The sequence below is a fragment of the Patella vulgata genome, chromosome 1, assembly GCF_932274485.2.
Source record: "Patella vulgata chromosome 1, xgPatVulg1.2, whole genome shotgun sequence".
NCBI lineage: Eukaryota > Metazoa > Mollusca > Gastropoda > Patellidae > Patella > Patella vulgata.
The window spans coordinates 61,625,884-61,770,062 of record NC_065879.2 but is presented as its reverse complement, the minus strand read 5'-3'; the positions used below and the strand labels follow the sequence as shown (position 1 = coordinate 61,770,062).

General features: G+C 35.7%; 6 protein-coding genes across 8 annotated transcripts; 3 read left to right on the top strand and 3 right to left on the bottom strand.

Moving 5' to 3' along the window:
* Positions 1 to 13,443: 13,443 nt before the first annotated feature.
* On the bottom strand, positions 13,444 to 20,041 carry LOC126831537 (uncharacterized). 2 transcript variants are annotated; one of them, XM_050562089.1, is made up of 3 exons: positions 19,972 to 20,041; positions 13,857 to 14,845; positions 13,444 to 13,509 (listed from the first exon to the last, which is right to left on the bottom strand). In XM_050562089.1, exon 2 carries the CDS (start codon positions 14,828 to 14,830, stop codon positions 13,862 to 13,864), a length of 969 nt encoding a protein of 322 aa, XP_050418046.1. In that variant the 5' UTR covers positions 14,831 to 14,845; positions 19,972 to 20,041; the 3' UTR covers positions 13,444 to 13,509; positions 13,857 to 13,861. The 2 variants fall into 2 exon arrangements, with proteins under 2 accessions (XP_050418046.1, XP_050418038.1); XM_050562081.1 differs by lacking the exon at positions 19,972 to 20,041 and having other exon boundaries at positions 13,857 to 14,991.
* A 4,275-nt stretch (positions 20,042 to 24,316) lies between these two features.
* Positions 24,317 to 50,862, bottom strand: LOC126831683 (ras-related C3 botulinum toxin substrate 2). The gene is made up of 7 exons (XM_050562322.1): positions 50,727 to 50,862; positions 45,776 to 45,910; positions 44,288 to 44,411; positions 42,932 to 43,046; positions 42,322 to 42,439; positions 37,853 to 38,013; positions 24,317 to 31,272 (listed from the first exon to the last, which is right to left on the bottom strand). The coding sequence occupies exons 3-7, from the start codon at positions 44,401 to 44,403 to the stop codon at positions 31,195 to 31,197; spliced, it is 588 nt and encodes a 195-aa protein (XP_050418279.1). The 5' UTR covers positions 44,404 to 44,411; positions 45,776 to 45,910; positions 50,727 to 50,862; the 3' UTR covers positions 24,317 to 31,194.
* A 6,353-nt stretch (positions 50,863 to 57,215) lies between these two features.
* On the top strand, positions 57,216 to 61,306 carry LOC130013196 (peptidyl-prolyl cis-trans isomerase NIMA-interacting 4-like). Its single transcript, XM_056101926.1, has 3 exons — positions 57,216 to 57,317; positions 59,016 to 59,135; positions 61,016 to 61,306. The coding sequence occupies exons 1-3, from the start codon at positions 57,225 to 57,227 to the stop codon at positions 61,172 to 61,174; spliced, it is 372 nt and encodes a 123-aa protein (XP_055957901.1). The 5' UTR covers positions 57,216 to 57,224; the 3' UTR covers positions 61,175 to 61,306.
* A 9,298-nt stretch (positions 61,307 to 70,604) lies between these two features.
* On the top strand, positions 70,605 to 98,970 carry LOC126831164 (elongation factor G, mitochondrial). Its single transcript, XM_050561858.2, has 18 exons — positions 70,605 to 70,779; positions 73,529 to 73,585; positions 75,304 to 75,426; positions 76,912 to 77,044; positions 79,092 to 79,296; positions 81,791 to 81,907; positions 83,691 to 83,764; positions 85,494 to 85,570; positions 87,007 to 87,164; positions 89,865 to 89,946; positions 90,991 to 91,230; positions 91,928 to 92,122; positions 92,832 to 92,914; positions 94,034 to 94,103; positions 94,558 to 94,650; positions 95,785 to 95,929; positions 96,362 to 96,522; positions 98,294 to 98,970. Exons 1-18 carry the CDS (start codon positions 70,723 to 70,725, stop codon positions 98,474 to 98,476), a joined length of 2,253 nt encoding a protein of 750 aa, XP_050417815.1. The 5' UTR covers positions 70,605 to 70,722; the 3' UTR covers positions 98,477 to 98,970.
* Positions 98,971 to 100,575: 1,605 nt separating this feature from the next.
* LOC126831272 (UV radiation resistance-associated protein) lies at positions 100,576 to 128,481 on the bottom strand. Of its 2 annotated transcripts, XM_050561917.2 has the most exons (15): positions 128,186 to 128,466; positions 122,957 to 123,077; positions 122,646 to 122,680; positions 119,341 to 119,404; positions 118,140 to 118,237; positions 117,110 to 117,211; positions 115,348 to 115,445; positions 112,761 to 112,866; positions 112,148 to 112,274; positions 107,446 to 107,621; positions 106,978 to 107,038; positions 106,418 to 106,583; positions 105,078 to 105,156; positions 104,488 to 104,579; positions 100,576 to 102,656 (listed from the first exon to the last, which is right to left on the bottom strand). In XM_050561917.2, exons 1-15 carry the CDS (start codon positions 128,243 to 128,245, stop codon positions 102,128 to 102,130), a joined length of 1,914 nt encoding a protein of 637 aa, XP_050417874.1. In that variant the 5' UTR covers positions 128,246 to 128,466; the 3' UTR covers positions 100,576 to 102,127. The 2 variants fall into 2 exon arrangements, with proteins under 2 accessions (XP_050417874.1, XP_050417875.1); XM_050561918.2 differs by lacking the exons at positions 100,576 to 102,656; positions 104,488 to 104,579; positions 105,078 to 105,156 and adding an exon at positions 106,063 to 106,148 and having other exon boundaries at positions 128,186 to 128,481.
* Positions 128,482 to 128,517: 36 nt separating this feature from the next.
* LOC126831698 (ragulator complex protein LAMTOR4) lies at positions 128,518 to 134,798 on the top strand. The gene is made up of 4 exons (XM_050562361.2): positions 128,518 to 128,636; positions 131,710 to 131,820; positions 133,382 to 133,499; positions 134,356 to 134,798. Exons 2-4 carry the CDS (start codon positions 131,734 to 131,736, stop codon positions 134,451 to 134,453), a joined length of 303 nt encoding a protein of 100 aa, XP_050418318.1. The 5' UTR covers positions 128,518 to 128,636; positions 131,710 to 131,733; the 3' UTR covers positions 134,454 to 134,798.
* The last annotated feature ends 9,381 nt before the right edge of the window (positions 134,799 to 144,179 follow it).

Below are 144,179 nucleotides of genomic sequence, written 5' to 3'. Positions count from 1 at the left end.
TTAATAAGACATTAATTAACTTGCCAAGGTCGTAATCAACCATCGATGCCATCGGATACTCTCGATTTTCAACAGATTTAAATACGATTTGCAGTTAATGATTTAATTTAAAAATAAATGAATAATCGAGAGTTTGTTTATTATCGTAATAACGGTAGCAATGACAATGGAGGCTAGACTGTTCTTGTAAAGTCGATAACTGAGACCAGAGTGAAGTAATTTTACTGAAATTTTCAAAATCTTCCATTTTCATTATCTATTTTTTTAACTATTATTTTGAAACTGTCATCTTTTTATCTAATCATAAATAATGCCCTTTAACAATGAAGGAAGTGTTATTCCATCTCGGCGTCTATTAAGCGGTATCAAACGGTCAATAATTCGCTTGCGCATAGTTACTTTAGTAACGGATTCTTATCGGCCATGGCCTCAATCCGTTACTGGCTGATCCTATACACAACTAATATGAAAATAAGGCTTTTCCCGCCATTTAGGTTCTAAGGCTATTTGGGAATCCTTGTGTGCATTTTTTTTAGAGGTGCGCTGGTGGAGGGGATTCCTTACTGGAACGAAATGAAATTATTCTGGTTTTTTGTACAATCAGGGGGCATAAACTTTGGGATATAAACCTATATTTCATGTTTCGTCAAAATCGGATAAAAATTGTGACCTGTAGAGTGTCCACAAACAAAGTGTGAAAGGACGAACGGTCAGGGGGGACCGCAATATACATCAACGTGAAAATGTGCGCTTACAAAACCATGCCACTCATGACACTCGTTTAAAAATGTTGTCTAATTGAGATTTATTGTAATTTTATATTCTTGAGGAACGTTGCTGCTAAATATGTACTCTCTTGCAATAAATATGCTGATGAAAAAATCCTGTTTTATATATTGTAGTAGAGTGAATTACGGCCCAATAGTAAATGTTTAATACGTCGTGCTAATCCGCACAATATTAATTAATTCAGTAAACTATATTTTAATGGATCTTAATCCCCCTAAATTACCCCCCATTTGTATCTACTTCTTATTGTCTTATATATTTCATTAATCGCCTGTCTTCAGTTTTCTTTGTTTTACACTTTAAATTGAGCTTATAAATTATAATTAATGTCTATAGCGTTTTAGTTACCAGGGTATATTGTTTGTATAGACGATAGGATTAGTACCCTAGGTAATGCAGGGGGATATATAGACTCAAATGAGTCGGTTAAGAAAACGATACTACAAACCTGCGAGGAGATCAACTTCAGATCACATCCCTAAGGACAGACTTGATTTACCTTAATTTGGATATTTGGAGACACAAGTTTATGTCAATTCCCCTATCCACATTGGAGCTTATTTACCATTAAGCATTGAACCAATAATTGTTACATTAATTGTCTGCTGTAAGTTATGTTGATTATTGTTAACCAAAGAATAGAGAGATATTAACAACCAACAAAGGTGTTGTCTTCATCGATTCAACAACGAAGATCTAAGAAATACACAAGGATTGCACTTGTACAATATGTTTTCGATTAGCAATAGTATATCTGGGCTTGTTAAGACAAACTTTATTTTAGCAGTTTACTGTTTTAGGTCTATTACTAATTAGTATTATCTCAAGTAAATAAACAGAATAAATTCTATTTCGTTCCAGTAAATTAGGAAGTACATTTCAATCTCGATCAAAATGACGCCCCATTTTTGGTAATTCGCCGTTTTGGCGATTTCGCAAAGCGAACCATAGGCTTAAGCTTCCCTTTATTTCTGTTACAAAACTGGAATTTTGTTATCTGAAATCTAATATTGAATTGATTTTAAAAATTTAGAATGGATGCAAGGAAAATATATCATTCCATCAATATGAGCTCATTAATGTTTGAACTGCATTGTCATGATTTGTTGTTTTGAAAAGAAGTATTGTTATTTGTTCCATCCAGTTTCAGCAAATAAATATTTTATAAGATTGGAAAATGGGTTGATTATCTCTGGAAAAAAAACACAAGCTTATAACCGAAAACAAAATGTTATTTCGCAGTAACTCACTAGGGATATAAATGTTTTAAGGAACACTATACTATAGACGGTTGACAAACTATGCATGACATTGCCATGGTAGCCAATACACAATTACCCTAAATATTGATCTATATATACATACACACATAAACGTCAACATCGCTTAAAGGATAAGTCAGGCTTAACGAAAAATAATAAAAAAATCTTTATTTTCTATTTCCCTTTTTTTCTATTTACCATTTGTCAGTAAAATTAAAGGACCATACACAGAATAAAAGGGAAGAAATGTCGGTTAAAGCGGTGAGCCCAACACTGCTTTGCTGTTCGCAGGGTTAACCTCCGCGTCCAAGAGGATGATATCCCAGACAAGTGGTCTTATTTTAGTATTCAGCGCGGGCGTAAGGGTCTTTCCTGCAATGAGGAAATCGGAGTAAACCCACGAGACGGCGCAACTATCTCTAAGACTAAGCCACATACGCTCAAGCCAAAGGTGACTTTAGACCATTTGTAGTGTACCCCACGCAGTCAAAATTTGCTGAATTAAAAGCGAATGTTTACGCTTAAATGACAAAGTTAAGTTAAGGTCCGATATGCGCGAATATCGACAGGAACCGATTGATAGAGAACAAGCTAAAAAAAATAACGCGATTTTTCGTACAATCAGGGGCCATAATTCACGAAGTTATAGCTGAAATGCTCGAATAACGAAGTGGACTGAGATATTTGGGATATAAATAGTGACTTCTAGAGAGTCCACAAACTTGGTATTGCATACTTTTATACTATTTGCGTACAAGGAGTGGCCATTTTGTCAAGCAGTTTCGCTCCGATTTTCGAACTCAACCGTCGTTAGGGTGTAACGTTGATACATTTAAACGCTTTTTAATATTGTGATCTCTAGAGGGTCCACAAGCTAAAAACGTCATTTTTCATCAGGGACCATGATCCACGAAGTTACGGTCCGATACATGCCAATATCGAAAGGAACCGGGATCTTTGGTAGATAGACCTATATTTCAAGTTTCATCAAAATCGGATAAAATTTATGACTTCTAGAGTGTCCACAACCCTGGTATTACATACTTTTACACTATTTGCGTACAAGGGGCAGCCATTTTATCCGGCAGTTTGGGTCAGATTTTTACGAAATTTGATCTCAACCTTCATTGATATGTAACGATGATATATTTAACCATTTTTTAAAATTGAATACAAATTGTTACTTATAGCGGGTCCACGAGCTAAAAATGCGATTTTTCAAACAATCTGGGGCCATAATCCAGGAAGTTATTTCGGATATACACGATTATCGAAAGAAGCCAAGATTGCATCAAATCGGATCAAAATTGTGGCCTCTAGAGAGCCCACAACCGTGATATACCATATGTTTACACTATTTGCATACGAGAGGCAGCATTTTGTCCGGCATTTTTGGTCCGATTAATTCGACCTCAACCGTCATTAGGGCGTAACACTGATATATGTAAACGCTTTTTTTTAATTTGACTGTATTATAACGAAGGGAGAAGATTGCCCGCCCTCTATTCTCACGACAGCGAATTTGAACTATTTTTACAGCATTAACTTTCTTATAAATGCATTTACCCTTTTTATTACTCATTCATACGTAAATAATCTAAATTAAATCAACCTGTCCATTATTATCGTGTATGGTGTATTGGGCATTAAATTTGTAATTAACAACAAACAGCAACCCAACAAACAATCAATAGTCCCCGGTAGGGTTTAAACAAGCCGTTATGGAGATGTCGTCAGATTCAAATCATATCATTCATTTTAGAAAAATAAAAGGGATCTCCCATTAAGCTAAACAGGTTATTAGAATGGCGAGATTTGAATTACTAAGTGCATTAAATTTCAATAACAATAACGTAAAGTAAAAAAAATCATCAAATAGCATAAAAAGAGATGATTGAAATCGTTTAACATCATATAGATTATTAATCTTAAAGACTATTATCAAATATGAATTACTAATTATTACTTGTGGTAGAATATATTATGCCTAACCTAGTCGTAAATATGTAAGATTATTGGTTTGTAGGGAAGGGAGGTTTCATTTGGGCTATCAGTACGCTTGCGTCGAGTCCCTACCCTAGGTATATTAGTCAATAAATCTACAACATTATGTGAGATCATCTTCACGGGTTTTGAATATTCTGCAGTTTCTCACAGAATTCACCCGAATCTTTAAGGAATGACGATGACGTTGTGCCAAGTGGGGAAATTAGGCTCGATAGACAGTGGGTGGTGTTGTAGAAAACCGAATCTCGAGAACACACTAACAGGTGGGCTTTCGTGTTTTTTTGCTATTACAACTAGACGCGGTGGCATAATGACTTGCTCTACAGATTTATCTACTTCAAGATGTAGTTTTGGATCAAACTTTCCAAGACCATTGAAGACATCTTTAAATTCAGTAGGTATGTCGTCAGTAGCTAAGTGATTAAAATACCTTGACGTTTGAATGTTGTTGTGTTGAACTCTGATGAGATCCATACCTTGAGCTGCTTTCGCCCCAGGTAGGGATACCTTGGTTCCATCAACTACCATAAACTTTACTTTATACTTTTGATCCGTATTTGGATTGATGAGCCTCAGTGGTGCTTTACCAAGCACTGGAATTGACTGCTGACTGTAGATGACAAGTTTCTGCAAATATACTGTATTTGTCTTTAGATTTTCTAACAGCATTACTATCGCAAGCCATAAATAATAAATGGAGGTAAGCGCTCTGCCAAGGTACGATGTGATCGTTCGCAAGCACCCAAGCAATGATGCACGAAACTTGGCGTAAATTCTTGTTGAATATCTATCAGATAACACACTTCTTTGGTACATCGCGATATAAACCCACTGCCATTATCACTAATGAAAGTTTTACAAACGCCATATGTTGTGAAAAGATCAAAGATAGCTGGCTTGGGGGTAAAGGGCCATACAGATGTATTTGCCATACTTCAAATGGTGATCCAGGTGTATGATAAACTGTAATACCTGATTTGGTGTGGGACTGTGTTAACTTGCGACGTTGACATGTCACTTGACTTGACATAATCAGAGACAACAGTACTCAAATTACTGAAATAGTAGGTATCTTTAAGTCGTTCGATAGTATCTTGAATTCCACCATGCCCTGCTAATGGAGTATCATTGTATAAATATAATAAATTCTTAACCAAAACCGCGGGAATAACCAATCGGTAGCAGTCTAGTGTCTTTGATCGTTTTGATTTAACAACCCTTGCACGAAATAGCATCTTATCTACAACCAAATATTCATTAATATCCAGCAGTATCTTTGCTAATTTTATTATGTAGATAATAATTTAATATGGGCTTTAAAGTAGGATCTTCGTACTGAAGCTTAGAAAACCCCTCAAAACTATAGTTAAAATGTTTAATGAAATCAATATTTTTCGCATCGCAGACAAACCGATCTGTTTCAACAATAACAGAGTCAGTAACATCAGACACTGTGGATAATTCATAGACATGTTCATGTGAAGGGTTTAAAGGTGCACTATAGTGGTACAGTTATCAGATCTAAACACAGCGCAAATGTCATTAACGTTTGTCTCAGACTCCGTAACCGTAACTGAATTGTGTTTATCTGGCTTGTTTATTGGTTTTAACATTCAACAGCTTACGTTTATGCGTTTGTGCATTTAAGCTTAGCAGCACAAAGTTCCACCTATGTATCACCATCCTATGCAATATCATCATTTAGAATGAAACTAACAGCACAATTATTGACACAATGTTCATCAGTACTATTGAGAAGATCATTAAATGTTAAAGTTACAATTTCATATTTTTATGTTATATTTTTAAAATGTATTAAAATAAAGCCCTAAAATAGATGGTATCTATAAACAGTCCCATCTTGTTAAAGAATAATCCTATTAATCCTATAATTCACTATTGCCAGTTGAGAAAGTGGCAAAAATATCATTTTCAACTTCAAATTCAAACGTTTGAAGATAGCTATTCCATGGTGGGGGAATAGGAAAACAAGGGAGGTAATTGGAAGGTAATTGTGTTATTATTTCCGGTGTGAAGATTTTTAAGTGTGAGAAAGATAACCTATGATCGTATAATAGTGAGTTGACAACCTATTGTGCAAAAGACATAGAAATAATTATGTTTTGACTTTCTTAGAAAATATGATGTAATTGTGACTTTAAGCCATCTGGCAATGTTATACGGTTTTCCTTATCGAAAACATAAGGAAAATAGAGATCCTCTTCAGCTGGACTGTCGACATAAGAATTAGACTTTGTGTTCCAAATACGACTAAGAGCATCAGGTACACACATTTCTGTTGCTGGCACATACACAGCTTCGAAATCAAACTGTTGTAAGAGAGCAATCCAACGCTCGTATATGGCCCAGCGTAATTTATTCTGGAAAATGGGTTGAAGCGCTTGATGGTCGCATTCTACGACAAAATGTCGGCCTCGAAGCTATGGTGCACAGTCCAGAATTGCAATCGTCATTCCCAGTAGTTCTAATTTGGTGGGGCTGTAAGACCTCTGCCATCTAGAAAGACTCTTTGATCCAAATTTAACGATGTGTGTTCTCTATTTTTCATGTATCCGACGCCTAAACTGGAAGAATCAAAACTGAGACCAAAAGGTATATTGTAACGAGGAAATGCAAGTGCTTGGGAGTTCAATAATAACGATATCAGACGGAAAAACGCGTCTTGATGCTCGGATTGCCTTTTTCAAGAAGGTTGGCAAAGGATGGATGAGTCACAACACTAAAATTAGGTATAAACTTCCGGAACCAATTAGTTAACCCAAGAAAACATGTAAGTTCTTTCACAGATGAAGGCTTAGGATAGTCCATAATAACATTGGCATGGCGACTAGGTTGGGCGATTCCTTTACTTGATATTTTATGATCTAAATAAACACATTTACTTTGTGCAAACCCACATTTCTTGGGATTAAGCTTGAGTCCACCTGATTTTAAAACAGTTAAGTCAGACAAATGTATGCCAATATCGAAAGGAGTCGAGATCTTTGGAACCTGTAGAGTGTCCACAAACAAATTGTGGACGGACGGACGGACGGACAGGGACGACAGCATAATACGTCCACATGAAAATGTGGGCGTATAAAAAGCATCATCAAAAGTAGTTTTTACTGATACAGCACCTTCAACTCCGAAGTCTGGCATGTGTTGACAAATCAATAGTAGCTCTACAGACTGACCTTGAACAACAATTTTAACAAAGATAAGTTCTTTTTCGGCACCGATTTTCCTAGCCTTAGAGCTGTCCATCAGACCTAAGAAAAACTTTGAGATTCCCAACATTTTCGCAGTGTCATTTCTGACAGTCAGGGCTAAATATTTAACAATTTCCCTGCAAGACTTTTCATTATCTTTCCCACTTTACACCATTTTTTTTGTTGCAGTTGTATAAAGTCATTAAAACTAGTAAATGACATTTCTTTCACGACAGCAGTCAGGTATGTCATAAATAAATGTCTGTAATGCATAAACACTTTAACAGTATGTTTACAGGGGAAATAAAAAAACCAAACCGATTGATGTTGTGGAGGTGGATGTTGAAGGTACAGGGGATTATTATGGGTTACCATAAAATGTTCTCTTTGTCCAATCCTGCTTTAATATGTCGTAACATATTTCCTTTATGAACGTTGTTGGGTCATTCCATGGCAAGTGGGTCAATTTTCAGAAATTTGGGAAATCGACCCCCTCGAAAAAATCTGGAAACAAATATGTTATTGTACATGCAAAAACTAGAAACTGCAAAATTTATGGTCTGTAGCTTTAGAATTGACTGAGATACGGGCATTTGAGTTTCATGAGTTACCGAGTTTCACATATCTTGTTTTTACCTTTCCAGAACTTTGTGTGTAGAATACGAATCTGCAATCAGATGACAGGTGAGTGGTATGGTTTGCATGCTACTTGGCCATGAAAACCGAAAACAATTTGGTGTAATTGTAATATATTTTTTGATTTTGTAGTGCTCCAGGAGCTACAAGGAAATAGATATAGACCAATATTTTGGCTTATCCAGAGATTGCCGGTTGTACTGCATAGGAAACATATGAGAACGCATCAGTATTCACTAGATTCCCAGGAAATTGGCCTCGAATATGGTTTTAGACACACATTTTCGGTACGATAAAAAAAACCCCACTGTCTTAAGCATTGAGCAGCAGATCGGATTCAAATCCAGTGAAAATCCGACAAATAAGATGGCATAGAAAGTTAATTAAACATACATTATGCAAGAGCTAAATCTACCAATTGCGGGTCTTTCTTTAGTCCTAAAATGTTATCTAAATTATTAATTAGACATTAATTAACCTATCCAGACCGTAATTAACTCTCGATGTCCTCACTAGCTTGCGATATTTACTGGATTGTAATCCGATCTGCTGCTCAACGCTCATTCATGATTAAATCAAAAAAAGGATAACCGAGACTATGTTTTTTATCGTACCGACTTTAGTAATGATGATCGAGGCTTGGCCCATAATTCAATAGCTAAATTCTCGGTGCAAATCCCCTTTACATTATCTATTTTTGAACTATTATACTGAGAACTGCCAGTTATTTATCTAATCTCCCATAATGTATCTTTAAGGCCTTTTCATGTTAATAAATGTCTAATTAATAGTTTATATAACATTTCAGGCCTAAAGAAAGACCTGCATTAGGCAGATTTAGCTCTTGCATAATGTATGTTTAAATAAAGTGTAGTGAGCAAACAGGAGATATAATTATTATATTAATGATTATTTTAATCCAGATCCGACCAACATAGATATTACATACTGTAGAGTAAGATGGTCTGACACCACTGCTACAAACGAACCAGTTATAATGGTGTTCCTTTCTTGGATATACATCACGTGCTTGTCAAAATTAACCTACCCCCACCGGGGTGTAGGCGATCATAGAATACACCTTAAGTATGCCCTGTGTGTTGTAAGCAACTTGTTTGCCGTGCGTTGCGAATCCTGGTAATTGAGTGCTGTATGAAACATTTTACCATGCTTCAGAAGCCACACCAATTGATACTGGGTGATAAATTTCTCTAAGCTGAAATCGATCCAATTACCAGAAATTGGTAATTCTCAATTCATAGATTGGGTCGGCATGATGAAAAAAATCCAGAATGCACTCGATTAGGAATACGTCAAACGAGTACGAACAGCTTGCACAGAATCGAGTAATGAAATCAGGCGAATAATTGAATATCAAACATAGGTTTTCGTTCTAAGTTCGAATATCGTAGATCTCTCATCAAGAGATTGTGCCTCATCTGAATTAGCTCAAAATCAGATCTGGTGGTATGTTCCTACCTTTTTGTCTGTAAGTAGACTGGATCAATCAATCAGTCAAATCAAAACAATCAACGCAGAAATAGAATGCAGTCATACTAGTGTTGGGAGTGGCATCTTATATATTGCATTTGTTGTGGATTAAAGAAATTTAAAGATACATTATGGGAGATAAGATAAAGAGATGGCAGTTCTCGCTACAATAGTTAAAAACTAGATAGTGTAAAGGTAATTTGCTGAAAATTTCAGTCAAATTGATCCACTATGAGCCGAGAAAGAAACCGGTGAAATTTTTGCATAGTCTCGGTTATCATTACTAAAATCATTAATATAAACAGCATAGTCTCGATTTAATTATCATTGGCCGTTAGCGGCATATAGGAATCTAATCCAGCCTACATCAAAGGCTAGCCTTGACACCGAGAGTTTATTATGGTCTGGATAAGTTAATTAATGTCTAATTGATAATTTAGATAACATTTCAGGCCTAAAGAATGACTTGTAATAAGCAGATTTTGCTCTTGCATAATGCATGTTTAATGCTGAAGAACTGAGTAAAAACGATCTGAAATCACCCGAAATCATTTGGATTAGAGAACTTCAAGGAACTATCCCTAAATAGTCACCACCATTAACAAAATTCCGCGTCGCAGACGATTTTGCATTCAGTCATATCGGAGATTACTAAGCTGGCCCTTTGTATTTAAAGGACATCTATTTGAAATCAAATGACATGTATGAGTCTTATATTGCACCGTATACTTGTGCGAGTTGTCGAGCTATTCAACTCGATCTTGTTTCTAATTCAAGTACGCCATTTTTCATTCGTAGTTTCAACTGATCTTTTGGACGTCGTGGAGTTCCGCGTTTGTGACAATGGAAAAACATATAGTGGAGGAATAACGTCGAGCGATCACACTGGTGGGGTGGATTCTTCGAGCGGATAGATTCCCCAGTAAACAGATGTCTTAGAAATAAAATGAAATAAAATGGGGTTTAACGTCCTACTGTTTTGCTCCTAAACTGGGCTAATGCAGACGGGCATACGCCATACAGTGTGCTATGAGGGAAATTTTGCCCGGGCAGCGGCGCTACGGCCTACTCTTATATCGAATTCCAACTGCCAAGGGATCTTTTACATGCACGTCAATGTGTACACGGGACTTCAGTTTTCCGTCCCATCCGAACGACTAGACAGCTGTCCTTGTCAGGCCCTCAGATGTCTTAGATAATCACGTTTAACTTACGGGGAACTTTTAACTTTAATCAATCAAATCGAACGAGTTTTGAACTCCAGACCTTTAACCTATGTGTTGATGGAGGTGATACGTTGATGCTATCCGACTTGGTCATTGGAAGAAGATTATTGTCAGAACTGAAAACTGTTTCGATTATGGTATGGAACATAAACTATAAACTTGATCCTTTAATACGACGGATGTGCCTCACAAAACTTCTTCATCATATAGATTACGCGAGCACGACCAATCTTGTGAGAAGAAAGGTCAGTCTGTTGAAGTTAGAGATGTTGTGATTATACATGACACTTTTTGCGACAAAATTGTAATACGAAGCGTGTGGAGAAAATGTTTATCGGTCGTGATGGGAACATTCGACAATCCATAATACGAACTCTGAATCAATCTGGTAGACCTGTTCAGATGTTATACCCTATTGAATTAAAAAACATACTATCACTCGACATGTATTTAGACTACATAAACTAGTATTTGATATTGACTTGCATTAATGGTTGTGGGGGGGGGGGGGGTAAACATTGTAGGGCTAATGATATTCATTCTCAGTTAAAGGGAGATAACTGTGTTTTTTTAAAAATGGACCAGTAATTATTGTAGTGCGAGTTATAAATAGACAATTTTTCCCTTAATTATTTTCTCCCCTCTTCCTGCATTTTTGGAAAGACCTTTTGGTCTAGAATTGGAGAAAGGGGGTCAAATTTGCAATTTCATAGCAGTTTGGGGTAATACTGATGATATTACAGCGGAGGGATAGGGGGTGTAAAGTGTCTTTCTGCAGAGCAATCATTGTGTCGGAAGTGAGATTTTCACCCCAGTCAACTTTAAATCCCCGTAGCAAAAAATCTAAACGGTCAACCCCCTACAAATTTATGATGAGAATATTGCCAAATGTGGTCCCCATTGCGCCTATAAAGATTGGAACCAACGGAATGTTGAGCAAAAAGCTACAACCTGTGATGTTACAGCCATTTAACATTGAAGTCAATGGGCAAATAATTGCTAGTCTGAGTCCAAATACGTTTAGTTGACTCCTTCGTAGAAAGCTATATTCCGCTATTTGCTTGTTACCCGTATGTAAATGTTTGCCGTATAGTTTTTAATTTAACCCGAAACAAAACAACCTACACAAAACAACTTTTTATTCCACGTACATTGCCTGATCGACCTTGTCAGAGAATAGCTTCAGATCTTTGTTCATTTAAGAATAAACGATATTTGATAATAACTGACTATTTTTCGCGATACCTCGAGACCATCTACATGCCGACAACTACTTGTCGTTGCGTCACTGGAGACAACTAGTTGTCGGCAACTGACAGCCATTGGAAGTATCTGGGAGGATACGATCAGTTGCCTGTTTTGCCCATGTACGCGCACTTGGGACAGGAACACCACCAGTTGCCAGTATAGTTGCTCGTGTTCTACTTTTCAGACAACTAGTTGTACTCAGTTTCTCTCAAATTGCAAATTGGAACTGATCGTATCCAGTTTGTACGACCAAGAAATTATGATACAAAGAAAGAAAAACTGTTTTCTTAAAGAGGCCACATTATTATATAGGCCTACCAATATGTTTGCAAAATTTCAGCTTAATTCTTCTAGAGCTAAAACGGCAAGAAACTGTCATATAAAAACAGCCTAAAGCGCATTAGCTGAAAGACCAACTATGAAAATTTGTTATTATGAGACTTTCTATTTTGAGATATTTCTGTATGAGATAATTAAAGCAAGGTTCGCAATAAAAATACTATACAGCTTAACACATGAACAAAATTGATATTTTCTAAAAGCTGATAACTTTGGCAGCCATTTTGAACAAATCGCTTGACCTGCTGAAATACCTGTTTTTGTGTTTCACTGATCTCGGTGTACGCACGACGAACTGAGCAACCACCAGTTTCCACCAGTTACTTCCCGTCGCCGTGTCGATGTACGTACGCCGTGATTAAAGTCCCGGCCTGGATTTAAAATAGACCTACCGTTAAATTTTCGTGAACAACAAAATGGCGGTGTGCTTATTGCATGCATTACATAGATTGATGAAATTTAAATTTCCCAAACCTCTGTAAATACTGAACGTAATTGGACCATTTTTGGACCGGTATTCCTATTACAGAGTCATCTTTCACAATATTGTAGAATTTAACTCGGGACAACCGTCCATAATGTGTCGCATGGGGGAAGTCCACTCGACACAAACTAAGTCATTTCGGGACCAACACATGGTTCAATTCTATTTCAATAATACGCTTGAGCGTAGGGGTCTTTAGCAGTGGGAGGAAACCCACGAGGTTGGACAGAGGACCATACTCCTTGTCACGTACAACCGGGAAATCGAAACCGGGTCAGTTGACTCAATGACAGACCTTATGATACAGCGAGCACGTGCTAACCATTTGGCCATCCAACCCCCCAGAGAGAGAGAGAGAGAGAGAGAGAGAGTAGATCATTTCGGTTTAATTTGATTTCAATAATTCGCTTGCGCGTAGGGGTTATTAACAGTGGGAGGAAATCGAAGGACCCGGAGAAAACCAACGAGGTTGGACAGGCGACCCTAGTCGAAACCACGCAACTTGACTCAACGTCAAATGACCACCAATAGACCCCCCTTCCCCAATTATGTACAACGTTATCTTCTTTAGGACCAAATGTCGCTGCTTCGTTGACGCAAGGGAAAGAAGGAGCGAGAAGCTACTTATCGGCTTTCATGCTCATGGGCCTATTTTTCTTCATCAGGCATTCAATGTTATAAAGTTAGGACCCCACCCGTCCACACCGCGCCCCTTTAAAGAAAGTAACTCATCATTATATTGATTTTATATTGATTGTTAATGCATTTTGTGAAGAATGATCTACACCAGTGGCTGTATATAGTCTGCTTTAAATCTGAAAAAATAAAAAATTGTAGTTTAACAGTATATTATGTTCAAAATAAGCCCATGATCAATAAATTTGAGTGGAATTTGGAATTCAGAAGTTAAAACGATATTTTTAAACATAGCTATTTGTTAACTATGTAGCATAATAGCCATACAATTGCGCAAAATGACCTAAGAACTTTGTCGACTAGACTTTAAACCTCATATCAATTCATTCCCTTTTCATATAAATAAATATACCCGAGTAAAACTGTTTGACAGACTAGTTAATGTTTATCGTCTGCTTCTATTGTAGGTACATCAGTCATATTGCAGATATGTGTAAAACAGATAGCAAACAAAATTTATACATACACTGTCTAACCAGTGAAGGTTGTGCCATCTGGGGAGCTTCCGGTGAAGGTAGCTGGACAATAATTAACGTTACTAGTAGTGGTTAGGGTTGTTGCTCCTGTACCACTAACACTGTATGAACAACCATTAGCAGTAGTGATATAACTCAAACCACTCGGTGTAGTACCATAGATATTGCCAAAAGCATCTTTAATGTAAACGTCACCATTTGTTGGATTCTTATAATATGTGACGCCATTACTTCCTGTGTAGTACACAGTTCCATCTAAATCTTTATAATATGTCGTCCCACTTGTAGGATCAGTATAGTACTGAACTCCACTTGGCAGGACGTATATTCTGGTTCCTGAAGAATCGATGAAGAATTTGTTACCGCTAGCATCGGTGTAGTACCGATTTCCGTCAGCAGCTGGGGAGTCTACTCGATATCTGATACCATTAAGGGTGGTGTAGGTTGAACCGTCCGGTGTTACGGTATAACTTCCTCCAGTTCCGCTTGTATTTGGGATAGTTCTTTCGCCGTTAGGTCCAGGAGGGTATGTACGTAATGTAACAGGGTCGTAAAGACTTCCGTTGGATAGAACGTTGTAAAGTTTACCCTGGGGATCCTTGTAATATTTTGGGGGATTATAGGGGTTAATAGCTGTCGACGTGTAGGCTCCTGTTCCTGCTGTGTTGAAAGGGTTGTAGGTCCCCGTTCCGGTTCCTGCTGCGTTGTAAGGGTTGTAAGCGTACGGATTAGGGTAGGCATTAGAGTATGGGTTGTGTAAGTAGGGGTTTGAATTGTAAGGGTAAGATGGGTTGAAATGTCGGGCTTCATTTTTAGGAGTGGCGGCCAAATTGGAAACTGTGTCAGTGTTTCGCGCAAAGTTGATTTTTGTCAAGAAACTGGTTAAAGCCGTTGATTGTTTGGTTGGCGGTAGAGCATAGAGCACATGTGCACAGGTTACTGCTATTATCAATAAGGTCTTCATCTTTGACAAAGCCACCTGTTTAAAGTTAAAATATAACAATAATATTAAAAGTACAATTTGTCTATACGTACAGTCCATTTAAAATGGAATAGTGGTAATCACCGTCTTCCATTTAACTCACGGTAACCAATACAAGATCGTGTTCTCTTCCAGCTAATCTAAAGCTATAGTGGCCGTTTAGTTTTAGAAAATAAAATCACCTGACAGACATATTTTGATTTGATTGGTTATAATTTGTTGCGGTCAGACGCGACCACTTATTGTTTGGTTGTTAATAGGGTAATAATCTAGTCTATTTAAAGTAGCTAAGTCTCTAACTCAATATCATTCAAAGTCTTACACGTTGAAAATACGAATTATTTGTCAATTCAAATCAACATTGATGTTGTGATCTTACCAGAAAAAGGCAGGCCTCTAATATCCAATATTTAAGACAAAAAATAAACATTTTACCATTGGTACATAATGTAAAGGCAATTTGCTGAAAATTTTATTCAAATTGATCCACAATGAACCGAGAACTAAGCGATTGAAATTTACGCCTACGCCTAGCCACGATCGTCATTACTAAAGTCAGTACGATAAACAGCATAGACTCGATTATCCATTTAATCGTTAAATCGTGAAGGAAAGTTATGTAGTAAATCGACTCATAATCCACTAAAAATCACAGGCTAGCGATGCCATCTAGAGTTGAGTATGATCTGGATATGTTAATTAATGTCTAATAAATAAATTAATAATTTAGATAACATTTCAGGCCTAAAGAAAGACCTGCAATAGACAGATTTAGCTCTTGCATAATGTATGTTTAACAAAGTGCTTTGACAACCTTATTCCTTAGTTTTCTGATTGAAAACCTCGCCATCAGCCAGTGTTTTATGTCTCGGAAGAAACCAACAGAAGAGACATACAATTTGTGCGACAACCATGTGCGGTCAACTTAATTGTTTGGATTTTCCTTTCTATAAACTCTTTCTTTCTATTATGTGTGATTTTTCTGCTTGACCATAACCCTGTCTTTGATTTAATAGTGACACCTAGTGACATACTTGATAATGGGGCATATGGTTAACTCACTAACAACACATTAAAACGGAAAAGACAAATTGTTCTCAAAATTTTGACAGAAACAATATTTTACCACCTAACGGAATGGACATTTTGACCACATAATTTGATATGCTGATTTTATTTTCAATAATAACCATGACAAAATATTTTCCCAAAGAAGGGACTTCCATGCTGATGTACAATCTATATGTTTTTCTGACGGTTGAGAAAATTTTATATCATATATTGGGTAAACCGGTTTTTTTCCCCGTTATTTGTACGTTTTTATGAAAATAGCCCATCTGAGGCATTACACTACCCACTGAGTGGTGTATACCCCCCTGCACTTACCACTTTACAGCAAAAGACATGGTATGTTTTAAGTTGGTTTTGCAACCGTTGGATAAAAGACAGTCAATACAGAGATGTTCATGTTTTATCTTTTATTGCTCCATTTACAGAAGTGTTACAAACCTATTTCTTGACCTGACCTAAAATAGAAAATAGAAAATAAATAGAAAATAAAATAGAAATAGAAAATAAAATAGAAAATAAATCCAACTGTCCCAAAACTGGAAGAAAAAAATGGTGGATAGATTCTATAATAGCTCCTAAATACCGAAACATGTCACTATTTCAGTCAGTTTTTTAAAGAATCTAAATGTTTAAACTAGTTTCACTACAATGTACTAATTTGATGTATTCTCTTTGGCAGAAATTAGATCTTGGGCGGTTCAGAACCTTGAACATTCTGGTTGCCTGTCCAGCATTCTAACAACAAAACCAGTCGAAACTACGACGCGTGAATCGGTGACACCTAGAATTCCGTCCGTGTTTCTTTTTTTTTTCTTGACTTGACTTGTGGTCTAGCCTCGTTCTTCGGGTCATTGGTTACAAATGGCGCTGAAACGCATTATGGTACACGATTTATGTACCAATGGTAAAAGTTAAAACTTCTTACTTACATGTGGTAAATTGGCTATACCCATGTAATAATGCTAATTTGCATGACTCAATAATATTTCTCAAGTATTGCAGTTAAAATTTGTATTTTGTTCTATTTAATAGCCAGGTCGGTACAGAAAAGGAAGACGCTAAACCCCATTTCATTTCCATTATTACTTTTGATTTATGTCATAATTTTGATTTTAAAGCAGATCGTAATCAGTTCAATTTCGTAAACAGTTTGACATTTCACAAATATTACGCCGCATTATTAAAAATTATATGGTGGCTGATAGATACATGGGCAGAAATCCATGTAAACATTTCACACTTTCTGTAAATGCATTATTAGCATTACTACCTACTTTTTTATACGTTGTTGTTGTTATTATTGCTGTAAACATATCTGGTTCCATCTGGATCACTTCCAGTAAATCCTACAGGACACATGACATCATTCGTTGATCTTCTTGTAGACCTATCACCATTGACTTCATAATTACAGTTATTGACGCTGGAGATATATTTAGATCCGTCCGCCCGGGTGATATATCGGTTACCATATCTATCCATAGTATATTATGTGCTATTGTCGTTGGTATTTCTGTAATGTCGGATACCATTTTCGTCTCTCCAATACACGCTACCCTCTTGGTTCCTGTAAACAATTCGATCACCTTCTCGGTAATGTGTTTCACCGTAAGTATCTCTATAATACCGCCTACTTCAGCGATATCTATCCTGTGCATTCGCCCATCGATTTACGTGTATGTTGAACCGTCTGGGTAAACATGGTAGTTGCGTCCGTGTCCATTGCTGTTGAGGAGGATTCGGGCGCCCCTGCGACCGGCTGGGTATCTTCGGCCTGAAATTGTGTTAACCAAGGTACCGTCTCGCATTTCAGCATATAACCCACCATCGGGGTCGACGAGTATCGAACCCGTCGGAAGTGATTTTCGTGGTTTCTGGGTGGAGCAACCCCGTCTGCTGAGTACCCTGTTCCATGGTGACCAAACCTGCTTGGACCGTATTGAGGTCTGGTATATCCACCAACATCATTATTGCTATTTCCATCGTATGTTTGAGCTGTAGCTATGGCTATACAAATCGCGGTCAAAATCAACAGGTTCGTCATCTTGATTTCTAAAATTTAAGATTACAAAAACAAACATGATGAATATCTGAACTTGATATGTATTATACAGACGTCCACAAGAATATGTGCCAAGAGCAAAATGTTTGATATTAATTTATATTTAATTTTTATGGAAAGTGCTTATAGCTTTTATAAATTTCAGATCTGGCGTTGTACCAAATATATTTAGGGGAGTAAGTCTACTTAATGGAGTGGCGTTGTTTTGGTGTGTGTGTGTGCGTGGGGGGGGGGGGGGTTGTACATAGTTAGGGACTGTCGCCAAATTTCAACACTTGTGTCCAATCGAATATGGAATGTCAGCCAAAGTAATCTTTGCATACTCTGTTCAGTAGAAGGATGTTTTGCCTATTATTTTATAATATTAATATTTAAAACTATTCTAGGGTAAGTTATGTTATTTACTACACGTATCAAAGTTACACATTAATATTCTAATAATATTCAAAAGATCTTGTGTTAGGTTACTAATACAAGTTATTATGAACTAAATCATTTTCTAACTATCGTTTCATTTACAAAATTCATCACATATCACATATCTAATCAAAAAACTAAAAACATTGATGTCTTAAAAATCCTTACCGAAGATTTAAAATACAGGATGATTTTAAAAAACAAAGAAAATAGATTTATTAAACATGCATTATGCAAGAGCTAAATCTGCCTATTGCAGGTCTGTCTTTAGACCTGAAATGGTATATAAACTATTATTAACTATTATTAGACATTATTAACATGACAAGACCATAATCAACTATCGATGCAATCTGATGTCTCCGATTTTCATCAGATTTGAATACGATCTACCGTTCAACAGCCATTGATCATTAAACTCAAAAATGGATAATCGAGACTTTTTTTTATTTGACAATCCAGGCTACAGGTTTTTTTTTTTAAAAAATGGCTATTTCTCGTTTCGTTTTTTATAGTTCAAAATTTCGTTTTATTTGTCTGTACTACACTAGGATCTGGAAGAGTTGTTATAACCTGCGTTCTGGATAGCGTGGGGGGTTAGGCAATGAAACCATCTGTTACGGCGACTTCTTGGCGTGCAATACACGAACTGTGGGTAAACCAATAGAAACGTCAACGCTAATTGATTAATCAATTTCTGACGTCATATGGTCAAAAGCCGCTCGTACGACCCCTGACGCGACCTCCCAATACAACTGGTCAGATCTTCGTGTAATGTAGGCCACCGAAGGTATAAAAAAACGAAACGAAATATAAATCTATATTTTAATCAGATTGGGCTTAGGGTGAAGTAATTTGACTGAAAATTTCAGAATATTCCCGTTACATTATCCATTATTTAATTATTATAGTGAGAACTGTCAGTTCTTTATCTAATCTCCCATAATGTATCTGTAATACCTTGGTTCAGAGAAAAGCAATTTGGCTGAAATTCTTAGCTTTTTCTGTTTTCATTATCAATTTTGTAACTTTTATAGCGAAATCTGTCAGCTCTTTATCTAATCTTACCTAATGCCTCTTTAATAGAATATTACAATTTTTATAATATTATTTTCGAACTAAGCTTCGGTTATCATTTTTTTTTAAATAAAAAGTTCTATATAAAGCAATTAAACAGAAATAAGGTACAATACAATCATTGCATTTAAGATGTCAATATACAAAAGCCTAAAGGAAAATGCTCAAAAATTAGATTATAAGTAGAACTAGCAAATAAAAGATGAAAAAAAATATTTACGTACTTGGCTAAAATCCAAACAACTTCTGATACCAATGTCTGAGTCGGTTCCATTTTTAACCCGTAAAAAATAATTATTAATCATTCGCGACCTTGACCGATCGCGTCACCGATACGTCATCCGTAAAGCTGTTGTCAGTGCACAGAGTAAAAATACAGTGTTGATTTAAATTCAACTAAAACCCTCGTTATATATATATTTTTTCATACATCTTCTCGATATCAAAAAATGGTGAAAATCAGTTGTATTATTATTTAAGAAAATCACCGCCTTACCTTTCCTTACGACAAAATTTGAAGTTCTTAACGATTCATTTATCAACCAGCATCTATTTTTATAAAGGAATTGGAAATAGGGAGTGTTTTTATTATTAAGGAGTGCTAATGAACTGGCCATTGACGTAAATATTAGAACAAGGATAATGGTATTAATAATTATGGCTTTCTCACGTATAAATACTGATCATTAAAATTATCCCTCCCCTTAAAAGAAGTAAAAGCGAATTAAGTATACAGATTTTGTATATATTGTCATCACCATTAAGAACCATCTGTTGAATAGATTCCCCTCATTAAGATTCCTTGGCACGGTTTATCACCAACAAAAACGTGACTTCAACAATTGCTTTTTTTATGTAACTTTTGTTTAAATTATGTGGCTATTTGTTTAAATCGAAAGTAGAACATTCGTAGACAGCCTACATACAGATCAGGACTAACACGAAAATTGTTACCAGGTCAACGTCCACTTGTGTGCCTATGTGTTGTTCTAAGAGCCCTTGACAGAACTGGATAAAGAGTCGAACGATATGCAACAGTCCGTACAAAAATTCTCCCCACTGGCATGGACAAGGTTAACCGTATGTTTTTCCAAAATGACAGACATAGTGACACATTAACTTCCTTATATAACGTCAAAAAAGAATTTCAAAAGGGCATTATCTCTTTCACCAAGAAAACATATGGATTTGAATGCCATTTATGACCGATGGTATATTTTATATTATTCAAATCGACAAATTCTAGTTATGGCCACCTTTTTTAGTTTCCTTTCCCCCAAAGTCCAATAAATGACATTTCAGAGACCAAGTAAGCGCCCCCGTGAGACAAAGTCCCCCCAGGTCCAGTCCCCAAAAATTAAATACGATCTATACAAAACAGCATAAAAAACGTCAGTACGATTTCAAAATCAGAGAGGCACTTTAATCAAATCATTCTAGAAAACGACTTACTAAATGGATCAAAGCAATTTTTTGTGAACAGTATGTTGACACATTAGTGATTAATTCATCGCGTACAATTCCAAGACATTACGAGAAGGTTTAAAGTCTGTATACAGTCTATATATCAGTATCTGGTGTGTCCACCGCGAGTGTCAATAACAGCAGCGCGGCGTCTGTACAATGTACATGGAGTGGACCAGACGATTAATGAACGCCATTTGCACCTGGAACCACACTCCCAGAAAAGCCTGGCGCAATCCATCGGCTGTGTTTGGCCTCGGTACGACCTTATTAAGTCTCCTCTGAATTTCATCCCAAAGACGTTCAACCGGGTTTAAGTCCGGACCAAGGGCTGGTCAGTGCATAACGTTGACACCGTTCATAGAAAGTCCCGGGTAACTCTGGTGGTGTGGGCACGGGCGTTGTCATGCTAGAAAACGTTGTTTCGATGACATGCGAAATGTGGTATGACGTGGGGTCTGGGCGCTTGATCGATGTAGCGCATTGCTGTGATGCCGTCTCCTCTCCCTGGGCCAAGATTTTGGAACACCACAAGACCCATTCTCTGGCTCAGGCCGATTCCACCCCAAACCATTCTGCTTGGACCTCCCCATGAGTCTCGTTCCATGGCCAGAATAACGCTGGCCACGTCGACGCCATATTCTGGTCCTGCCATCTGCAGTTGATACGCAATACCGACTCTCATCTGTGAACAGAACAGTTCTCCATTGCCTGTGTCGCCAGTTCTGGTGTTGTTGGGTAAACTGTAGACGTTCACGTCGAGGGCGAGGGGTGAGGATCGGTCCACGGTAAGGTCTACGGCGATTTATTTTCTCTGGTGAGACGTTGGCGCACTGTATCGGTACTGGTGGGTCTTCCGTGTGTTCCCACTGTCTGACGTGCTGTCTCACATGCCTTTGTGAAGGGATTCTGCACGTGCTCTCGCAGAACATGGCGGTCTTGTCGCCTTGTGGTTACCCTTGGTCTACCAGTTCGGGGGCGATCATCCGTGGTGTTGGTGGCCCAAAAGCGTTGCTGAAGCCTGTAGATGGTCCGAACATTGACCTGGAAGTGATTGGCAACGGCTTGGCCCAGCGTCGAGACTTCCAAGCGAATGGTTCCTCTGAGCTGTCGTGAGTCGTGGCATGCTGCTGACGTTGTGGTGTGAATGATTCAACCAGGTATGGGGGTGCATTTTATTGGGCTGGTCCCGGTGAACAGCAAGTGCAGCATGAGTTACATAAAAATTATGGAGAACACATTACCATCTCAGAAGTCAGGTTGCGTTTTTGAGAACCGCCCCACCCATCCCTTTTCCCAGCTTCTTGATCCGCTACTGGCCCCTAGAAAACTCGCACCTGGGGCGCTTGGCTCCTGACTACGTCACTCGTATTAGGGGCATGTGCATCAGTCGGTCGCATTTTGCTGCCCGCCCCGACCCCCCTAAAAAAAAACCCAACCCAACAAAACTTTTATGTACGCCCCTGGACGGGAAGGGCGGGGCGGGGGCATGCGTGCGATTAAGATAAGGTCTGTCATTGAGTCAAGTGTGTTAGTCCCATATTTAAGTTAGTCTCGAACCTAGGCTATTTGGTGGAGTATTCGTAGCCTACGGTTTACTGCGGTGTAGCCACATTAGCTGCCGGTACTACTACGGTTGTTACCACGGTAAATCTCGGTATCACTGCGGTATCACCAGTGGGATACATAAGTGCAGATTGCCAATGACACCACTAGTGACCGAGTCGCCTTACAGGCTCCCCAACGAAAAGACTGGAAACCTCAACAAAACAACAACTAGAAACATGACTTCAAAAAAGCGTGCAGCCTATGGGAAGACTGGTCCCAAGAAAAGCGAGCCAGTCCTTTACCGAGTTACCGCAGCTCCCATGCACGAATGACACTTGCATGGAAAGCAGGAATATAGCTGTATATGTACATTACACCCACCACCCCCAATTATAATGCATGGCGTATGCTCATCTTCATTATTTATACGGGTTGGTGCTGAACAGTAAGGCATTAAACGCTATTTGATTTCTTTTCTCTTCATTAAAACTGTCACTCCCATTACAGTATTATTTAGTTTGGGCCATATATCTATTTTAGTGAAAATACTAAATATTTATAAAATATTTATAGATGCTTTGTTTCAGTTTAAATATTTCTTAGAACTTAAACCTCAAATCCTATCTGAAATAAAGGTTTACAGATATTCTGGTAGAACTATTTTTTGTGGAGAACTTATATTGGCCCTCGTCGTGAAATCTTGTTCAGTTTATCGAATAAATTGTTTAAACTAAATACTGTTATCAATAATTTTTGATATTTGCTATAAAGGGAAAAAACTCCTTGTACCGTTATTGGCGGCAGACCACCATTAATTTCCCCATTGACTTTAATGTTAATTCTGGCCTCTTTGCCCATCTCGAACTTTTCCCCAAATTTTCGTTGGGCTGAATGCTTTTCACTAGAGGCAGAGGAACAAATGGTCATGTCTTTGCAGTAAAATTTGTATGAGGTTGACCACCAAAATTTTGAGATACACACACTTGAAGAAGCATACTAAAAACAAGTAACTAATTACCATACATATCACCGTAACTAACCTGATAACCCTCAAAATCATGATTATTTACCAAAACCTGGCAGAAAATGTTAATTCAAACCCTCCTCGTCCATTCTAGACCAAAAGATCAACAAAAATGGGCATGCAAAAGGGGAGAAAAGATACAGAGAATTGCTATACAATTTGTGGGTACCGAGATGGTGAAGTTTAATGGTGGTCTGCCTCCTAATGGATTTCCCAAATTCTGCTGTTCCCTTAAAATGCTAAATCGCTATTCTTTGGCACCTAGAAATTTATTTTTATGCCAACTTCAGAATTCTTAGTATAAATATTTTGCAAGAGATTGATAGAGAACTGGGAAAATCAAAAGAGCTGATCTTCTTATCTTCATGTTCCAATGCTTCACATTGAATTTGAAAAACAAAATTAGTTAAAAACTGATTCAAGATTTATTGTTATAACTTGCTGAGGATGGCTCGGTGATTATGGTGTAACGGTGATATATTTCAATGATTGTGTATTTTTTTTTTAAATAAAAATTTGCAACCTCTACAAGGTCCACATGCTAAAAACATGATTTTTCGTACAAACGGGCACTAATCCATGAAGTTACAGTCCAATACGTAATATCAAAACCAGAGAGAAATTGTGACCTGTAGAGTGTACACAAACACAGACACGGACAGACAGGGGCGAAGACATAATACGCCCACATGAAAAAGTGGGCGAATAACAAGGGTATGTGTAATACTCTGCCTTACGCGACCACCACAATCATTTAGCACATTTAATTGCCGAGGGCAATAAATAAATAGTTTCAACCAATGTGTGGTTGTAAAACCAACTTTATTTAAAAATATCTCGGTTCATTAACATAGTTTATAAAACCACACAGAAATAATTATAGTAGTCATAGCAAGATTATTCCCCAGGTAACATATAAATAATTTTAGTAGTAATAGCAACATTACTCCCTGTTAATACATAGAAATAATCATAGTACTTATACTATTTCCTAGTAACATAAAATAATCATAGTTGTCATAGCAACATTATAATACATATAACAGTTATATTAGCCATAGCAACATTATTCCCTATTGACACGTAAAAATAATTGTAGTAATAATAGCAACATTATTCTCCGGCTCCAGAAACAGGAATCACAAAAATATTCATCAGAAACTTCAACAATTTTCCAACAAAAATAGTGCCAATAGATACCAAGGACTAAAGCCCAAACCCCAACACAAGTGTCTCTCCCTAGATGAAGACATTAGACATGGACATTGTTGTGAATAAAAGTATTTCTAATAGGTGTATACCTAATCAGTATGGTGCTTTGAGCAGGTTTGTTTGGTCTAAGAGGAGGCTAAAAGACAGTTTCTAAAAAAACAAACCCTATTTAACAATACCATGTAATTTAATGGGGGGGTTTTCTAGAAAATATAAATGAGTAGATTACAAATACTACATTAAAATTAGAAAGTCATGGCAAATTTTTTTTTATCAAAAAAATAAAGATAGCCATGCAAAGCACGGATATACACCAACACATCAGCTATGTCTGGGAAAATCGAAAGCCATAAACAGACGTTTATCCAAAAGAAAAACTTGGATGTTGACCAAATTTGATTGCCTTCAAGATATCTGATCTTTATTGCGTTCACAGGGTTTTTAGAAAAATGGGTTAACTGATTATTGATAGGTTTCATCCTCTCATGACCCCAATGATTCACACCAGATTTGAAGCAAATTCATTAAAAACTATTATGTTCGCAAGGTTTTTGGAAATGAGGGCACAGCTCTGGAATTGAACATCACAGAATGCTGAGTATCAATAGGGTTCATTGTCTCATGAACCCAATCATTCACACAAAATTTGAAACGTGCATTTTCGTAAGAAGGCAATGCTTCATACTAAATCTGAAAAAAATCCATTACAAACTGTGGTAGGTGTATCGAGTTCACAAGGTTTTCGGCAATAGGATGGTAGTCTGAAAGGTGATTACGGACAAATCATTTACGAAAATATATTCTTTCATAAAATTTTGATCACAATTGTGACTACGGACAAAAGCGACAACAAGAGTAGCAATCAATGAACTAATTATCAAAAATAATTTAATTGGTGTCTAGTTCTTCTAAGTGCTAAACATGTAGCAGTAATAAAATGATAACCATTCGGGTTGTAGGAAATCATTGAAAATCAATGCTTCTTCATCGCATGAACTTAAACAGTGCGTAATTCAAATCAATTGGCTACCGTTGTGTATAAATTCTGAATCGATGGGATAACAATATCCACTGCTAGATTTTTTTAACGTGATCAAGGGCAATAATTCCAAAAATAATTATCAGCTTCTTCACCTTGCGCGTACAATTAGCTTCCACAAGAATTTTCAAATTGTTCAAGGGTGATTACTCTGATGTTAATTATCAGAAATCAATAGACTTCTTTGCTATAAATTTCAAGGACCATAACTCTTGGCAGTAATTAGTAAAACATTTTGAAAATTAATAGACTTCTTCGTCTCATGAACTTTGAATTTATACACGGTGTTTAAGTGCTACTTATTTGAAAATTAATAGGCTTCTTCGTCTCATGAACTTAAACACTGCATTCAAGTGAATCGGATGACAATTTTAGTCTTTGGACCGTCCACAAGATTTAAAAAAGTGATCAAGGGCCATAACTCTGTCAGTAATAATCAGAAATCGTTAAAATTCATATATATATACAGTGTTTCTGGTCATGAGACAAAGAAGTCCTATTGAGTTATCACATGATAACAAGATTTTTTAAAACAGATATAGGGGGAAATCAGTGAAAGTCATTACACTCCTTTGTCTCATGACTAAAACTGTGTATAAAGTGAATAATAACTTTAGCTTCGAGCGTCAACAGGCAATTGTGGATCGACGGACGGATGGGGGTGATGACAATATATGTGTACGACCAGATTTCAATATGGGTGTATAATAAAGAAATAAAAATATTAAAAATTACCTAAAATGTAACTAACACATGCTCTTATCATAATACTGTTCATTCTTATAATGGGTATTTTAGGGAGCAACAATGCCTCTGTGAGTAATTAACAAGGGGCTGGCTCATTAACCAGGACATAAATAGACCAGGAGCCCAGGGGGTCAACCTAGCTGAAAAGTGTACCAATTTTCTCCTATATGGTATCAATGTATGTATATCTGGTATCATCAGAATGTAAGTCTGTCGAGTTTCTGGTGGTGGGTGTGGTATTCCACGCCCTAAATGCCATGACCCCCAACTAGACTAGATTAGCTCAAAAGTGTACCAAATGAAAATCGGACAGCAGTGTACCGTACATCTTCAGGTATTACAAAAACACTCTGACAGACATGTCTAGTGGTGGTGTATCCCCGGCAGACTTACATTCTGATGATACCAGATATACATACATTGATACCATATAGGAGAAAATTGGTACACTTTTCAGCTAGGTTAACCCCCTTTGTCTCTTTTAGAATCTGTCAACAACACCGGTCTACATTTCTTGTAGTTGAACCTTCTGCTATATTGCAATCTATGGTAATTGCCAGTAGTTACAAGTCGTTTTATTGTCGGATGACGTCATGTGATATATACAACACGCCCAGAGCCATCTTTATGTTTTGTGAAATCAAATGGGTGTTTCTGTTTTTAATCTGACTGAATCCAGCATTGATATTTTGATTACTTTTTTTCTCATTTATTATTTTAAATGTTAACGAATCAGTACATATTAGGTTGGATTAAGCCATAGGAAATTCGATAGCAAAGGGAGGAGAATTTTGACCAGCACAGCAGTGTTTTTGCTTACTCTTCATCAGATTCCAACTTTCAGGGGTTCTTTTGAATTTAAGTACACTCAAATGTGTACACGTTGGACCTCGGTTTTTTGGGTTCCATTCGATTGACTAGAAATTCCCAAGGTACCTCTCGGCACATGTAGTAATAAACAGTAACTGTATTCCATAGAATTATATCTATTGTCTCCTAATTATAGGTTTACATGATGTTGTGTCAAATGGTTGCCAGGTCCTATGATATTCTGAGTGTTAGTTGCCAAAAAAACAGGTCCTGATTTGAGATCTGATTTTCATAACTTTGATAGGATTAATTCCTGTATTCAACGGCTGACAGTTTACACTGTATCATTTAATTTTGTGTATCTAGCCCTAAATTCTTTCAAATTCATTTAATATCATATCTTTGTTTAAAAATCACCCAAATACTTCTAATTTGTACTTGTGTCCAGTTTAAAACTGATTCATTAATTTTGATAATGAGTGCCCAATTTACAAGTATTTAATTTATTAACCACTGTTCAAAAATCAACCAATATACATCAATAATCAATTGGGTTGTTTATTTTTTAACAGTGGTCAATAAATTAAAAGCTTGTAAATTGGACATTCATTATCAAAATTGAATGGTCCGCTTTAAGCAGGAAACAAGTACAAATTAGATGATTGTTGATGATTTTAATGATTTTTGCGAAGTTTTAAATAAAGATTTGATATTGAAAGAATGTGAAAGAAATTAATGCTAAATACACAAGATTAAATTATACCCGGGCTACAGTGCTATAAGCAAGATACATACCAGATTTCACTATAAAAAAGGTGACATTTGTGTCCACTGAAATCAGTGGTGTAGGACTCAACTATAACACTATGTTGATGTCCACTAACTAACACATATTACAAGTTACCCATACACAAGTGTTCATTATAGCATAGATGTTAGAGGTTTCACTGACTACACCCATGTAATAGTAAGAACCTGATATATTATACTCAAGGGTTTAATACACCCATGTTATACTGAAAACCTTACATTATTTATACATTATACCCATGGAATAGAGAAAACCATATATAATACACAGGTGCTTCATTATAATACTGACATTGATGTCTCTTGACGACAGTCATGTTATAGTGAGACTCAAATATTATACACTAGACTTTCACTATAACACTGATGTAAGTATTTAATTATTGCACACTTGTTATAAAGATACTCAAATATTTTACACAAAGATTCACTATAAATCTGTTGTCGATATCCACCGACTACATGCATGTTTTAACGAGATACATCCATTATACACTTGGGCTTCACTATACAAAAGATGTAAATTTAAAGACAATGGGGTATATTGTACATGATCAATCACAAGATGAAAATTAAACATATATTCGCATGATTCAAGTTAGACAATATTAATGATATTAATCATGAGTATTAATTCTTGATATGAAAATATATCAGACTAGAATATAGATTGGTATTATCATATTTAATCAACAGTTGGATGTTGGTTCTATCTTGAACAAAGACCATGAACCTCGAAGTTTGATACTTCAATATCTATCACTAATATTGTCATGCAAGATACACCCTGATAATCCAAGAGATCGACAGAAAACCGGGAAAATCGTTTGCGGTCATCCTCTCGCACTGTCCAATTGACTGCATCCTTTATCAAATTTAGAAAATTTCCAACAAAAGGGTGGTAACTCCAGAACTGAAGGTTGCGGAATAATGAATATCGATTGGGTTCGTCCTTTCATGAACCAAAATGTTTCAAACCAAATTTAAAAACGATTTGTTAAAAAAATTGTAACCTCTATCACATTCACAAAGTTTCCAGCTAAGAAGTCATAACTCTGGAGTAAAAGTTTGCTGAACGCTCATAATCAATAAGGCATGTTCTCTCATGAAAAATTTGTTAAAAACCACATCCTCTACTCCATAATTCCTGGACACAAGGTCTGGACAGGACGGAGGACATCATATGTCTGTCAACATGAAATTTTTTACTTTTAACAAACTTTGTCAACCCAGACCAAAATGATACTTAAAGATGCAGTAATCTTTAGCTAAATCTGCCTAATGCAGACCTTTCTTTAGGCCTCAAATGTTATATTAATCATTAATTAGACATTAATTTACATACTTGGCCCATAACAAACTCTCTAGAACTTCGGATGGTTTTGATTTTCAACATATTTAAATACAATTGGCAGTTAAAGATTAATTTAAAAATGAATAATCAAGACTTTGTTTATTATCGTAATGACGGTATCAATGACAACAAGACTACACAGTTCTGCAAATGATGATAACTCAGCTCACAGTGCAGCAATCTGACTGAAATTTTCAACATATTCTTTTATTCATCATTTTTTTTTTTTTTTTAACTATTATAGCATAAACTGTCAGCACTTTATCTAAATCTTAAATAATGCATCTTTAAAGCATACAATTAAATTAGAAAATTATACTTAACAGAATAATAAAACCTCAGTTATTATAAAATATTTGTACTGTTTGTCTGTGGAGCATGGATTTCTCTAAATCTACATTCATAACTACTAAAACAAGGCAACAGTAAGGCTAATGTCCCCTGCCTCAATCCCAAAATAAATAAATGACATTCAATAAATACTTGCACCGTTAGGTTTCAAGGCATCGACCAATTAAATTGCTCATCTCTGCTTAGCCTATGCTCAGTCAATACATTCACCTACTGATCATTAACATTTACACCATGTTTGAACATTCTATCTCAATTAGAAACATAGTTATTGTGTTCCAAAGTCTTGACTAATAAAATTGCTGATCTCTACTAAGCCCAAGCAGAAAATGATAAATCATTGTAGTAATGAGGCTATATGCCAAGTTTTGTTGTTGTTAGTTAGTTGTATTTTACGTCCGCTTCCAATTAGAAATAGAATGAAAGTCATCATGTTCCAAAGCTAGACCAATCTATTTGTTTTTCTGTGCTTAAGCCGAGCAGAAAATGCTCATTATCAGACTTAGTCAATAACCTTGGCATGAAATCAAGGTAATTTAAGAGTTATTGGTAATGTCCCATGCATTTGCCACAAATTTATAAATACTTTGGTTTCTTAACATAATTTTCATTTAATGGAGTGAAGCTCAATCATTGGTCAATATAAATGTAGATTGTAAATTATTATGGTAAAGTCATTATACAATTTAAAATGGGACATTATAATGACTGTCTTATTTCTCAATGAATCTATATCAATTCATCAATAAGTACACTGACAACCCTCACTCCATAATAAATGATCTCACCTTATTTCTTTAAATGCTTTGAATAAGCCTATTTCTCACAACACAGATGTTTAAATTTCTATGTGCCTCAAATGAATTATTGTTATTATTATGTTTTTAGCACTCTACAAATTAATAAGAATGGAACTATCTTAATATTTACACAGACAGAAAAAGAAAATAATGAGAGAGAGAGAATCACACTAAATGTAAAACATCTAATAATTTAACGAAGATGATATATCGACTAAGATATATCAATCGACCAAAATATACTGATCGACACAAATATTATACACAATAAGTTTAAAGTTTAAAATTAAATGTCTGATTATTATGCCTAGGTTACATGTCTCAAGGATCTTTCGTTTGTCATCAACTTCTCAACTCTTGACCCATGAAATCATCCTATATTTCATCATCATAGCAACAGTACTACTTTGGTTCCATAATTTATGTCCGTATAAAAAAAGCTGAGTTTGAAAACAACGCCCGAATTATTATCCAATCTGAATACACAATTATAAATACAATGCTGTATATCAACACAGCAATAAGTCTCAGTATATAGTAGAATGTTCACTATGCCAGTCTCAGAGTAATGTACACTTGTGTTGGTTTCTGCGGAGTGGTTGAGGTTGTAAAACAGCACGTACTCCTTCATCAAAAACCTGGAGGGAAAAAATTAAACATTGTTAACATAATCTTATATATATGCCTGACAACTTGATTTATTTACCCCTTTGAACATAAGCACATGGATTTCAAGCTGTGACATTACAGAGCGCCATCAACCATCCCTTATGTCAAAACAGGAACCAATTGTAGACATACACTTTCTTGCTGTCTAAAGGGTTTTAACCAATATACATGTGCAAATTAGTATTTATAATTTGCAATCTATTAAAATCAGATGTCAAATGCATATTATGTTTCTTAATATTTATCAGGTTTACTCCATTAATTTGACAGTTTCCTTGTAGGCAGTGTTCCAATCATGTGATCCCATTATACTACTCAAATTGTTTGTATTGGTAGACCGGGCTGCATAAGTGTACATAGTGAATGCTTCTGAATGGTTTATGACAATTTGAAATAGTCTAATATACATGTAAAAAGATAGCCACGTAAAGTATGGAAATACACCCACACATGAGCTACATGTATGCCTCAACAGCACTTGTCCAAAAGAAAGCTTGGATGTTGATCAAATTTGATACAGATTCTTCAAGAAATCTCATCTCTATTGTATTCACAAGCTTGAAAAAATATGTTAAAAACTTTAGCCTCGATTGTGCTTTAGGGAAAGGGGGACTCGGACTCCAGAAAAGGATGAGGACATTATCATGACCACAATGCTTCAAAACAAAAATAATCTGATGAAATTGCATTTTGATGGTTTTCAGTACTAAAAAGTCGCAGAATGCTGAATATTAACAGGATTAATCCTGTCATGACCCAATGCTTCTCCAGAAAATAATAAAATATAGCTACATGAAGCGTGAAGTTATGCCCACACAGCAGCAATGTCTCAAGTTATTGCATTCAGAACAATTTTGTGTAAGGGGGCATAACTCTGGAACAAAAGGTCGCAGGACACTGATTATCGATAAGGTTTGCCTCTCATGATCCCAAATGTTTGCCTTAGTGCATTTACAAGGTTTTCGGATAAAGGGGCATATTCTGGATCAGAAGGTCTGATGCACACCAAAATCTGAGATCTTTTGATTCTTAACATCTAATATGTAAAGTTTCATCTGAATCAGACAAAATTTGTCAAATTTTGTGTAATAGGCATGGGGGCATAATTCCAGAACGGACACGCACCAAAACCAAACTCATCTCAGATGTTTTGATTCTTAACACATATTTTAAGTTTCATCTAATCGAACAAAAATTGTTGCTTCTAGAGGGTCCACAAACTTTGTACATATTCATATTTTGCGTAATTCTGATGCGCACCAAAACAGAACTCATACAAGATCTTTAGATCCGTAACGTATAATATGATAAATTTCATCTAAATCGAACACAAATTGTGGCCTTGGTATACACGTATTAAAAGCCTTTTTACTATTTGCATAAAGGGGAGCGACCATTTTGATGTGAAGTTTCGATCTGATTTTCAGGAAATTCAAACTCAACCATGATTACGGTATAGTGTAATGGTGATATATTTAAACGGTTTTTAAAATCAAAAGCAAAACTAGAACTCCATAGGCTTTCACAACACTGAAACGTCACGGTGAGCATAATCGATGTTAAGCTCGATACCGAAGATGTAATTTAGAGTTTACGTAAGTTCTTTAAGGTATCTACCTAATTTCATTTCGTTAAGTTACTCCACTGTTTCGGTTGGATTTGGTTGATTACGGTGAAATAATACGCTGTTTTCAATTCTCGATCTCTTTTTTCTGCTACCCCAGATATTTCGGACTGTTGTATAAAGGTTTCATAGACAAGAATACCAATTAGACTCACTATAGAAGAAGTTGAAAAAAAAATTTAGGTGTACTTTCCAGAAAATGGCGTCTGAACTTTCTCGAAATTGGAAAAAAACAAAAAACACTGTTTATTTTTTCAGCTACCCCTGATAATTCCCACTGTTGTACAAAGGTTTCTTACACAAGAATCCAAATTAGACTCTCTATAGAAGAAGTTAGAAAAAAAAAATTAGGCAGACTTTTCGAGAATATAGCGTCTAAACTTGCTCGCAATTTTGAGAAATAGGCATCTAAAAAAAATAACATTGTTTTCAATTTTCAATATCCTTTTTGAGCTACCATTGACTTTGAGAAATAGGCGTCTAAACTTGCTCGAAATCATAAAATAAACATACTTTTCAAAGTCTCATAACTTTTTTCGTTTTCTGTAGAAACTTGGCGCTTTAGTCAACTTTAGTCCATCTAGTAGACGTTTTATTTGGCTTTGAATACTTTAATTAACTGTCCAATAAATAGCAAATTGATGCATTGCAATTTTTGCACGTGCACCTATTTTGTAGAATTTTGTCACCAAGTTGAGGTATACTTTGTGACTACTTCCGGTCAATAGAGAACCTCAAAAATACACTTAAGCACTAGTTCAGATGTCCCTCTGCTGAAGTTTCAGAAAAAGTTCAGACAGATTTGAAAAGTTATTAGATTTTGACTAATAAATCGCAAAAAAATCAACCAAAATCAATATCACTTATATTGTTTGAACCGGATAGATGTCAGCTGTCCAAAAATGTAATCAGAATTTAAAAATACAAAGAAATAAATTTTTTAGAAAATTTTCCAATTTTTACCCCAAAAAATGAGAATGACTAAGTTTCTAAATTCAACATTTTTGAACTGCTATCTGCTCAGAAATGTCTACGGCTATCCAAAAATGTAAATATCTGAAAAATCGGTTGAGAATTAACAGAATTATGGCCAGTTTTCCGTATGCGGACAAATTTTGAAATAGTTTTAAGCACTAATAACCACCACCCACTTTTCCAGCAAAAAATCAAATTTCAGACCTCTATCTCTAAGCCCCCCCCCCCCAAAATAATAATAATCTTAGTAATAACAATAGTGTTTCACCATTCACAGAGTCCACAAGCTAAAATCGTGATTTTTTGTACAATCAGGGGTAATAATCCAGTAGACGTGGTACAAGGGTTAATCAGCGAACTGGATGTATGAGATGTGTTGTTGACGTTTGGGAAAGTAGGACGAGGGGAAATGTGTAGGGAGTGAAGTGCTGTAAAGGGATAGTTAGATGTATTATGAATGGTTAGAGTGGCTGTGGTGTTACGGTGAAATACTATGCCGCCACCGTAACACCACAGCTTTATGATTTGTTAGACAGGAGTGATGTAATGGGTGTCAACAACTGGGTATGCTGGTACCGTCGCAACGTAGCCGTGAAATATATATTGTGGGGGGGAAGGGCGGAAACGGAAAAATATACAATGTTGTCAGTATGTGCCAGGCATGAGGCTGCGCAGACCGAGCGGCAGCTCGATAGGGAGTGTGTGGGAGGGTCACCCTCATAAATTTCAGTTTTCTGTAAGCAGTGAAAACACTATTTTGGCATTGTTTGCTGGGTTAAACCTAAAAATCACATTAATACACCTATTGCACGATATTGTGAAACTAGCTGACGAAGACAGCTCGACTCGTGGCTGCTCTGTCAGTATCTAACAAACGCATTTAGTTCGCGTACAACTTTTAAAAACCGAATGTCAGTATGGTATTTCTCACATAATTGGTTATCGCAAAAACAGAGTAAACTGAAAGCGAGTAATCTCGACTCAAACCTATAGTCTATAGCCCACTTACTACACTCGTCACTAGGCTTCCTATATTATTGTTTGTGGACGGTTTACTACTCAGTGATAAGCCTGCGCCGCAAAAAGAGGTCTCGCCTTTTATTATTAGTATAATGACTTCCTCATGTGCGGCAGGTTAGTTTGCTTCTAAAAACACTGTTTTCCGTTCCAAAATATACAAAAGTAATTTTCTACCAGATGACCATGGTTCTTTTCACCGAGACTAGATAATTTCTCTCGGTGTAAGGATATAGCTATGGATAAGTTCATACAAGGTCAATAAATCCGCGGTCACTTCGGGTCCCACTGTTGAGAAAATAAACCGATGGGTTTGTTTAGTAGCAAATCGAGCGTGAATCAACTGAGTTTGTACTGAAAATTTTTTGAGTGATATGTATGAACTGTCTTCACACATTCGGTTTATAATTAGCGATATACAGGTACAGTGGCAAGTGTTGTACTTCACAGACTGTTTACCTCCGAACTACCTCCGCACGAAATCCCCGATTTGGGTACTTGTTAAAAGAAAAAGAAATAGTACCTGTGCGCATGCCAGTAAAAAAAAACCTAAGAGTTCGCGCATAAAAATCCCCGAACGTACCAGGTGCCAGGTCATCTAGGAAGTTATTGTCTGGTACACGCAAATATCGAAAGGAACCAAGATCTTTTGTATATATACTATTCAAAAAAAGTAGGGGATATTTGATTTTTAAGTGTTATTAAAGTCACCTAATGAAACTGACGAAGAAACAAATGACAAAATGAAATGAAGTTCACATTCATCGATTTATTCCAAATGATCGTTAGACTAAGTAAGGCACAGACTGACCATTATAAGGGTAAAATGATACCCGGGGTCAAACAGCAAAGTTACCACAGCATCACAACCAAGTCAGTAACGGGTAAATCCTCCTCTGTTTGCCAAACAAGCATTGATCCGACGTGGCATACTCCTAATGAGACGTCTAAGGTCATTTTGGTCCAGATTGTCCCATCCCTGTTGCAACGCAGCAGCAAGTTCTTGGACATTGGCAGGACGTTGTTGACGTTGACGTAACCTCTGTCCAAGCATGTCCCAGACATGCTCGATGGGGGAGAGGTCGGGACTCAGTGCTGGCCAAGGTAATGTGGTGATGTTCTGTTGTTGGAGGTAACCTGTAACGATCCTGGCCCTGTGACATCTTGCGTTGTCATCCTGGAAGATGAAACGGCGGCCATGACGTCGTGCGAACGGCACAACATGGACTGCCAAGATGTTGTCCCGGTAGTACTGGCCTGTAACACGCCCTGCAACAACATGTAAAGCCGTTCTTCCAGCAACAGTGATGCCTCCCCACACCATAACAGAACCACCCCCAAATCGATCATGTCTGATGACGTTAACGTCTTGGAAGCGCTCGTTTCGACGACGCCACACCCTCCTACGTCTGTCCAAAAAATCAACAGTGAACCTTGACTCATCTGAAAACATCACATTGCTCCAGCGTCGATTATCCCAGTGTTGACGATCCCTACACCAACGACGTCTTGCCTGAATGTGATGATCTCTCAAACAAGGGATCACGCGAGGACGTCGGGCGCGAAGGTGACCCCTATGCAGTCGATTCCGAATCGTCTGGCCACTCACTCTCACACCAGTGTCTGTTTGAAGACGAGCGCTGATCTGATTTGCTGTGATGACCAAGGCCAAGGTACGGATAAATCGATCCTGGGCTTGAGTTGTCGCCCTTGGTCGACCTGAGCGTGGTCTGTCCTGTACAGATTGTGTATCACGGTATCTGGACCATAGCCTGCTTATGACAGACTGAGAAACATTCATCGTCCGCGCCACAACCGCCTGTGTTGTGCCGATCTGTAGCATGCCAAGGGCACGTAACCTTTCATTTTGGGTAAGCCGACGCATATCAAAATTTGTTTTCTGGTCACTAAAACAATTAAACTGATGTTTCCACCCTGGAATTCAATGCCACAATGACTGTAACATTCAAAGTCAGAGTCGTGCAAATCTTGGGTTGGACCCCCATGATGATCCCAAGCATCACCTGCATTCCATGCGGTAGCTATTGGTGCGTTTGGGCGTCACATGTAACTGGAAATGTTTCTTCTGTTAGGTTCTATAGTGACTTTTTTCGTAGTCATTTGCATATTTTAGTATTATGCCCCCAAAATCAAATATCCCCTACTTTTTTTGAATAGTATATATAAACATATATTTTAAGTCGGATAAAAATTGTGACCTGTAGGCGGTCTACAAACAACTTAATACGTAACATGAAAATGTGGACGTATAAAAACTATAGCATCTAGTAACTCTGGAACAGAATATCGAAGAACACAATCTTCAATTACTTTCAAACTCTTTTCTTTATTATCTTAGGGTGATCTTTACCACATTTCCAAGAAATCTATTCAGCCATTCTGAAGAAGAAGCCGATTTTGTAAGATAACTTATATTTATGGCCAAGCTTTAAATGGATTTAAACATCAGCAAGATTTAAAAATACAACGATAAAATGGACAATTGAGGTTGTCAGGTACCTTTGTTACGATAATGAACGATCTTAGCTTTATCTTCAAACATTCATAACTGAGCTCAGAATAAAGTAATTTGAATGAAATTTTCAATATATTCATTTTTCGTTATCTATTTTTGAACTATCAGTATTATAGCAAGAACGTCCTGCTCTAGCAGAAAATCAATACAGGCAGTAGTGTTTGCACTACTCTTCACGGAATTCAAACTGCCAAGCATTTTTCTTTTTACTTGTATGCCAATGTGTATATGGGAGGACCTCTTTGTTTTTATCCTGATGGTTCTTTTCAGTACATGCCAGGATAACTGAAGCTGGTGGTATATCCAAATCAGAATTTTGCATCAGGATAGTCTGGTGTAGATCTGTGGCATAGACATAGTATGGAATGAAATATAGCACGTATGTTAAAATACTAACCTGTTTAAGACCACGTTGTGTTAGAGCTGAGCATTCCATATATTTTATAGCTCTTATTTTATTGGACAATTTGATGCCCTGCTCACGTTTTATTGGGTTTAAACCCTGGGCTGCTAACTGACCAATCGCCTCCTTGTTTTCACGTAAATCTATTTTTGTACCTGGTTAAACAAAAAAATCTTAATTGTTAAAGGAGCTAAAAAAAGTAATGATTTAGGTTGATTTGATTAGGTTTGGGATATGCTGAAAAGATACCCACACACGTCTCAACAGCAGCTTATTTGAAAGTAAAACTTGAATGTTGACCAATTTTGACAATTGTTTATGATCCTTCAAAAAATCTAATTTATACAGTATTACATGCAATGTTCACAAACTTTTCCGATCACATAATCCATTCAAGAACTATGCATAGACACACAGAAGTTATATTAAGGTTAAAAAACCTGGCCATTCACCCATGTAGCTCCACACTTCAATAGAATTGGTCACGATGTTGTGTGTGTACAATAGTACAAAAAATTCCTGATAAAAATCAGAAAAGATTGTGACAAGTGTAAATAAGCCAAAACAGCAGAAGCTCTATCATGGATGTCATTAGAAGCTGGCAACCGGCAAATTTCGCCGTTTACATTAGGCCAATTTCCGGCTACCTTTCAGCTAAAAAAGATCAGCAATTTAATTTAAATAGAATAATTTGGCATTATATTAATAGAAACTAATTTAATTCCTAAACGCAAAGCACGCAGACGTATCAACTAACCAGTTTTTTCCGTGATACTCAAAGATTTACGACCTTTCTCCCTATCTCCCACACGGAGGTAACCCCCTAACTTCCGTTGTATAAATTGACCTCATGATTCTTATAAGTATATTGTAATCAATAGGTACATGAGCGTACCTAATAAAATAGAGACCTGTACTGACTGTACAAGGTCTGTTCCCTCACGCTCATTTTCCCTCATGGCTAGTAGTAAACGTCTATACGATTTTGATAGTTCTCCCGTGAACAGAAAACGTTTCATGCTACGTGACTTGAGCGTGGAATCGGAAGCCATTGGCATTGAGTGATTGACTGAAATTTAGCTGACTTTCAATCTGCGATTTTAGATTACTTTTTCGTTTAAATATATTACTAGCGGTTGTATTATAATGCTTTGATATCGATCTCAATATACGAAAATAGTCGGACTCAAAAGTTATAGAAATATAAGCGCTATTACTGTTTATGTGGGAGGCACTTGCGGGAAAATAAAACTCTGATGTCACGTTTCCAGGGATTTCCATTCACGCGATTACACCCATAATTAGAAAACGGGATTTATCGGTTTTGCAGACTGAAAATTTGCTAATCCCGAATAAATGCAGCCTGCCTTTTATCTGGTATCATGAAGATTAAAAATATTTTATATATTTTTCAAATTGTTACGATTTTATAAGTTTTAGCAAAGCCTAAACTAATATTCACAGATTTCAGTTTTAAAATTGGTAGACGTGCAATTCTATAATAAGGCTTATCTTAAGACTTTACTCAGATATGACTGAAAAGCACTTATTTGGATTATTAAAGTTTTTTTGGATAGATTTTTTATGTATATTTTCACAAAATGTTTTAAAAAAAACTTTCTGTCATTTAAAATATTGACCCGAAATGCACCTAACGCCATAACACACTCCCCACCCTTCGGTTTGCCCGCAGATTCAGGCCTGAGGCCCTAAACATTTGCTGCCCCTTACTTTAGCAAAATTTCCTGTTACTTGAAAAGTTAGTGACATCCCTGAGCTCTATGTATCAACAGCAATTTATCCAAAAGGAAAACTTGGATGTTGACCAAATTTGACAAGAAGGGATGCCTTCAAGAAATCTGATCTCTTGAAAAATTCTGTCAAGACCTGTTAATGTCAATCGAAACCATGTCACTTGACTCAATGACAGACCATACAATCTAACGTGCACCGTGTTAAACCATTAATGTTTGGGTGGCAAATGACAAGTTAATTTTGCAGAGAAGAGTGAACATCAAAAAATATGGCGAAAAGTTATCTAGAATTATATGGCTGCAATATGAAAAGATCATTCTAAGCTAAGCAAATACAAACACACAGTCTGCCAAATTTTTTCCAGATCATCTGGTATCTATTTTCTATTGCCGTCATTTTGCTATATCCGAAGTTATAGCATCTCCTATAATACGTAGAAAAATTCAGCAATAGTTTCATTGACATGTGCTTTTTTGATAAATATTATTGAATACAAAACAAAGGTAAGCTAACATGTTCAAAGAATATTAATCAGAGATTTGAGGCAGGGGATTTTCATTCCGATTCGTTGTTTCTGTCAAGGCAAATGCATAAATGACTTAAAATGGCTGGAAATTTCATAGTATTGATATAAAAGATGATCATCTTATCGATTACTAAAACATTGAGTTCTAGATTCTAGCATTCTACATCTCTAAATAAATATACAAGGTGCCCCCCATGAGGAGGATAGGTCCAAAGTGTACTTTTTGGACAAATATTGTCAACTGAGAGGAGGATTTACGGCGCCAGGTTTTATTATACAAGTTGTTTATATGGATATCTTTTCTGGGTGGTGATTGGGCATTTGAGGGAGAGTGGGGGTGGATATCTAAAATTGGGATGAAATGTGTGAGTGTTGATATAAATGATAACATCTCTAAATAAAGGTATAGGTACATGTAACTCTTTTGGACAACTGTTTTGCTATGCTGGTGTGTGTGGTTACCATAAACATGGATACTAGCAGATCAATCTAAACAATCAGTTGAAAATCTCTGTACAACCCCAGAAAGCGAGCTATCGACCCCGGTAGTAATTCGCCGTTAAGAAGGTAACCCCGCCGGGGATTAGAAATAGTTTATACTATAGTTTATTAAAATATTCATATAAAACCCTACCACATAGGTCCAATCTGTCTGAAGTGTTTAATGCGAACAAAACTAGTCACTAATACCCAGGATAACCAAGTCTTAATAGCCACTCTTATATTCTCTCTCACTTTCTGATAATGATCTCCTTTTGGCTAATTTTGTAATCAAATCGATCAGTTGTGTTTCCCTTTTTGCCTCGGAATCAACCCTTACTTTGACAAAAGATATTCTCTCGGCTAAAAAAACATTTACTCTCTCAACCACGAGAGATCTGTTGAAAGGAGCTACTTACTCAACAAAGACACATAATCGAAGTATAACAGGACAACTCATCCAGTTAATTCAACGAACAACTATTTCACCTCGGTCCATAAAAGAGATACACATACCAGTCGCCCCTTGGTCCAAATCTTGTGCGACCTTCGGTTATAGTTTTTTCACAACTAGTGGTCGGAACTAGAAACCAAACGCGGATGGTTCGGACCATCGTCTGTTCAAAGATGGCTGCCCCCAGGGACATGGTGATGTCATTTTCCTCTGCTTTAGACCTCGACCATAACCATAAAAAAAACCTTAAGCTCAAGGAACAGCTATACATCTCTCCATGGAGGATAATAAATCGCTGTGTTATATAGTTTAATAAACAAATAATACTTTCATGAAGTTAAATTTGCACGGTTCAAATTAATTTTAGAGCCAATAAAATTCCCTGTAATTTGACTTTACTTTTTGCATAGCGCAAGTATTGAAAGTATGTGCAATTTTTAGACTTACATAGATTCAGACATAACATACGAGACAAAAAATATCTGATCATAGGGGTAGCAACCATTTAAAATTATTCAAGCTTTCCTAAAATCATATACTTAACAAAAAAAAAAGATTTTTTAAAAATATTCTACACTTTGGTTTCATCGACACCGCCATCTTGGAAATACTCCGACAATGCCACAATAGCATGGTTCAGTATTTTCGGACTATGGTCTGGACTAAATGAAATTCAGATTCAGTTAGTTCGACCATAGTAAGGAAATCATGATAACCGAAGGTCGCCCAGACTGTCATATAATTAAAACATTTGGTACTGATGTAACCAGTATCTAAATATATTACCCTCCCCTCCCCTGGGTGAATTACACTGTATTACACATTCAAAACCTTACTATATCAAGGAATCAAAGACAAATCTAACCTTGAGCACCCCAACCCTTTGTTTTACTTTGTTACATGTTATGTATTTTAAAAGTCCATGATGTAATCATGTCTATAATGTCATACTTATAATGATGTCATAACTGACACTCATTTTGTATTTGTTTCTTCAGATGTTAGTTCTTTACAGCCAACCTGTGAAACATGTTCTTTTTATATTGTTTTCTATTTACTATTGAAAATGCGGGTATATAAAACATTACGTGGTGCAATTCAAAACGAACTGTAAATTTTACATGTGTGTTATATAGGGGAATATCAATTTTTCCTAATTCAAGGGACCAGATAGGGGATGCATGTTGTATATGGTGGCATGTTAGATGAGGTAGTTGACCAGGATTTTCAACTATGCATTATACTAACCAACAACGATTACTGGTGCATCAGGACAGTGATGTTTCACTTCAGGGTTCCATTTTGTCAAAACATTCTCGTAAGACGAGGGACTCACAACACTAAAGCATATTAAAAATACATCCGTCTGGAAAATAAAGAACAATATAACTTTTTTTTATTTTAACCAGTTCAGATTGTGTTGAGAAATGTGGACCAGTATCGATTCAAACTTAATATAAAGATATTTTGCCATGAAATAAAAGTTGTCCCAGGAGTCAGCATTTTAGCAGGTGTCCAACGGTCTAGATAGAGGGAGATTAACACTGATTTCCATCCAGGATCTCAACAAAAGTAGATGCTAGATTGTCTAGCACCTACTTTTGTTGAGATCCTGGATGGAAATCAGTGTTAATTTCCCGTCTAGCCCCTACTTTTGTTGAGATTCTGGATGGAAATCGGTGTTAATCTCCCTCTATCATTCTTTCTTCACTCTCTCATGAAGATTAACAAAGGTTGCCAAACTAGATACTATTGTTTAATTTCAATCCAAAGTTTAAAAGACCTATATATGCATTTAATGAATAAAGAAGTCCATTATGTAAATAATGTAATTATTTTGGTATAAATTGACACAAACCTGTGGATATGAAAGTGGTCGTAATCTATCGTAATCTTCCTGACCGGCAGTATCCCACAACCCTAAACTAACTGGAACACCATCTACCATCATATTAGCTGTGTAGTTATCAAACCTGTTGATTAAAAAATGGAATATCATGGAACATCTTCCGGATCACTAGAGTGAATCAAACATAGTTCACATAATAGCCTGTGAAATTAGATCGAAGGTGTATTTTGTAAGAATGTAATAGAAGTGAAATAAAATGAAATGGGGTTTAATGTCCTGCATTATGTACATGTAAAATTGTAAGAGGTAAATCTACTTATCACCGGTCTTATTATTGCAATATTTTATAAAATGTCAATAAACATGCATAAAAAGTTGGAAATACCACCAGAGTATTCACTAGACACTTTGTAGTCAATATTATTAAATCTTTTTAGAATAAATACAGTACCAAATTTACAAACAAAATTTAATCAGCTGATTCAAACATAGATCTATATATAGCCACGTAGATTTGCTAAACATGTTGGTCTATGTTGCTGTTTATTACAACTTTAATTTCCAATATATCGCCATATTTTATAAAATATCAATTAATTACAATTTACCACCTTTTAAATGTAAATAACCATGGATAAAAAGTATGGCCATTGCAATGGTTTCACTGGACACAATATTAGCGTGTTTTCTAGTCTGGAATTCTGTGCCAATCAGTGTTATTTTGAATCGGATATGCAAATGATATGCAAATGGTTGGCATTCAGGGAAGGGTTAACTGGTTCTTTGCTTGTAAATCAATTTGGGCGTTCTGGTTAAAAATAGACGTATAGGAAAGATTCAAGAGAGATGTCCATATATTTTTGATTATAGCTTAATTCTATTCATCACCTGTTTATTTATTACTCAAATGGTTTCTTGCTTAGCAGAATGTCAAAATAAAGAAAACAAAGTAACTAAAATGACTGACTATGAAGTTTTTCGTGGCAAGTATTGTGATTATTGTTTTACTGTAAAACTCATGTTTTTAGGAATGTGGATACGAGTAATTATTCAGCTTTTTGAATTGGTACAGACTTGAAGGTTGATGCATGCTGAGCATGTTATAAACAAAAGGATGTTTAATGATCAAAGAGGACAAGGGTCATAACTCTGGCAGTAATTATCAGAAATTCTACAGGCTTTTTCGCCTCATGACCTTAAACACTGTGCATAAATTTAAAGTCAATCGAATTATAGGTTAGGTCTCTATTATTGTTAAAATCATCATAAACATCAAAGTCAAAAGTAATTGAGACATAATTTGGTTCATTTTGACAGTGGTGCTTAACTATTTTCCAAGTGTATAAAATAAGTAAATCTACTTACACTGTTGGTACATATTCACCAGGAAAACTATCCGTTGTATATGATATTAACATGCATGTTTTACCAACAGTACCATCCCCGACAACAACACATTTTATAGGACGACCTTGAGCCATTTTATTACCTATAGTAAATAAAATATGTAAATAAGTAAATTACAGCTAATTAAAATAAAACTCTTAAAAAGATAGCCACACAAAGCATGATAGCACACACTCACAGCAGCTACTTCTTGACGGCAGCTTCTCTGAAAGGAAAAGCTGGATGTTGACCCAATTTGATAAGGATCATGCATGCCTGCAAGGCATCTGATCTCTATCATGTTCATAAATCCATTAAAATTGTAGCCTCTATCGAGTTCATATGGTTTTTGGAAATGGGGAATATGGAACATAAGGTCACAGTTCACTGAATGTTCGTCCTCTCATGAACCCAATGCTTCACACAAAATTTGAAAAAGATCTGTTAAAAACTGTGGCCTCCTACATATTCACAAAATTTCAGTCAAGGGGGCATAACATTGCAATGAAAGGTTTTGAAACACTGATTATCGATAGGGTTCATCTTTTCATTACCCCAATGCTTGAAACCAAATTTGAAATAAATCTGTTAATCCTTAAAATAAATTTGACAAAATTGTAGGCTCCAGAGGGTCCACAAACATTTTATGCATTTCACATGTTGCATAAAATTTTGCGTAAAAGGCAGGGAGCATATAAACTCCAGAATGGAAGAAGGTCTTGTGCACACCAAAAACGAACTCCTCTAAGGGCTTTTAATTCTTAAACACATAACAGTAGGATGTTAAACCCCATTTCATTTCATTTTCATTTCTCAAACACATATTTCAAATTTCATCTAAATCGTACAAAAATTGCTGCCTCTAGAGAGTACAAAACTTTTATTCATGATTCACATTTTTGTGTAAAAATCAGGTGGTATAGCAGAAGATATGATGTGCAACGATATCAAACTCATTTATGATCCCTTGATTCTTAACATATCTGCATTGCGACTATTTGCAAAAACCGGGGGGAGGAAATTTTGACAGGAAGTTTTGATCCTATTTTCAAGAACTTCAAACTCATTAGTGATTATGGTTTTTCATATAATCAGGAGCCTTAATCCAGGAAGTTATGGTCCGATATATGTCAAAATCAAACCAATCCAAGATCTTTGGGATATAAACATACATTTGTGAACAGACTTCAGGACAGAGAGATGCAACAAAATAACACGTCCACATGTAAAAGATAATGGTAGCGTGAAATAATAGAAAGTAAAGGGAACTTTATATGACCATAATGGGATTGACCAATTTGAATAATCTTTTGAAAAAAATATTCTTTTCAATCAATTTTGCTTTCTCTGAAAGTCTGTAATTGCCTTTTACTTTAGCTGGATTATTGTCGCTTTAATTAAGAACACAATAACTATAAGAATTACAATGTAGTGTGTTTGGTTTGATAAAGAAACATTCTGACTTACAAATTAATCTATTCTGAATCTGTACTATCTATTATCTACAAATCGTTTTCTTCTGTATCTGACCTTATTAGGTCAGAGTTCAAATTCTTCGCATTGAATATCTGACATTCCACACTTGATAAATATTCTTCAAGCCTAAAATAAAAAATAATCATTGACAGGTTGTATTATTTACATATAAAAAGCTCTTTCCTATTCATACCTTCATATAGAGCAGCTTATCAGAAAGGAAAACTTGGATGTTGAGTAAATTTGATGACTCCAGAAGTTTCATCAAAATCGGATCAAAATTGTGACCTCTAGAGGGTTCACAATCTAAGTATTAAATACTTTTACACTATTTGCGTACAAGGAGTGGCCTCTTTGTCAGACAGTTTTGGGTTGTAAACATACATTTTAAGTTTCATCAAAATCGGATAAAAATTGTGACCTCTAGAGTGTCCACAAGCTAAAAATGCAAATTTTCGTACAATCAGGGGCCATAATCCATGAAGTTATGGTCCAATACATTATACATACCAATATCGAAAGAAACAGAGATCTTTCGGAGATAAACTTATATTTCAAGTTTCATCAAAATCGGATAAAAATTGTGACCTGTAGAGTGTCCACAAACAAACGTATAAAAACTATAGTCTATATCGCAATCTCAAAATTTTTTGCAAAGGGGTGATAACTCCAGAACAACAAGCCAACAGTGATGTTGATGTCCCCCCAATGAAATCTAAATATAAATAGATCACACATATTAATTAATTGCACTTTTATCTTTTTGAAAAGTTTCAAGCAATCAAACTGATTATCTATATTTAGTCTAAGCAGAAAAAGTCTTCTTGATGAATAAAATTGCAGAAAATTCTCATCATCGAACTTAGTGAAGGTATTGAATAATGAATCTATACTCTTAGAACCAAAGTTAACGTATTCCAAAGCCTTGATCAATCAAATATCTCTGCTTAGCCTTAGTGGAAAATGCGCATGATCAAACACTTTCAAAGCATTCACCAAATAAACACCTATACCAAGTTTGAACATTCTACCTCAATTAGAAGAGAGTTATTGTGTTCCAAAGTCTCAACCAATTAGATTAAGTCTCTACTTTGCGTAAGCAGAATATTATGCTCATCATCGAAATTAGTCAAGGTATTGATGTAATGAAACTATACACTAAGTTTCACTACTCTTACTCAATTAGAATCAAAGTTATCAAGCTCCAAAGTCTCAACCAATCAAATTGTTTATTGCTCTGCTTATCCAGAGCCGAAAAATGGTCATTATCGAACTTAGTCGACACCAAAAACGTTGGAAAATATCAACTCAAGAGTATTTTAAAATCGTTCTTCATTATTTACCTCCAAACGGGATTTTGTGATTTTGGGTTAATTCTTTGAATACGTCCACAACAAGTTTTAAAATAAAACAAATCAAATTCAGCCACGTTCTAATCGCGATAGATGGTAGACCTGGATAATAGCATCTTAGAAGGAATTTCTTCTGATGTCATATCTAGATAGACGTGAATGATCCAGTGTGAAACTACTGCTGGACACGGTCATGATTGTTTACAGCGGATGACGTGAACGATGTATACGACTTCATAATTTATTCAAGAACTGATCTAGGCAAGGGAAACCGTCTCATTCGCTATAAATAGTTTTTTTTCTTTCGGCTTGTACCTCCATTAGTACCACAACAAACGGTCGGACTGTTATGTGTCCTCTGGGTTATTTTACACATGGAACAAGTGTGCAAAGTCTTAATAAGACTGGTGTTGAAAGTTAGTGTGTATCTTAGACTACTCAACGCCCTTAATCAAACATACATGTATTTCATATTTTGCATAATGGGTAAGGGTCATAACTCCAGAACAGAAGGTCCGATGCACACCAAATTTGAACCTAATCAAGAACTTTTGGTCCTTCACACTATGTAATTTAAATTTCTTTTAAATTGGATGAAAATTTTGATCTCTAGAGGGGAGCAGCCATTTTGACAAGAAGTTTCAATCAGATTTTCATGAAATTTGAACTTAACTGTAATTATGGTGTAGCGGAGATAAATTTTTAAGGTTTCTAAAATCGGATAAAAATTGTGACCACTAGGAGTAAGAGGTCCACAACCTAAAAACGTGATTTTTCGTACAATCAGCGGCGATAATCCCAGAAGTTACGGTCCGATATCTACCAATATTGAAAGGATTCAAGGGCTTTGGGATATAAACATACCTTTTAAGTTTCATCAAAATCGGATAAAAATTGTGACTAAACGAACAGTCAGCAGTCATAAAACATTATACATGCCAATACCGAAAGGAACAGAGATCTTTGGGATATAAACATATATTTTACGTTTCATCAAAATTAAATAAAAATTGTGACCTCTAGAGTGTCCACAACCTTGGTATTACATACTTTTACACTATTACGTAAAGTAGAGCAGCCATTTTGACGGGAAGTTTCAATCAAATTTTCAAATTCGAACTCAACCGTAATTGATATTTTTAAATCTCTATCATACTTTCAAGGGCCATAATTCAGGAAGTTACGATCAGATATGCCCGAATATTGAAAGGAACCGAGATCTTTGGGTTATATGTGTCAATATTAAAAGGAACCAAGATCTTTGCAATATAAACCTGTATCTAATCAGACTAATGATTCGTCAAAATTGGATAAAAGTTGTGATCTGTTAGGGTCCACAAACAAATGTGAATGGATGGACAGGGCGACGAAATAATGTGGGCGTATAAAATGGACTCTCTCAATTTGACCCTTGCACTCATTAGCCAGTATTTTTGTATTGTTTAACTGCTGATGGGATGATGTACAGTACACCCACAGCGAAATATCTACAAACAGGATTATCGTGTTGATTTTTCACAATAACTGACATAATATTCGCACAATAATAATTTGGTGTAATAGCTGCTATCGTGTAGCTCAATAAACCTCTGTGTCAAATTTCAGTCATATCTTAAATAACGTGGGGGTCCCCATTAGTTAATACAGATATGAGTTTAGATAATGTTAATATCGAATCATAAAACGCAAGTATTCATTTTTGTAACTAAAATAGTGAGTCTGATATATTAACGGTACACTCATATTTAAATTTTTCAAAAACTGCACAAAACCATTGTTATTTATTGACCGCTTTTCATGATAATTTCAAAATAAGCACCAAATAACCTCCTTAATTGTTTAGCATCAATATTTCTACTACCAGTGTATACTACCTCATTATTACATTAATGAAAAACTGACAGAATTGTATGGAATGAATCAGTTTTACTGATAAGTTGTTCTTGTTTTATTAAATAGCAAACAAAGCTTGATTGACCGATCACAGCCGTTCACATTTTTTTCATAATAAAGTAGCCTTGTATTGAGTGTTCATTGACATCAATGATTGACAATTTAACTTGAATTTTCCCTCAAACATCAAAGAACCGTATGACATTTTTTCACATGTACAGTAAGAACAACATCAGGATTATCAGTTAATCAGCTTTAACAATTCCGCTTTAATCATTGCCATTTTTAATATTTTCCGAAAATTATATACTATATTTATCGATATATACTACCTTCTATTGCAAGATTGTCGTAAGAACTTTTAATAAACTGTGATTGTCATGTAAATATTTCTTTTGACACTTTTGTGTTTTTCCTAGGTTATTTTCAAATAAATAACACTATTTATTCATTAAATACATTGTATTTACATAATATTAAAAAAAAAGATACAAAATTCTAATACAAAATCCAAAAACAAACAAACAAAAGCTTATATAAATTCATCTCCATAAGCAATTATTTACAAAATTATAAGTGCAGTGTTTAAAATTATAATTAAACAGGCATGCAAGAGCTAAATCTGCCTTTTGCAGGTCTTTCTTTAGGCCTGAAATGTTATCTAAATTATAAATAGACATTTATTAACACGACAAGACCATATTAACATGGGATACACTGGATGTGGGCGTGGCCTGTCTGTGTATTTGTTACCTCTAAGCGATCGCCATGATTCTTCTTCAAATTTAAAACAAGTATGGCGGTCGTTTAGGGTGTTACCTTTTTTTTATTTAATTATTTCTGTAGTTTTGTAATCAGAGTTCAGCTTTAAGAAGTGATAATATTCGGCGACGAAGCAATATCGAGCGGAGGACTCAACCAATGCTGTGTGAACAGAAGCAATGTCGAGTGCACAACTCAACCAATCCAATGACATGTCGACAACTCAACGAACATATTTTGATATTTGTAGACAACTTAATTAGACTTTTCATGTGGAGTAGTTTGAGTGCGGACAAGGCATGCATTCGTGGGTAAAAACTTAAATTATAGTCCTGTTTTTAAAGTACTTTTACACAAAGCTTGAAGAAATGACAATGTTAATGTGTATTGTACTACGGTACTATGTAGCGGCGGACAGCTAAGAATTAAGAGAATGATGGTTCGGAACGGGTTTGGGGTATTTCTCATAAATTTCCTGAATAGTTTAATAAAGGGTTGAACGGGAATTTAGTGGAGGACAAAACAGCAAAAAAAATATCGCTGAAATTCTAAAACTAAATTTCAAATTGCATTAGTATTACTAATTGTCTATTTGATTCTCAAAACCCTTTCTGTTGTTGCTCATTTTTTTTATCCTCGTAAGTTACGACGTAACAATAACCATAATCTCACATCTACAAAACTAGTCAGCACTCTAAAAATACATCAGGGCTTGGTCAACGGCTGAGTTTCCTACTCAAAGGTTAAAAATAAAACTAGTACTGACACTGTACAGTCGTAACAGTACCGGTAACCTAGAAAGTCTGGGAGGCCAAAACAGATTTTCAGAACGATAGGCTCTACTCCTGCAATTTATCTATGCCACATTTCGTCCATTAAAAGGGTAAATAAATGGATATACGCGAAGCTTAGATCAATTGGGAAATAAAATTCACCTTATTATGATCCATTGTAGTTGAATTCTACACGTTTTCCATAATAAAACACGTACAGGTAGACCTTCTTTCTTTATTTCGAGCAATGGATGACAGCAGCTGCCTCATCATCTCGCTATATCACAATAGTTCTCGCATGCAACGAGATTCAATTGATGCCTCGGTTATCAGGACACTCCAGTAAATCGGTCAGTTTATTATTACCTTTCATGCCAGTCCGTTTAGCAACTAGCAATCCATGAAAATCTGTTATATTTAAGTCGAAAGAATCAATTTTGATACGATTTATTATTTCCATTTTGTTTCAAGCTATCCATTTAATCTTTTAGAAATTGTCCACATTTTAAAGGGCCAATCTGCTTAATTGTGTGTTAAAAAGCCCTCAAAATCCTCTACCTTAGGGCCGAGCAACTAACTCAATATACGTGATACGTTTTCAAAAAAATTAAACCTGCCAGTCTTCATCTGGAAATGGACCCGGTATCCCAAGCTGCATTACACGATCATGTCTGGATAAACCCAAACTTTTATTTTATAAGACATCTACCTTTCGTTATCAAGTACGATACGTGGGCCATTGCACTGTCTAGACCCCTAAAGCAACGGCTACAGATTACCAGGTCACCCACAATTTTTTTTCCCGAAATCTTAAAAGGGTTATGTGTCCGGATAAGCGAATTTAACGTTCACGTCCAAACGACTCGATATTTTGAGCTGAAATTTTGAGACAAGGTCAATACACCATTCCTCTATATTTTGGCGCTTAAATTTCACACGTACACGGACTTTAATTTTGAAACTCTGTACTCTTTAACCCCCCCCCCCCGCCACAAAATCATGCTCCTTATAGTAAGGTCTAGATGTATATGATCACAAAAAAAAACCCAGTTCGAAATTCGTTCCTAAATGGGTCCAATTGGCAAAGGTCCAAAATGGCCGTCAGTTTTGACTGGAAAATGCTAATTTGTATCCAATTATCATAATATGATTGAGTTTGGTATCAAAATATATCTTTCCGGGGTAGTTGAATCCATTTCCATACACATTTTGGTGAATAATTATACCGCGGAGTCAATATTGGGAAATAATTCCAGATGGCGGTCAGTTTTGGTGGGAACATTCGACATTTACAAAATGACCATATTTGGTGTCAAAATATACGTTTTGAAGGTAGCGGATTCCATTTTCAACACATTTTCTCATTTTGGTAATTAAATGGTTCCCCTGGGGCAAAATATGTGGAAATCCCATTGGAGATTTGGGGATTAAGAGTAGGCCTAGTCGAGTCTGCCTCAGATCTAATACTATTGCATTCATCGAGCATCAACTAAATTTCATTTAGACTCTCTGGCCGAACATTGCTCACAGCGGAAGCAGCGTAGCAGGCATGACGAAAGGGGCCTCCCTCACCTCACCATGGATGTAGTGTCGTGGGTGTGTCCGATTTCGATCACCAACTTCAAAAATTGAGTCACGATGGCCAAACCTATTGAAGCACACAGCGAATTTATTTCACAAAATGAATCAAATGAGACACAGATGGATCCGATATGCAGTTAACCATTTGATAATGAACGGGTATTTGAGGCCGGCGATAATGAGCCGATTAAGATCCCTGGCCTGAGTTCAATAATGAGCGGAGATAACAATTTCAATGGCAGATAATTCAGAACAATAAAACTTGGTGTAAAATCATGACTAAGTCCGAATGGGGGAAGGCAGACCAAAGCTTGGGCACTTTAGGAGACGGGGCAGGGTCGCGAAAATTTGAGTTCTGTGGCACATGGTAGTATTGAAAGTAGACTCATGACAATCCCAAGAACGAGAAGACCATCAAGATACACTTTAAGCCAGGTCAAGGAAGTTATAACTGGTGACAGATTAAAGTCAATAGAGTATGCTAACCGGCAAAAACGACCCGTCGTCCGTGTTGTAATTTTCCTATATTCATTTAGATAAATACCGGTATATAAAACTAAGACAAATTATTTGATTCTGAATATTATGGAAACATTAATCCGGTTGTGAAATCTGTTCTGGAAGTCATCCGTGGAAATCAGGGTCTGATTGAGATTGTATGGGGCCCCTACATCATCATGAAAAACGGACATATTCTGTACGTACATTGAGTGCGATTGGTTTTTAAAATCTCTGGATTTGGTTGGAACAATGGAAGGGCATCAGAAAAAGGGGATACGGTGTTTTCTTTAGGGTGGGCATTTCCTTGAGTATTTTAAGTAACTCTGTCGAAATTCGAGGGCACATTTTCGGAAGGGAGGGCACATAGCCACCCCCGCTCCCTCCCCTATACGCTGGTAGAAAATCTAATCGACTTCGATCGTTATCAACCATTTCCAGTTTCTTTTGTGTTTTTGTGCATTTATGAGGGGAGGGAAGGCGATATTTTGTTTAGGTTACAAAGAGTGATGAACAATTTCAATGCTAGATGCTTTATAAATATGTTAGATGTGCAAGTAATTAAATGAGCTAAATCGCTAATATTTGGGACCTAGACATTGACACAAGTGGGTCGCAACGCACACAATAGTGTAATATGAATGTAAATAAAGTGATTTACATTCAATCGTTTCTGTTTTTACTGTAATTCCTAATCAGTTCTGTTCGGCGAAATACGTCAGAAGTCTCAGTCGAGTGGCAATCTCTAACGTCTGGTAATTCCAGTCTACACCGATATTATTTATTGCACATGCTCTCCAGATAAGAATATGGCGTTTGATATAACTTGTGGAAGATGTCTAGCCCTGTTTCTCGAGTTAGCTACTTTAATGAGTGTCATCTATTTAGGGACACCAACCTCAATGTTGTTTTGTAACATACAGTCGTGAATTGTCCTGTCTTGGCATGTCGAAAAATAGGTGTTGTAACAGCGGTCACCGATTATATCTGTTGTAATGGACCGCCTGCTAGTGTCTTTTACAGACCATGTAAAAGACAACGGTCCGCAAAAATGAATTTTGGCACCACGGATCGTCGAGACCTTGTGATACAGGCTCCTCCCCTTCAATAGCGTTACACCATCGCGTAATAGTGAAAGTTTGGATGGCCAAATGGTTAGCGCGTGCGCGCTGTACCATAAGGCCTGTCATTGAGGCAACTGGCGTGGTTTCGATTCTCCTGTTGTACGTGACAAGGAGTATGGTCCCTTGTCCAAACCTCGTGGGTTTTCTCCGGGTCCTCCGTTTTGCTCCCACTGCTAAAGACCCCTACGCGCAAGCGAATTATTGAAATAAAATTGAACCATATGTTACTCCCGAAATGACCCGGTTTGTGTCGAGTGGTCACTCTCTCTCTCTTTTGCGACCATGGGCCACGATAGTGGGTCTACCACCAGTGGTTCAAATTATTTACCTTAATATTGCCATGGTGAAGGCTGATAGTTGTCAATCAATCTGAAATCATAAATACATATAAAACGGCTGTGGGCAAGCTCCTCCCTAACAGTACACGGTAAAGGGGCGGAGCTGATCATTTGCCCTCAGGACATGAAACTAATGCGAAGTAAGGCAGAAATCAAGATGCATACCACGCCTTATAGTCTCTACTAAACACGCCTTAAAATCGGCGAATGTCGTTCTTTAGCAGCCACAGCTTTCCTACAAATGTTTAAAACATTTGTTTATATTTAATACGGATTAATTATTTTAGACATGTTCAAACATAGGCGCATATTTATCAAAAACTCTTGTTTCGTGACTATATTATTGGACAAAAAGAAATTTAACTAGAGATGTGCATACTGTCTGACATATTCATCGAAATTTTGGACTTTAAAGATGCATTATGCAAGAGCTAAATGGGACCATTGCAGGCCTTTCTTCAGGCCTTACATGTTATATAAATTTTAGAAATTTATTAACTTGACAAGACCATAACCAACTCTCGATGCCACTGGCTGCTCTAGATTTTCAACGGATTTAAACAAGATGAGCTGGATAATCGAGACTTTGTATACTATCGTAACAACGGTAGCAATGACAGTCTATGCGGCGCTATTCTCCAAACAGCCATAACGTCGCTCAGAATGAAGTAATTTGACTGAATTTTTCAAGATATTTCATTATCTAGTTTTACACAATGCATCTATGACCAGTTGGGAACTGCCGATTACAATTCCCGGCTGTTGTAGTGTTGGTTGAGGTATTTTATTTGTCCTTTCTTTATTATTAACCCTAGAATTTAACTCTTAAATAATAATGCTACCGCAAAAAGTTGTTTTAATACGAAAAATAACGTTAATATTTATGGCCCTGCGAAATTTTAAAAGTAGTTCTGAATATTTTTACAAAGGAAAAATAAACCAAAAAAAAAAAACAATTGTGCATATCTGCTGTCTCGTGTTGATTTTTCCGTGAGTGACGTCAGAGACGACAGACCACTTTACTCTGTGCGACAGACGTTGTGAATTTTCCTATAGTCCCAGATGCCGTGCCCACATTGTTCCCGAGGAAAACGTTTGTTAATTTTGACAGTGCAACTGCTGCGACTCGAGTGGCTTAGGCTACACTTTACAGGAAGCGACGTGCAACCGAGGTAAGTACTAAGGCTAGTCGGCCCTGGCCTAAGTTAAATTTAAAGTAGGCTGATAAAGTCCACTGACCAGTGAAATTTTAATAATATTCTTATGTCGATCAAGATATATAGCAGTTATTTTATCTTTCTATGTTAAAACTGTGCATAGTTGTCTGGTGAAACCGACACGCTTTCAAAATCTAGCACAGAAATGACTTATGTAACCATAGCAACGACATGTAAATAATAGAGCTAGGTAGCCTAAATACTAATGTAAATTAATATCCCCTTTTCGAAGCGTCTTCCGCGAAAGTACTAGGTGTAGGTCTATATGTCGATGATTTCGCAGTCGATCATAGATAGTCCTAGATGTAGGAAGTCCGTCAAATCATATATAATAATGGTATAAATTGATAACGAAAGGTAAATTTCACCTACACATTATTCTTATAAAATAAAAGTCTGGTTTTATCCAGACACCGTATAATACAGCTTGGGACACCGGTCTCCATATCCAGATGGAGATCGACGGATTTAAGTTGTTTGAAAACATGTCACATAATTATAGGTAGATGATTTTAAGGGATTTTAACACAAATTTATTCTTCAAAATATTATCGGGATTGGCCCTTTAAGCATGTTACAATTGTCGGGTGTTTCCGTAATTGTGGAATTCGAAAGTGTTTTTAACTTTATTTGTAACCAAATAATAAAAAAAATATTGAAATGCGTTACACAATGAACTAAGTAAATGATAAAATTAAACTTTTACTATAGCATTCCCCTCCATCAATACGTGTAAGGTTTGGCCAGGCCAATATAAGGATGACGAGCTCACATATCATAGAATTTAAAAATATACCTTTATTAATACAAGTTAACTATACTCAACTTTAAAAAGTTATTGTTATTATATACACCTCTACGATGAGAGCCAATCTAAAGACAAACTCCTGCTGGGAGGGGTCACTCTAAAGAAAAATTCTTATGTTGGGACCAATCTAAAGAAAACCCTGCCACTGTGGCCAATCTAAAGAAAAATTCTGCTGTAAGGGTTAATCCAAAGGAAAATCCAGCTGTGAGAGCCAAATCAGCCAATCTACAGAAAAACCTTGCAGTGGAAAACAATCTATAGAAAAGCCTACTATTGTGTCCAATCTAATGAAAAATCCTTCTATGGGGGCAATTCAAGGAGAAATACAACGCATCCAGACTAATATTCGTAGAATATTTTTCTGGGTGATAGAGACTAGTCAACACACAGCGTGGAATAGCAAGAGACAGACCACCATTAAATTTCATCATTCTCTCTCTGTCTCTTTTCTCCCTGTTTGCATGAATCGGAAGGATAACAGGGTTATCAGGTTGGTAATTACGGTGATTGTACGGCGAATATTTACATGTTTTTTGTATGCTTCAAGTTTGGGTATCTCAAAACTTTGGTGGTCAACCTCATGCAGATTTTAGTGCCAAGACATGACCATTTGTTCCTCTCCCTATAGTGAAAAGCATTCAGCCCAACGAAAATTTGAGGAAAAGTTGGAGGTGGGCAAAGAGGCCAGAATTAACATTGAAGTCACTGGAGAAATTACTGGTGGTCTGCCTCCAGCAAATGTTCCAATTATTTCCCTTGATATTTCATCGGTGAAGCCATTCGGCAAACCTCGACAGATTCTACACATCTAATAGGGTACCGGAATCTGCCGAGGTTTGCCGAGTGCGGTGAAGCCTGACAGCTGTCAATCATGAATACGTAAACCAACTGTGATGGCTAAGCTCCTCCCCAACTTTGTTGGCAACAGATAACTACCAAGGAAGGGTAATACATAGTCTTAATTATCCAGTCTGGATCTGGATATGTACGTTGCAGTCGTGATGATGCAAATGGGTAGCGGCCAGTTTGTATTCCAGTTGGACTGAAGCGATTTCTTTCAACTTTCGAAAAGATAAAAATCAAAGATAATTACTATGCCGAAAAATAAAGGAGGTGGCGGAAAATCAAAAGGAGCAGAAGGGGGGAAGGAAGTAAAGGAGAAAAAAGGAACAGGAACTGCAGTAAAAGTAAATAGAAAGAGGGGGCATAACAGTAACAGTAACAATGCTACTACTAGTACTAAGTTAAAGTACTAGTACTAGGCCTATTGAGTAGGCTACTACTAGTACTACTGAAATTAAAATTCAATTAAACTAATCATTTAAAATTTAAGTTAGGTTAGGATTGTTAGTATTTGTGTATAACCAATAACATGGTCTCTATTTTCAGTAATTTTCACAGGGAATAGGGAGACTCATGCAAAAACTTATATTATGACCTGTCCAACCTAAAACCTGGCGCACACTACGCGACGACATAGGCGATTTCGGTCGCCGAAGATGAAAAATAGAAAACTCGCCTAGTGTGCACACTCGATCACAAGCGATATTTCGTCGCCAGCGATGGTCGCCGATATCAGACTTGTTTGATATAATCGCCCAAGTCGTCGCTTCATCGGCAACAAATCGTGTAATGTGCTCACCTCGGCGACAAGTTAAGCGACAACGAAGAAAATAAATTCACCTATTAAACCAATCATTTCTGGTTATTCTTCTCATGTGACATAACGACACACGAGATTTCTCAGAATTTTTTTCTGTTGCATGTATAATATTATGTGACTCAGGTAATCTAATTTAGCCCTAACTAACTAATTGAAATTAAGTTTGGAATTCTGGCAAAGCTGTCGAATACATAGTAGGCAGAGTGGATTGTTCCGTCTATATAGCAATGTACTCAATAATAATATAGTCCTAGGATTCATAGATGGTAAATAGAATGTTTTTTTGCCCAGTACCTGTAGTGAGAAAACAGAGAGTGACCGTCGATCGCCCACCTGGGCTTATTGGTTGTCTCATCTTGGTTGTTTGTTTGGCAATGAGAGGATTGATTATATTTAGGATTCTCTGGAATATTTCTGGACTCATCCTCACGTAGCTTGTTTTTCTATACATGCAAGAGTCGCCAAATTTGAGCTAGTTACTTAGAATACTATAAACGTACTGCACTCGACGGGCGTTGTACTAAGAAGGCTACGCCACCGCCTGATCATCATGTATAAAACAATAATAATTGAAGTATTCAACGTGATGACTACTAAAATGAATTTACAGGTGTCACATGACGAAGCACATGACGGTGTTTTTTCCGTGATCTCCAAAGTCGTCGTGTAGTGTGCTCAATCCACTTTTATTGAGGCGATATTTGTCGCCAGACTTGTCGCTTAAGTTGTCGCATAGTGTGCGCCAGGCTTTAGGCCTAAGCTCTGTGTCCTCCGGTTTCCTCCCATTGCTAAAGACTCCTACTGCTACTAGCAAGCTGATTATTGAAATAAAATTGAACCATATGTTGTTCCCAAAGGGACCTATTATATATAGTTTGTGCCCAGTTGACCTACATATAATCCCATTTCTCCCTCACTAATTTTCCAGACTCTTGACTAGATGTATTGTATCGATCTTTTAATCCCAGTGTGGACTGAGAAGAACATTTGGTAGGATTTTCAAGTCGGGCCGTAGGAAATCACTTGTCAGGGGTGGCATCTGCGAGGCTGACAAGGAAAGTTTGCATTTTCCTTCGTAAGAGCTACAATTAAACCTTCCATGTGTATGTATGGCCTAATTATATCTTTGTTTTGAATTAAATATTTGAAATGGTCGCAGCAGTGCATTGAATAGAATTAAATTACTGTGACAAAACTCTAAAGCTTAAAAATTATTTTTCAGGTACGACATATATTATGTGAAAAACAGTCCAAGATATTAGAAGCCTTACAGAAATTAAAAGATGGTGGTAAATTTAATGAAGTTGCATCGAAGTATAGTGAAGACAAGGCTAGATCAGGGGTAGGTAGGCCTACCATCATTTTAAATCAGATGGTTACCTAGAAATGTAATCTAACTGAAATTAGATACGAATTTTGTTTCTTTAAATATCTCTGAATTTTGAATTAGGACCTGGTCCCAAAGCTATACATTTGTTGTTGTCGTTCTAGAGGGGGGGTGGCACGTACAACGCTTTAAAAAAACCCAAAAACTTACGCTCTGCCAATTCAAGTACGTTCCACGTGAAACTTAGCATGCTTATTCCTTGGAAAATTGTGCATTTTGATTGATGGACTTCAATTTATATGAAATTACAACAATTCCAAGATGTCGGTCATGACATCATGCTCAGTTCATGGCCCTTTTTACACTAAATTGTAATCTAGCCAACTTTCTACGTGTATTAATATTATTGAACATTCTACCATTAAGAGTTCTATCAGACAATCATATTCCAAATGTTTATAACCCCTAAACCACTCAGAATCATTGCCATATAAACTTTCACACTGATCAGCAGTGAATTTTCGCTAGGCCGCTACAATCACTGATAAGGATGACATTGATGCAACTTAATGAGCCAGAAATATTAACTTTTTTCCTGCGACAAATTAAATTCTAAAACATTTTTTTTATGTATTGGAAAAATAAATAAAGGCGTTTGACGTATTTGTAGATAAAAATTATTTCCTATTTAGTGTAAATAGGTATTAAAATGACTAAAAGGCAGCATTCTGCCTGAAGCAGTAACGTCTTATGTAAACAATGCACGCGCGATTCAGCCAATGATTGACACCGCGTGCTGTGACGGCACGTGTTAAGGCAGTCATCTTTGACAGAGATATTACTAGGCTGATGACCTTAAACACTGTGTATAAATTTAAAGTCAATTAGATAATAACTTTAGCCTCTAGAGTGTCCAGAAGATTTTTCAAAGTGATCAAGGGCCATAACTCTGGTTGTAATTATTGGAAATCATTGAAAATCACTGGGCTTTTTCTTCTCACAACCTTAAACACCCTGTATAAATTTAAAGTCAATCGGATATTAACTTTAGCCACCAGTGCATCCACAAGATTTTTCAAAGTGATCAAGCGCCATAACCCTGACAGTAATTAAAGGAAATCGTTGAAAATCAATAGGCTTCTTCGTCTCATGACCTTAAATAATGTGTATAAATTTAAAGTCAATCGGATATGAACTTTTGGACACCGGACCGACGAACGGGGGCAACTACAATATACGACCACATTTCAATGTGGGCTTATAAAAATGGAAGCCCTAAAAATAGTCTATTTGTGTTGCTTGTGGATCCCTAGTAAAACTAACAAAGGGAAGAAGTGCCACTTCATTTAAGTTTCCATGCAAGATTTGGACTCAACTATGTGTTAGGAACGAAATTTAAACAACACACGGAATATCACGTTTGTTTCCTTTTTTTAAGCAATGATGGATTGATGTCAGTCAGATTTAAAAATAGCCTACTTTAATAGATAACAGTCGATATTTCCTATTCTCTCACAGGCCAGGGGCTGCAGTGAAAGGTACCATATGTCATTTGTTGTAGAATAGGCCTGTTGACGATTGCACAATATTTTTGACATCCTGATTTAAATTTCAATCAAGGCGGCTACAAACTATAATGTATACCGACGGCCTTCAGAAGTATGGCGGGGTATTGGGTTCAAAATGTGATCTAGAGTAAAATGTAGAAAATCAAAAGTCATAAGTAGAAACCGTCACACGATAATATCCAAGTCTACTTTGTTGTATGCTCTCACTAATACTGTCGTTATGTTGTGTTGTCGAAAATTACTTACCAACTATCAGCTACCATAGTATTTGAGAAAATCTGCGTTAGAAAATCGTGAGTCATGTTAGTTTTATTTTTATGTTTTTAGGGTGACCTTGGTTGGATGACCCGAGGAAGTATGGTGGGACCATTTCAAGAAGCAGCTTTTAGTTTACAAAATAGTACAGTTGGTTCACCCATCTATACAGACCCACCCATAAAAACTGTTCACGGTTACCATATTATCATGGTGGAAGGAAAGAAATAATGTAAAAAATAAACTTGTATCAATGTATTTCATATGTGAATATATGTGGAGACTTTCTACATGTGTAATGTCAACAATTTATTTTATTCAAATTTTAAAAATAAAAAAGAAGTTGTGTAATTATTCAGTGAACTTATGGCTTATGTCGTCGTTTTAAGGAGAAGATTCAGTAGTACTGGTAAGCCTTGGATTTTGTGGGATGAATTTTAACTATGCCTTCTATTTCATTGATAATGTTATGGAATGCAATGGGTTTTATGTCCCATCAACACAATGCTTTAGTCATTTGGAGACAAATATGTGGTATCTTTTGGGTACGGGTGTAATTGAATGGCTAGGCACACGTTCCTTGATGCCTTGCAAGCACCACCAATTAAAAATAAAGCCCTTAAAATGTTTGGAGGTGTACGGAGTTGAGACATATTTACATGTTAAAATAAAATTAGAGAGACATATATAAAATAATACAGGCTTAAAAGCTTGAAAATAAGCTAATAAAACTATACAGTTGTCATTTATAAGCTTCTTTAAAATAATAGGTTTTAAGACCAGATTTAAAAATAGCAATACTCTCACTTGCATGTAAATAGTAGGGAAGTTTGTTCCATGGAAAAGGAGCATTAAAAGTAAATGTTCTTTCACCTATAGAAAACAATCTGAGCTTGGGCTGACCAAGAATTAATTCATCATGTTCTTAGCAGTTCAGACAAATATGGTAAAGCTAGGTTATTTAAACATTTATAAGTAAAGAGTACAATCTTAAAATCTATCCTAAAAGAAACCGGGAACCAGTGTAAATTAAACAAGCAGTTGCCATGCAAGATACACCCACCGAGATGGACAAAAGAACAAGCTAAAAAAAAAAAAATGATTTTCATAAGGGGCCATAATCCTGGATGTTACGGTCTAACAAGTGTCAATATCAAACAATCTGATATGGACACAGCTCACCAATTATTCCTACGCCGTCACCCACAAAACTAGGGCCAAAGCTATTTTTAGTCTTTCTCTCACTTTTCCTTTTTCCTACTTTTGCATGGCGATTTTTGGTGTAGAATTGAAGAAAAGGGTTTGAAAATACATTTTCTGCCAAGTTTTGGTGAATATTCATGATTTTGTGGCAGATGGATACGAGAGTTGGGAGGGTGGTTAGGTTGAAATGTAGAGCTGAAAATTGCATGTTTACTGGTCTTCCAGTTTGTGTATCTCAAGTTTTCCATGATGAACCTCATACGTGCTTTTGAGCTAGCGGTTGCCACATGTTGCTCCATCAGTGGTAGAAAGTGTTCAGAATTAACATAAAAGTCAATGGGGAAATCATTAGTGATATGTGGCCTGTCTGTGTGTGACAAGGCTGTGACTGATATGACTTAATTTTGAAAATATGAAGACTAAATTCTCAGAAAATATGTATAAGGTATTTTGACAATAGAAAAAATAAAAAAAGTTAAAATAAAGAAAAAAAAAGAAACTTTGGAGGAAAATTGTGCTTTTACTGCAAATTTGTAATTTTTCAGTTATTTAATTTCTAACAGTAAGAAAAATATTTTAATGCCCAATATTGGCTTATTCAGCCTTAGAAAGCACAGATAAAGTGAACACTATTGTAATTTCACAAAATTCTGTCTAAAAATCAGGTATATTCACAGAAAATCTCCAGATTCCCCCATTTCGATGTAGAAATTAATCCTTTTATGACTACTCAAATGAGTCAAAATGTCTAAAAAAAATGCCTTTATTTTTATTGTTAATATAACTTAGATGGGATCTATAAGTTTGTCAGTTTTAGAAAATGTTTCAGCTTTCCTACATAAATTTGAAAACTGGTAACACTGTGTTGATAATGTACAACAGTTCGGTTTGTAAAAAATGTTCAAAACAGGGGCTGGCTCACTATTTTACCCAGGACAAGCATTGTTTTTCTTTGAAACATTCAATTCTTACATTTCCTTCATGTAGAAAGCAATATTCAAGTCTTTCTAGACATTTTTCACTCCGCCATTGCATTAAGAGAGGCTATAAATGCCCCACCCCACCCATTTTTATTAATATGTTTTGAGAGATTTAATTGCACCTCTGTTGACAGAGACAAACTTAGAACCGTGGGGCATTTCGAGCCAGTGAGACTACACCCTGATATAAAACTTAGGATTTGTGGTGTTTGTTGCATTTATGTTGCTTATAGAACAATAAAAATTTAATTTTGCTCCTTTTCAGGCCTCCTTTATGTTGTCAACTCTGTCATAACTACTTCTTTGACTTCATTTTTTTACGCCCACATTGGTCGTATATTGTCGTCGCCCCCGTCCATCGGTCCGGCGTCCACAATTGCTTGTGGACGCTCTAGAGGCTAAAGTTAATATCCGATTGACTTTAAATTTATACACAGTGTTTAAGGTCATGAGACGAAGAAGCCTATTGATTTTCAGCGATTTCCAATAATTACTGCCAGAGTTATGGCCCTTGATCACTTCAAAAAATCTTGTGGACGCTCTAGAGGTCAAAGTTAATATCCGATTGACTTCAAATTTATACACAGTGTTTAAGGTCATGAGACGAAGAAGCCTATGTATTTTCAGCGATTTCGGATAATTACTGCCAGAGTTATGGCCCTTGATCACTTTGAAAAATCTTTTGGATGCTGTAGAGGCTAAAATTAATATCCGATTGACTTCAGATTGGTACACAGAGTTTAAGGTCTTGAGACGAACAAGTATATTGATTTTCAATGAATTTTTATGACTTGAACAGCTAAATCCATGATGTTAAAAGTTTTGTATACTAAACATTAGCTTGGGACAGAACTTTATAAAAACCAAACAAATTCTAACGGTTTTCTGATAATTACTTAATGAGTTGTTACTCCTAATAAGATTTTAATGTATTATAAATGTTTCATTACCGAAAAAAGTAAACATATGCGACAACTCTTGTTGACTGCCCGGACGATATAGCTGCTGTGGGCGTATGTTTCGTTGCCTGGCAACCTATCTTTATCTGATTTTGGCGAAACTTGAAATACAGGTCTATCTCGCAAAAATCATGGTTCCTTTCGATATCGGCATGTATCGGACCATAACTTCATGGATTATGGCCCCTGATTGTTTGAAAAATCACGTTGTTAGCTTGTGGACACTCTAAGAGGCCACAATCGTGATCCGATTTTGATGAAACTTGAAATATATGTTTATAACCCAAAGATCTTGGTTCCTTTTGATATTCACGCATATCAGATCTTAACTTCCTAACTTATGGTCCTTGATTGTTCTATATCTATCTCTTGCAAAATGTGGGAGTATCTTGCCTGGCAGCTGCTGGTTCTGTGTGCATATTGTCCACAGATTATAAAAATATATTTTAAAAAAAGTGGAAAATTATTGGTATTTTGAAAGATGCTACATGTAAATTTTGTACATTTTTCATGATGTGACAGTAAAAAATTATATTTTTGAAAAAAAAATCCAAAATTATGAGTGTTTTCTATGTAGTCTGTTTGTAACTTGTCTAATTTTTTCACAGAACTCAAATACTGCCTTTAATAAGAAATTTTTTAAAATTTTAGCACAAAAGGCCCATAGACCTGAGATGCACCACTGTACATAAAGTAGCATGTATACTTAAAGATACATTATTGGAGATTAGATAAAGAGCTGGCAGTTCTAACTATAATAGTTAAAAACTAGATAATGCAAAGGGTATTTGCTGGAACTTTCAGTCAAACTGATCCACTCTGGACCAAGAATTTAGCGATTGAATTTTCGGCCTAGCCTCGTTTATCATTACTAAAGTTGGTATGATAAAAAACATAGTCTGGATTATCCATTTCATGATTTAATCATGAATGAAGGTTGAGCAGCAAATCGGATCCAAATCCAGTAAATATTGCAGGATAGCGATGACATCGAGAGTTGATTATGGTCTTGATAAGTTAATTAATGTCTAATTATTAATTTAGATAACATTTCAGGTCTAAAAAAGTTTCACCCCTATATAGAATACAGGTCACCAAATACTCCTACGCCGTCACCCACAAAACAAGGGTCAAAGCTATTTTTAGTCTTTCTCTCCCTTTTTTTTTTCCCCCTTTTGCATGGCGATTTTTGTGGACTTTTTGGTGTAGAATCAAAGAAAGGGGTTTGAAAATACATTTTCTGTCAGGTTTTGGTGAATATTCATGATTTTGAGGCGGAAGGATATGAGAGATGAGCGGTTGGTTAGTTTGAAATGTAGGGCCGAAAATTACATGTTTAATGGTCTTTACTTCCAGATTGTGTATCTCGAGTTTTCCATATGATGAACCTCATACGTGCTTTTGACGAAGCAGTTGTCACATGTTGCTCCATCTGTGGTAGAAAGCATTCTACCCAACAAACATTTATGACCAGCAGCAGCCAGGCAGGATACGCCCACATTTTTCAAGGGATGGATAGAGAACAAGCTAAACAAAAAGTGATTTTTCGTAACATCAAGGGCCATAATTCAGGAAAGTACGATCAGATATGTGCGAATATCGACAGGAACCAAGATCTTTGGGTTATAAACATACATTTCAAGTTTCATTAACTCTAGAGAGTCCACAACCTTGATATACCATGTTTTTACACTATAAGCGTACGAGGGCCGGACATTTTGTCCGGCAGTTTTGGTCCGATTTTCACGAACTTTTCATGCGATCAAGGGCCATAATTCAGGAAGTTACGATCTGATATTTTTTGAATATTGAAAGGAACCAAGACCTTTGTGATATAAGCATAAATTTAAGGTTGCATCAAAATCGGAAAAAAATTGTGGCCTCTAGAGGGTCTACAACCTTGATATACCACATATTTACACCATTTGCTTTATACGAGGGGCGGCCATTTTGTCCGTCAGTTTTGGTCCGATTTTCACGAAATTCAAACTCAACTATCATTACGGTGTAACGGTGATATATTCTCACGTTTTTTTTCAGGCCATAATTCAGGAAGTTACGATCGCAAATATCGAAAGGAACCAAGATCTGTGGGTTATGAACATGTATTTCAAGTTTCATCAAAATTGTGACCTCTAGAGGGTCCACAACCTTGATATACCATATTTTTACACTGTGTGCGTTCGAGGGGCGGCCATTTTGTCCGGCAGTTTTGGTCTGATTTTCACGAAATTCGAACTCAATTGTCAATAAGGTGTAACAGTGATATATTCAAACGTTTTTTAAATCGAAATAACATTGTAACCTCCATAGGGTCCACAAGCTAAAAAACATGATTTTACGTACAATCAGGAGCCATAATTCAGGAAGTTCTGATATGCGCGAATATCGAAAGGAACCAGGATCTTTGGGTTATAAACTTACATTTCAAATTTCAACCTCATACGTGCTTTTGACGAAGCAGTTGTCACATGTTGCTCCATCTGTGGTAGAAAGCATTCTACCCAACAAACATTTATGACCAGCAGCAGCCAGGCAGGATACGCCCACATTTTTCAAGGGATGGATAGAGAACAAGCTAAACAAAAAGTGATTTTTCGTAACATCAAGGGCCATAATTCAGGAAAGTACGATCAGATATGTGCGAATATCGACAGGAACCAAGATCTTTGGGTTATAAACATACATTTCAAGTTTCATTAACTCTAGAGAGTCCACAACCTTGATATACCATGTTTTTACACTATTAGCGTACGAGGGCCGGACATTTTGTCCGGCAGTTTTGGTCCGATTTTCACGAACTTTTCATGCGATCAAGGGCCATAATTCAGGAAGTTACGATCTGATATTTTTTGAATATTGAAAGGAACCAAGACCTTTGTGATATAAGCATAAATTTAAGGTTGCATCAAAATCGGAAAAAAATTGTGGCCTCTAGAGGGTCTACAACCTTGATATACCACATATTTACACCATTTGCTTTATACGAGGGGCGGCCATTTTGTCCGTCAGTTTTGGTCCGATTTTCACGAAATTCAAACTCAACTATCATTACGGTGTAACGGTGATATATTCTCACGTTTTTTTTCAGGCCATAATTCAGGAAGTTACGATCGCAAATATCGAAAGGAACCAAGATCTGTGGGTTATGAACATGTATTTCAAGTTTCATCAAAATTGTGACCTCTAGAGGGTCCACAACCTTGATATACCATATTTTTACACTGTGTGCGTTCGAGGGGCGGCCATTTTGTCCGGCAGTTTTGGTCTGATTTTCACGAAATTCGAACTCAATTGTCAATAAGGTGTAACAGTGATATATTCAAACGTTTTTTAAATCGAAATAACATTGTAACCTCCATAGGGTCCACAAGCTAAAAAACATGATTTTACGTACAATCAGGAGCCATAATTCAGGAAGTTCTGATATGCGCGAATATCGAAAGGAACCAAGATCTTTGGGTTATAAACTTACATTTCAAATTTCAACAAAATCAGATAAAAATTGTGACCTCTATTGACTATAGGGTCCACAAGCTAAAAATGAAGTTACGGTCCGATACATGCCAATATCGAAAAGAACCGAGATCTTAGGAAGATAAACCTATATTTCAAGTCTCGTTGAAATTGAATAAAAATTGTGACCTGTAGAGTGTCCACAAACAATATACGTCCACATGAAAATGTGGGCATATAAAAAAGTTAGAGCCGGTCTACGAGAATTAACATTAAAGTAAAAATGGGGAAATCATTAGTGATCTGTGGCCATATGTATAGGATATTAGCCTACCCGAGGGAGAGAAGGTTTATATCCGTCATATACAAAGTCATAGTTTTAATATTTTAGAGGCATTTAGTAACTGGATAGAGCAATACACAAAAACACATACTTATGGAAAAACAGCTACTTATTTATTTGGTCGACGTTTCGAAGAGTATTCTCTCAACGTTATCAAGCTAATACAGTAATACAAGAATTATGAGATCAATATATACAGAAAAACTATAACAACAATTCATGAAACGATACAGGACAACAACAAGATCAAAGGGGGTTATTCTACAAAAACCAATTAAGTGTTAAGTGTAGCCATTGAGTAAATTTTAAGTGGCGATGATGATAGATACAATACTACCGACAGAATGGAATAGTACCTACAATACAATTATGGTATACCATTGTTTGTTTAGATAATGGTAATTAACTTGAAGCAAATACCCATTCACATGGTAAATCTTCATTCCAGCCATGCAGCAAAAGACCACTTCTTAAGGTGGTAATAAAGAATGATCTGTTATTTTTTCACCCAGAAAATCTTTCTTCTAGCGTCATCTAGCGTCATTCTCTACCTTTGTCCGCTTCATTATCAATCAAAATGTGTATATTTGGATCATTGTTTGCGAGGAGAATGATTGGGATGTCTATTTCGCCCGAGCAAGAACGCAAAATACAATTTGTTTCAGCTCCTCCATTAATTTGCAATGCGAAGAGGAGTAGGTAAGCTATTTTGGTGTCCTCGTGGTTTGTTGTCAGTTCTAGGATATTCTCGACACTTTCAATACTAACCTTGATATTTTTTTTTGATCCAATCAAGATTAGTATTGAATGTGTCGAGAATATCTCGGCCTACATGTTTTCAGTGGAAATGACCATCTGTCTTTCTTTTTCCTAAGTTCTAACAATTTTTTAAAGAGCTGAGACGTAATTGCTGGTTTAGAAAAAATGTGTGTACCATGTACAGCGAAAGGCGACTTACATCAGCAGATGACACTAGAAGAAAGATTTTCTGGAGGAATTTTAATTGTGATGAAAAATAACAAACCCTTCTTTCTTTATTACCATCTTGCCTAAGTATAGTCTTTTGCTGTACATTAAACGCAACAATATGATCAAACAAGATGACCCTGCGGTACAAGGCTGGAATGAAGATTTACAATGTGAATGGGTATCTGAAGCATATCCAAAGGATATATGCGAGCTGCTGATTAGCCATCAAGAAGATATCTGACGAAATTGGTACTGAACGAAAAAGGCGATCAGATTAAAATACGGATGTATATTTCGTTTCGTTTTTTTTATACTTTCGATGGCTTACACTACATGAAAATCTGACAAGTTGTACTGGGAGGTCGAGTCAGGGGGCATACGAGCGGCTTTTGACCATATGGCGTCAGGCATTGATTAATCAATCAGCGTTGACGTTTCTAGGGGTTTACCCACAGTTCCGTGCAGAGCACACCAAGAACTCGCCGTAACAGACAGCTTCTTTGGCTAATTCGTCACATCAACTAGACCAGCTGTTATATAACAACTCTTCCAGATCCTAGTGTTGTGAAGACAAGTAAAAACGAAATTTTGAACTAAAAAAGGAAACGATCATAGCATGTGTGTTTTAATCAGATTGAACGAAAAAGCTAACGAGGAAATACTTTTCAGGTCAATTTTGAACCAAGTGGTTTCTGTCCCCAAATTACATTTGACCCCGCTCCCCGACCCATACAATGGGAATCTTTAGAGATGTGCAGCGGAATTAAAAAGTAATGTTTTTACCAAGCTCTAAGAAAATCATAATTTAAATCAACGCGAACTCATTTCCAGCCAATTTTATGCCCCACCCCTCTCATTACACGCTCACCTGCTACCCCCACCCCACCTCCCCACAAATCAAAACAGTTGGCTAGGGGCATCATGTACACTTCTTTAGAGATGAACAGTCCTAGAAATTTCTGTTTTATTAACATAATAATCATTTATGTCAACATAATGACATTTCCACCTAATTGTAGACATTGGACACCAATTCTCGAAAACGCCCCCTCAAACGCCTGATCACCACCCAGATTCGGAATCTACGCAAAAAGCTGGTCTAGAAAAACATGGTCTCATAAATTCACAGCTTTGGTGGCGACCCTCCCCCCCTTCAGCCACCGGACTATGAGTACATAGTTTTATTCTCTGTAGGATTTCACTTCTGGTCAATTCACTAACAAAATGTAATTTGCACTCGTAACATTTTTGTGACAAAATGTGATTTCCAATACCGATTCATTGCACATTGTTAAAATAATAGTTTACAATATCCGATTGAAAACTATTAAAACTGAAATTTAAAAAGAATTCTACCAAAACATCTCTTCCTGCAAAGACTATCATTTATTATGTAGACATAATATTTTCATAATTATAATATTTCGACAAAAATTACCTATGACAACTAAGATTTAGAGTAGTGGCGCTCTTAACTTGCCTTCAAGTTAGAATTTCGTGATTTTTGGCACTGGGCTTGGAGGATATTCCATAACTTACACAAACAGATTCATGCTTTTTTGGCGTTTGCGGTTATTCCATAAATAATATGTAAAATACCGATTTAAGGTAACACACTTAGTTCAGTGGGAAAATTAAGTATTTTCTTAACTTTAAGAAAACCTTTGAATACGGTACCTGTGTTCTCCCTGGATTTGTTCTTTTTCCAGGTCGTTTTTGTTTTTACGACATCAAACCAAATAACCTTGTTTACATTTCCCTACTTCCGGCACATGGCTACATTTGACATTGAGACTGTTTACCGGTAGTCCGACTGTATTAAAATTTAGAGACCCATTTGACGATTTGTTCCAAGAAGAAGTACCAACGATGTTGGCGGTGCGGAAATCGAGGAAACTGATAGACATTGGAATAAGAGTAAAACAGGTGAATTTTGTTCAGAGATGGATCGATACTGTAAGTGACTGAATCGTGCGATTAGGCAGAGTGCCACTGCCAGGATTAATTCGGTAGCACGATTAACGATATCATAGTATATTAATAAAAATAATATGTAACAGGCATTGCCACGGCCGCAGATCTTATTAAATTTTAGGGGGGGGGGGGGGCGGAGATGGCGGGCGGCAGGCGCGAACCGTTCTGCGGGTGGTCGGGGGGGCCTCCCCCATAACATTTTGAAAGGAGGATGCCTGAAAACGCTATCTGAGACCATTTCTGAGCATTCTGCAGAGATGAACGTACCGAGAATAAATTGTCGTTTTTGAGCGAGAATAATCAATAACTACACAAATAAGGGATGAGGAATATTCTTTATTTTATCATAATGAATAATTCCAGCCGACAGGCCATCATCAAATACCAACATATTATAATATTGTCAATAAAATATGTAGTTTAAACTCGTTGAGTGTAATTCTAAAAATATTAAATTTCTATAATCGTTCGTTTCAATTTAAACCATATATTTTTTAAAATTAGGATGCCTCAAAATGCTATCTGAGACCATTTCTAGGCATTGTACATCGGCATGTTCGGAAATATAGGCTACATTTCCCGGGCTGAAAATAAGACTTTTTAAATTTTATCGATGCATTTTTCTGGGGGGGACGAGGCATATGAAAACTCCCCCCCGTGAAAATCCAGGAGGGACGCGTCCCCCCCGGGATCTTCGGCCTTGGGCATTGCCCAAGTAGAGTAAAGCTGATGTGAACCATCATAATTAAAGATAGGTTCCCAGAAAAGTATTTATCGGGTGGTCATTTCCAATAAAAGTATGGCAATTTTGGTATATATGGTCGGAAAGAAGAAATATCCAATCTTACTAGAAAAATACTGGATGCCTTGAAAAACACTCATTGAGCGCATACAGGACAAAACTGTAAGGGTTTCCCTAAACGACAGCCCAGCGATTAGGAGTGTCTGCACGCGTGACGTCAAAGGTCGCACGCGGAGATTGAATGCTTGATGTACATGTTGATAAACTTTATGAAGAGTTAGACGTACAACAGTTTCTGAGTTAAAAACCATGGGAAAAAAAAATTGGGCAGTGGATAATACGAGACTTTAATTAGGCTTTGATATTTGTAATAAATAGTTTAGCGATTAAAGACAACATCATCTTGTATACAATGAAATCTCCTCCGACTTCGTCCCAGTTGCTAGGTACTGAGAGAGGTAAGTCACGTGACACAAACATGACCTCTTTTGATCGATTTTTTTTTATAGTAAGGGTATTCCTTGGCAATTGCAATATTTTGAGAAGGATTTGAAGCAAAATTATGATCAATTAATTGGTTTGAATATGTTTTTAGTCCAAATATATTATCAAATCTCCCAGTTTGTACGCGGGAATGTATCTTTAAGTTTCTCAAGTGATACAAGTAATGTTAAATAATCTCGTTTTTCCGAATTGATTTTAATTTAGATCTAAATTGTATGATTAATTTTGTTTCAAAAAAAAAAAGAACATTAAAGTGTGATAATTATGATTAAATGTGTCATAAAAATATTTCTATGAGACGCGTAATCTCGCTTCAATGGCGAGATTTGGTAAGTTGGCATGCACATTGTCATTTTTGCGCAGTGTATCCGGTTCCGGTCTGAATTTGTTTTTAATCAACAGTCTGTGGTGACAGTTTTAGTTACGCTCCTGTGTTACCAGAAAAGAGCTTTGCTCAAGCACTGCGCTTTGTGCGATGCTTTAGAGCTTTGCTCTATATAATAATTTATATCTATATTTGATAATATATAGGCCTAACTGTTGTGTATACCAGATTGGCATTTTTAATTCAAAATCGTAACGTTTCTATACGCCGACATTTTCATGTGGACGTATTTTGCCGTCGCTCCTGACCGTCCGTCCACAATTTGTTTGTGGACACTCTTGCAGTCTTGGCCAGGTCACAAATTAAAATACCAGTATATGTTTATATCCCAAAGATCTCTGTTCCTTTTGATATTAGCGCATATTGGACCATAACTTTATGCATTATGGCCCCTGGCCTGATTGTACAAAAAATCATGTTTTTAACTTGTGGAGTCTCTAGAGAGGTCACAATCTCTATCTGATTTTGATCCCAAAATCTTGCTTCTTTTTGATATTGTTGCATGTCAGACCATGACATCCTGGATTATGACTCTTTTATGAAATTTATATGCATCAGAGGCGGATTCAAGGGGGGGGCGCGAGGTTTCAACAGTGCCCTTTTTTACTGCTGAAAGTGCCTTTTCTCAGACCCAAATATGTCCGTTCACAATCCGTTGCAGGGATCCCAAATGACTCAAACCATCGATTCAAACACACCAATTCTTGTTGTTTAGCTAACGGTGCCCTAATTCTATATTTAGCTGCTGTGGGCGTATGTTTTATTGCCTAACAAACCTATCTCAAAAAATTCAGATAGCCCTGTTACCAATTCTAAGAGCAGTAAGCAGCAGCACAATGACAGGTTGTACGTGGCAAGGAGTGGAGTCACCTGTCCAACCTCGTGGGTTTTCTCCGGGTCATCCGGTTTCCTCCCACTGCTAAAGACCCCTACGCGCAAGCGAATTATTGAAATAAAATTGAACCATGTGTTAGTCCCGAAATGACCTAGTTTGTGTTGAGTGGACATTAAACCCCATTTCTCTCTCTCTCTCAATGACAGGTTTAATTCCTTCTGTTTGTTTATTTCAGATTTATCCACCTACATTTACAGCACAGACAGTATTATATTCAACTAGAAAACTTGGAGTATGTAATAGATTGACTATTATGTTTATTATTTAAAGGATAAGACATTAAAATGAAATGTCAATCTGATCTGATTTAATTTTGTATTTTGATTTTTTTTTTGTAATATGACCGATAGTCTGACATCATATAAAATATAATCTTCAAAACTAATAATAAAACTCTAATCTAAATTAGAATATAACTTGTTATACTGATAATCTAAATGTTACAGTATCATATAGAATATAACTAGTTATTACTGATAATCTAATCTTACCATAGCATGTAAACTAAATATTTATACTGATAATCTAAATCTAAATACAACAAGTTATACTGATAATCTAAATCTTACCATATCATGTTAAATACAAATGAAGAGCCCCGGGGAAGAACGATCTAAGTCACTTTTTCAACGAACCCCAGTTAATGGCGCCATCTGGTAGCAAATTGTATAAGCTTTCTGTGGAACAATCAATTTCAGGTAAAAACGATCGGAGTCACATCGAACCAAGGCCCTTCTGAAATGGCCTCCAGGACGGCAGGACAAATACGTCCATCGTACCCTTTATTTGACCTTAATTTGGAAATCAGTTGTTGTACTGGTAATTATGATTTGTATTAAACATCATTTTGAAGTTGTAATTATAAACCCACTCGTTATTCTGGTCACCCAAGCATACTTGTCCAAATGTCTGTTTTGCCTTTTATGCGAAAAGACAAAAATGTTACTTAGATCGTTCTTCCCCTGGACTCTTCAGATAGTTACATGTACTTTAAATATAAATATACTGATAATCTAACTTACTGTATTGTATGAAATATGACTAGTTATTCTGATAATCTTAATGTTTCTATACACGGGCTGGCTGAACAGTTCTAAGCCTGAAATGGATAGATCAATTGGGTTGAAAAAAACTTTTGCCACCAACAAGTACAATCATTGAATGAATTATAAACATAAGAACTGCAACTGTAGTCTTATTATTTTTCTCCTGCGAACCTACCTGTTGAAATCACCAGAAATGGAAAAACTGACTATAGAGCAGTCATCAGTTACCTGCAACTGAAAGGACTAACCCCAACACAGATACATGCCGACATGGTCTCAACTTTAGGGGATGATGCCCATTCCTTTACCACAGTAAAGGAGTGGGCTGCGGAACTTAAGCGTTCAAGAAAAACATTACTTGGGTGCATGACGTGGTGATGGCTGATCGATGATTGACCACTCAACATATTGCCAGTTTTGTGGGCATCTCTCATGAGAGGGTTGCACATTATCGCGAACGAGTTAGGAATGACAAAAGCGTCTGGTTTTCAAGTGGACGTATTATGCTGTCCATGCAGACTCCGGACGTTCATTTGCATGGGCCAAAAATCTGAGGTCCCATGTACACACACCTAAAAAAAAACCTTGACAGTTGGAATTCCGGATAAAATTTCCCTCATATCATATGGTCTATGCCCGTCTTCATTAGCCCAGTCAAACCAGAACAGTAGGACGCTAAACCCCATTTCATTTCATTTGGAACAAATTGGACCTTAACTTCTGCATTACTGTCCCTGACAAACTGACCTGGAGTTACAAACCTTTGAAGAAAACCCACTAAGACTGCAGTCGATTTCTTGCAAAATCAAAATGTGGGCAGATCTTGTGTGACAATTGCTTGTCATATTATTTCTACAAGTTCTATGATTTTTATTGCCATTGTTTATTTTGTATGATATTTCAGGAAGTAGCCGCAAATGTTGAAGATATTCGTAATATTGGTATTTCTGCTCACATTGATTCAGGAAAGACAACTCTAACAGAAAGATTATTATTCTATACTGGAAGATTGGGAGAGATGCATGAGGTAAACTATGTATATATTCAGGCTTTACTTTTTGTATTTATTTCACACAGTATGCATGAAGTATTGCTTTATAAACATTGATATACAACTTCATCAATAAAAAATTCCTAGTTGTATATGAGAGGTACATGTACCATACATAGTGCTTTGATCATTTGTAGATCCACCAGCCCACTATGCTATTATCGGCCTTGATGTCGGTGTTGGCCGAGAAAGTTCCACAGAATTTTTCGGCGTGGTTCCTCCTTGTCAGTGATGCTGGGCAAAGGAAAACACATTGGCGTGCACATAAAGGAACACAAGTTAACAGTTGGAATTCGAAATAAGAGTAGGTGGAGTAAGTCCACTTTCTGTGCAAAATTTCCCTTATAGCACACTGCCTGACTCCATTAGCCCAGTCGGTGTAGAACATAGGATGTTTAAACTCCATTTCATTTCCATGTCGGCCTACTGTACATTCATTCATCGATCTACGAAGGGAAAAAAACACAGACGCTAGAAAATATGTTTGTGTGGCAATTGACAGCAAACATCAACAAATGTTGCAAGAAGTTATCTTGAATTGAATGACTGCGATAAAAGATCATTCTCACCGATTATCAGCTGATCTAAACAGTTTTGTCATTTACTGGTAGTATCTAGAAGTTTAATAGTTCCGAGTACTCCCTACATTATGCGGATTTATATCCCCAGATAATCTTGGAAAATGAATAGAAATAATTCAGTGATTATCTTCACAGATAGGGATAACCATTATCAAATACAAAACAAAGGTACACACTGCTGTTTGAACCGTCATAAATTTCAAACAAATTTCTTTGATTATGAACAAACTACTTAATTATGGTTAGTAAAAAATTGCCTATGTGTTTGGAATCACCTCCGGTTGTTGAAATTCATTGTACAATTAAATATACGAAAGAATAAAAATTCACCAGATTATAGAGTCTTCAGAAGTGAACAATTTTTATAAACCAGAACCAAGTCAAAATTCCTACATCAGATGTTTTAAGTTGGCAGCTGAAAATTGATTTGAATGTTAACGAACAAGGTGACTGAAAATGAAAATTAATATCTTCTTTCAAAATGGAGAGAAATATTCATGTTCTGGAAAATCCAAAGGCCTCTGATATTTACTGAAGTTTCCGTAAACATTTTCAATGCAATTTTGAAGGCATTTATTTTTCAGAAAATATCAAATTTTTCACTGCTTAATCCATGCTAGTATATGTACTGGGATTGATTATTTAACATTAAAATACCAACTCTAGATAATCTCCTTGCTTGCATTCAATCGGATTTAAAACTGGTCCATCAATTTGGTTCACAGGCAAACAAATTTGCAATAGATCAAGATTCTGTAGCACTAAAATCATGAATAGTCTTTGAATGCTTCCCTGTTGGCTATCAATAACTTTCACTGTCAGTGTTATGAAATCTTATGGGTATATGCTTCTTTGCCTGGCAACCTATATTATATTACAGGTACGAGGTAAAGATCTAGTCGGAGCAAAGATGGATTTTATGGAATTAGAACGACAGCGTGGAATAACGATACAATCAGCTGCTACGTATATCGACTGGAATAATACAAATATCAACATTATTGATACACCAGGTACGTTACATCTTGACTCTTTCACCGTCAATTTTGTGTCATTTTTTTGTTTAAAACTGGAGATTTTATATAGTGCAGCTTCAAATATTTTTGTCAGAAATATCTGACCTCTTTCGTACTCCGATAGCTTTTATGAATGAGGTCAGAAACTAGATAGCCCCTGCTTTTTATGCAAAATGTAAAATATGTTTGAAGTTTGTAGACCCTCCAGGGGCTAAAATTTTTGTCTGATTCCGATGTTAGGGATGAGTTAGATTTGGTGCCCATCAAAGCTCAACTCAAATTTGATGTTAAGCATTGGGACAATGAGAGGGATGAGCCCAATGCTCCTGGTCCATCTGGTGCAAAATGTTAGCATATCTAACATGGCAACTGCTTGCTTCTCATTCATGCATATGGCTTCTTGAAAATAAATTTTACAATACAAGAACACTAAATTAAACTTAATCGCTCAAAAGATTGGTAAAACATCAGTGCTGTCTCGAAAAGTATCTATCCACTATACGTCAAATAGCGATTCGTCGGACCACGGACCGCCATGACACGTTAATAATCAGTCTACCAGTACTCTGCCTTTTTAAAATTTATTCCAATAAGAAAATCAAAAAATTGCAATATAAGCGTGGATGCCCTCAAGGGAGGTCAAATGGTTTAACCAGTACATGTTCATTCATCAGACAACCTCTTGGGTTATCTCCAGGCCCTCCAGTTTCCTCCCATTGTGAAAGACCCATACGCACAAGCAAACTATTGTAAATAAACTGAACCATATTAGTTTGTGCAGGAGAACTGCACTACATGCTAAACAAAGCTGTGGACAAGACAAATTACACAGACATTGCAAGAAATAAACAACACATATCAATTCAAGTGAATGGATCCTGTGTTAGTCCCGAAATGACTTAGTTTGTGTTGAGGGGACGTTAAACGTTAAACCCCATTTCTCACTCACTTTATCCGAAAATAAAACTTTGATGTTGACCAAATTTGTTATTTTGACAAAGGAACAAAGGTATAACTTCGGAACTGATAGTTGCAGAATAACGAATTTGAAATGAATCAGTCAAAAACTATAGCCTGTATCATTTTTATACGCCCACATTTTCATGTGGACGTATTATGTCGTCGCCCCTGTCCATCCGGACGTCCGTCCGTCCGTCCACAATTGTTTGTGGACTCTCTACAGATCACAATTCTTATCCGATTTTGACGAAACTTGAAATATAGGTTTATCCCAAAAAGATCTCGGCTACTTTCGATATTGGCATGTATCGGATCGAAACTTCATGGATTACGGCCCCTGATTGTACGAAAAATCACGTTTTTAGCTTGTGGACCATATAGAGGTCACAATTTTTATCCGATTTTGTTGAAACTTGAAATGTAAGTTTATAATTTAAAGATCTCGGTTCCTTTCGATATTCGCACATATCGGACCGTAACTTCCTGAATTATGGCCCCTGAAAAATCGCGTTTTTAGCTTGTGGACCCTATAGAGGTCATCATTTTTATCCGATTTAAAAAACCGTATTACTATATCACCGTTACACCCTAAGGAAGACTGAGTTCGAATTTCGTAAAAATCGGCCAAAAAATGACAGACAAAATGGCCGCCGTTCGTTCTCAAATAGCGTAAAAATATGGTATATCAAGGTTGTGGACCCTGTACAGGCCACAATTTTTATCCGATTTTGTTGAAAATTGAAAGTTTATAACCCAAAGATCTCAATTCCTTTCGATATTCGCACATATCGGACCGTAATTTTCTAAATTATGGCCCTTGATTGTAGGAAAAATCACTTCCTTTTTAGCTTGTTCCCTATCATCTCTCGAAAATGTGGGCGTATCCTGCCTGGCAGCCGCTGGTTTACAAGCCCACACCGAAATGTGGGCATATAAAAATCTGTATGCACAATTTGTCAAGATTGATAGAATATTGAACAGGAGCAGAAATGGTAATTTCTTCCATAGGATCTCATCACAGATTAACTGCCCTAATAAAACATAAGAAATAGGACTAAATATATGTTGGGTTTTTTTTTACAAGGTCATGTAGATTTTACAGTAGAGGTTGAGAGAGCATTACGGGTTCTAGATGGCGCTGTTCTTGTATTGTGTGCTGTTGGTGGAGTACAGAGTCAGACATTCACCGTTAATCGCCAGATGAAACGTTATCAAGTACCATGTATAGCTTTTATAAATAAACTTGACAGAATGGGTTCAAATCCTGCTCGAGTTCTATCACAACTAAGGTAAAACATTTACTGTATTGTGTGTTACAAAATAAAATAAGTTGAGGTAACCAGGTTTAGATTATGTCATGGATTCCATGATGTGGTAAGTTTTTTATCCGGCCACTTTTTATGCAGACATATTATTCCGTCGCCCCCATCCGTCCATGTGTCCGTTCACATTTACATTTGTTTGTGGACATTCTGCATCACACAATTTTTATCTGATTGCTTTCGATATTGGCATGTATCTTGCCATAACTTCCCGGATTATGGTCCCTGATTGTACAGAAAATCGCCTTTTTAGTTGTGGACCCTCTAAAGGTCGAAATGACGGTCATAATCGAATTTCGTGAAAATCAGACCAAAACTGCCGGACAAAATGGCCGCCCCTCGTATGCAAATAGTGTAAATATATGGTATATCAAGGATGTGGACCCTCTAGAGGCCACAATTTTGTTCCGATTTTGATGCAACTTTAAATTTATGTTTATATCACAAAGATCTTGGTTCCTTTTGATATTGGCATGTATCGGATCGAAACTTCATTTTTTTTATACGCCTACATTTTCATGTGGATATATATTGTCGTCACCCCTGTCTTAAACTGTAATGACGCTTGAGTTCGAATTTCTTGTATGCAAATAGTGTAAAAATATGGTATATCAAGGTTGTGGACCCTCTAAAGGTCATAATTTTGATCCTATTTTTATGAAACTTGAAATTCATTTTTATAGCTACTTTATAAATCTTGGTTCTTTTTAAAATTCACGCATATTGGATCATAACTTCCTGCATTATGGCCCTTGATTCTTCGATAAGTCACGTTTTTAGCTTGTGGTCCCTATAGAGGTAAGAATTTTGATCCGATTTATAAAATCATTTGAATATATCACCGTTACACCCCAATGATGGCTGAGTCCAAATCGGACCAAAACTGCCGAACAAAATGGCCGTCCCTCGTACGCAAATAGTGTAAATATATGGTATATCAAGGTTGTGGACCCTCTAGAGACCACAATTTTGATCCGATTTTTATGAAACCGAAAGATCTTGGTTCCGTTAGATATTCGCGCATATATCGGATCATAACTTCATAAATTATGGCCCTTGAATATACGTTAAATCGCATTTTTAGCTTGTGGTCCCTCTATCACAAATTTTATCCGATTTAAAAATTGTTTGAATATATCATCATTACACAGTAATGATGGTTGAGTTTGAATTTCGTGAAAATCAGACTAAAACTGCCGGACAAAATGGCCACCCCTCGTACGCAAATAGTGTAAATATATGGTATATCAAGGTTGTGGACCCTCTAGAAGTCACAATTTTGATCCGATTTTGATCAAAACTTGAAATATATCTTTATAACCAAATTATCTTGGTCACTGTCGATAATCACGCATATCTGATCGTAACTTCGTGATTTATGGCCCTTGATTGTACGAAAGAGAGAGAGAGATGGAGTTTAATATTCACTTGACACAAACTAGGTCATTTTCGGACTAACATGGTTTGATTTTATTTCAATAATTTGCTTACGCGTAGGGGTCTTTAGCAATGTTAGGAAACCGGAGAACCCAGAGAAAACTCATGAGGTTGGACAGGCGACCCTATTCCTTGTCACGTACAAACAGGGAATCGAATACATGCCAGTTGACTCAATGACACTCCTTATGATACAGCACAGACGTGCTAACCATTGTATGCAAATAGTGTAAAAGTATGTAATACCAAGGTTGTGGAATCTCTAGAAGTCACAATTTTTATCCGATTTTGATGAAACTTAAAACATGTCTTTATATCCAAATATCTCAGTCCTTTTCAATATTCGCGCATTTCAGACCCTAACTTCCTGAATTATGGCCCCTGATTGTAAGAAAAATCGCTTTTCTTTTTTTAGCTCGTTCTCTATCCATCTTGCAAAATGTGGGCGTATCTTGCCTGGCAACTGCTGGTTTAGCTTGTTCTCTGTTCATCTCTTGCAAGATGTGTGTGTATCTTGCATGGCAACCGTTTGTTAACTCTTCAGATTGATTGGACTAGTTTTGTTAATTGTATTGGTTAGTTTTGTTCAGATGTCCAATCAGTCTGAAGAGTTCAATTTGAGTTCTGATACTCAAAATAACCTTAATCCTAATAACCAATTTTACCTCTTATATTTTCTCTACTAGTGATTGTTAATTTTGTGACCAAATAAGTCAGTCAAGATTTGATTTTTGCCTACTTTGACTGAAGATATTCTACCGGCTAAAAGCATCTACTCTCTCAACAACGTTTTTTTGCGGGAGAGACGATATAACCAAACTGGTCCAACACCATTGTCTTGTTGAATGGACCAACCTATTCAAAAGGATGACACTCAAGTTTATTTAACAGACTACAATTTCACCTTGGTCCATAAAGAGAGACGCATACTTGTCGCCTCCCACATAATTAGTTTCAAAATTTGAGGGATTTGAAGCTTGAATAGATGACCTAATTATACATTTAATTATTTGTTCTTTTTTAGAACCAAGTTAAGTCATAATGCAGCGTTTTTACAACTGCCTATCGGGCTAGAATCTGATCATGAAGGAGTGATAGATTTAATACAACAGAAAGCTATTTATTTTAAGGAACCATATGGGTAAGTAATTAAAACTGCTGACCTTCTTTTGCATTTTTCAACAAATTTTTCATGGTTTAATAAATCCTAAAATTGATTATTTAAAGTTTAATTAAGAAAAACAAAACTAAAATTTCAACAGAGATTATCTATGACAGATATTCTATGACAGGTTGTACGGTCTTGTTCAAATTGTCTGCCTTTAGAGGATGTCAAATTTTGCAAAATCTACAATTTATCATATCTTACTAAATACTAAATGAATACTAGAGATCAACTTTCACAATTTAATTTCTACTGTGTTGGACATAATTCATAGCCCTGTAAATAAGAAAAAAGATAGCCACAAAAAATATTGGGGTCATAAGACTGTTCCAGAGTTGCTATGGTTTTTAACAGAATTTCTTCAAATTTTAATATTCAGCACTCTGTGACGTTCTGTTCGAGAGTTATCTTCCTTATGCTGAAAACCTTATTAACGTGGCACATCATTTGAGTATCCATCCCATTACTACTCAGCGATCCTCGATGTTCTGCTCAAAAAGTTAACTCCCCATTAGCAATAACCTTCTCAACATGATAGAGTCGGCAGTTTTTATACGCCCACATTTTCATGTGGACATATTATGCCTTCGCCACTGTCCCTCCGGACGTCTGTATGCCTGTAAATCTGGACATTGGTTTGTGGACACTCTATAGGTCACAAATTTTATCCATTATTCACTAAACTTAAAATATATGTTTATATCCCAAAGATCTCAGTTTTTTTTGATATGGCAGCATGTATCAGACTGTAACTTCATGAATTATTGGTCCTGATTGTAAAAAAAATCACCTTTTTAGAGGTTACAATTTGTATCCAATTGTGATCAAATTAACATATATGATTATATCCCAAAGATCTCTGTTCCTTTCGATATTGACGAGTGTTGAATTGTAATTCTTGGGAGTATTGCCCCTGGTAGTGCCAAATATCAGGTTTTTAGCTTGTGGTCTGTTCAAATATATGTTCATTAAACCACAATCACGGTTGAGTTCAAATTTCAGACCTAAACTTCCTGTCAAAATGGCTGGTCCCATTTACGCAAACGTGGTAAAGCATGTAATAAATGTTCCAAGGTTGTGTACCCTCCAGAGGTCACAATGTTTGTCTAATATTGATGAAGCTTGAAATATGTTATCTATCAAAAGAACTTAGATGAGTTCGGTTTTGGTGTGCATCAGACCTTCGATTCCATAGTTATGCTCCCTGCCTTTTTACGTAAAATTTGAAATATGTACAAAGTTTGGATCAGAAGATCTCGGATGAGTTTGATCGAACCTTCTGTTTTGGGGTTATGTCCCTTTTTTCCAAAACATTGTGAATTTTATAGACCCTATATCTTTTAACAATTTTTTTTCAAATTCGGTGTCAAGCATTGGGGTCAAGAGAGCAAAAATCCTATCGATAATCAGATTTCTGCTACCTTTTTGAGTTATTTCCTCGGATCAGAACAATAGGATGTTAAACCCCACTTGATATCATCCTTAGCCAAAAACTTTGTGAATGATATAGGTTAGGGCCTACAGTTTTTAACAGATCTTTTTCAAATTTTAATATGATTACATTTTCTTCCCCATCATAGCCTTTGCCTAAAACATGCACTATTAAACATTTCATAATACAGCCTGGATTATAAATTCACATTGTTGTATTACACAACAAATAGATTTATATTTAGATAAGTAAAATAGCTATTAGCCTTCTTCATGACACCTTGTTACTTTGAACATCTCTATATATGCAAAATGACATATTTTACAGGTTAAATATTGCTGAAGATGAAATTCCACAAAATATGAGAACAGAAGCAGACCACAAAAGACAAGAAATGATTGGTTAGTTAATATATATAGATTTTGAACAATCTAGAGGTCACAATTTTTATCTGATTGTGATGGGATTTATGTCAGGTTTTATAGATGACCAATTGAATTAATAAACTGCAAAATAGATCAATTTGCGGCATCTACAAGCAGTAGGCAGAATATTTGATTTTTGACCATAAATTTGTATTCTAAATGGCCCAATATACCATTTAGGAAAACGATTTTCATTTCGGAACGGCTGTATCAAAAGAGATGCCCTTAACAGGGGTTCTATTATACACTCATAGGTATCAACGATACAATTTTGGTTTCCATATTTCTTATTCCACACTATTATGTTTTATTTTGGATATTCGAATTATCCGTTATTTGATATGTCAAGTTTGAAACGCTATAGCTGCAGCTTGGCAGGTTATAAAATAATTTGTGATAAAGTTTCTAAAAGGTTGTGTCAGGAACTTCATATGTGTGGGCTAAGCAACTTAATGTTTTCATTGTCTGATACGTACAATAAATAAGGGGGTGGTGTAAATCTCCTCCAGAGCAAGACTTGAGATTTTCCTGTGCTACTATTACTCTGGAAGTGCATGAATCTAAAAAGGTAAATACTGGTTCTTAAATCTGGTGAACCAGATAAATATAATCTTCTCCTCTATGTATCGGATCAGACGAGTCGACTTGTAAGATAATAAAACAAAGCAAATTATTATAAAACAAATGATGCAGCCAAATATGATGTCGATTTTCACATATTTTCTGACGGCAATTGTCCCAATTTCGATGATAATACCTCTGACATCAAGGTCATAACAGAACTCCCAGTAGTGATACAAACTTTCAGGAAACACAGGCAAATCGAAATGTGAAAGAAATTTAATGAATTGATATATAAAGAAAATAGATGGCTAAACAAAGTGTAGAAATATGCCTATACATCAACTATTTCTCCAAAACAAAGATAGCCATTGACATAAGCTTATCCAAAAAAGAAAACCTCTATCGCTTCCACAATTTTTTTCTGGCATAAAACATCCCTGGAACTGAAAAATACTTCTGTTAAAAACTGCATCCATTATCACCGTAACAAGCCAACTGTTAAAAACTGCATCCTCTATCGCACTGACAAGCCAATTGTTGATGAACTGACATGTCGGTAGCAACGACATAATATGTCCATTTAGAAATGTGGACGTATAAGAATTAATTTCCAATGACTTATATAAAAGAATCCTTGACAGTTAGAATTAAAATAAGAGGTAGGCCACAGCACACTGCATGACGTATGCATGTCTGCATGAGCCGAGTTGGTACAGAAAAGTAGAACTTTAAACCCCATCTCATTTTAGAGAAAACAATTGCAAGTCTCTGTCTAAATGGTTAAATACAGCATGAGAGTTAAAATGCAGTAACCATAAAATAGTCAATTAGCTACGCATTTCCATAAAACAGCGGACTGTAAATGTATATTTAGAGGAAGCATCTCTGTTCTGACCCCATGTGACTGGCACTTGTTGAGAAACAAGAGACCATCTTTAAAAAATTAAATATTCAGTAATTAAGAAAATATAATAATTCAATACCATTAAATTCATCCAATTTGTATGCTTAAATCAGTTTTACATGATAGAAAAGGGAGAGAGAAAAAGCAGTTAGATCTGTAGCCAAACAGTCGCATGTTTGATCCTCACTAAAGCTGTGTGATGATTTGTTGTGTCAATCCATGTTTTTTAATTTTTAGAGTGTATAGCCAATGTTGATGAAACTCTAGGAGAAATTTTTCTAGATGAACGATTACCGACAGAACAAGATATTAAAGTAAGCATATCTCTCTTATGTATCTGTTGTGAAAACACATATTAATGATAAATAGCTGAAACAGTAATATTCTTGTATAGAAAATTCCTGACTTTCAGATGTATTTAGTACTCTGTCCGTATGAAACCCTATCGATATTCAGCATTCCGCGACTTTCCATTCTAGAGTTATGTCCCCTTTTCTAAAAAAGGCTATATTTTTTAATAGATCTTTTTCATATTCAACTTGAAGCACTGGTGTAGAAATATTGTCGTTGCGACATTGTTTTCAAATTTATAGACAAGGAATAGAGAAAAATGATGGCATTATATTCTATTAATTAATGGCTTTGGCAAGTTGAGGGATTCAAACATATTGTCTAATATGTACTTAAATCAAAATGAGCGAATGAATGACAGATTGTTATATAAAAAACGGTCATAATGTGGTAAACATTCAATTCTAAGTTGATAACATATATCTTGTGGGAAATTTCTGTGGTAAGTTTCCACTATCCATATAAGTATGGGTTTCAACGTCATTAGGCTAATTGACCAATCTCTTTAATTATTTACATCATATTTGACCAATTGAATAATTGAACGTCAAAAACCAAAGCTACAAAACTATCATATTTGTGAGAATTTGTCAGACAGCAGCTTGATTCTAGAAGGGAAAAGATATAACCATTTCTATCAGCAGATTCGCCCCAGCGAGTCTGGCTGGATAGGGTTTGAGAGAATGACGTTATTCTATTATGCATTGTACCATATGTAAGCAGCTTGATATATAAAATGTAAAAACAAACTGTTGCATTGTTATAACTACTGAGAAGACAAACGTCTTAACTAACTGAGATAGACAAGAAGAAGTGAATACACAAAGTGAAGGGGAAGCAAAGACAACAAGTGGAAATACTAGACGATCACAAGGCTACTAAAATATGTAGTAAGAAAAGATGCATGGGTCATACGCCGGAGGTGGCGACGGTTTTATCATGTCATCCGCTCTCCAAGTCTGACAGGAATACCCAAGGTACTACACTGGGTCATCGATGCATATCGATATTCATAATCCTTCCCCTTTGCTGAATACTGTGTGAATGCGATATAGGCTATAGGTTTTAACAATTTTTTTCCAAATTTGGTTGGAAGCTATGGGGTCATAAGAGATTAGATCTAGCTAGGATCCTTATCAAATATGCTCAATATCCAAGTTTTTCTTTCGGATAAGCTGTAGTTGAGATAAAATTGTTGTGTGGCTATCATTAAATTTAAGCCAGGATATTAATTATCTACCTGTTTTCTTAATTTGAATACATTTAGCGTAGACTAAGCTGTGAAAATTAGAAATGGTCCAAAAAATATAAATAATGATTAGCAGCTTTAATTGTAAAGTGTGGTGTAGTTTACTTGCTCATTCTTGAAGAATCATTTTCACTGATTGTAAATTTACAGGCAGCAATAAGAAGATCGTGTGTAGCAAGGAATTTTACACCAGTTTTACTAGGTACAGCATTAAAAAACAAAGGTGTACAGCCCTTGTTAGATGGCATCGTGGATTTCCTTCCCAATCCTTCAGAAGTTACAAATTATTGTCTTGATAATTCTAAAGGGTAAGACACGTATAATATTTTGTAGTAACTTTATTTATGATGTAATCATAATAATAATGCATTTATAGAATGCCTAACATGATGACCTGCCCATCTGGGCTTTTAATTTTTGTATGAATTGTTGATATTAATGATATTAGCAATTGACACACACTACAGAGGTTCCGTGTTGGCCAGCTATATATGAAAGTCCTTGATTTGAAATCCCATTTTTGTATGTAACAAGATGTAAGGTCGTCTTACTAACCGAGGTCCTATGTATCCTTGACAGTTGGAATTCGATATAATAGTAGGCTGTAGTGCCGCTGTTGGACAAAATTTCCCTCATAGCACACTGTATGCCCATCTTCATTAGCCCAGTTGGAGCAGAACAGTAGGACATTAAACCCCATTTCATTTCATTTCATTTAAGAACGTGCAGGAATTGATAAAGTTTGGGATTTCACTTATTTTTTGTCCATTTGCTTACTTAGTGCCCAAACATACGAATATAAAATATTAGACTGGTTGATCCACCCTAAGTCATAGAAATGCTGAGATGGGTTTTCCGGTTTTGAACAAAAAAAATAATATATCTTCACTTGTTTTTTTACAACTAACTTCAGTACTTTATATCTCATTGATGCGAAATGTCAACTTATCCAAACTTTGCACTCATATAGTACACTCTCTTCTACAATATTTTCATAATTATATAACCCTCTCTTCACTTCACAATGGCTGGACACCACACCCAACCTTGTATTAGTGTAAGACAACACACAAAGTTTGTATGGAAGACCAAACAGCTCTTTATTCGGTGTTCTTAGCCCTTATTTCTTAAGTCATAGTACTTAATTCTTATGTCTTCATTTGTTGTTGTATTTTGACATTTGTACACTAAAATTAACATTTGTATCTTAAAATCAATATTTGTTTTACAAATTAGACATTTGTCATATCAGATTTGTAAAATGTATATTTTTCACATCATATTCAATAATAAATTAAGGATAATTAATAGTTTGACAAAGCAACATAAGATGGCTACATAAATTCATAATATATAAGCAATATCATATCTCCAGTAATATTTATCCAAACGTGGGCATATTATGTCATCACCCCGTGGGTCGGTCAGAGCCTAGAGTTTTTTGACAGATTTTCAAATTTGGTGTGAAGCATCGCAGACACAAGAGGACGAATCGCTTTGATTTTCAGCGTTCCGCAAATTTTCGAAAACCTAGAAGTTATAGTTTTCGATGGATCTCACGGCAAAAGTTCCAATTGCCACCTAGTTGGCCATAATATTGTCACAAGAGCGTCATTGACTCTCGCCTTGACTTACACGAACAAGGTATCATCTTTGAGTGCCAATTAATAATTATATGTAATCGTTACAATAAAGTTCACATTTTTCTTAATTACTACCTTAGTTATTATTTTGACTGACCAAATATATTAAATCGTGCATTACCAAATTCTGCTATTTAAGATAATAAAATTGTTAAAATGGTAGTTTACTGGCTGTCAACTATCTGCATAAAAAGATCATTCTTTGCGATAATGATTTATTGTCACTCATGGGTATTGATACTTTTTCACTCTTTTCCAGTTTCTAATGAAGCTTCTGAAGTTATATTTCTGTTTGTCACTGTTACATGTTTATTTATTTGGTTTACATAGATTAAGTTGACCGTAATGGGGCCCTCTGATTTCACTGTGGGCCCACTACACCAACACTACATTGAATCAAACTTAAGTTCATCAAAATTTCCTGACGATGGCACAGTTAATGTTAGTGAAAGTACCGCTACTTCTTCCACTAGTGCTAGAAACATTGGAGCAATATTCGAATCAACCATGAGCATGGAATGCCAAATTAGTAATATAACAGGCTATATATACCATCTGCACAATATATCAAAGATTAAATAATCTGTATTTTCTGATGATGCATTAAAAACTCTAATCAATTCTCTAGTAAGATGAATTGGATAATTTCAATTCTGTTATCTTGTGTACCTTTAAAATTTTAAATAAGCTACAGATGCTTCAAAATTTCGAAACAGGACTTATTTCTCAAACTTCTTACCTTGATTGACCGTTTAACTCCTGTCATATTTAATATTCTTGGTCTACTGCTTGAGCGAAAGACTTGGACTGGAGCAGCTCATTAGCTGGAAGACTCAGCACATTATCATTATTAAATATTGTGAATGCACTGTTGCTGTACTTGCACTGCAGCTCTGAAACAAACTTCCTCTTGATATGATACAAATCACATTAGTTTCTGCTTTTAAATCAAAAGTTAAGATGTATCTGACAGTGATATACGACTGAGAGCCTGGTAAGAAACAGTGTCTAGTCATCTGGATAGAACAAAAAACAAAAGTCTTGTGTACACTTTGGCTTACATATAAAAGAACACTTGACAGTTGTTGACAGTTGGAATTTGTAATAAGAGTAGACTGTAGCACCACTGTCCAGGCAAAATTTCCCTTATAGCATACTGCATGATGTAAGCCTGTCTCCATTTAACACGTTAATCCCAATTAATTTAATTGCATTTAATTTCAAATAATAAACTGATTAGACATAATGGTCAAAATGTTTGTTAGCTTGGTAAATCATTGACTATCACTTGTGATTATTTGACTGTTCAGATTCATACTTGTTCAGCAACGATATAAGATGTGTTACTTGTTTTTGTTCTTGTAGAATTGATAAACCAGAACGTGTTGTGTTAAATCCAGAAAGGCAACATACAAATCCTTTTGTAGGATTAGCATTTAAACTGGAGGTGAGTATAAATAATACAATTAAAATATTAAAAATATGTCCGTTTGGGGTCTGACTTTATACTTACTTATATCATTGATTGATGAATATATTTGTCCAAAAAAGCCTGTGAACAAGATACAGTTTCTGTTGAGACATAACCACTGTGTGGGCGTATCTCCATGCTTTGTGTGGCTATCTTTTGAAATTTGTCTTGCTTGGAAAAGGTTTAAAAATTTATATTTTCAATAATATCGTAATTTCCAGTTAGCTTATGGTCATGTTCTTTCTTTTTGAAAGTACTTTATTTAAATTGCCAAACTTGATCCTCATTTGTAGCAATTCTATAACTTATCATGTATTTTTTATACGCCCACATTTTCATGTGGATGTCTATTGATGTCGCCCCTATCCGTCCGTCTGTCCGTCCACAATATGTTTGTGGACACTCTACAGGTCACAATCTTGGTTCCTTTTGATATTTGCACATATCCGATTGTAACTTCCTTAATTATTGCCCATGATTGTACGAAAAACCGCGTTTTTAGCTTGTGGTCCCTCTAGAGGTCACAATTTTTATCCGATTTAAAAAAGCATTTATATGTATCACCGTTACACCATAATAACGGTTGATTTTGATTTTTGTGAAAATCGTTTGAATATATTAACGGACAAAATTCCCGCCCCTCCTACGCTTATAGTGTAAATATATGATAATGATATATCAAAGTTGTGGACCCTATAGAAGTCACAATTTCGATCTGATTTTGATGAAACTTGAAATACATGTTTATAGCCCAAAGATCTCTGTTCCTTTCGATATTTGCATATATCGGATAGTAACTTCCTGAATTATGGCCCTTGATTGTATGAAAAATGGTGTTTTTAGCTTGTGGTCCCTCTAGAGGTAACAAATTTTATCCGATTTAAAAAAAAAACATTTAAATGTATCACCGTTAAACCCTAATGACGGTTGAGTTCGATTTTAGCTTGTTCTCTATCCATCTCTTGCAAAATGTGGGCATATCTTGCCTGGCAACCACTGGTTATATATTATTTTTTGCAGGCAGGTCGATTTGGTCAATTGACGTATCTGCGTATATATCAGGGTGGATTAAAGAAGGGTGATGTCATCTACAACACAAGGACTCAGTCTAAAACAAAAGTTTCACGATTAGTCCGTATGAACGCTGATGAGATGGAAGATGTAAGTGAAGTATTTGCAGGAGATATTGCTGCCTTATTTGGTATTGATTGTGCCAGCGGTGATACCTTTGTTAATAAAGGCAATATGCATCTTTCTATGGTGAGTTTATTTAATACATTAGAAATGGTAGTGAATAATAATACCGGTACTGATAATATTGCGCAATATCCATGCATGAGCATGTTCAACGAATATAACTGATACATAGTGAATGCTTTCTTAAAGAAAAAAGCGTTTGAGTCTGGATCTAAACACAACAACATCTGGAGAGTTCTATATTTCCAGTGGCAGATCATTCCACTTTATTGGGGTTGAGTGGGAAAAAGTCCTTTGACCAAAACAGGCTGTTTTAGGCTTTGGCAATAAAAGGAGATTTTCATCTACAGATCTTATAAGGTCATATCAGGAGTGTATGATTGTAAGAGATCACTCAATGGGACTGTACCATTTAAACATTGAAATCTATAAGCTTAACAGTTTTAAATTTGATTCTGTAACTAACAGGAAGAAAATGGAGTTGTTTGAGAATAGGAGTTATGTGAATGTTTTTGTTGGGGGTGGTAACAAGAGAAGATGGAGCACTGGCCAGTAATCTATTCTGGAAAGAATCAACGGGGCACCAGTATCTTGTGATTCATTATCTGGTATAAATGAACATGACAAAGGTTTATGTAGCATAGATCAAACAATGGAAGCTCTCGTTGAGACAGATACCACATAGGTTACATAGTCTGGTTATGAACACCCCCCCCCCCTATTTTATTCATTCTTGTTAATTTAACATTTTGTATTTCAGGAATCTATGTTTGTTGCAGAACCTGTTATATCGATGTCTATAAAACCAGCCAAGCAAGCTGACATTGATAACTTTTCTAAAGGTATCGCAAGATTTACTAAAGAAGATCCGACATTCCGTGTACATTGGGATAATGAAAATAAAGAAACAATTGCATCTGGTATGGGTGAACTTCATCTTGATATATATTCTCAGGTAAATGGTTGTATTAAACAGATAAATTTGATCTGTCTACATATAAAATCAATCCTATTTTGTTTCATTTTTTATACTTCAAAATTTTGTTTTGCTTGTCTTTACTACACTAGGATCAGAAAGAGTTGTTATATAACCTGTGTTCTGGTTGATGTAAAACAAAATATAGATCTGTATTTTGATCAGATTGATTTAAAATATTAATTGGTTCAGTGAGTCAGATGCTGAGTCATTAAGTAGTATTTTTCAGAATGGTATCTCCTGGTCAGTGGTGCAGGATGGTGGGCCTGGCCCAAAACGGATGCTAGACAAAAAAACACAAGGTCTGGTGTACACATTGGCGTGCACGTAAAAGAACCAATGACATTTGGAATTCGGTGACGAGTAGTCAAAAACATCACTTTTTGGGGCAAAATGTCCCCTCATAGCACACTGCATGATGTCTTTTAGCTGAGTTGATGCACACTGCATGATGTCTTTTAACTGAGTTGATGCAAAAAACGTGAAGTTAAATCATAATCAATACCCAGTGTTGAGATACATTGGGAAACTGACAAAAATCAAAACTAAAGTAAAGAATTTGAGTCAATTTCACTAATAATTAATCTTTCAAATCGAAAATGGATGCTTATGCAATTGCAAGTATTGCTTTTCTATTTTTCACTCAGATTAGTATCTTGATTCATGTTTATATCTAAATTTTTAACAGAGATTGGAAAGAGAGTTTGGAGCTAAATGTGTTTTAGGAAAACCCAAAGTTGCTTTTAGAGAATGTTTGTTACACACTGTTGAGTAAGTATGTGAAGAGAAGAACTTATTGAACATCTATATACAGTACATAATTACAAGACCCCATTTCATTCTATCATATCTGAATATTTTATCATTGTGTAGACCAGAAGAGGCTAGTCATATTATTGTGTATCAAAAGGAGTAAAATCACCTATGGTTGATGCAGACATTGGTAGGGTGACCCATGTACTCACAGAAATACAGTCCACCGCTGATAGTTCGAGACTACCACTGAATAGCAGTAAAATTAAGCTTCTTGGTTATTACAGCAGATTTAGATTTTTTAAATCGCTTTATCATTAACTGTACCGTTAAGAGCGGCATCTTTTGGTTTAGTACAAATAATATCTCTGAATCACTCGGGTTAGACAGGAACATGATACTAGCAGTAGTTTCATTTTACTTTTACAAGCTTCTTAAAACGATTGTTGAGCTACCTAACGTGCTTATTTCTAAATTCAATTTCTTGTTCTAGCTTTCTGTTATGTTTCGTAAAAAAGTAGTCTTGATTATCCCGACCTGTCAATCAGACGTAGAATGGTCGATAGGCTGGTTAATCGAGACTAATTTCAAAACAAGGGCACGTAACCTATCTTTTACTCAAAAGTGTCTGGATGTTATGGACGACTCTTGGAACCAGTTTTCAGTCTATTATTTATACATGATTAATGGTCATAGCTTATTAAGTACAACATGATCGTTTTTTTAGTGACTATAATTGTGTGAAACTGATTTGAGGCTTGGCATATATATAAATATTGTGGCGTAATTGTCGAGATATATGGAGATATTTATTTATGGTGGGTCACCCTAACATTGGCAAAATTCTGACTGCAAATATCGCCATTCGGATATCAAAACTCCAAACATATTGACTGTACTAATCTTGATTATTGTTGAGTATTCTGGGATTAATCCGAGGCAATCAATAATGGGTGTTGACAAAATGAAGCAAGCACAGTGAAGAAATGAGAATTGTTTTATAAGCGATTATGAAACATGAATGAAAATGAGTGTAAAATGATATGCATTCAAACCATTAGTTTTTTTAATTGAACACATGAATATATAAATATAATAATACCTCACTCGCTCATATATGAATTGATTTATTTAAAGGTTTGATTATCTTCACAAGAAACAGTCTGGAGGTCAAGGTCAGTTTGCCCGAATCATCGGTAAAATTGAGGTAAGGAAAATGAAAATAAAAAAGCTTTTGTTGATGTAATATAGTTGGGAAAATTTCTATAAATCTGTTACCAGTTTTCAGTTTGAAGGTGGTTCTAAAATAATTTGGTCTGCCATAATCCTAAACATGATTAACATTCTAACTCATATTTTCTTTTCTTTTTTATAAGGATCAATAAGTTTTGTTTTAAATTTCAAATTTTGTAAATTAGGCCATACAAAAATATTTTGGTTCTTAGATAATCCTGCATCACTTAAAAGGAGCCACATGACCTGTTTCAGAAAAAAAAAAAAAGTCTCATTAATTATCATACACATGTTTTACCCAAGATTCCACATCAAAATGTGAGGTATTGTTTCTTTTGTGGGTTTGTTTCATCCTGTTTATATTTAAAAATATATTTATAGATGTTGTTTGTAGATTTGATGTGCATTAAAACTTTTTTAAATTTAAGCCATTACCTGCAGAAGATAATACGAAATTGTCATTTGAAGATCAAACAACCGGTACAAATATACCGAAACAATTTATATCATCAATTGAAAAGGTAGGTTACAGCCTAAACTATATATACCAACAGTAGAAAAGTTGGTTAACAAGCAGAGCAGTTTATATCATTATGCTCACCATTATATGTTGTTAGTCAGGATGTTTTCCTGAAAATAAGCACTGTGAGTGGGAGGAAACACAGCTAAGGGAGTCAAGACTCTTGGAAATGTCCCTAAACTACTTTCTTTTACTGCCCCATGAACATTAGTAAGACAAAAACATTAAAACAAATAAATTTTAAATATAATTTAAACATATTTTATGCAAGAGCTAAATCTGTCTATTGCAGGTCTTTCTTTAGGCCTGAAATGTTATCTAAACTATTAGACATTAATTATGAGCCGATTTACTGCATAACTTTCCTTCACGATTAAATGGATAATCGAGACTATGCTGTTTATTGTACTAACTTTAGTAATGATGATTGAGGCTAGGCGGAAATTTCAACAGCTTAGTTCTCGGTTCATAGTGGATTAATTTGAATAAAATTTTCAGCAAATTGCCTTTACATTATCTAGTTTTTAACTATTATAGTGAGAACTGCCAACTCGTTATCGAATCATCCATAATGTATCTTTAATGATGGGTTGAACACTTTTTAGATTGAAAGTTTTTTGGGGGGTACTTTTTTATAAGCCCACACATAGTTTTAGTATACATTATATAGTGTGAAGCTTGATGGTCACGAGCTGACGAACTCTATTGATATTCAGTGTTTCGTGACCTTCCACGTGCCCCCTTTTCCGTAAACATTGTTAACACGATAGAAGCTTTAGGGGTTCATGGGAGTATAAACTACGAAGCATATGGATATTCAACACTTACTCCCCTTTGCCAAAAACTTTCTTACCGTTTTAGAAGGACACAGTTTTTAACAATTTGTTTTTCAAATTTTCTTTCAAAGCATTGGTGTGATAAAGAGGACTAACTCTATCGATGACTTTCTGCTCTGGAGTTTCCCAACCTGACATTCGAACACCCCCATAGTTAATGTGATGGAAGCTAAAGGGGGATTATTCCTCATTCTTATTTTTCAATCAATATTTCTGCATGAGTGCAATCTATAACTTAGGATATATGCAAATCTTGTCAAATGTGTATTATAATATTTATAAAAAATTTTTTACTATAGGGGTTTCGAAAAGCGTGTGAGAAAGGTGGTTTGTCTGGACAGAAAGTGGCAGGTCTTAAGTTTATAATACAAGATGGTGTTACCCATCCAGTAGATTCCAGCGATCTTGCATTCTCTACAGCAGCTGAAATGGCTGTCAAAGAAAGTATGTATTATTTTTTTAAATTCGTGGAATAGTCTGACATTGGTCTCTCTTTATCACTATACAGTTATTGTGATTTCTGATAGTAAAGTTACTTACTTACCACTTTAAAACCTTTTGATAAACTAGACTAGCTAGTTGGTTAAATTTTGTTTCCCTTATTTTTACCAGTATAGATGGCCATAACATATACATTGATTGATCGGGTTTAACAAATTTTGCATCAAATTGCTTTATGGTATGACTACCCCCTTTTATTGTAGAGGGTCTTAAATCAGTATTTGCCATTTATTCTGGTCTTTCGTAAGGTATAATATGAGAAAATGTCAGACTGGTAAAATTTTCCTATTGATGGCCTTAAGCAAATATAGTATGTTATGGCCTTATCTATGCATGCACCAAATACGGTAGTATAATTTGTGTTTTATCTTATAGTATATTTAGATCCAGTATGGAATATATTAGAACCGATCATGATGGTTGAGGTTAACACTCCAGCAGATTTTCAGGGTTCTGTTATGAATAGTTTAACAAAACGGCATGCTGTTATCACTGGTACAGACGCATTAGACGAATATTTTACTCTATATTGTGAAGTAAGTATATTTGATGTCCATTACTCCTTCCCTTATAATTCTGGTAATCACTCTGCAGATCAGAGTTTGGGAGGAAAGACCCTATCAAAAGTCAAAGTTGTTCGAGTTAATGAAAGATTTTGTTCAAACTTGCTGAAAGATACATTAGTTAAGAGTTTAATAAAGAGTTGGTCATTCTTGCTATTATAATTCAAAAATAGATGATAAAAAATGAAAATATTGAAAATTTCATTCAAATTACTTCATTCTCAGTCAAGTTATCATTGTTTGTAGTTTTGACAAGATGTGTGCACAGTGGTAACCCGGGCACAGGTATAATCAGGACTTAGCCTCGCTTTCCCATTTTTCAATTAAATTTTTAAATGGTGAACCGTTTTAATCTTGTTAAAATCTTGAGTATCTGATGCCATCAAGAGTCGATTATGGTCTTGTTTTGTTAATATATGTCTAATTAATAGTTTATATAACATTACATGCATAAAAAAGACCTGCAATAGGCAGATTTAGCTCTTGCATAATGTATATTTAATTTTTTTGGCTAGTACGAGGAGAAATCTAGAGTTATTCCGCTTGTCACCAAAGCAGGGCTTCCACTTCCGGTCATTTTTGATAATGCACGAAAACTTTTCAAAGTAAATTCATATTTCATGTTTTTTATTCATGGTAGGGTATTGTGAATTCACGTGTCTATACTACTTTGTCACCATGGGGTGCACAAAAAAAATATATATTTGACTTAAAAATGAAATATTAGTAAGGCTCATGATAATTATTTAATAATTAAATATTCCGTTTTGGCTACTTAAATAACGAAATAGTTGAATTGGTCGGAGAAAAACCATTTCAGTAGCTCACACGTAATTAACACGTGCTCTATAGAAAACACACTGACCTGGATAATTTTGAGTTGTAATACAATAACTTTGAAATGAAGATAAATATATAATTATACATGACCAAAGCATGGGTTCCAACCTGTGTATATATGATGCATATCATTAACACTAGCTTATTTTTCTAAACCCAATTTTTTAAAACATGGTTATGATTGACCCCTGCCGTGTATAATTTAAAATTCAACGTATTATTTAAATTAGTAAACAATTTCCGTTATTTATCATGGCCCTTGTTTCATTTTGTAGAACCTTGTGAATGCTCGAACTACAGAATTTATCTTCCGATCTGTATGAAATTTATATGCTTGATTTAATTGTAAATCAAGAAGCCTACCAAATTTTAAAAATTTCAGTTAATTACTTTTAGACATAAAAGTAATCCAGACTTTGCGATTTAACATCAGGAAAAGAAATCGGCAAAGGATAATCACGTGACAAACAAGAATGCATGGAGTAGTTTTCTTCTAATTAAAATGTTTTGAGAGAGATTTAGAAGCACATATCGATAAATTAGTTGGAATACGACTTTAGTACAATTACAGCTAATTACTACCATAGTTATGATCCTCATTTCACTTTGTAGAACATTCGCTCGAACAACAAATTATTTGATCTGTATAAAATTGACATCAGTGTTTTGTAAATGCTCCCATTGTAAATGTTGACTGCTTGGGCTTATGTTTTGCATAGCCTAGAAACCTATCTTTTAAAAGAAATAGTCAATGTTTTCGTAGACTTTCCCTTGTTGTCATTTTGAGTGAAGCCTGTATCCCTACAGGCATGGGACGGTACAGGGCAGTGGACACTTACATTCACTAGATTTGATGGGACTTTTATCTTAGTTCATAATGAAATTTTTGTGTTTATTTTATTAGGTTCCATTAAATGATATGTTTGGCTATGCTACAGAATTACGATCGTTAACACAAGGTAAAGGAGAGTTTACAATGGAATATAGCCGCTATTGTCCAGCTTTACCCGATACTCAAGAAGAATTAATACAAACTTATCAACAGGATACGGAGCAATCACACACAAAGAAAAAAAAGAAAAATTAAAAGTCACATATTGAAAAACTTTCACTCATTTTGGTACGTCCACCCTGTCCGTTGGTCTGTCAGCTTTTGGCTCATTATCGCTAAATATAGGCTACAGATCTTTTTAAAATTTGGACCATGACAGGACGAAACCTATCAATGTCCTGTGACCTTCCATTCTGGAGTTACCCCCCCTCTGGAAAATGCGATAGAGGCTACAGTTGGTTTTTCCTCACTTATGAATATGCCACAGCAAGCTTAGCTGTAGCTCAAGTACAATATATTAAGTTGTGTTGTCCCTCATTTTATCACAAAACAACTTTGGGAAGATGTTTGGAACCCATGAAATGAAAAGCAGTTTCTATGCAATCATAAATGTAATATAAAGAAGTAGTATGCATTATGTGAATATGTTTGTTATATTTTGTAAATGAAATGAAACTGTATTTATTTGTAAAATAATCTGATGTAATTTTAGAATAATAAATTGATATACCAGTATATTTAGTGATTTAATACACCCACACTAAAATGGACTCTATCGGCAGCGATTTCCAATAATTACTGCCAGGATAAAGTTATCATCCGATTGACTGTTTAAGGTTATGAGATGAAATATCATACTTGTGTTCTACCCATAACAGTGCATATAAAATAAAAAAGATGTTATTCTGGAAAGAAATAGTACTTTATGTATGGTTTAATGGTCGAGAGCGAGACATTAATGTATTGATAGCGCACGAGGCGTTAGCCGAGTATTGTTTCAATATATTACGCAATGTCTTTAGCTCAAGACCATTAAACAACTTAAAATACAGACACTATCCTGCACGTGCTTTTCAACGAAATACATCACGCTAGTCCAATATTTCATCTAATATAGATAATGTACGATTGGCAAGTTGCACGTACATTATTGGAAATAATGGTAGGCCAGACGCCAACATCAAATGATGACATCACATCGGTATTTTAATGCTACATAATATGGCCTGTGAATAGAATACATTACAGAGAGTATCATTTGGTATGTTACACTATTAAGGGTATTTTACAACTTCAAAGCCAAATTTGTCAGTTTTGCTGAAAATACCGAACTTAAATTAACTGTTATTTATTCCAATATCCAACTCAAAAAGATATGCAGCTACTGTGCCAAGTTTTGATCCAATCTTCATGAATATATACCATCAAAATTACCCAGACACTAGAATCACTTGACTTGTAATCCAAGATCTTTTGATTGAACTTAATCATAATTGGACAAATATTGTAGCCTCTAGAGGGTCCACAACCTTGGTATACGTATTACATGTGTTTACACTATTCGCATAAAGGAGAGCGACCCTTTTGAAGGGAAATTCAATTCAAAATCAATCATGATTTTGGTGTAACAGTGATATATTTAAACAGCTTTCAAGATAGAGGGTCCACAAGCTAAAAAAAGCATCCCTACTACATGTAGAAGTCGAGTGTAAGGAAAACTGAACTACTGTCATAGTTACCATTAAAGGACAATATTGGTGCCAGTCATTATCACATATGTGATAGAACTGGTTAAACACGTTCCAAATATTATTTTATCACAGAGATAATTGCTACGATAGATGAGTAATCAATGTTTCAACAATTGGAAGTGACGATCGCAAAAGGAAAACACCAGTTACCCCTTTATATAACTGAATGAAGTGACAGGTGATAACAGATACATGTGCGAATTCCTGCTCACTAATAATTCCTTCGAAGACCAAAAGTTGTGTTATGGGACTGTGAAAGGATATCTGATGAATAACATTTAGTAATTGAACATATTAACATAAGGTACAATTTTATAGATGCACAATTACTGAGTTTATTACTATGTGACATTTCAATCAAATGATACAAATGTAGGAATGATCGTCTTGTATGGAATTAGCTTAGACTATGGCCTAATTGTGTATTGATTGTATGGTCACATAACCACCGGATTTGTAACAGGTTTGTACAGGTTAAATACTAGTCCTTCTACGACATGATCCTTCTTACATTTCTTTATATAAAAATAAATATTTAACAAGCAGATAAAAACCAATGATATTGAACATACATGTACAGTACAAATGATAAAAACTGTATAGTATAATCAAAAGACCAATGTATTAATTCCATATCCAATATTTAAATAAATAGAAATTATCAACCTCTACAAGACATATAAATAATAACACAAATTTTTGTATTACTAATTTATATACTCTTCTCGCCACATTGCTGTGGTCATACCTTGTGTGTCTAAACCCATTGAAGTCGGATTTGACGGTGTCCGCGTATTTTAAAACAGCAGCTCTAACGGGACGTACTCCGGTTTCACGTAGGTGTTTACGGACTGTCTGGTCTGAGCTCCTAAGTCGTCCAAGAATTGATGCTGCAGTGGACCTCGCAAATGACGTAACCAAGGCAGGCGAGGTCACTTTTGTTTGGCCTGGGCTTGGTTGGTCACTTGTTGAACTTCGCTGTCGGTACCTATCCCAAAGGCGAGAGATGGTACTCTGGGAAACATTCAGCCGTCTGGCTACATCTGTCTGGGATTCACCTGCTTGTAACCGACTGATCGTGTTGTTGCATTGGTCTTCATTCAGATGTGGCATCACTTGGCTCATTCAAGTCACAATTAGTGACCCTACATTTAAAACCAATAATGAATTTCTTTTATCCTTACTTAATAACATTAAAAACAAGTAAGATTTATGGAAACATCGATCCCTGTTAAATAAAAAAAATGATGAAAAATGGGCTATGCGTTTCTTTTTTTGAAGAGTATGTTTTATACATTGATTTGTTTTGTGGAGTGACAATCTGTCTTCCTAGAAAATTTGAGGTCTATAAAGCTAATGTTGAGATATAATTGATTTTGGGTTTAGTGTAAAAGGAGGAAAACCTCATAAATACATATTCATCTCTCTAATTTCTATGTCGTGGCATCATATTTTGTGTTTTCTTCATCCATGAAACCTGGAATATAATACTTTTATCTCCCAGCTATACTCAATAATCCACAATTTTACTGAACAGCACACGTCATTAGATACACTTTGGTCCTACATGTATATTGTTTGTTTCAAGTAAGTTAGGATGTCATATCAGCTACAACGGCCAAAATTCACTTTGGTCAAAACAGCCAGAATTTGGTCATAACGGCTAAATATTGAGTCTTTGGGAACAATTCTCTCCTTCACATTACACACATTAGAATAGAAAATTAAACCTAACCACATGTTAGTCTCAAAATATCCAAAATATTGTTTTACTTTCTAATTCCATTCTGTAACAATCACATAGAAATTCACTAGAAGAACTTTTCCAAACGTTTTATTGGAAATTCAAGAAGGTGGAACTACCAGTTTACAAGTCTCGGTCATTCCTGCCTATATTGTTCCTGTTTTAATTATAATTAATTTTATTAGTCTGAAATGCACAGCAGCCATGGTGTGTATATAGTGACTATCTGTGTATACAGTTAAGGTAATGACTTATTGAAAATGTCATTTTCTTCCAAGATATCTCTGTATGACCTTTGACAGGGTGAACTGATATGGTATTATCTTGTTGAAACTATATTTATTGTAGTCCAAGAAAAGACAATATAGACTGGAATGATCGAGAATACATATCTTCTACATTAAAGCACTATCAAGTCAAAGTGTCGGTAAATTCAGATGAACTAACATAATCATCAGAGTTACTGCCCTTAATATCGTTTAAATCTTTAGACATGACAGTAAAAGTACTGTTCACAAATGAGTCACTTTGTGTTTCATCTTGATTTGGTTCACTATTTGTGTTATTATGCATGTGTATATCACTAGACGATGCGTTAATCGAGAAGTCTGACGTTAAAAATAAAGGGTTTTTACTTGTTTCTATGCTGTTAGTTTGAAATTCACCTTTATTGTCATAGGAATCTTGGTGGAGAAGTTGCTTATGTTCTAGAACAGATTTTGAATGGTACTCAAATTCACTGATTTGCCTATCAAGGGGAAGATAACTCTCATTAATTTCAGTATCTAGAGAATTCAGCAAGGTCGATTGATCCTGTTGAGTATTGCCCGACGCTGAGCTTGATCCAGTCATACTTCGTGATCCATCTTTCACTGAAGAACTAACTGTTGTCTGCCCGCCAGAAACTGATGGTGTTAATGAATGAGTTGTAGTATGATCACTGGAAAAAAAAAAAAGCAATATGGTTATTCTATTAATTTAATTATTTTTTCTCTAAGACTGTCCGCCAACGCTTGCATGAAATTTCATTCTACCCATGGATATCTTGCTCAAGATGGTATCTTACCTACGTTATTTGTTTAAGATTATTGCCACCTGATGCACTGACGAGTATAATAATTCTACTTCAATACTGCCTTCACACATATACACAAACCAGATATAATTTTCATTTTTTGCAGTTTATACCATTTCAATATAAGAAAACAAGAGATCCTTAAATGGGCAATATCGAACATACAGTGGACTGTCACATCCTACATCGTACGGGATCGTTAAAATTAAAGAGCATGACGGAATACTCAATACCGAAAGTATTATTGTACCTTCGAATACCGGAAGTTAGCTCCAATTATGTATCGTTAAACTGTGTTTAACGCTACAATTGATACAGTCTAAGACTCCTTACGCAAGTTTAAATAGGTTCAAACGCACAATTGTCAACACATATCATTACACTACAGTTGTTATTGAAATAAGTAATTCTATCACAAATAGTAAAGACTGGACCACTAAAATAGTTACCGAACAGTTTTTCTTTGTGGTAATGCGTTCTACATTTTCAAAGCGATTTTTCTTATAATGTGAAAGCCACCATGACAACAGCCAGTTGAAATAAGTTTGGTAGGCGAGAAATTTCGCGTAGCAGTTGGGTTTCATATGCGGTAAGGCTTCACCTTTATTTCAATGGGAATTGATTTATTATATGTTAAGGTATGTGCAGTACAGTTTGGGATCAGTTTATGTGGGAAATTAAGGGAGCTATAGGCCAGTAACATTTTTTGTAGTCATTTGACTAAAAAAAAAACTTGCGCAAAGGAACTGCATAGAACTACCCACTACTGTGGCTGGAGTAAGACGGAAGACATCACTAGTGGAACCATTTCTAACCAGAAGTATAATCTTCTTCGGTTGTATGTATTTGGTGGCAAAAATTTAATATTCACGTTACTATAGCACTCGCATTTTTATCTCACAATGATCGGTTGGGTAATGCTCTAAAAAAACAAACGGTTTCATCACAATTAAAAATGTTTTCCAGAGAATAACCCTCAATAATAGACGGAATGCATATGCAGAATGGTACCGAGATCAACACTCGCACTTTGCCACTAACTTTAAAGGTTCATTCGACAAACCATCGGCAGACTCCGGTACCCTAGATTCGTAGAATTGGCTGAGGTGCCAAATGTTTAAAAGGCTCTGATGTTGAAAACACTTGTGCGGCATTATGTTGATATCAAGGTAATCAACAAAGACCGACACAAGCATTAATCTCATCGATAATTGATTGGTGATTGCTTGCCAATCTTTTGTAAGTGAACACTGACGCATTGAAGGCCGGATTATATAAAGTTAATACAATGCAAATCATGTGACGGGACCGCTGATTGATGTTGTAATTCGGAATATTCAGAATACGAATTACTCAAAACTTTTTGGGTTGAAGTAATAAGAAAATAAATCGGGACATGAAAATGATGACGGATTTCACAGAATGTCGTAGTTTTCAGAAGTCGGATGTGACAGAGTCCACTGTACATGTTTCTCCTATAGGAAGTGTTCGACAACATAAGTTATATAATAAAATCTACTTATATCCAAAAATAAATATACAAATAAAGTAAAATTCTGGAAATATGAAAATGCATCAATGACTCAAATGTGATCCTTTGAATTGAATCCAATATTCAAATAGATTTCGAATAATGCTAAGAATATTTGAATACTAAAATCAGCATCTAGTGATAACTAATTCAATGCATACTTACCATTTAACCCCTAACCGTAATTCTAATAAAGATTTTAAATTAGGTAACGTTAATCTTAAATCACTTGTACCTAAACCACAATAAAAACGTAACTGAAATAAGAAAAAAGGATGACTAGAACAGGAGACGATCAAATACATAAAATTATGTCCCACAATTAATTTTATAATCATTTCCATTTGATTAATTATTCATACAATCCTAATATAAAATGAAGCACACAAATGAGATAGTTAAACAATACACAGAACAAACTGTACATGTATGAGTTCATGTTTACTGCCTGAGATGTTACCTGCCAACCAATCCCTGCCTTAAAATAAGGGAATTTAAAGAATTTAAACTCAAAAGACATTACATACAGTCACTCTATAGGTTTTGTCTGAAAAAGCAGTTGTCAAAATATGTCATAAATAAAACTACATTAAACCACCTGACAGTGATGAAAAATATAGCTACCGTACAAGTTATATGAAACAGAATGACAAATAAAGCGATTAGTTGCAATAAACCATCAGACAATATTTTTACACACTGTTTTTGTAAATCTTAATAACCTACTGCTGAATGAATAATTAAATAGAACAAACCTGACTTATATTTTTATTCAATAAAAATACACCATAATTAAACTGGAATTTCTCTTTTCCTTTACCATACAGTGGAAAACTGAAAACAAAAAAAGTCAAATTTGTATCTCTTTTTTAATTTGTTTGCTCATCCTCTCATTTTCCCAATACTTCACATCAAAGTTGAAAAATATCTGTTAAAACTACAGCCTCTATCATAATCATAAGATTTTTCGGAAAGGGGGCACAACTTTGGTGTGAAAGGATTTGTCCTTTTATGACTAAAATGCTTCACACCAAATTTGAAAAGAATCTGTCAGAAACTGTAGTCTCTAACAGGTTCACAAGTCAATTGTTGATGGAGGCACATATGCACAGTGGGACGACCTATATAATATGCCAACACTAATATGTAGGTGCAAAAAAATCAGTTAAAAAATGGGCCTTTATCGCGTTCACAGGGTTTTTCGGAAAAAGGGTAACTTAAAGGGACATTTCTCGCTATAATAGTTAAAAAATAGAAAACAGAATATGAAAACAGAATATGCTGAAAATTTCAGTTAATATTAGCGATTCAATTTTAGGCTAGCCTCGAACATCATTACTAACGTTGGTACAATAATAAATAAGTCTTGATTATCCATTTTTATATTAAATTATCCATCACAAAAAGTATTCAAATCCAGAGTTGATTATGATCTGGATAAGTTAATTAATGTCAATTAATAATTTAGGTAACATTTCAGGTCTAAAAAAAGACCTGCAATAGGCAGATTTAGCTCTTGCATAAAGCATGTTTAAGAACAGAAGGTCACAGAATTCTGAATATGGATATATTTCATCCCCTCATGATCCCAATGCTTCACACTAAATTTGAAATAAATATGTTAAACAAAAATCAAACTCATTTACATTTGAACATTAATCAAAATAAAAAAACAATTGTGACCTGTAGAGGGTCCACAAGCTATATGCATTAACTAAATTCACTTACATATCATGAAAGGGTAGTTGGCCATACCGATCCAGAAGTCAACCTAACACAGTCACTTCATTTCCATAAATTGTCTTTGTCTATGTGCTGTAGTCAATCTAAATTATCCAATAATAAAATTGTTGGTTTTATCAAGAACTATCGGGCTTCCAAAACAGATTGCCTGTTGATTGGTTGAAATTTGAACTCTAATAGCTAATCAAATAGCTTCAACCCATTTGCTGGGTTAAATGTTCATTTAAGATCGCCAAATCGTTATTCCAAGATTTTGTCAATTGTTATAATGTATATTTACAATCTGCTAAACTTGATAACACGGTCATACATTAACAAATCCCGCCTTTAAAAAAAAAGAAGCATCACTTACTCTCTGTCTTTCTCTGTTAATTTAACATGAATATGATCTCGTATTTGTGATCGTGAACCACGGAATTCCATGATGTAACGTAGAGGTAGAGATAGAATCTGAGAGATCATTAACGTCAGGTGACATGTGTAACCTAGTGCCACAGCAATCATCATCTCATCTTGTCCTAAAATAAAATTTAAATTTTGTCATTATAAATTACTATAAAACCATCTTCACATTGTTAACCAATTCTGAGATGATCCATTAAGAATTGCGGCCTGTAGGTGATGTGGCAATGGACTGGGCGGGAGGGGACATGCAACAAAATCAATTAGGGTATAACTAAGTTTGCCAAGTTCCATGATGATCCATTCAGAATTAATGCCTGTATGTGATACAGGCAAATATTGTGAGTGGCTATGGCCCTGGAAGTCGGGCATGCACCCAAAACAATAGGGATCATCCTTCGGGTAAAGGAATAAGTATGCCAAGATGATCCATTAAGAATTGTGGCCTGTGAGCAATACACAGACACAACACCCACCCAACGACACAGGGCGACATTATCTATTACCTACCTTGATAACTTTCTGAATTAGGTAATCTTACGGCACAAATATACATCTCTTGTTTCTCAGACTGAAATAAAGAAGATAGCTATACAAAGCATGGAAATATGCCTATACAGCAACTATCTCAACAGTAGCTTATATGAAAGAAAAACTTGGATATTGACCAAATTTGATAAGGATTAAGCTATTGGACCTTTTAAGAAATCTAACCTCTATCTATTCACAAGCTTTTCCTGACACATAATATTCCTCTAGAACAGAAATTCCTAGATTGCTGAACAAAAATCAATAGGGTTCATCCTTTCCAGAATGGTCTGCCATGGATGGAGCGTTGAATATTGATAGGATTCATCATCTTATAACCCATGTTAACATGGTTTTCAGAAATGGGGAGTTATGTCTGGAATAGAAGGTCACGGAAAACTGAACATACCTATTTGACAAAGAAGACTGACATAGAGTTACTGTATTTACCTCTATTATAGGAAAGACTGATGTAGCTAGATCACCAATCAGCTGTTTTCTACGTATTAATAATTGAGCGCTCTCTTTGATCCATTTCTCCCGTTGTTGATTATACGTCTGCCGTTCCTCATCTAATTTATTTCTAGAAATATTTAAATTATTTTTATTCTCTTTTAACTTTTCATCTGAAATACATGAAGTGTAAACATTGTCAAAATATATAAACATTAATATTGTCAAAATTCTATGTATTTTGAATTAAATTCTGTCAAGTTAACTTCATGGATGACAGGCAATAGAAACCAACAGAAATCAGTGCTGAAAGGTGTTCCTTAGATAGTAATCTTGATAAAAGTTTGGATAGAATCATTATTGAGAGCATTATTGACGTTCTAACTCATGATGTCAATTGGCAAACTACTGCCTTCAGGTAATGCCAGTACTGGTAGCATATTTTCGATTGCTTCATTGTATTTGGTATTAGGTTTTCTCTTTTTATACGCCCACATTAGGTTGGTCCTTATTTTGCAAAATTTTGAAAAGTTAAGGGGCTACCCTCAATTTATGTTGGAATCAGTGTTGGGATTTCAAATTTTTTCTTGTCAGACATTTTACCAAAAATAAAGGGGCATAACTCTTATAGTAATTTAAGCATGCAGTTTCAGATGCACCTCGTTATTTTTCATATTTAATTCCCTTACAGTATTCAAATTTATATCAGTAATATTCGTTTCATCGTAATACGATAAAATGAAAGACCATTGTTATTACTAAAATTATTATTATTAAGCTTTCATATTTCATATTAAAACTTATTGTTTCTGTTAAAAGTACCAAGTTTTACGAAAGAACTGACGATGCATAGTTGTAACTTTGTTGTTTTTTGACCTATTTTACTAATTCTTTTTTCTTTGAGCACCTTGACAAAATTCATTTTCACCTGCAATTTCTCATTTCAAAAATTCGTCCCAGAAGTATAGACCAACTTGACAACTTCCTTAATATCTGCGCGATTTGGAATGTAAGTAGATCTTACTGATGCGACTTGAAAGATGTCATTAGAAATTTCTTAACTTATCTCCCCTTGTAGAAATTAAGGATCAAAGTTTTCAAATAAATTGACATAATATAGGTCAGATTGCCTTGTACTATCCAAGACATTACTGATGCGTACACAAAATATGATTTCTATCGATTGAACCGCAAGTGCCACCATCTTAAAACATGAAAAAGCCCTAAAGATTTTGAAATATTTTAATGACAGACATGGGAGTAACATTTTCTGAATCCTTGAAGGAATGCCTGAAAAAAAACCCGTTAAGAGCAGGATTTTGATATAGGTCAACTGATGATCTCCATTTTGAATTGAATATGAAAAATAGTGAAAAATCAACATTAACGGGCTTGTAAATAAACACAAGAGGATGTAGTTTGTTGAATTCGTCTCCTATTTCTGAAATTAATACATAAGGTCGAATTTTTAGTATTTGAAAAATTCAAAATTTCAAATTTCCACTTTGACATTTTTCGTGCCAACAAAGTTGTATACGAGTGAAAAATCCACATTAACGACTTGGAAATACTTGGAACAGGCCATAGTTACCTGAATTTGTCTCCTATTTAATAAAAGCTTATATTTTAGCTTATAACGTCGTGAGTTTTTGACCGATTTTAATAATTATTTTTTCTTGTTGAGATTCTTTATATAACCCATGACATGTGGCAGGGAGTGACCCTGAATATGCAAGCTTACATATCTGCCTGGGCAGATCTAGTTATTATTATTATTTACCGTGGGAGCTTATTTCTCGGTACCTGTAACAGATACCAATCTGGTACCTAATTTTCTATGGGGAAACTAGGTGGTGATTAATTATGTGATTAACTATTTCTGAAACTTCTGCGCAGACCGGAAGTGGCTGAAATTTGTGCAGTGCCCCAAAATTAAAAATCTGCCGTAGTTTTTGTCAATTCTTTACCTATTTTCAAACAAGAGACATTTTCGGAATCCCTGAACCTTTTCCTAAACAATAGCAATATCACATTTTGAAATTTCGAAACTTCTTCGTTGACTTCTATCATTCAAAAATGGAAAACACATTGTTTACGAGACAATTTTTGTTATTGTTCAGAATTTTCAAATTTGACCTACTTTTTAGGATAGCTGAAGTCAATCCTATTATAGTAATATAAGTGTCATTCAGAATTATTGCCCTTTATTTTTCTACTTTTTTTGTAAATTTTCTGTCATTTTGTAAGATTCATTTTGTTTTTATGGTCAAATGGTTGTTTCTGAAACTTCTGGAACATGAAACCACACGCCCAATCAAACGGATGAAACAAATTAAGGTATCGTTGGGTCAAACGGTAATTGGACTACTGTATGATACCCACTTTATACAGATACAATGATCAGATTTCAAAATATGGCTGGTCCAAAAAGATAGGTTGCCAGGCAACGAAACATACACCCACAGCAGCTAAATCTTACGGGCAGTCAACAAGAGTTGTCGCATATTTTTACTTTTTTCGGTAATAAAACATTTATAATACATTAAAATCTGATTAAGAGTAACAACTCATTAAGTAATTATCAGAAAACCATTAGAATTTGTTTGGTTTATATAAAGTTCTGCCCCATGCTAATGTTTAGTATACAAAACTTTTAACATCGTGGATTTAGCTGTTCAAGTCATAAAGATTCATTGAAACTCAATATACTTGTTCCTCTCAAGACCTTAAACACTGTGTATAAGTTTAAAGTCAATCGGATATTAACTTGTGTTCTTGAATGTGTCCAATTTAACAGCAAATTTATTATTATTATGTAACATACTAAGAAGCTAACTATACTTTTTGGGCACCAACCACCACCGCCCCCCCAGTCAAAAATTTGCCCGTACGCCTATGCTCATGACCTTAAACAATGTGTATAAATTTAAAGTCAATCCGATATTAACTTTGACCTCTAGAGCATCGACAAGATTTTTTGAAGTGATCAAGGTGCAATAACTCTGACAGTAATTATCGAAAATCGCTGAAAATCAATAGGATTCTTCATCTCGTGACCTTAAACAATGTGTATAAATTTAAAGTCAATCGGATATTAACTTTAGCCTATAGAGCGTCCACAAGCAATTGTGGACGCCGGACCGCCGGACTAAAGTGTCGTTGGATAGTCCTATGGATGGTCTATCTTATGACATCCAATTTATACGAATCCGACAATTACGAAATAAATCATGGTCCGCCGAAAATCTCGTATTTTCCAATTTGCAGCCTTTTGAGACACTTTTATGTCTTAAATGTCTGTTCCTCAGAGTCCTATCAGTGTTCTACTGTGTGCATCCAAAAGTAAAAGCCTAGAAATAGTATAATTGTCCAAAAAGGACCTCAATCTTTGAAAAAATTTGAAAAATCATTAGGTTACTGAAAATGCTCCATTGCCCAAACCATTTATCAAAACTATCCCAATAATGATCCGTGAACCGGTAGTACAGTGGACTCTGTCACATCCCCACATCGTACGGGATCGTTACAATATTTCGGATCACACAGCGTGTGGGAATACCGAGCTTTCTCCAAAACCGGAAATACTGTAACTTCGAAAACCGGAAGTATTTGGCCAATTGAATACTTCACAGCTAATTCCTTCTGCGCAGGTCGTGGAACTTTCTCGAAATCTGCTATAAGTTGCCGCTTTACATCTAATGTCAAATCTGTTCGGGCACGCTTTGCAGGACGTTCAGACATTTTGAATACAATAATGTATAAATAATAATGATTCTTCAATCAAACTATTTTTATAATATAATGTCGCGCTATTTGACATGAGTAACTAAAATCAAATACCAAGCGCACTCTTACAAGAGATTATAAATTGTAAAATAATCAACCAAAAATTTATAACATTATCAAAGTAATCAACACAGACCGGCACTTGCGAGTTTTATTCGCACTGATAATTGATTGGTGATTGCTTGTTAATCTTTTCTGGCTTCACACCCATTGAGTTTTAATCTCACCGATAATTGGATGCTTCACACCCACCGTACGGATTATACGGTGTCGATTCAATGGAAATTATGTGACAGGACGACTGATTGATGTCAGAATCCGGAACATACAGAATGCAGATTTACCACTGATTTTTTGGCTGAAGTAATAAGGAAATAAATCGGGACATGAAAATCGTGTCGGATGTCACAGCAATCCGGAGTGATCAGACATCGGATGTGACAGAGTCCACTGTAGTTGAAAATATCCAATATTTTGAAAAAATGATGTTTTTTTTATTCAAAAACGTGATTTCTCCATCGGATATAAACCGATCAAAACAGCTAAAGTATCATTGAATAGCCCGGTGAATGGACTCTCATATGATTTCTTCCGTTCTGTTTCCTGAAAGCCGGTTCAGCACTGCCAAGCAGGTCTAGTTTTTATTATTATTGTACATTTTTATAGCACACAACTTCCAGTGCTCACGTGCACTTTACAAAATATGGTAAAGAAAATTAAATTGACAAATAAAATAAATAAACTAAAATTCAAATAAAAGACATACATGTAAGCATTGAAATGCATTTTGATAACAACACTTTTTTATGTGTATAACCAAAAGTTTGTATTTGTCTTTTAGCCAAGAATACGGTGCCTTTAATATCATAATTACAGAAAATAGTGAGAAATCCCATTGTGTTTTAGGACTTACATCGTGATCTGATTGTATTATGCTGTCTATCAAACGTATCTTTGTCAGTCTGCAGTTTCGTCGTCTGCCAAATCAACTCATTACCTAACTGGTTTACTTTCAGTAATAATTCTTCTCGCTTTGCTAACTGAAAATAAAATCAAAACCATGCATATATATTTACAAAAACTTGAAAATAAACAGTTGAAAATCAACAGCTTGACAATGTTAATTTTTTTTACCTTTGTATGGTAAATCTGCATTTATTGCCAAACTTTGATTTAACCTCTCAATAATGGAAACAAAAAGACAGAATCTTAGTAGTCAAAGACCAGTGACACCCCTACTCATAGCTCATTTTCAATTTAGTGGTTGATTTAGGAGGTATATCTCCCAATATTCTATAATCAATTAAATACTACTTTCAGATTCTTAGAATGCCAGATCTTGTGGGGACATAGTTCACTAAACACACAAGTGACAAACTAGGTCATTTCGGGACTAACAGATGAAAATATGAGAATGCATCATTTCAATTAAATAAAAAGGTTTGAATATTCTAAATCATTCTTCGAGTAACTAATAATAATATAGATCTTTTCCATGATTAGTTTTTTTAAGAACAAATACTGACCTTCTCGTCTAGTTGTTGTGCTGCTATTAATTTATCTTGTATGTGTTGATGTACTCGTCGTACAGAAGCTTGGGTCTGTTTTACAGCTCTTAGTATGGTATGGATTCTGGTCAAAAACAAAGAAATATTAAAAGACAGCCACACGAAGCAGGTGATACGAAAGGAAAATTGGCATGTTGACCAAATTTTCCTTAAAGAAATCTGATCTCTATCATTTTCACTAGATTTTCCGAAAGTGAAAGTAATAGAAAATGTTTAAAATCAACAGTGTGCATCCTCTCCGATCTCAATGTTTCATACCAAATTGAAATATAGTATCGCAAATCGTGGAAATGAGAGAGAGAGAGAGAGAGAGAGAGAGAGAGAGAGAGAGAGATGGGGTTTAATGTCCACTTGACACAAACTAGGTCATTTTGGGACTAACATACATGTATGATTTAATTTTATTTCAATAATTTGCTTGCGTGTAGGGGTCTTTAGCAGTCAGAGGAAACCAGAAAATTGTGGAAATACACCCACACAGCAGCAATGTTGACCCAATTTGATATTTCAGCAAAGGGGGTGGGGTGGTTGTAACTCTGGAACTGAAAGTTGCAGAATGTTGAATATCGAGAGAGTCTGTCCTCCAATGTCAATAATACTTCACAACAAATTTAAAAGAACCTGAAAACAACTTTAACCGCATGAGGGTCCACAAGATTTTGAAAAGTGATCAAGGGCAATAACTCTGAAAGTAACTAAAGACTTCTTCATTTCATGAACATAAAAACTGTGTGTAAAAATAAAGCCACAAGATTGCTAAAACAAATATCAAGGGCAATAACTGGCAGAAATAATTAGAAATCATAGAAAATCAATAGGCTTCTCTAAGTCTATCGGACAATTTTAGCCTCTACAACCATCCACAAGATTTTTCTAGGTGATCACTGATAAAGTATAACAAATAAAAGTTTTATTTCAGTTGCCGTACGCGCTGCTATTTATAAGTACCGGTAATACAAGACTCTCATAAGGGTTGTAAAAGGGACAGAATAAACAGTACAAAATCCTTACCGGTCTCCTTTATTTTTTAAATCCTGATTGAGAGTTCGGTTCTCTCAATGCCATTTCTGCGCACGTGCAGACAGACATTAACGTACAACAGTCCACCCGATAAACCTTTTCATTGGAATAGGGAATAAGCCAATTGCATGATGTTCAAAATCATAGAATTGGAGAACACAGTCAGTCGTCGCGGAGATCCCTCTTCGATCTGTTTTCAATGTGTGCTGATCACAAACTAGAACAATACCTAAATTAGGCTATTAAATTTTTTATTTAAATTGTTTCTGATAAGTATTAACAAATTTATTAACTATATGAAATAAACAATGGTCCTCACAACAGTTATTTGTCTATCACGATTCTCGACAATAAAACCAAAGAAAATTGCATACCGGGTTGGTATGAAGCGTCTTGTGCTGTTATGTCACTTAACATGAAATAGTTCCAAATCTTACTACTTCTGGCATGCATTTTTTTTTGTGCGTTTTATCTAGTTCACTGCTGGTACTGTCTGGACACTATCATAATGAGTAAAAGTCTTGGAAAAGGCAGGAAAATATCACATGGTTTAAGTGTGATTGGAATGAAAGATGAAAGTGGGGATGTCACGTGATTATTATCAGTAGATGCCGATAAAAATTTAGAAATAATTTAGTTATTTGTATTGTTATGCTAGGCTACTTAAAAAATTTAGACATAATTTATATCAATAAATAATAACTTATAATATAGATCATACTAACAACAAATGAGTTTCCATTAGATGGTTTTATTTTTAACTATACTTCTAGAAATCGCGAGAGAATGTCACGTGATTGCCACTGTTAACAGACAGGTCAGGTAGCTATCGCATGAACCATTCACATACAGGTGCCGATAACTCTAGGGAATTATAGCGTATTCAACACTTAAAATATGATAATCTCGACTTTATTTATTAATGATACAGCAAATAATTAAGTTCATAATAGATAGACTGTATTTGTGATTGCGTAGGAAGCGTGAACCAATTCTATTACTTCAAAAACACAGCGTTCGTTTTGATTTCTGAGGTAAAATAGTACCATGCATTTCCCGACAAATGACATATATCTACATAGATTATCATGCCATTTGAAACATTTTAATGTGTTATAGTTTTATATCCATCACTATCGGTAATTGTATCTGTATCGGCCAAAATATATTTCACAGTCGATATCTGATATCGGCCCATCACTCCTTTTTTTAGAAATTGAATGTAAATCAATACATTAATATGTGCTCTTAGATGCATTTTTGTCTATTCTTATGTTCCAAAGAATAAAGCTTTACACCCTTTAACTTATGAACAATGAGTTTATGAAATAAATCAAAAGGAGAATGATTATTTTAAGATAAACCCCTATATGTATCTTGACATGTTTATGAAAATAGTTTTGTCATTTCTGATGAGAGAAACAAAATCATATAATAATAGGTCATGGATGAAATTCATTTTTACCAGCAAGATATTGAAATTAAATTTACATTTTGATTTAGATTATCCAACTGTCATAGTTACCTTGTTAAAGAGTTGGAATTGTAAGAACGTCTCTGGTTGGCTAAATAAACATGCAACATTTTAACGGCTAACTGTTTTTTATTTTCTACCTCTTCTTCCTGAAATATTTTAAATAATAAATGATTGTTGTCAACAAGGCTGTTTGTTTTAGAGTAATCTGTAGCAAGCTCTAACAATCTTAAATATATTTATGTGCCTGATGAAACAACAAATATCCACAAAACCTACACAGAGCAAACTATCTGATTGGCTTATACACTGTAGACATTAGTTTCAAATGGCAAGTAACTGTTCTAGCCAACATAACAATATCTCAGTACAGTGTTTTATGTCCCAAAATTTTGCCCATCAGACATCATTAGTTCAGGTTGCAGGCCAGAACTGGGTGAATAGAAATCACTGTCACTTTCAGGAAATAGGATTAATATAAACTACCATTTCCTCTTTAATATGAACAGACTTCAGCGACAATTTTTTTTTGATAATTTGTTATAACACATAGTAGTTCCTAATTTTCTCACATAACTACTTTATCAATACTATTAGAGATACTTTAGGCCAGTCATCCTCTCAACATTATATTCACTACATCTTCTTGCTGTCTGATTCAGCATTTTGCAGTCAGACTTTTGCCAATTCAAATCGACATATACAGCACAATCTGATTAAAACACAGATCCGATTTTGTTTCGTTTTTTCATAGTTCAAGATTTCGATTTACTTGTTATTACTACATTAGGATCTGGAAGAGTTATCATTGACGTGTTCTGGATGATGTAAGGGATTAGCCAATGAAACGGTCTGTTAAGGTGAGCTTTTGGTGTGAGGTGCACGGAACTGTGGGTAATCCACTAGAAACATGACTGCTGATTGGTTAATCAAATGGCTGATGTCATTGGGTCAAAAGCCGCTCATATGACCTCTGACGTGACCTCCCCAAACAACTGATCAAATCTTCATGTAGTGTTGGCCATCAAAAGTATAAAAAACGAAACGAAATATAGATCTGTATTTTAATCAGATTGTGTCCGGCATATATGACCGAAACAGAATCACTACTCAGTAAATCAATGGAGAATATTGATCTATCCAAAAATTAGTTACACTAAACTATCCTAACTTTTTCTATTGTTGTCTAGTAGACACTTAAAATATGATTGCTAATTACACATGAAAGTCCACACCAACAGAAATGACGTTATTTGTAAAATGTGGTAAACAAATTCAAATATGTCTTGGAGCCACTGGTGGCTTAGTGAGTAAGATACTGGCTCATAACCTGGAAGTCCTGGATTCTTTCCCGGTGTTGACCAAGAAAGTTCCTCTGGATTTTCCAGCCTGGTTTCCTCTCGCCAGTGTTGCATCGATGGTCTGGCAAGGAACAGCATCTAGTTGATAGGATGGGACATAAAACGAAGAACTCATAACAACTGGAGTTCAACAAAGAGTAGACACAATGCTGATGTCCGGGCAAATTTCTCTCATAGCACACTGTATGGCATATTTCAGTCTTCATTTGCCCAGATAGTGCTGAAAAGCAAGACCTTAAACCAATTTCAATTATCATCTTCTTGCATAAAAATCAAGTTGCAGCGATTGACTCTTGTAGTGATCACCGCTCACTGTGATTACAATGATTACAACACCAAAGGTCTAACTAATAAATATTTTTATTACAAGAATTCAAATCTAACAATGAATTGTTCCAAACAATTAAATATATACTGGTAGTAATATTAGTTACAAAAAAAATTGACATTACCTGTTTTGTGAGTGTTTGGATGATTTTTGAATCTACAAAGTATTTATCAAACATTCCAAATATGACTGTATTAGGTGTATACTTAACACCTTCCATTTGTAACTAAAAATAGAGAAAAAAACACATGTTCGACTTGCTTGGTTAAAAATGATTTGGAAGAGGTCGGAGTGAATTGTCATGACTAAAATATTGCTTATAAAGTCTTGTCAACAGAACACTTGCCAAGGTAAAACTGATTTAATGTTTATCTAAGAGCAAATGCGGAATTTAAACTATATATTTGAACTATTCAGTAAATGGTCCAGGAAATGCTTTAGACATAATACTTAGCCCCAATTTAATGTTAACAGGTGCACTAAGAGCATGTTTTATGGTTGTGTGGATTCGGCGCTATATAAATAGACATATCTATAAATTTAGTGCTTTAAGAGATAATGTATCCCAAGGTTCTTCATCCATTCAATCATTGACTGGTTAAATCAGCAGGTTTAAAAGTGTTATTAGGATGGTCAAATTTCGTTTTACTTGTCCTTACTACACTAGAATCTGAAAGAGTTGTTATATAACCCGCGTTCTGAATAGTGTGAGGTATTAACCAATGAAACGGTCTGTTACGGCGAGCTTTAGGCGTGTTTTGCACGGAACTGTGGGTAATCCACTAGTAACACTAATGCTGATTGGTTAATCAAATGTCTGACATGATAGGCTCACTTGCCGCTCGTATGACCTCTGACGTGACCTATCACAACAACTGGTCAGATCTTCATGTAGTGTAGGCCATCGAAAGTATATAGAACGAAACGAAATTAAAAATTTGAGAATAGTGAGGAAACGTTGCCACATCATTACAACACTGCTCTCATTTTGTAGTCCTTTATATTGTATTATTAGGCTAGGCCATTAATGTAGTGTACCTAGCTAATAAATGTGTCATGAAATTAACAATAATTGCCTCCTTGTATTAACTTCATATGACTTTGTATTAAATTACTGCAAAAAGTAACTTACAACATAAAAAAACCAAACAAACCTTATCAGCCAAAAACATAAGACCATCAAGATTAATTTGCAAATCCACCAATAATTTAACATTTTTACCAATACCAATCCATATCTTTATAACAACATCTTCAAATACCATGTTAAAGAAACATAATATCTACATCTCAATCTCATAAAATTTAAATGCTTTTCGAATCATTTTATGTTCTCTTTTCGAATCATTTTATGTTCTCTTTTCGAATCATTTTATATAAATTTTACTTAAAGCTGCTGATCGTCATATGCATTTTTTGGAAAAACTTTCAAAAACAATTATACGATCAAAAGTAAATCAGTAACTCATTTCTATTTTGGGTAATTTCCCAGAAAACAGCAATTTTGCGAGAGTTTTTATGCCCATAAAAAAAGGTAAAGTATTGTTAGATTTTCATAAAATTTGGACCATTTGATAACTCTTGAAATTATCCATTATATGCAGACAATTACAATTATTTGTGGTCATTTTGGCTTAAATTGTATTTGTTTAAATTAATTAAATCTTCCCTTTATTATTCCAATAATTATCTTGAAATTATCCATTATATGCAGCCAATTACAATTATTTGTGGTCATTTTGGCTTAAATTGTATTTGTTTAAATTAATTAAATCTTCCCTTTATTATTCCAATAATTATCTTGAAATTATCCATTATATGCAGCCAATTACAATTATTTGTGGTCTTTTTGACTAAAATTGTATTTGTTTAAATTAATTAAATCTTACATTTATTATTCCAATCACTGACTGGCACAAATCAATGTAAACATAGTGATCTCACAATATAGTTTCTAACTTATGCCAGGATTCAAACCTTGGACATTCTAGTAGCAAGTCCAGAGCCATGGCCCCCACAAAGGAAAATATATTGATTTCAAAGATCTGAAAATGTACCAAAAGCATTCCCCAATAATGACCTTAAATATTCCAACAGTAAAATGAGCACTAAAATGATAAGATTTTGGGCCCTGATTATTGTATTATGATTTCACATCTATAGTCCTATATCAATGTAGATCTTTTTTAAAGCGCTTTCAGGAACAAAAACATCTGGTATAGAAACAATATTTTCTAAAAGTTTTCTGAATTTCCTGTCATAGTTGGAATTGATTAATATTCATGATTTCAGATAGGTATAAAATAGATATATGGCTTTATTCTATGACAAGAAATTTTTTTACAAAAAGGATACATTTAGAAATCGTGTCCAGTTTATCTTCAAAGAAACTTACATCAAAACTCTTCCATGATGGATTCTGAAAAATATATTAAATAATGGGAGTTAACCTACATGTACAGCCTACTCTGATTTCAAATTCCAACTGTCAAGGGGTCTTTTACGTACATGCCAATCAATGTGTCCCTGTACTATATGTTTCTTAATGTTTAGTAAATTGACTTCAGTGTCAGACCACAATACTCGCATATCACTGACGTCATGTATATACCTTTCCAAAATTGTTGTGATATATAAGAGAGAGCGAGAAATGGGGTTTAACATCCAGTCAACACAAACTAGGTCATTTTGGGAATAACACATGGTTCAATTTTATTTCAATAAGTCTCTTGGGCGTAGGGGTCTTTAGCAATGACAGTGCACACGCTAAGCATTCGGCCATCCAACCCCCCTTGTGATATAGGGGTTAACAACGACTATAAATACTTTGAAATGTCGCCATAATATATTAACGAATTTCATACAACTACACTTGTTAATTTGTTTTCATCTGTTTGACACCAGTTCATAACATTGTATCTACACACAATCCTCTAAGTAATATTTATAGGTGACCTAAATTGTATAATGCCGTAACAGCACCACAGTAAATATTGTAGCTCGAAATTAAAATGCCATGGTTCTTTCTTGTATTGTGTATTCAAAAAAATGTCCAATTAGGTTGCCAGACAATAAAACAGAAGCTAAATTGTCCAAGCAGTCGACAAGGGTTGTGGCATATTTATTTTTGTAGGTAATGAGAGCATTTACAAGATGTTGATATCAATTTAATACAGCTCGAATGATAACTTTTGACGTTCGAGCATTTACCAAGGTTCTACAAAATGAAACAGGGGTCATAACTCTAGAAGTAATTAACGATAGACTTCTTCATTTTACTAATTTAAATAATGCATATAAATTTTATATAGATCGGATGATAACTTTTGTCATTCACACTTCACAGGGTTCTACAAAGTGAAACAAGGGCCATAACTATAGAAACAAGCCAACAGTGAGGCTGATGTCTACCGCCGAAATCCCAAAATAGATAGATGACACATATTAATTAATAGCACATTAATTTTTTTCAGAAGTATCAAGCAATCAAACTGATTATCAACTATACACTAAGTTTCATCACTCTCTATCAGATCGAATCAAAGTTATCTTGTTCCAAAGCATCAACCAATGAAATTGCTTACCTCTGTTTAGCTTTAGCTCGAAATGTTAATCATTCACCTAATGTTCTGACCAATCAAATTGCTTATCGATCCTTAGCCTAAGTAGAAAATTCTCATCATCAAACTTAGTCATGTTAATGATATAATGAATCTATACTCGGAGCTTCATCACTCTCACTTAATTAAAACCAAAGTTATTGGCCCCAAAGCATCAATCAATCAGATTGCTTATCTCTGCTTACCATAAGCAGACAATGTTTATCATCTAACTCCATCAAGGCATTCACCTAATAAACACCTACACCAAGTTTGAACATTCTAACTCAACTAGAAGGAGAGTTATTGTGTTTCAGAGTCTCAACCAATCAAATTGCTTATCGCTCTGCTTACCCTAAGCAGAAAATGCTTATTATGGAACTTAGTCAAGTTATTGATGTGATAAAACCATACACCAAGTGTCATCACTCTCACTTAATTAGAACTAAAGTTATCGTGCCCCAAAGCATCAACCAATCAAATTGCTTATCCCTGCTTACCCTAAGCAGAAAATTTTCATCTTCTAACTTCCAACTCCATCAAGGCACCTAATAAACACCTACACCAAGTGTGAACATTCTAGCTCAATTAGAATGAGAGTTATTGTGTTCCAAAGTCTCGACCAATCAAATTGCTTATCTCAGCTTACCCTAAGCAGAAAATGCTCATCTTCGAACTCAATCAAGGTATTGACCTAATAAACACCCACAACAACTTTGAACATTCTAGCTCAATAAGAAAGAGAGTTATTGTGTCCCAAAAAGTGTGACGGACAGACAGACTGACGGACAAACCCATTTTAATAGTACCCTGCTTTCTTCGAAAGGCGGGGGACAAAAATTGTCTAAAATTGGTGAAATTTGATACATTTCTTAGTTGTACTAATTCAAATAATGCATATAAAGTTAATGCAGATCGAACATAACTTTTGTCAGTAGAGTGTTCACAAGGTTCTACAAAGTGAAACAATGGCCATAACTCTAGATACTATAAATAGCCATATCAGTTTAACGTGCAATCTTTGCTAATTCCGCAAATTAATTTTTTTTTTTTTTTTTTTTGGTATAATTCAGTTTTTAACAATAATTTGGCAGAATATTTTGGTATTTGGTAGTATTGGCTTAGTATTGTGAATTGGGTAGAATTGGATAGTACTGGGTAAATCGTTCTGCCAACTGATTTCTATGTTCGATGTTAACGTGATATTGAAACACATCAACTTTCTAGTTAAAGCTACTGAACTCATCTTTCAATTTATAAAATATAAGGACAATGTGAGTTGCTAATTGGATGGGGTAATATATATATGAGCTGACTGCTTCCAGAACAAAATGAAAATTTGGAGTGCAGTTTCAATTGAAAGATATAAGTTTAGTTTATCGAATCATTATACTTATGAAATATTCCACAGCAAAAAAAAATGTCCCATATTACCCCCCCCCCCCCCATATAGTCATTATAATGCTTCTAAAACAAATAAAGTTAAATTGCTAAAAATATTTTTAGCTTACATGTATATGACAAATCCTACACAAGAAATTTGTTAAGATTCTGTGGACAATTTATTTTTAATGGTTAGGGCGGAATATGAACCATGGCTCACATCACCACAATTTGCATGTCCCATATAACCCCAAATGACAAGGATTAGGTAAGTCAAAATTTCATAAAGATAGACCAGGACTTCTCTCCTTGTAAGTTGTAACTACAAGCTAGAGCCTAACAGTCAAAATCTATCTTAATGCTCAGAAGAGATTTTCTTTAATACAAGGTAAATGTTTCATGAAATGGACTAATGGTCTTCAACCCCCAAAAAACTTTAACACAGAAATGTTTAAAATACTGAGCTTTTTTGTGTAATGTATCTGGGAAATTGTTAGAGGATGTAGAGATCTTGGTAAATAATATTTTAAAGAAATGTCATATGACAAGCTGTATATGGCCCATATTACCCTCATGCCCATATTACCCCCCCCCCCCCTTCCCCTACTCATGGACTTTATGCAAATTATTGATATTGAGAGAAAGGCTAAGATTAAACTGTATAAATGTACTACTTACCATTGATCCGATAATTTTCTCACTTTTATATACAGCTGAAACAAAGAAAAGAAATTCACCACCCCATAAGATAATTGTAAGCTATCTGACATTAATTCATGTCAAGTTAGAATACACTTTACACGTCACACCAATCTGCTCAAAATTAGTTGACATATCTCAGATGCTCTAAAATACTTTTCTACCACACCGATTTTAACCCAATTCAACTTTGACACAAATAAATCAAGAAATATGTATAATGAATACACAAATGAGTTATCCACTACAGATTTAGAATCTACAATAATCTGTGAAATTTAACTACTTACCTTCTGAATTCTCATCTTTATGCAGAGTAAAGAAAGCATCCATCTTGCTAACTTCACTTCTGTTAAAACTTTTGCATTGTAAGTTTCTCATCCATATAGACTTCAGATGGCGCAGGCGTTTCTAAAATGAAAATATTAAATTTATTGTACAATAGTATATGTAAGGTAGCTTTAACAATTTAAAAAAAAAAACAAGCCAACAGTGAGGCATCCTCGGTCACCCAGTGTGCTCAATCCGTTCTACTCCACTATATCCTGGGTTAATCTATGTTATCCGCCCTTGATAATTGTGCTATTTTTACCGACCAATCCCATAAATTGTTATTTGAAAAGGAAGTTGGCAAAGGTAAGTAACTCTCATCGGACAATGTTAGGATTGCGTAATTATTAACAACCAATTATATATTATGTTAATGAAGACCAGACGTTCATAAAATAATGTAGAGTCATTAGTGTTATTTAGAATCGTTCGTTCCAGGTAATTCTATGTTCATGTGATATCATAGACAAGTAATTGTGAATCATCATATTTGCTTGATAAAGACGAGAGTATCATCGTCGAAACGTTGCATGTTAATAAACCAGTGATTGTTATTCCATAAATAGTGTTAGTGTGTGAATCAAATTGCCAAGTATAAGTTCAATAATAATAAACATAACAGAATGACATATTTCAGACAAACAACGAATAGTAACAATAATAACAAAAGTCAAACATATAGATGTTATACATATTTGAAATCAAAAACACATACTACAGATTTTGATAATACAATTAAATATAAATAAATTATAAATATATACATTATTTACATAAATCATTCAGTAAATGGACATGAATAAGGTTATCTACCCTTATAAAAACGAAGGCAAAATGATTGGTTTGTAAACTGTTTTATGATTGGTTCCTAGACTGTAGCCACATTCTAGGCCAGGGCAGATAATTTGAAATCGTGGAAACCCTATGGATTAACCAAGGGTATAGTGGAGTAGAACGGAATGAGTACACTGGGTAACCGAGGATGACAGTGAGGCTGATGTCCCTCGCCGAAATCCCAAAATAAATAGATGACACACATTTATTAATCGCACATTTTTTTTTTTTTCAAAAGTATCAAGCAATCAAACTATACACTAAGTTTCATCACTCTCTATCAGTTAGAATCAAGATTATCTTGTCCCAAACCATTGACCAATGAAATTGATTAGCTCTGTATAGCTTCAGCTCGAAATGTTATTCATTGAACTCAGTCAAGATATTCACCTAATGAACATTTACATCAAGTCAAAACATTCTACCTCAATTAAAAGCAGAGTTGTTATGTTCCAAAGTCTTGACCAATCAAATTGCTTATCGTTCCTTAGCCTGAGCAGAAAATTCTCACCATCGAACTTAGTCAAGGTAATGATATAATGAATCTATATTCCGTGTTTATCGTGCCCCAAAGCATCAACCAATCAGATTGCTTATCTCTGCTTACCGTAAGCAGACAATGTTCATCATCGAACTCCATCAAGGCATTCACCTAATGAACGCCTACACCAAGTTTGAACATTCTACCTCAATTAGAAAGAGAGTTATTGTGTTCCAAAGTCTCGACCAATCAAATTGCTTATCGCTCTGCTTACCCTCAGCAGAATATTTTCATCCTCGAACTTAGTCAAGGTATTGATGTAATAAAGCTATACACCAAGTGTCCTGACTCTCAATGAATTAGAACTAAAGTTATCGTGTCCCAAAGCATCAACCAATCAAATTGCTTATCTCTGCTTACCCTAAGCAAAAAATTCTCATCTTCGATCTCCATCAAGGCATTCACCTAATAGACAGCTACGCCAAGTGTGAATATTCTAACTCAATTAGAATGAGAGTTATTTTGTTCCAAAGTCTCGACCAATTAAATTGCTTATCGCTCTGCTTACCCTGAGAAGAAAATGCTCATTATCGAACTTAGTCAAGGTATTGATGTAATGAAACTATACACCAAGTTTCATCACTCTCACTTAATTAGAAGCAAAGTTATTGTGTCCCAAAGCATCGACCAATCAAATTGCGTATCTCTGCTTTGTCTGGGCAGAAAATGCTCATCATCGAACTCAGTCAAGGCATTCACCTAATAAACACCTACACAAAGTTTGAACATTTTAGTTCAATTAAAAGGAAAGTTATTGTGTCCCCAAAAAGTGTGACAGACAGACCCATTTTAATAGTCCCCTGCTCTCTTTGAAAGGCGACCCGGACAAAAATGAATGCAAATCATTTTATATACGTCATATTACATTAAAACATGTATCTATGTGCTTTTTTTGTTATCCATTTTCGTCCATTTTGGGGGGTTCCAATTAATAGAGAATTATGGTTACATTGAATTAACCACTGCTGGCATTTAATTGATGGGTTGGAAGGGGCGCTATAAACTATGACTGTGGATGTGAGCTTTGAAGATTTCCTCAGATGATGATGACACTTGGTTGTCTGATAATTTGTTCCAGTCTATTATCACAGTTCTAATAAAGAATGAATGTTTGTGAATGTCAGTTTTCGTGTTGTTTACTGTGAAACACCCCGTTTTGGTAGTAGCAGAATTTTCAACAATGTTTGTTATATTATAGTTTGCAAATTTTTGGGTGTTATACGTTTATTTCTGATAGGTTTTGGGTATTTATTAGAAGGTATCACTGGTACCAGCCCCTCAACCATCTAAAGAGGAATGTGAGCCACAAGTCTTTCCAGCATTCTTGTCATAATGGTGGGTGCAAGTTCTTTAACACCTGTGTGACACATACTCCTTGCAGTGTTTCAATTGATTAGACCTAATCCCACTCAAACACTGCTGTAATGAAAGCAAATTACTGTTCCAAATAATGACTGGTCAATAGTTCGATTAACAACCAATACCTAACTGCATAACAATATCATTCGGGTTTAAACAGAGCTCCAGATATGTTTACATAACGTTATGTCATGACTCACAAAATTTATTACGCCCAATTACCCAGTGCATAGCAGAATATTGCAGAAAAACTAATTGCGTGACAAACGAGGCTATCAATACGGCCACAATGTAAACAATACTGCTTGGAGACAAACAGTACTTTCGCTGTTTTTAATACCTTAAATCACTGTTCAAAGTTTTAGGGAAGGCCCCCAGATTAAACAAAGGGCTGTTGCTGTACTTACATGTAGGAGAGATTTGATTGAATGGGAAGAATAGACATACTCTCTCAAAAGTTCAAGTATCAGAAGTCAATCCAGCAATGGCCAGAGAGGGATTTCTCGGACCATTGCTTCAGGAATATGGTGTGCTGTGGGCTGGCGTCCTTGTCCTGTAATCCCTTGTGATCAACCTGGCTGCATTTCTCTGGATCCTTTCAAAATTCAAAGTTTGTCCTATATGATGCCTCCGGTATACAGACAACTCATCCCAATATAAGACAACTCATCCCAAGTTAGAAGACAACTCATCCCAACTTTAAACCATAGGTCGAGACTTGAGATACAACTTACAAGACAACTCATCCCAATGTAATGAAAATGTGTTATCTTAATAAAATTGATAATGTTGTTTTAATCAAATTGATATTGTTGTTTTAATAAATTGATGGTTGTGTTTCACTGTTTGTATTAATGTTTTAGTACTTTGTTGTTTTAACAGATTGGTAGTTGTGTTCATTTTATTATATTTCAGCATGAAGCACTTCAAAGAAAATCAATTAACAAACATCAATTAACTAAACTGAGTAGTAGTACTCATACATGGCTGTGCTTTCCATTTCCATTATTTTTTGTAGAAATGTACTGGCTCTACCCTTTCTACCTGCGGAAAACATACTACCTACTTTCGATAAATCAGAGGAGAAAGCTGCCACAGACCCTATGCGCTACATATTTGACAATTGGATCACTGGCAGTATATGGACCATCTCGACCTGGAGTGTTTTGGGGAGAACCATAGGGATAAATAAGGATGTTGTAGGTTGGCATACCAGAATGAATAAAAAGGCAAGAATCAGAAAAGGAAACCTTCTATTTTACCTTCTACTAACAATGTTGTATATAAGGAGGCAGCACATGTATTAAACCAAACAAAACTATTTTGGGATGAGTATTTTTTAAAGTTGGGATGAGTTGTCTTTTATCTTGGGATGAGTCGTCTTCTAACTTGGGATGAGTTGTCTTATACTGGATGAGTTATCTTATACTGGATGAGTTATCTTATATTGAGATGAGTTGTCTTGAAATGAGTTGTCTTTTGGATGAGTTGTCTGGTATTCATGCCTCCGTATTCAAGTGTCGATCAGACAACAGCGATGTAGGCTGATTTCCTGGTCCGTTGAGGACAGTGGTAAAGATTACGATGGATGAAGCCTAATGTCGAGCTGGCCCTTTAGCATATGTTGTCAATACGAGTTCCCCATTTCAAGTCGGATGATATGGTCAATCCTAGGTACAGGTTGTTGACTTTCTGGAGAATGACACCGTCTAGCTGGTGCTTTCAGGTCCTGTTGTAGGGCATGTTCCTGAAGCAACGACTGCGAGTTTCACAACATCTAGCCGTTGCTTGTTTACTTCACAATTCCCGAACTTATAGCTCTATGTTATCTACAGACACGTGAGCAGAAGCGTCCAATCAGAGGTTGTGACATCTACGGAAACCTTGACATTGAATGAACCTTGAACTTTGAAACTCGCTTATCACAGGTAGACATTTTCGCTTGAAAGCGCGAGACTTGGTATTCGCGACGATTGAGGAATCTGATAGGCTGACAAGTTGGGCTTGTACCCAATTGAAATTAGTGCTGCAATATGCAGGGTATTTCGTGAAGGCCTTGATAAGATGTACGTAGTTAAAGCGAGATCAAGCCTTCTATTGAAGATGGTTGTAGGATTATTTGGTCCTTGATTGATGTTGCGGATTTAATTAGCCAAGGAGCTGGGTGATATTTTAGATTTTTCAATTAAAACCTATTATAATTTAGTATTTAGCAACTTATAATATATAGTATTGCCATTAACTGCAAAAATGATAAACTATATTTGACACACGAAATAACTGACTTGTCATTCGGTTTGACCCGGCTTGACCCCATTTGAGCGTCAAATGGGGAAAACAAAGTGAAAATAGTAGCAGATCGTTTACTACAATACTAGGTTAGTTTAGTTAGAGTAGAAAACTAGAAAGTATTATAAAAATAAGAACAAGGATCAGATTCTGAGTAAATAATTACCTGATGGGTTGGCAAATCAAAAGGGCTACGAACCCTCTCGAACCCTTCATTTGCTGCCATGGGGGTGAATTTAACGGACGAGGGGAGTGTACATCATTTACACCTCCGGAGAGATAACAGTTCTATTTCCAGATCAGCGGAAGTGACATTTTCTGCAACATCCTCCGTACGATATTGAATCTCGTCGAAGGTCATGTGACTAAAATAAAATGTTAAAAGGATTTGCAGTACATGCAGTTTCAGTTAATAAATGGATTGTTAATGCTCACCGCGATTGTATATCTGACTAAAGTAAATAAAATCTTCACATGGAAAACAGCTAATTTAATAATATATTGCCTTTTAAAAATACGCAAGTGACGCGAGATTTCGATGATAAATCTGTCATGTGACTTGCAGACAGCTTTAAGTTGCCTGAAAGTTTGTTAGAGGAAATCTAAGTCATTTATTGGTAAATATTGACATATAATTATATAAGCTGTCACTTTATTTATTTTCATTCTTTGTTGAGAGAAAGGAGGATTTGCAACCCTCCACTTAGGCCTGCTATGAATGGGATTGGAAAGTTGTCAAATGTGAAATAGGCCTAAAGAAAGTGCGACTCTGCGCGAGACATTTTTTTGTTTACTCAGTTTCCTTTATCACTATCATCAGTACCGAACTCAGTAGGCTAGTTATCACTGCCAATCTTTTCTTCCATGGCCCATTTAGACTGTTGATGGTGACACGTAAAGTTATAACTACAACATGCTACAAGCCAGTAGTCAACTCGATCGTGGTTTTGGACAACCACATGATCAATATCATAATGAATGATAATGTAAATAATATATCATTGTCCGGGACAGCCTGGTGGGAGGTACACTATCAGAAATTAACTTCTCAAAAATATTTCCGTCCCTGCTGACTATGGCGAAACCTTGTAGTCCAATATAAGCCTAACCTTATGTATTCTATGTGGCTTTGGAATAGAAATCCAACTCTGTGCTCACCACCTATCTATAGCCCATAGGCACCTAGCCTAGCTGAATTCCAGATGTTGAGAGAGAGGGAGCAGAAATCATGGACCTTATAATATAATATGTATTATAAGATCCATGGCAGAAATGAAATGGCTGCAAGTGCCAAAGTCATGGAGTGTGCCCTGTCTGGGTAAGGGAAGGTAGTCCTCCTCAGGAAATTTAAATGGTCGCCAACCCATAGAAAATTTCCTGATATTTTTATCACCTATTCCTATGTACAGAAAGTGCTGTCCATGCAGAGTGGGTGCAGACAAAAATGTCATAGGATTTAAGGAATGTTATTTTGCTAACTAGAAGACAAAAAAAAAAATATCACCCCCAAAAAATACTCCATTTTCGCTTTACCTATCTTGCCCAAAAATATGCAGGAAAATTGATGATACAAATAATGATTGATGCCCGAAAACTATTTCCAATAATTACTGCCAGAGTTATGGCCCTTGACCTTTTTGAAATATCTTGTGGACGCTCTAGAGGCTAAAGTCTATATTCGATTGACATTAAAGATGGGTTCTCAGAAAAGTATTTATCAGGTGGTTATTTCCAATAAAAGTATGGCAATTTTGGTATATATGGAAAGTAGAAATATACAATCTTACTAGAAAAATACTGGATTCCCCAAAAAACAGTGTATACAGGACAAAAATGTAAGTGTTCCCTAATCGACAGCCCGTCGATTAGGAATTTCTGCATGCGTGATGTCAAAGGTCACATGCGAACATTGAGCGCTTGATGTACAAGTTGATAAACTTTATGAAGAGTTAGACGTACAACACTTTCTGAGATAAAAATGATGGAAAAAGACGCGGCTAGTGGATAATCCGACAATTTAATTAGGATTAGATATTTGTAATAAATAGTAAGCGATTAAAGACAACATCGTCTTATGTATGCAATGAATTCTCCTCTGACTTCGGAGAGAGGTAAGTCACGTGACATAAACATGACCTGGTTTGATCGAATTTTTATAGCAGGGCATTCCTTGGCAATTAAAATGTTTGAGAAGGATTTGAAGCAAAATTATGACAAATTAATTAGTTTGAATATTTTTTTAGTCCATATATACCATTAAATCACCCAGTTTGTACGCGGGAATGTATCTTTAAAATTATACACAGTGTTTAAGGTCATAAGACGAAAAAACCTATTAATTTTAAACCATTTCCAATAATTACTGCAAGAGTTATGGCCCTTGATCACTTTGAAAAATCTTGTGGATGCCCTAGAGCAGTGATTCTCAACCAGTGTGCCGCGAGATCTTCCTAAGTGTGCTGCAAAATTTTGAATGGCACACTAAGAAAATGTGCAAAACCATGTGATCCCAATTGAGTATTCACTGGGGTCTACTAATAAGTTCATAGCTGTGTTTTTCTTTATTTAATTTGAGTCATTCTATGTTTCTATGACTAGTCTCTGTCTAAGGTTGTATTCCATCAGACTTACCATGTTTTTATTTTGCAAAATTCAGGGGTGCTGCTATTAGCCAGGTGTGCCGCTATTTTTTTATGTGTTCCAAGGGTTGAGAACCACTGCCCTAGAGGCTAAAGTTAACATCCGATAAATTTATATCCACAGTTTAAGGTCAGGCTATGAGACAAAGAAGCCTATTGATTTTCAACTATTTCTAATTAATTATTGCCAGAGTTATGGCCCTTGACCTCTTTGAAAAATTCTGTAGAAGCTCTAGAGGCTAAAGTTAATATCCGATTGACTTTAGATTTATACACAGTGTTTAAGGTGGCCCTTTATCACTTTGAAAAATGCTGTGGATGCTCTAGAGCCTAAAGTTAATATATACTCTTCAAAAAAAGTAGGGGATATTCAGAAACAATACAAAACTGCAGAAATGGACTGCTGTTTTTATTAGGGGTAACCAGTGTATTTTAATAACAGGCCAATTGCCTGTTGTCGGTTGACGTTGACATCAACGAACACGTCTCCCGATCAAAACATAACACACTAAAGCAATCTAAACAGTAAATATTATGCAAGAACCGATAGGAAAGCAGACATGGATAGGATAAACCAGCAAGCGGCAGTTTTCATCAACCCTTCCTTGAAGTGTCAAATTTGACAATGAACCCCTCCCACGTGTATGGCGCTATTGCGTGTCGCACATGCAGCTCAGTTGGGGCGATAAGTTCTTCATCTGTGAACATACTCTCAAAGCATGTCAAGTGTCCATGACTATTTATCATATCACAACCTGCAAAGGTATTTCCATTTCAATATCCCCTACTTTTTTTGAAGAGTATATATATATAAATTGTATACGGTCATGAGACAAACAATTAAAACAAATTCTAATGATTTCTGAATTATTTACTTTAATGGGTTATTACTCGTAATCAGATTTTCGTGTGTTGTAAATTTTTTCATTACTGACAAAACAAAAAAATATGCGATAACCCTTGTTGACTGTCTGGATGACTTAGCTGCTGTGGGCATATGTTTCGTTGCCTGGTAACCGATCCTTCATTTTCATTTTGTTTTTTTTTACAGATTCAAGTTCAATAAACTTTCTAAATGAGTCAGTTACCAACGCAAGGTATAGAGAAAATACCTGATTCTACAGGTTATCTTGTTCTAACACAAGATGGTGCTGTCATTAGTGTGAGTAGAAGTCTGCTATCTAAATAGCATATAGCCATTACATTATAGCATACCCATTGCTGTGCCAAAGTATTTGCCTTTTAAAGATACATTATGGCACATTAGATAACGAGTTGGCAGTTCTCACTATAATAGTTAAAAACTAGATAATGTAAAGGCAATTTGCTGAAAATTTCAGTTAAATTAATCCACTATGAACCGAGAAATAAGCGATGGAAAGTTCCGCATAGCTTTGTCATCATTACTAAAGTCGGTACGACAAAAATCATAGTCTCGATTATCCATTTAATCGTTAAATCGAGAAGGAAAGTTATGCAGCAAATCGGATCATAATCCAACAAATATTGCAGGCTAGCATTGACATCGAAAGTTGGTTATGGTCTGGATACGTTTATTAATGTCTAATTAATAGTTTATATAACATTTCAGGCTCCCCCACCCCCCCTGCAAAAAGGTTTGCCCCTCCTGTGAAATAATTGTCGACCATAAAAAAAAATAGATGTACATTGTCCGTCAATTTTACAGCATCCCTGAGAACACTTCCCGCCCCCCTCTTTGGTCTAAGCTAGTTACGGCCCTGCATCTTGTATTTGTGTCCATTAGCTGAAGAAAAGTGACAGGTTGTACATTGTATGCATTGTTCGTGTGGATGTATATTTTGTCGTCGCCCCTGATTGTACCAAAAAATCACGTTTTTTTTTAGCTTGTGGACCCTCAAGTGATCACAATTTTTTATTTGATTTAAAAACCATTCAAATATATCACTGTTAACCCCAAATTTCATGTAAATCAGACCAAAAGTCCTGACAAAACAAACGCTTCACTGTACACAAATAGTCTAAAGGTAAGTAATACCAAGGTTGTAGATCTGATTTTGATGAAACTTGAAATGTATGTTTATTACCCAAAAATCTTGGTTCCTTTAGATATTGGCAGACCGTAACTCCCTGGATTATGGCCCCTGATTGTACGAAAACTCCTGTTTTTAGATTGTGGACACTGTAGAGGTCACAATTTTTATCTGATTTTGATGAAACTTAAAATGAATGTTTATAACACTGTAGAGGTCACAATTTTTATCTGATTTTGATGAAACTTAAAATGTATGTTTATAACCCAACGATCTTGGTTCTTTTTAATATTGGCGCATAACTTTCTGGATTATGGCCCTTGACTATACAAAAAAATTGCGTTTTCAGCTTGTAGTATGTCCATCTCTTGCAAAATGTTGGCGTGTCTTGCATGGCAAACACAGTTCTTTGTTCCTTTAGCACAGTAACATCCTGGATTATGGCCCCTGATTGTTCTTAGCTTGTGGGACCACTAGGTCACAATTTTTATACACCCACATTTTCATGTGGGTGGACATATTATGTTGTTGCTTCTGTCTATCTGTGTGTCTGTGGCCTGTGCTTGCCTTCATTAGGCTGATTGGTGCAGAAAAGTAGGATGTTAAACCCCATTTCATTTCACCCCCATCCATCTCTGTCCCTCGACAAGGTTTTAAACTGATTGACACCTGATCAGTGTTTTTAATAATTGTAAAAGATGTATATTTTAGTCTGGAGGAGAATTAGAGAATGATGAGGAAACAGCCAATAAAATTTCACGATTGGTTCACACTGCAACAGGTATACCTGTTACAACGGATAGACGAGATAGTTTTAAACGAATTTCAAGTGAGTTTACAATTTTTATTCAATATCATTGATAGATATAAATTTTTATATGCCCCTATTTTCATGTGCAATATTTAATAGAACACAAGATCAAAAAATATCTTTTTATACGTCCACACCTAAATGTAGGTTTATTATGTCGTCACCACATCTGTCCATCAATAATTGGCTTGTTAACACAATGGCTACAGTTTTTAACTTTTTTTTTCATAATTGGTGTGAAGCATGAGAGAATAAATCCTATCGAGTTTCAACATTGTTCCTGACTTATGCCACCTTTTCTGAATACCTCTGAACTTGTGCAATAGAGTCTATAGTTTTTAACAGATTTTTTTTCAAATTTTTAAAGCATTGGGGTCTTGAAAGGTAAAACCCTATCAATAATCAGCATTCTACTATCTTCTGTTACCTCCCCTTTGCTGAAACCCATGTGAATGATATAAGCTAGTTTGTAACAAATCTTCTTCAAATTTGGTGTGAAACATTGGGGTTAATAATCATAATTCTACAATTTTCTGTTACAGAATTACCTCCCCTTTGCCCAAAACCTTGTGCACATGACAGTTTTATCGAGTTTGGTATTCAGCATTCCACAAAATTCCATTCTAGAGTTATGCCATATTTTTCTAAAAACCTTAGGAGCCTGTGTGGGCATATATCCACAGTTAAAGTTCGTTCTAAGGTGTTAAAAGCACTTTTTAATGACTTTAGATTTTTGTTATTTATTTCGAACAATTTTTTTATTCATTTATTGTCTCTAAATGCTGGACAGGATTCGGTCTACTGAACAAATTGTAACTGTAAGGATGTTAGTGTGTAATTGGAGTTTAAATTTTCATAATTTGTTTTGTTTCAGTTATCTGGGATGATTTCATGTACGTTATCAGTGTATCCAGTCAGAAGATATTTGTTGCTAAACGAAAGTATATTCCACAAGACCCTGTAGTCACGTGACAAGTTAATATAAACAATCTCTGTGAAGAATACATTGTAGTGAGGAGTAAATTGTACATATTATTATAAAAACTTTTAAAGATATGAAAATATTGATTAAAATTAATTTCAGTCTTCAGATTATTGGAATAACGGGAGAAGATTTGGTTGGTGCTAACACAGGCAAGGCCACCCAATCTGCTGGCAGGCAAGATAGCACAGAGTGAAAAGATTTAAGTATTTGTAAAAATGTATGTCATATTTGAAAGTTTCTGTTTAAAGCACGGGCTTGTGCTGGTTACTTTGATTAGGGAAACACATACAGGGGTCTGTGCTATAATTAATGAAATAAATAAAACTTTTTGACTTTTTGATAACTAAAGCTTTTTAATTGATTCTAAAATGTGATCAGATAATAATTGACTGGTTAAGGCTTTTGTCCAATGGAAGATATTGCCTCTTCCCTAGCTACCAGAACATAGATATACCGATGTGTTTGGTTTTAGCTAGGATTAGTTTTTACCTTGCAAACTTAATTTCTTTAAAATAAGATAATTGTACATTAATGGCACTTATTAAACATACCAGTCCCAATGCAGGGATAAAAATTTCACATAGCTGCAAAATATTATCATTTTTATACGTCCACATTCATAATGTATTATGCCGTCGCCTCTGTCTGTCGGGTGTGTGTATGCATTTATGTATGTATGTTTGTGTCTGGCCTACAGGGATTGACTTGAAACTTTGTATACTTCTTCCTTACCTTATACCATAAGGATGATCCCTAGGGGCAGAGCCACGCCCATTTTTTTGTGTTTGTTTGTCATATACAGGATGCATTTCTTAACGGAACATGTTGAAAATTTGGACACTTATTCCTTATACCCTAATGATCACCCCTATTGGTTTTGGTGCATGCCCAACTCCCAGGGGCAGAGCCACGCCCATTTTCTCTTTGTATGACGCTTACAGGCCGCATTTGTTAATGGATCGTCTTGAAAACTTCTCATACTGATTCCTTATACCCTAAGGATGATCTCTATTATCTTTGGTGCATGCCCGACCCCCTGGGACCGAACCACGCCCAATGTTTGTGTGTGTCTTTGTGTCGCCTACAGGCCGCAATTCTTTACAGATCCTTTTGAAACTTTGCATACTTATTCCTTATACTCTAAGGATGATCCTATTGTTTTTGGTGAATGCCTGACCCCCAGAGGCTGATCCACACCCATTTTTGCTTTGTGTGTTACCTACAGGCCACATTTTTCAATGGATCGTCTTGGAACTTGATATAAGTATTTCTTATAGCCTAAGGACGGCAACTATTGATTTTGATGCATGTCCCAACTCCTAGGGGCAGAGCCATACCCAATTTTTGTGTTTATCGTATACTGGCCGCAATTCTGAATGGATCATCTTCAAACTTGGCATATGTATTCTTTATAGCCTTAAGGCGGCAACTATTGATTTTGGTGCATGTCTCGACTCAGGGGCACAGCTACTCCCATTTTTATGTATTTAGCGTCTGAAGGCCACAGTTCTGAATGGATTATCTTGGAACTGAGTATACTTATTGCTTATACCCCAAGAACGGCAACTATTGATTTTGGTACATGGTTAATATTTTGTCTGTAAATAATCTACAGATTGCAATTATTAAAATATTTGGATCTAATTCAGTATGATCAATCATAGGGTTGTACCTATTTATATTGGCCCATTTCCAACCACCAGGAGCAGAGCCACGCCCAATTTTTGCATTTTTTGTCTACAGGCTGGGATTCTGAATCTGAATGGATCATCTTGGAACTTGGCATATTTATTCCTTATACTGTAAAAATAGCAACTTTTTATTTTGGTGCATGCCCTGACACCCAGGGGCGGTGTCACACCCACGTTTTGTTCAATTTAGTCTGTTAATTTGGCAAAACAAACCAGACGCCAAGCCTTCATTATTTTAAAAAGTACCATATGAATCAAAGCAGGAATGTGGACGTATATAGCAGCGATAGCGATGCTCTTGTTTTAGTTTTACAAATGATAAATTCCTGCCAAATTTCATCCATTTTTAGTTACAGAGCATTACACATGCGTCAACCAACAAACACAGGTCTTAATATGAAATTCCAGATATCGTGCTACATTTTCTTTCAAATCTATAAATTATTTTCTGGTACATTCATATTTACATTAGTTGGACGGTACTAATCAAGCAGTTGCCACATTTTGCAATAGATGGATTGATGGCAGTTAAATTACTCGTTTTAATACTAATTCCAGTTATCGTTCTTTGAATGTATTAATTATTTCCTAGCACATAGCACATTCATGATTATATATTTAGTTTGAGCAAAGACATATTATGTCCCTTTCATAGAATAGCATGATTACTTAAAGTAAACCGAAAAAAAAATCTTTAAGAACGGCCAAAATGCAGAGCCAGCGAATTTGAAGATACATTAGTTAAGATTTTAATAAAGAGTTGACCATTCTTGATATAGCAGTTCAAAAATAAATGATAAAAGAAGAAAATATTGAAAAATTCAGTCAAATTACTTTATTCTGAACGGAATTATCACTGTTGTAAGTTTGGACTAGAAATGGGCACCAACTGTCTGCGCACCATCTCCGAGAATTGCCGATCGTTTGATTCTTAATGCCTACAGTACCCTCGATTGTCGATCCTTTCATTGGTGCAGCTGTCTCCGGTAGTGACGTCAGTGATTAGCAGTAAATGTTAGCTTGGTCAGCCATTTAATGATTTAATTATTAAATGGACGACTGTTTAAATCCAAGCCATCCGAGGGTCTACAGAGTTGATTTTAATTTTTATGTAAATGAAGGTCAGATTGATAATTTCTATAACATTTGAAGCCTATAGAAAGACTTGCAGTAAGCATATTTAGCTCTTAACTAATTAATGTATCTTTAAGCAAATTCATGATGACGACACAAACATTAGGTGACAATTCTCCTTCGTATAGTACAAACTGTGGCATGATTGTCTCTGAAGATGATGAACCACTGTCTGCTTGCTCTTGTAAGAAGAGACCATCCAAGATGAAGTTGATGCTGTCAACACAATAATGCAGGACAGGCGAGTAATTATAAGTGAGCATGACATTATGACCAAGCATAATGACCAGTCAGTTTTAGATAGTATTTATTTTAATGTGTCATGGTTAATATAGACAGGGTAGTAGCAGCTACGTCGTTCATCCACTGTGCTGCAGGTGTACACTGTAGCCTACGTATGTATTGAATTATTGTCATTTGTAGGATATAAGTTCCAGTAATTAAAAGACTGAAGAACCATTCCAGGCTTATTAGTTATTGAAGAACCTAGCGATTACAACATTGGCAAAACATCAGTTCAACGAATAGGAAACTTTTAGGAAGTTTCTAAACATTTAAAAACTTGTGCCAAAAATTTAAATAATAAATTTAGTATGGTCTGATGATACCACGAAAAGAAGAAACGTGGAAACAAATTTCATTGACCAATTCTTACCAGACTTAAACATGCATTATACAAGAGCTAATTCTGCCTCTTGCGGGTCTTTCTTTGGGTCTAAAATGTTATCTAAATTATTAATTTAGCCTGCGATATTTACTGGATTTGAAAACATTTTGTGATGAATGAATTAACATATCTAGAGCATCGCTAACGCTGCAATATACGTCCACATTCCTGCTTTCATTGATCATGGTACTTTTTAAAATGAAGAGATTGAAATATGAAATAGCGTCAATGACTGTAATATGACAAGAGGCAAAGAAGGCTCATACTCCCCGCAGTGTTTCGTTTTATAAGAGCTAATCCCACTAAACACTGCTTTAATTAATGGAAGCAAATTTCTGTTCCAAATAATGACTGGTCAATAGTCCGATTAACAACCAATTAGCTAACTGCGTAACAATATTACGCCTTAAACAAAGCTCCAAATTGGACCAAATATGTTTACATAACGTTAATTCATGACTCACGATTTTATTATGCCCAATTAACCAGTGCATAGTAAAATATTGCAGAAAAACTATACTCTTCAAAAAAAGTAGAGGATATTCAGAAACAATACAAAACTGCGGAAATGCACTGCTGTTTTTATAAGAGGTAACCAGTGTATGTTAATAACGGGCCAATTGCCCACACATGAACATAAACGTTCATATGGGCGGCTTATCTGACGGACCCATTTCACTCGCAAAGAGATACACCGTCAACCGTTAAAATGGACGTTTTTTATTTTTGTCTTAAAGTTACAATTTCATATTTTTAAGTTATATTTTTAAAATGTATTAAAATAAAGCCTTAAAATAGATGGTATCTATAAACAGTCCTACCCTGTTAAAGAATAATCCTATTAATCCTATAATTCACTATTGCCAGTTGACAAATTGGCAAAAATATCATTTTCAACTTCAAATTCAAACGTTTGAAGAAAGCTATTCCATGGTGGGGAAACAAGGGAGATAATTGGGAGGTAATTCTGTTATTATTTCCGGTGTGAAAATTTGTAAGTGTGGGAAAGATAACCTATGATCGTATAATAGTAAGCTAACAACCTATTGAGGAAAAGACATAGAAATAATTATGTTTTGACTTTCTTAGAAAATATGAAATTGTAACTTTAATAATGAGTAATTGCTCCACCAATCCTGAGACATTCAGTCATTCGTCTTGGCATGCTCCTAATCAACCGTCCAATCACGATTTTGGGCAATCTGACCCACTCCTCTTGCAGTGCCACGGTCAATTCTTTCAGTGTTATCGGTCGACGTTGACGAAGACGTCTCCCGATCAAATTAAACGTAACACACCAAAGCAAAGATACGCTAAACAGTAAATCTTATGCATGAACCGATAGGAAAGCAAACATGGATAGATAAACCAACACGCGGCAGTTTTCATCAACCATTCCTTGAAGTGTCAAATTCGACAATGAACCCCATCCACGCAGAGGCGTAGCCGTGAAATATATATTTGGGGGGGGGGGGGTGTCCGGAAATGAAATTATATAATGTTGACAATCTGTGACGCTGGAGGCACGGGGCTGTGCAGCAGACGATGTTTCAGTCTTCTGTAGACACTGTTTTGGTATATTTTACGGGGTTAAACTAAAACACCATACCAACGAACACGTCTCCCGATCAAATTAAACGTAACACACTAAAGCAAAGATACGCTAAACAGTAAATCTTATGCATGAACCGATAGGAAAGCAAACATGGATAGATAAACCAACACGCGGCAGTTTTCATCAACCATTCCTTGAAGTGTCAAATTCGACAATGAACCCCATCCACGCAGAGGCGTAGCCGTGAAATATATATTTGGGGGGGGGGGGGGGGGTCCGGAAATGAAATTATATAATGTTGACAATCTGTGACGCTGGAGGCACGGGGCTGTGCAGCAGACGATGTTTCAGTCTTCTGTAGACACTGTTTTGGTATATTTTACGGGGTTAAACTAAAACACCATACCAACATATTGGGATATGTACAGGTTTTATACAAATAGAATCTTAACTAATCCTAAAAATTGTTGTAAAAAAAAATAGCAGACAGGGCCTACTATGTAATTTTTTTTAATTTTTTTTTTTTGGGGGGGGGGGTCCAAGTATATTCAGCCCCCCCCCCCCCCCCGAAAACAATTGGGGCGGGGGACCCCCTCATGTGTGACGCCCATGCTCCCACGTGTATGACGCTATTGCGTGTCGCATGTGCAGCTCAGTGGTTCTGTTGGGGCGATAAGTTCTTCATCTGTGAACATACTCACAAAGCATGTCAAATGTCCATGACTATTTATCATATCGCAACCTGCATAGATATTTGCATTTCAATATACCCTACTTTTTTTAAGAGTATAATTGCATGACAAACGAGGCTATCAACACGGATACGATGTAAACAATACTGAAATGTAGACGAACAAAACTTTCGCCGTTTTTAATACCTTAAATCACTGTCCAAAGTTTTAGGGAAACCCCAGATTAAACGAAGGGCTGTCATGTTGCTGTACTTCAGATAAATTTGATTGAACGGGAAGAATAGACACACTCCCTCAAAAGCTGAAGTATCAGAAGCCAATCCAGCAATGGGCAGAGAGGGATTTGTCGGGCCATTGCTTCAGGAATATGAAGAAGGCTAGGCGTTGGGTTTGTTTTGCCAAATTTAGAAACTAAATATTAACAAAAAAGTGGGTGGGAAACCTTCCCAGGGGGTCGGGGCATCCACTAAAATAAATAGTTGCTGTCTTTGTGGTATACGGAATAAATATGCCGTTACAAGATGATCCATTCTGAACTGCAGTCTGTAGATTATAAATAAAAAAAAATGGGCATGGCTCTGCCCCTGGGGGTTGGATTTGGAACAATATAAATAGGTACCACCCTGTTATTAAAATGGTTGATATGCTGAATTTTAACAAAATCTGTTAATTATAGCAACCTGTAGAGTATTTACAGACAAAAAAGTGGGTGGGGTATACCACACCCCTGGGGGTCAGAACATGTACCAAAATAATTATTAGTTAACCTTACAGGAATAAATATGCCAGCCTGTAGACAAAAAACACAAAAATTGGGCGTGGCTCTGCATCTGGGGGTTGGACATGGACCAATGTAAATAGGTACAACCCTATGATTGATCATTCCCAATTGGATCCATACCTGTTAATAATTGCAGCCTATATTTCATTTACAGACAAATTATTAATAAACAGTGAGTGTAGCACATCCCGCGAGGGGTGGGGGTGGGGTTTCATGTACCAAACTCAATAGTTGCCATCCTTAGGGTTCCAAGATAATCCATTCAAAAGTGTGGCCTTCTGACGCTAAAATCAATGGATGCCGCCCTTAGGCTATAAGGAATACATAGGCCAAGTTCCAAGCTGATCCATTCAGAATTGCGGCCTGTATACGATAAACACAAAAATTGCGCGTGACTCTGTCCCTGGGGGTCGGGACATGCACCAAAATCAATAGATGCCGTTCTACGTTATAAGGAATATATATTCCAAGTTCCAAGACGATCCATTAAGAATTGTAGCCTGTAGGCAACACACAGACACACAAAGAAAAATGGGCGTGGCTGTCCCTGGAGGTCGGGCATTCACCAAAAACAATAGGGATCATCATTAGGGTATAAGGAATAGCTATGCAAAGTTTCAAAGGGATCTGTTAAGAATTGCGGCCTGTGTGCGAAACACAGTTACACACAAAACTTGGGCGTGGCTTTCTTCCAAGTTGTCGGACATGCACCAAAAATAATAGAGGTCATTCTTAGGGCATAAGGAATAAGTATGAAAAATTTTCAATACTATCGATTAAGAATTGCGGCCTGTAGGCGACACACAAAAAATGGGCGTGGCTCTGCCACTAGGGGTTGGGCATGCATCACAAACAATAGGGATGTTCCTTAGGGTATAAGGAATAAGTATGCAACGTTTCAAGATGATACGTGAAGAAATGCGGCCTGTAGACGACAAAGAAACAAACACACACACACCCACACAGGGGCGACGGCAATATACGTCCACATTATGAATGTGGACGTATAAAAATGGATATAAACATTGTTATCATACCAACGTCATTACTAATCTGTGGCTAATATCTCGGTTCAGAGTTAAGCAATTTGACTGAAATTTTGTTTTCATTATCTATATTTTCACTATTATAGCGAGAACTGCCAGCTCTTTATCTAATCTTTATACCTAATGCCTCTTTAAATGCTTAATTTGCCTTATCCACCCCCCCCCCCCCACACACACACACACGACCACCACAAACATGTTTTTTACACTTTTTACTTCAATACTATATAAGCGGATTTCTATGGTGGCTGATTGGTATCATGTCGTAATGTCGTGATGTCGCCTTTCATAACGCGACAACCCGACATTACGACATTTCTACCCGACAACACTACAACCCGACATCACGACATTTCTACCCGACATTACGACACTAAAAATGTCGTGATGTCGGGTAAAAATGTCGTGTTGTCGGGTTGTCGTGATGTCGGGTTGTCGACTTTCATGATCAATGTTATAAGCGGGCACGATGATATTCATAACAAAAAAACTGGCAATTAAGAAAATGGTTGATCAAGTGGAAGTAGATTCACACTCACAGTGCAGTTTGAGTTGCATTCGTATCCATTTGTATACGTCCACATTCATAATGTGAACCGTCTTCATTAGCTCAGTCGGAGCAGAACAGTAGTACGTTAAACCCCATTTCATTTCATAATGTGAACATATTATGAAGCCAGTGGCGGCGCCAGCCGTCGGTGATTAGAGGAGCAAAGCTGGGGCAAAGTCCAAGGTTAAGGGGGCAAAGGCACGAGCTTCAACTAGGGGTAGGGGGCCTCCCCCAGAAAATTTTGAAAAACAGGTTGCCGGAAATGCAGCCTGGCAGTATTTCAGACCAGGCATCGATATTTCCGCGCACATGCGCACGGCGTGCGCAGGCACATTTGCTTTCAGCAAAACTTTTTTGCAGGCACATTTTTAAAGATGTAGGCACATTTTTAAAGATGTAGCCACGCCGGGCGGCGCCTGCGCCTGGCGGCGCCTGCGCCCGGCACTATTTTTTGCCGCCCAGCACAAAGAAAAAATCGAAGAAAGCCGCCCAGTCGTATTTAAACTTAAACCCCTTCGTCCTTCTCTGTACACAAACTCGGCGCTCAAAATTTACCACGGCAATTAAACGGCAAAGCCATGGTAAAACTAAAAGCCGACGTACGCAAACCATGTCTGTCACGGCATAATTTATTTTTGTGTGCCGTAGTAGACCCTATCATCCCAAATTAGTTTAAAGAAAAATGTATTGATATTTTGTTTATTTATACTTAGATGATGATGATGAGTTAGTTGTATTTTACGTCCGCTTCCACCGAGGTGATATCGCAGACAATGACATATTATGTATACAAGGTGCATTAATTTACAATGTGATTTGGGGCTTTGTTGGTGAGTATGAGTCCTGGTCCATTCTTCCTTCCATTTGGTTTTGTTGTCCGGTATGGTGTCGTTGTTACATCTTTATTTCTGTTATTCATTCCTTTTATTGTTGGTTCTCTGAGGGAAGAATCCAGCACCTGAAAAAGAAAGCTAGAGAAAAGAGAGTATCTGATCTTACTGCGGTTTTGTGGTTATTTTTATCTAGTAAGGCTTCGGGGGGGGGGGGGGAATCATTATAAACTAATAATAAAAATAGTAAGTGAATTTTTTTTTTTTTTTTTTTTTTTTTTTAATACTTAGAATTATTCTACGGTCTTTATATTTGTTAATTGCCGTAAATAGGTCACCCAGACCAATTTACGGCACTCCAATGTTAAAGGTTTGAATGTCGCAATTGTCCAACACGTGCCTTCAAATTTTCAGGATGTTTCTTATTTTATTTCTTACCTGTGTTGACCGTGGATTTGCTACGGCCCGAGAGTAGGACTAGGAGGACGATGAGAGCTTTCTCAGTTTCTGCCTGACCTGATTCTCATTCCACCGTAATAATAATAATATTCGTGAGACACGTACATATGGTGGCTGATAGTGGCCATGTTAAATCTCGCCCTTTTCATAACGCGACAACACGACATCACGACAGTATTGACGCAATCATACGACACTTCATTCTGTCGTATCATCGTGTTATTTTTATCGTAACGTCGAGATGTCGACTTATTGTCCTAGTCTCTTTCTACAAGTCACAAAAATACAGCTGTACTCATTACATCATA

Excerpts from the sequence above, each read along its gene's own strand:
- LOC126831537 (XM_050562081.1), bottom strand. The coding sequence starts at position 14,908 with ATGGACTGTACGTATAGACAAATTGTACTTTTAATATTATTGTTATAT.
- LOC126831683 (XM_050562322.1), bottom strand. The coding sequence starts at position 44,403 with ATGGCTCAAGGTCGTCCTATAAAATGTGTTGTTGTCGGGGATGGTACT. Across the intron at positions 42,440-42,931 it reads GACCACTTTCATATCCACAG|ACGGATGTATTTTTAATATG; the intron begins GTTTGTGTCAAT and ends TTTATTTTCCAG. Across the intron at positions 31,273-37,852 it reads CACAACGTGGTCTTAAACAG|GTTTTTGATGAAGGAGTACG; the intron begins GTTAGTATTTTA and ends TTTTCCCTCCAG.
- LOC130013196 (XM_056101926.1), top strand. The coding sequence starts at position 57,225 with ATGCCGAAAAATAAAGGAGGTGGCGGAAAATCAAAAGGAGCAGAAGGG. Across the intron at positions 57,318-59,015 it reads GAACAGGAACTGCAGTAAAA|GTACGACATATATTATGTGA; the intron begins GTAAATAGAAAG and ends ATTATTTTTCAG. Across the intron at positions 59,136-61,015 it reads AAGACAAGGCTAGATCAGGG|GGTGACCTTGGTTGGATGAC; the intron begins GTAGGTAGGCCT and ends TTATGTTTTTAG.
- LOC126831164 (XM_050561858.2), top strand. The coding sequence starts at position 70,723 with ATGTTGGCGGTGCGGAAATCGAGGAAACTGATAGACATTGGAATAAGA. Across the intron at positions 73,586-75,303 it reads ATTCAACTAGAAAACTTGGA|GAAGTAGCCGCAAATGTTGA; the intron begins GTATGTAATAGA and ends ATGATATTTCAG. Across the intron at positions 83,765-85,493 it reads CAAAAGACAAGAAATGATTG|AGTGTATAGCCAATGTTGAT; the intron begins GTTAGTTAATAT and ends TTTAATTTTTAG.
- LOC126831272 (XM_050561917.2), bottom strand. The coding sequence starts at position 128,245 with ATGGCAGCAAATGAAGGGTTCGAGAGGGTTCGTAGCCCTTTTGATTTG. Across the intron at positions 118,238-119,340 it reads ACTGGACACGATTTCTAAAT|ATGTTGTTATAAAGATATGG; the intron begins GTATCCTTTTTG and ends TGGTATTTGAAG. Across the intron at positions 117,212-118,139 it reads TTATGTTTTTGGCTGATAAG|TTACAAATGGAAGGTGTTAA; the intron begins GTTTGTTTGGTT and ends CTCTATTTTTAG.
- LOC126831698 (XM_050562361.2), top strand. The coding sequence starts at position 131,734 with ATGAGTCAGTTACCAACGCAAGGTATAGAGAAAATACCTGATTCTACA. Across the intron at positions 131,821-133,381 it reads AAGATGGTGCTGTCATTAGT|TCTGGAGGAGAATTAGAGAA; the intron begins GTGAGTAGAAGT and ends TGTATATTTTAG. Across the intron at positions 133,500-134,355 it reads TAGTTTTAAACGAATTTCAA|TTATCTGGGATGATTTCATG; the intron begins GTGAGTTTACAA and ends GTTTTGTTTCAG.